We start from the raw sequence: 143,950 nt of genomic DNA, 5'->3' as shown, positions 1-143,950 counted from the left end.
ATGTATCCGCCCACTCACACAACCTGTCCAAGTCACCCTGCAGCCTTATTGCATCTTCCTCACAATTCACACTACCCCCCAGCTTAGTATCATCTGCAAATTTGCTAATGGTACTTTTAATCCCTTCATCTAAGTCATTAATGATGAAGGGTCCAGACCTGAAACATCACCTGTCCATGTTCTCCAGAGATGCTGCCTGTCCCGCTATGTTACTCCAGCACTCTGTGTCTAAATCTAACTATTGTTCACTACATTCAACCCACTTTTCGGGAATGCTCTGAAGATGGATTATTTTAAACCAATCCACCATTGAAGAAAATGATGGGCTCAGGTACAATGTATACGTACAACATGGCGGCACGGTGGCGCAGCGGTAGAGTTGCTGCCTTACAGCGAATGCAGCGCCGGAGACTCAGGTTCGATCCTGACTACGGGCGCCGTCTGTACGGAGTTTGTACATTCTCCCCGTGACCTGCGTGGGTTTTCTCCGAGATCTTCGGTTTCCTCCCACACTCCAAAGACGTACAGGTATGTAGGTTAATTGACTGGGTAAATGTAAAAATTGTCCCTAGAGTGAGTAGGATAGTGTTAATGTGCGGGGATCGCTGGGCGGCACGGACTCGGTGGGCCGAAGGGCCTGTTTCCGCGCTGTATCTCTAAATCTAAATCTAAAAAGTACAGCACAGGAATCGGGTCCTTCGACACACAATGTCCGTACTGAACATGATGCCAAGTTCAACTCATCTCATCTGTCTCCACATGATCTATATCCCTCCATTCTTTGCATATCCATGTGTTTCCTTTGATCCAATGAGCTAACCGCCATGCGAATGCATTTCTCATCGGCCCAACATCGATATTCGGGCACCTCGACTGGTTTTACACTCCACTGAAGTCAATGAAGATAATATTCAATAACATGTTGTTGTCGGAACGACCTGCAAATGCCGGTTTTAACCAAAGATAGACACAAAATGCTGGAGTAACTCAGCGGGTCAGGCAGCATCTCAGGAGAACGTGTATAGATGACATTTACTATACATAAATATAATCAAGTTAAAGTCAAGTACAATAGGTAGAACAAAGAGGAAGGTGCAGAATATCGTTCTCAGCATTGTAGCACACCAGTTCCATAGACAAAGTGCAACGTCTGCAATGGGGTAGAGGTGTGTTGGAAGGAACTGCAGATGCTGGTTTAAACCGAAGATAGACACAAAATGCTGGAGTAACTCAGCAGGACAGGCAGCATCTCTGGAGAGAAGGAAGGAATGGCTTACGTTTCGGGTCGAGGCACTTCTTCAGACTGATTCTCGACCCGAAGCGTCACCCATTCCTTCTCTCCAGAGATGCTGCCTGACCCACTGAGTTACTCCAGCATTTTGTGTCTATCATGTTCAACGCGATGTCGAGCTGATAGCCTATCCAATACCATCGTTTTCCCTCTTACTTAGTTGAAAGAAATTAACTCCTGGGGAAGTGTTCCTGCCAATATAGTGAATGGTGTGCAAAGTGCTAGAGTAATTCTGCAGGTCAGGCAGCACCTGTAGACGGAATGGACAGTTGATATTTTGGGTGGGGACCCTTAGTCGGACCTTTTGCTCAAGATTCCAGCATTTAGGTGGTGCAGCGGTAGAGTTGCTGCCTCACAACGCCAGAGAGCCGGGTTCAATCGTGACCACGGGTGCTGGAATTTGTACGTTCTCCCTGTGACTGCTTGGGTTTTCTCCGGGTGCTCCGGTTTCCTCCCACACTCCCAAGACATACAGGTTTGTCGGCCAATTGGCTTCAGTAAAATTGTAAATTGGCCCTAGTGTGTGTAGGATAGTGTTAGTGTGTTGGGATCACAGGTCGGTGCAGACTTGGTGGGCTGAAGGGCCTAGTTCCGCACTGTACTCTAAACCTCTAAAACAAATTCTGCACTTTCTTGTGTCTCCATTAGTGTATGCTGTGGGGAGGTGCAAATGTAAAATTTAAATTCCTCATATTTGTTTTGCATGTTTTCCAATCAGATCAGAAAATACTGAACATAAATACAATCAAGTCAAACTCAAGTACAATGAGTAGAGCAAAGGGGAAGATACAGAGTGCAGAATATAGTTCTCAGTGTTGGAGCGCATCAGTTCCAGAGACAAAGTCCAATGTCTGCAATGGGGTAGAGGTGAATCGAACTGCACCCTAGGTTATGGAAGGACCGTTCAGAAGCCTGATAACAGAAGGGAAGAATCTGTTCCTGAATTCTGCTCACATTAAAATAGACACAAAGGGCTATTAAAGTGATCTAATCTGAACAGAATGTGTAGGAAGGAACTATAGATGCTTGTTTACACCGAAGATAGACACAAAGTGCTGGAGTAACTCAGCGGGTCAGGCAACATCTCTGGAGAAAAAGGATGGGTAATATTTCAGGTGAGAACCAGACTGAAGGTAGGTAGGTGGAGCGAACTGGTGGTCGGAAAAGGCCAGAACAAATCAGGGCCGGCAACAGATATTGTTGGCTGAGGAGGAGGGGTAAACAAAGGGATACAGGGATGCGAACCGAGGATCTAGTAAGACGACTAGGGTTGGGTAGAGAGCATCCATTCCTTTTCTCCAGAGATGCTGCCTGACCCACTGAGTTGCTCCAGCACTTTGTGTCTATCATCGGTGTAAACCGGCATCTGCAGTTCCTTCCTACACATTCTGTTCAGATTAGATCACTTTAATTTACGAAAATGTGATTTACGAGTCTGAAGAAGGGTGTCGACCCGAAACGTCACCCATTCCTTCTCTCCAGAGATGCTGCCCGACCCGTTGAGTTACTCCAGCATTTTGTGTCTATCTTCGATTTAAACCAGCATCCGCGGTTCCTTCCTACACATTGATTTCTGAAAGGTCTGGTTTTCAGCTGTGCTACACTGAGGCATGTACATATTTTCTAACAGATTACAAAGGAAAACATTAACATAAATTTGCACAAGTAGGAAGCAGGTTTCAGTCACATTGTAGGAACGAACGCAACTTGTCCAGAGGTGATTAAGTGCCTGCTCTGCACAAAACATTTACTTTCCAAAAACACAAGTCCTCAGTGCCTTCCTGCTGGGAAGATAGATTCAGTGAGAATATTATCGCAACATTAACAGCTTTGTGACTCAGATTAAGTTATTGAACTTTGTTTAGTTTTGCCAGCCGCTAGGATTATTACAATTAATTGGAATAAAATAACTTTCATATTTAAAAAAAATTAAATTTGTTCCCACGACTGCATCCAACAAAAACAGACTGTAGGCATACGTGCTTATTACATCCCGTACCCTACTCTGTCTTAAATAATTTGCACCATCTGGCATTGACGGTACGCGCACATTTCATGAGCAGAACAAAGCTCTCTTGAATATAAAAACCAACAGATTAGTTTAGTTTAGTTTAGTTTAGTTTAGTTTCGAGATACAGCATGGAAACAGTCCCTTCGGCCCACCAATACCCCGCCGACCAGCAATCACCCCATACACTAAAGATAGACACAAAATGCTGGAGCAACTCAACGGGACAGGCAGCGTCTCTTTCTAGAAGGAATGGGTGACATTTCGGGCCGAGACCCTTCTTCAGACCAGAGGAGATCAGAGATGCTTCCTGTCCCGCTGAGTTACTCCAGCATTTTGTGTCTATCTTCTGGGTAAACCAGCGTCTGCAGCTCCTTCCTCCACCCTGTAGACAATAGACAATAGGTGCAGGAGGAGGCCATTCGGCCCTTCGAGCCAGCACCGCCATTCAATGTGATCATGGCTGATCATTCTCAATCAGTATCCCGTTCCTGCCTTCTCCCCATATCCCCTGACTCCGCTATCCTTAAGAGCTCTATCTAGCTCTCTCTTGAATGCATTCAGAGAATTGGCCTCCACTGCCTTCTGAGGCAGAGAATTCCACAGATTCACAACTGGAACAATTGACAATTTATTGAAGCCAATTAAACTCAAACCTGCACATCTTTGGAGTGTGGAAGGAAACCGGAGCAACCGGAGAAAACCTAAGTGATTACGGAGGGAACGTGCAAACTCCGTATAGACAGCGCCCGTGGTCAGGATCGAACCAGGGTCTCTGGTGCTATGAGGCAGCAGCTCTACCGCTGTGCCACCATGTCCAACAGCACTGGACCTTTTCCCTGGACACTTCCTCTCCCCATGGAGAAACTGTGGGGTAAAGGAGCCAAAAGGATTTCAGTTCGTGGTCAAATGTTCTATCCTGAATCTTACGCAGAGAAAAAATCATACAAATTAAAACCGTTGTGAAGCTCAGTAACCTGTCCTCATTATTGGTTGGTAGAGATGCTGCCTTACAGCGCCAGAGACCCGGGTTCAATCCCTACTATGGGTGCTGTTTGTACATTCTCTCTGTGACCACGTGGGTTTTCTCCGGCTGCTACAGTCTCCTCCCACACTCCAAAGATGCACAGGTTTGTAGGCTAATTGGCTTGGTAAAATTGTAAATTGTCCCTAGTGTGTGTCGGAAAGTGTTAGTGTGCGGGGATCGCTGATCGGCGCGGACTCGATGGGCCGAAGGGCCTGTTTCCGCGCTGTATCTAAACTAAACTAAACTAAACTAAACTACACTACACTACTGTCTTGCATTCAAACCAAACAACTAATATTCTGCAATATTAATTCATAAATGTCACCAATCTTCTTTGGAAATAGAAGTGCCTTTGTGCTTCTTGCCAGAGTCACATTGTAGCCCTGCTCCTGACAGCGTACTAATCCAGTTTGAAGAAACCTGACTTGCAGATGCACCTTGGCAGGAAATCAACGTCTTTCCTTATCTTAATAGAATCTTTCTCTTTGAAGGATGCAACATAATCTTTTTATTACTAAAGAGGCGGCTGCGATTTCAAAATCTGCTGTGGGTCACAGTGGACATTTCTCAGATTTACCATCTCCCTTTACAGGAGACCACTCGGCCCATTCAGTTCATGCCGGCCCCCAACGCCAAGTCATCATTACATTGCCCTGATTTATTTCTTAGAGTCATACAGCACGGAATCAGGCTCTCCAGCCCAACTAGTGCATGGCGACCAAGATGCCCCATCTAAGCTAGTCCCATTTGCTCATGTTTGGCCCATTTCCCTCTAAACCTTCCCTATTCATGTACCTGTCCACATTTCTTTTAAATGTTGTTATTGCCTGAAGAAGGGTCTCTACCCGAAATGTCACCCACTCCTTTTCTCCAGAGATGCTGCCTGTCCCGCTGAGTTACTCCAGCATTTTGTGTCCAGCTTCGGTGTAAACCAGCATTTGCAGTTCCTTCCTACACATTTCGTCTACCTGTCTGGCAGCTCGTTCCATATTCCAACCACATTCTGTGTGGAAATGTTGCCCCTCAGGTTCCAATTAAATCTTTCTCCTCCCATCTTAAACATATGTCTTCTGGTTCTTTGATTCCCCTGCCCCGGGAAAAAAGACTGTACATTCACCCGATCTATTCCCCCCGTGAATTTATACACCTGTATATGATCACCACTCAGCCTCCTGCGCTCCAAGGAATAATGTTTCAACGCTGTATCTCTAAGGTCTAAATCTTCCATTCCTTTTTACGTTACAATCATAGCACTCTTTTACTTTGCGTGATTGTGCGTAAGTACTTGGATTGCAAACAAAATGAAGCATTGCACTGTCCACACAAGGACACTGTAGACGATACAGGCAAATTTTAATGTACTGAGATACAAGAGACAATAAAGGAACAACTGTATAACCTATCCCACAGCCAACAATGGACCATTGTGGGCTCCATCTTTCCTCGATCAGCGTTGCTGGCTTTGGTCTGTCTTGTTGCATAACTTTCATTAATTTGTTCTATGTACTTTTTAACGTCTCGGTTCCCTCTCCCCTGACTCTCAGCCTGAAGAAGGGTCTCGACCCGAAAGACTTCAAGTCTTTTTTATGATGACCCCTTTAAGTGTGTTAAATTGGGGACTGGACTTTCTGTGGCTAAACCCGTATCATAGAGTCATAGAGTGATGCAGTGTGGAAGCAGGCCCTTCGTCCCAACTTGCCCTCACCGGCCAACGTCCCAGCTACACAAGTCCCACCTGCCTGCGCTTGGTCCATATCCCTCCAAACCTGTCCTATCCATGTACCTGTCTAACTGTTTCTTAAACATTGGGATAGTCCCAGCCTCAACTACCTCCTCTGGCAGCTTGTTCCATACACCCACCACCCTTTGCGTGAGAAAGTTACCCCTCAGATTCCTATTAAATCTTTTCCCCTTCACCTTAGAGTCATAGAGTGATGCAGTGTGGAAACAGACCCTACGGGCCTCTGGTCCTCGATTGCCCCTCTCTGGGCAAGCATAATGCTCTGTCTGCATTGTACACGTGTCCTATTTGATAGCAATGTCAGGTCAGCACTGCAGATGGATTAATGTCACATCCCACCCACCCCATGGGTGATGGGCTGGAACGCCACCCGGCCTAATAAGGCCCCCAACACAACAGGCACAGCAACTGTGCCACCTCGGAACCAGAGTGGCATGCACGGCGGTCAAATAACACAGGCATGTAGCAGAATTCTTCTGCCCCATTAATTTTTCCAGTGTCAACACTCGTTTAGGAAAATAATAACCTGTGACCCACTCACACTGCGATCACCGGAAAAAGGCTGGTTGTGTGCACTCAGTCCGCAGTGCGTCAAGGTGAGACGTGAAACTCATCCCCATCTACCTCAGCTGAAGCAAGGTGTTTTATTCTGCGGTGACTTTACGCAGCCTGATAACAGAGTGGGAGAAACTGTCCCTGAACCTAGTGGCATTACAGATCTGTACAGCAGTTTACTAAAAACAAGTAACCCTTGCATTAATATTGATTTCCCTAACTTCAAGTAACCCTTGCACCCCCTCTCTCTCCGTCCCTCCACCACCCAAGTCGTTCTACTGTCTTCAAAGTCACCTTGTTGAGTCTCGTTTTCACCTGGCCCACAGCTAACAATGGCCTGTTCCCTTTATTGTCGTCACTTTTTTGCATATCTTTCATTCATTTGTTGTACACAGGGGGGCAGTGCTGCCGGAGCTCATGGGAGCTCACCGCAGCGCCGCTCCGCCACCTCTGTAAAAACAAGCCAAAATAAACAGCTGGGAATTCTAACCAGCGGAGAATTTAACCGCAGCCGCTCCGGCACCAGTGACAGCTCCGGCACCTAAAACATTAGCACTGCAACACTGGTTCTATATCTCTCTATATCACCGTCTACGTCTCTGGTTTCCCTTTCCCCTGACTCTCAGTCTGAAGAAGGGTCTCGACCCAAAATGTCACCTGGCACGGTGGCGCAGCGGTAGAGTTGCTGCCTTACAGCAAATGCAGTGCCGGAGACTCAGGTTCGATCCTGACTATGGGCGCCGTCTGTACGGAGTTTGCACTTTCTCCCCGTGACCTGCGTGGGTTTTCTCCGAGATCTTCGGTTTCCTCCCACACTCCAAAGACGTACAGGTATGTAGGTTAATTGGCTGGGCAAATGTAAAAATTGTCCCTATTGGGTGTAGGATAATGTTAGTGTGCGGGGATCGCTGGGCGGTGCGGACTCGGTGGGCCGAAGGGCCTGTCTCTGCCATGTATCTGACGCTGCCTGTCCCGCTGAGTTACTCCAGGTGTTTGTGTCTATCTTTGGTTTTACTAAAGACATGCAATTGGTTTGCAAGGGTGCCACTTGTGAACAGTATTTTTGAAATGTAGTCATTGCAGTACAAGGGCATGTACGATGGCCAATTTTGTGCAGAGCCAGATGTCTTTAATAGTTACATGAATGACTAGTTAATCTGCCTTGGCAATACCAACCGAGACCAACCTTTTAGCGGGGATAACAGGAGCAATTCCCAACTTTAAAATAATGCCAGAGGAATTTCCCAATCCATCAACATGGGCAGATGAGGCATTAGATCATCTGCAAAGTAGCACGAGCAATGTTGCAGAAACAAAGAAATGCAGATACACAAAGTACTGGAGTAGCTCAGCAATGGGACAGGCAGCATCTCTGGAGAGAAAGGGTGGGCGACGTTTCGGGTCGAGACCGTTCTTCAGACTGAAAGTAGGGGGTGGGGGGAGGGGGACTAGAGATAGGAATAGGCCGGAACAAATCAGGGCCGGCAACAGATGACCAAAGAAGGGTAGAGCTCACAATGGTCCATTGTTGGCTGGGGAAGAGGTGATAACGAAGGGACACAAGGATGCTAACAGTGGAATTACTAGGACAGCTAGGGTGGGGGAGGGACGGAGAGAGAGGGAACACAGGAGTTACTTGAAATTAGAGAAATCAATGTTCATACCATTGTAAGCTGCCCAAGCGAAATATGAGGTGCTGTGAATGGAGAGACCAAGGATGGAGAGACCAAGATGTGAATGGAGAGACCAAGGATTGTAATAACTGGAGTGTGGGAATGAAATGTGTTGCGAAATGTTTAATAATTAAACAATCAATTGCCCACAGCTCTGTAGCTGGGGAAGGAGGACTTGAAAGGAAACAAAGGGCAGGAACGAACTGCACCGTGAGAATTCACTGCCATTTGTACATGCCACGTATTTCGCAACTATTTCTAATTCATTATTCAAGAGAATGAAACGCAATTTGAGAATTGGCTCGGACCGAGGGAACATTTGTTTGGAGTTCCCCAATATTGTGCTTCTACATATAAACCAAATGCACTTATCTTCATCAACATGGTCTCTTAAGTCACAGGAACAAAGCTGGAGAATGGTAGCATGGGAGGGTCAGAATGGGGACGGTGGGAGGACCAGGCTGGGGACGGTGGGAGGGTCAGACTGGGGACAGTGGGAAGACCAGGCTGGGGTGTGTGGGAGGACCAGGCTGGGGTGTGTGGGAGAACTAGACTGGGGTCTGTGGGAGGACCAGGCTGAGGTGCGTGGGAGGACCAGGCTGGGGTGTGTGGGAGGACCAGGCTGGGGATGGTGGGAGGACCAGGCTGGGGTGTGTGGGAGGACCAGGCTGGGGACAGTGGGAGGACCAGGCTGGAGTGTGTGGGAGGACCAGGCTGAGGTGCGTGGGAGGACCAGGCTGGGGTGTGTGGGAGGACGAGGCTGGGGATGGTGGGAGGACCAGACTGGGGTGTGTGGGAGGACCAGACTGGGGTCTGTGGGAGGACCAGGCTGAGGTGTGTGGGAGGACCTGGCTGGGGTGTGTGGGAGGACCAGGCTGGGGATGGTGGGAGGACCAGGCTAGGGTGTGTGGGAGGACCAGGCTGGGGACAGTGGGAGGACCAGGCTGGGGTGTGTGGGAGGACCAGGCTAGGGATGGTGGGAAGACCGGGCTGGGGTGTGTGGGAGGACCAGGCTGGGGTGTGTGGAAGGACCAGACAGGTGTGTGGGAGGACCAGACTGAGGTGTGTGGGAGGACCAGACTGGGGACGGTGGGAGGGTCAGATTGGGGTCTGTGGGAGGGTCAGACTGGGAGAAGTTCTGGGAGTTGGGTTTGGAATCAGGTTTTAGTTTTAGAGAGACACCGTGGAAACAGGCTCTTCGGCCCACCAAGTCCACGCCAACCAGCGGTCACCCCGTACACTGGTTCCATCCTACACACTAGGAACAATTTACAGAGGGCCAATTAACCTACAAACCTGCACGTCTTTGGAGAGTGGGAGGAAACCAGAGCACCCGGAGAAAACCCACGCGGTCACAGGGAGAACGTATAAACTGCACACACACACACAGACAGCACCCAAGGTCAGGACTAGTACGGGTGTCAGAGGTTAGGAGAAGGTAGGAAAATGGGGTCGAGAGTGGAAAATTGATCAGCCATGATTGAATGGTGGAGTAGACCTGATTCTGCTCCTATCACTTATGATCGAACCCGGGTCTTTCTCCAGCACTGTGAAGCTGGAATGGAATGGTAAATCAGTGGTGGATCTGTATTCGTAAATCAGTGAGAGAGTCTTTTGCCCAGAGTAGGGGAATCAAAGACAAGAAGACATAAGTTCAAGGTGAAGGGGAAAAGATTTAATAGGAATCTGAGGGGTAATTTTTTCACACAAAGGGTGGTGGTTGTATGGAACAAGCTGCCAGTGGAGGTAGTTGAGGCAGGGGCTATCCCATCATTTAAGAAACAGTTAGACAGGCACATGGATAGGACAGGCTTGGAAGGGTGTGGACCATGTGCAGGCAGGTGGGACTAGTGTAGCTGGGACATGTTGGTCGTTGTGGGCAAGTTGGGCCAAAGGACCTGTTCCCACGGTGTATCACTCTATGACTCTAATTACTCTCAGGCAAAGCTGTGAGAGTGCGGAGAAACAGACCCAGAGTGAAGAAGGGTCTCGACCCGAAACGTCACCCATTCCTTCTCTCCAGAGATGCTGCCTGGCCCGCTGAGTTACTCCAGCATTTTGTGTCTATCTCCAGAGGGGCAGGTAGTCCACCGAACAGCACCAACACTCTCCAATGAGCTTATGGTATTAATGGCGATCACTGTCCATTTAAAGTGTGTGCATCTCTATAGCTAAGACAATAAGCTACTGTTTGAATTTAAAATAAAAGAAACATGTTTTCATGCTCAAATTTCATAAAGTGCCCTTTGTTTGGTTGGAGGGTACTAATGTTAATATTTAAAGTGAATGGTGAGTTTCCTTAAAACCATCTCAAGACCCATTTAATATTGAGTCTGGTAAACATAGAAACATAGAAAATAGGTACAGGAGGAGGCCATTTGGCCCTTCGAGCCAGCACCACCATTCAATATGATCATGGCTGATCATCTACAACCAACATCCTGCTTTCTCCCCATATCCCTTGATTCCATTAGCCTTAAGAGCGATATCTAACTCTCTCTTGAAAACATCTCTAGAATAAACACACAAATCGGGCCTTCCCAAGTAAATTTGCAACTTAGTGTCATAGAGAGAGTCTTAAAGAAATACAGCACAGAAACAGGCCCTTCAGCCCAACTAATCCTTGCCCACCAAGGTGCACCATCTAAGCTGGTCCTATTTGCCCACATTTGGCCCACATCCCTCTACACCTGACCGATCCATGTACCTGTCCAAGTCTTTTAAACGTTGTGACAGTACCCTCCCTATCTACCTCCTCTGGCAGCTCGTTCCATACACCCACCACCCTCTGAGTGAATTTTATTGGGTTTTACTGCAGGTTTCATTGACTGAACCCAAACAAATGCTTTTTTTTAAATTTATTTTTTCATTCCTGCTAAAGTCAAAACAGTGACATAATGTTATTAATGGTGGAAGCATAGCACAGTGGCACAGATAATCCTCAATCAGCCCTTTACATTATAAAGCAGACGTTCTCATAATTAAAATAAAACAATAAATGTTAAACAAATCTTGCAATTATCTTGTTCTGAGACTACTATCTTGAACTACTATCTACCTCATTGGTGACCCTTGGACTATCCTTGATCGGACTTTGCCTTGCACTAAGCGTTATTCCTTTATCATGTATCTGTACACTGTAAATGGCTCGATTGTAATCATGTACTGTCTTTCCGCTGACTGGTTAGCACGCAACAAAGTTTTTCACTGTACCTCGGTACACGTAGCAATAAACTGAACTGAACTGAACTAAATGTTGTGAATATATTTCATAATATACTGTACCAAATTATCTTAAGCAAGTTAATTCTGTTATGCTTACTTTTCTAAACAAGCGTAAACTTAGATAACCTTACCGCAAATCTCTTAATGTAGTCGGACACATTAAACCCTCCGGTACTGAGGTGAACAGACCTGTGCAAGTGTGATTCTTTACACAGCATTTCCATTATTCCCCTTGTATTCATAAATCTCTGCGGAACAAAGAGCTAGCGACAAGCGCCTATCGCAGCGAGCTCATGATGGATGTTTGCCTGATAGGTGGTGACATGAAGTGCCAACTATTTCATCTTATCAGCCACTTGTTTCAGTATTTCAAATATTCCGCTTTAATATCGGGGGGTTTAAGTGCGCCAGCCCGTATCTACAGCTCTGATATTTCCTTCCTGCCAGAGTGATACAGCTTCCGATTGTTTTCAGAAGGCACATTGCAAAATGTAACCACTAGATAATATACTTGGGTTTATTTGTGACATTTAAAGGATTCTCTCTCTCTCTCTCTCTCTCTCTCTCTCTCTCTCTCTCTCTGATCAGAATGGAGAGATTAGTGTAAGATTAGTGTATGATTACGCAATGCTATTAAGCAGAGTCTTGCTAAGAATAGGCCCTTGCTATTTGATGGATAATGGCAATAGATATGCATTATAGTCGCCCCCAGCTTGCTGGTAAAGGGACTAACAATCATTTTGTTGTTTATGGCAGATCTTGTTCACCAAAGGGGTGGCATGGCGGTAAAGTTGCTTACGGCGCCAGAGACCTGGAATCGATCCTGACTACGGGTGCTGTCTGTGCGGAGTTTGTACGTTCTCCCCATGACCGCGTGGGTTTTCTCTGAGAACTTCAGTTTCCTCCCACACTCCAAAGGCTTACAGATTTGTAGGTTAATTGGCTTGGTATAAAGGTAAAATTTGGCCCTAATGTTAGTGTGCAGGATCGCTGGTCAGTGCAGAATCGGTGGGCCGAAGGGCCTGTCTCCACTCCACACTATCTCTAAACTAAACTAAACTAAACTAAACTGTCAAGAATGTAGGCACGTTTAGTGCGTATTTGAATGTGTGTGAGTGTGTGTGAGTGTGTGTGTGTGTGTGTGTGTGTGTGTGTGTGTGTGTGTGTGTGTGTGTGTGTGTGTGTGTGTGTGTGTGTGTGTGTGTGTGTGTGTGTGTGTGTGTGCGTGCGTGTGTGTGTGTGTATGTGCGTGTGTGTGTGTGTGTGTGTGTGTGTGTGTGTGTGTGTGTGTGTGTGTGTGTGTGTGTGTGTGTGTGTGTGTGTGTGTGTGTGTGCAGAAATGTATAATCTCCAACCATCTTCAACTTCCTTACCATAATGACACGGTGGTGCAAGGACGTGCGGTCCCAAGGACGTGCGGTCCCAAGGACGTGCGGTCCCAAGGACGTGCGGTCCCAAGGACGTGCGGGTTTGTAGGTGAATAGACCCTCTGTAAATTGCCTCCTAGTGTGAAAGGAGTGGATGATAAAGTGGGATAACATAGAACTGGTGTGAACGGGTAGTCGATGGTCAGAGTGGACTCATCTGAAGGAGGTAGTTGAGGCAGGTACGAGAACAACATTTAAAAGACATTTGGATAAGTACACAGCTAGGAAAGGTTTAGAGAGATATGGGCCAAACGTAGGCAGGTGGGACTAGTATAGATGGGGCATCTTGGTCAGCATGGGCAAGATGGGCTGAAGGGCCTGTTTCCCTGCTGTATGACTCTATAGTCAGTGGGTGGTGCATCTGTGGAATTATTTGCCACAGAAGGTGGATATATTTAAGGCAGAGATAGATAGATTCTTGATTAGTACTGGTGTCAGAGGTTATGGGGAGAAGGCAGGAGAATGGGGTTAGGAGAGAAAAATAGATCAGCCATGATTGAATGGCGGAGTAGACTTGATGGGCCAAATGGCCCAATTCTACGCCTATCACTTATGACCTTATGACCTGTGGCCTGTTTCCATACTGTATCTCTAAACTAGACTTTGCTCTGTTTGGTCCAAGTTGTAGCAGATGTGGAACAGTCACCACACACTAAAGTCATTCATACCCTGGCATAGAAACATAGAAAATAGGTGCAGGAGGAGGCCATTTGGCCCTTCAAGCCAGCACCGCCATTCATTGTGATCATGACAAGAGTGAAAACATGTCCACCTTGACATCAAGGAAGAGTAAGAGGAGTCCAATTTATCATATCTTCCCTCCAGTCTCCTGTTTATCTTTCAGAACTAATTAATTTAAAAAAAATCTAAAGCTAAAGAATGAAAGAACAATTTTACTGAAGATTTCCCCAGATTTATCAACTCAGCAGGGCTGGAAGCAAAGGAAACCATAAGACCAATTGTACAAAGTGAATTCTCTCTCGCTTTCAGATTAACCTGCTGTATGAAGTGCACACTATTTGTTTTAGTTTAAAGATACAGCGTGGAAACAGGCCCTTCGGCCCACTGAGTCCGCGCCGACCAGCGATCACCATGTACACCAGCACTATCCTACACACACTAAGGATAATTTATATACACACACCGAGCCAATTAACCTACATACCTGTTCGTCTTTGGAGTTTGGGAGGAAACTGAAGATCGGAGAAAACCCACGGGGCGAATGTACAAACTCCCTACAGATAGCACCCTTAGTCAGGATCGAACCCGGGTCTCTGGCGCTGTGAGGTAGCAACTCTACCGCTGCCCCACCGTGCTGCCCAGACAGAGGTGACAGAGAGGTGGAAGGACGCTGGTATTAAGTCTTGTTACATCCACCACTGAACAAGGACTAGTTGGTAATTTTCTCCATCCAAGGAAAGGGGAAGATGCAGGAATATTAACCCTCCACACCTTGGTGCTAACACTTCTATTTTTCCTCATTTAATTCGCTCAATGTAAACTCCTCCTTCCATCAATCTTGCCTCAACCAGATGTACCTTTCAATGATTCAATGATAGTTTGACTGCGAGTTTAGTTTATCGTCACCTGTACCGAGGTACAGTGAACAGCCTTTGTTGTTGCTGCCTTACAGCGCTTACAGCACCATAGACCCCGGTTCGATCCCGACTACAGGCGCTGTTTGTACGGAGTTTGCACGTTCTCCCCGTGACCTGTGTGGATTTTCTCCAAGATCTTCGGTTTCCTCCCACACTCCAAAGACGCGCAGGTTTGTAGGCTAATTGGCTTGGTATAAATGTTTTTTTAAATTGTCTCTAGTGTAGGATGGCGTTAATGTGCGGGTGATCGCTGGTTGGTGCGGACTTGATGGGCCGAAGGGCCTGTTTCTGCGCTGTATCTCTAAACTAAACTGAGACAGTACATGATTACAATCGTGCCATCCGCAGTGTACGGATACAGGGTAAAGGGAATAACGGGAATAACGCTTGGTGCAAGATAAAGTCCTGTAAAGTCCAATCAAAGATGGTCCGAGGGTCTCCATTATTTACTGTCACATGTACCCAGGCAAAGTCAAATGCTTTGTTTTGCATCCAACCTGGTAAATTCATACATCCGACCTCACCTGGGCTGTACACAAGCTCATACAGCCGACCTCACCTGGGCCATACACAACCTGGGCTCATACAGCTGACCTCACCTGGGCCATACACAACCTGGGCTCATACAGCCGACCTCACCTGGGCCATACACAACCTGGGCTCATACAGCCGACCTCACCTGGGCCATACACAAACTGGGCTCATACAGTCGACCTCACCTGGGCCATACACAAGCTCATACAGCCGACCTCACCTAGGCTGTACACAAGCTCATACAGCCGACCTCACCTGGGCCGTACACAAGCGGTACTCGAAGGGCCGAATGGCCTCCTCCTGCACCTATTGTCTATTGTCTATTGTCTATTGTCTATTGTCTAACTGATTGCAGGTGCCGACAATCATCAATACTGGATCTCATTGTCCCCAACTATTCTCAGCCAGTAAAAATCAGGTTTTCTTTATATTTTTATCATGTTCAGTTTAGTTTAGTTTATTCCCAGGCGGGGAATGGAAGCAACAATGTCCCCAGCCCACTCCTGCTAGCTGCCTTTGGCCCTCCCCATCCCCCTCCATGCCCCCTCTTCCCCCCCCACTCCCTCCCCACACCCTCTCCTCCCTCCCCTCCCCACACACCTTCTCCACACTCCCTCCCCATCCCCCTCCACGCCCCCTCTTCCCCCCCCACTCCCTCCCCACACCCTCTCCTCCCTCCCCTCCCCACACACCTTCTCCACACTCCCTCCCCATCCCCCTCCACGCCCCCTCTTCCCCCCCCACTCCCTCCCCACACCCTCTCCTCCCTCCCCTCCCCTCCTCTCCCCACACCCCCTCCCCTTCCCCTCCCCACCCCCTTCCCCACCCCTCCCCTCTCTCCCAATAACCCCCTAACCTCCGCCACTCCTCCCTCCCGACTGCCCCCCTCTCCAATCCCCACACCCTCCCTCCCCCTCCCCTCCCCACAACCCCCCTTCCCCACTCCCCCCTGTCCACACCCTCCTCCCCACACCATCTTCTCCCGTCCTTACTCCCCCCCCTCCCCATCCCCTGCCCTCCCCTCCACTCCCCCACTCCCCCCTCCCCACCCCACGCCCCTGTGCCCAGGGTCCCAGACTGTGTGTGGAGCAGCAGGTTGCAGTGCAGCTCACTGCAGCCTCTCACTGCTGGCAGAAAATGTACCAAGGCCAGTGTATATATAAACCAGGGCTCAGTGTAATCCAATACCTCTTTAAATATAGTAGGTCAACAGAGTCATCGCTCAGTCAGAAAGTTACGCTGCCATTGTGTGTCGAAGATAGACACAAAATGCTGGAGTAACTCAGCGGGACAGGCAGCGTCTCTGGAGGGAATGAATGGGTGACGTTTCGGGTCGAGACCCTTCCTCAGACCCTTCATCAATCTCAAACTGAAACGTCACGCATTGCTTCTCACCAGAGATGCCGCCTGTATCGCTGAGTTACTCCAGCACTTTGTGTCTAACTTCGGTGTAAACCAGCATCTGCAGTTCCTTCGCACACATTGATAGTGCATTGACCAGTTTACACTCGCACATCAGCGGCAGACCTCTGTTTACAACCAACTCATCTGCCGAAGGGAGACACAAAATGCTGGAGTAACTCAGCGGGCCAGGCAGCATCTCTGGAGAAACGTTTCGGGTCGGGACCCTTCTTCAAACCAGCATCTGCAGTTCCTTTCTACACTAATCAGGCAATAGCACGTAACAAAAGCTTTATACTGTACAGCGGCCCATATTCATAATCATAATAATAATCATACTTTATTAGCCAAGTATGTTTTGCAACATACGAAGAATTTGATTTGCCATACAGTCATACCAATAAAAAGCAGCAAAACACACAAAATACATTTTAACATGAACATCCACCACAGTGACTCTTCCACATTCCTCACTGTGATGGAAGACGAAGAAAAGTTCAATCTCTTACCTTCTTCGTCCACGTGACAATAAACTAAACTGAACTCATCTGCCCAGCTGATTCTCACTGTTCATGTAGCTACTCCTGAAGTGGGCGTCAGAGAATTTCACCCTGAATAAGAATAGTGCCGATATTACCCTTCAGTTAGGACTGTGTACAATCAATTTAACTCAATAGACAGTATAGGCGTCCTTTCCTTCTTTGTGTTTAAATAGTATGTGTTAAATGTTTGTTTTTAGTTTTCTTTAGCTAGTTTTATGTGGGGGGGGGGGGTTTGGGGGAACCTTTTTCTAATCTCTTACCTCGACGGAGATGTGATTTTTTTCCGTATCGTACCTCTGTCCGCACTTGGGGGTTGTGTAATTTTAATGCCTATTTTGATGCTTTTGTTGTTGGACTGTGGGTGACTGAATTTCGTCCAATTTGGATGACAATAAAGCTATCTTGAATCTTGAATCTTGAATCTTGAATCAGGCTGTTTTTGCTGCTTTGTTAAAATCTAATTGGAAATCAGGTTTATCAAAGTTGTGTAGGGAGGAATTGCAGATGCCGGTTTAAACCAAAGATAGGCACAAGAAACTGGAGTAACTCAACGGGACAGGCAGCATCTCTGGAGAGAAGGAATGGGTGACATTTTGGGCCCAAACCCTTTTCCAGACTAAGAGTCAGGGGGGAGAGTGAGACACAGAGAAAAGGGAGTGTGAAGGTGCGAATACAGGACAGAGGGAATGGAGATCAAGGAAAATGTAGGATAGATCATTATTAGCTGGGAGAAGGTAACAGCAAAGCAAACAGACAAGTCTGAAGAAGGGTCTCGAGCCGAAACGTCACCCATTCCTTCTCTCCAGAGATGCTGCCTGACCTGCTGAGTTCCAGCACTTTGTGTCTATCTTTAGTGTACTAATAATGAGTGTACAGGGTTGTCCATCCGAGTCTAAGCAGTAGGACGATAACAAGAGGGGACATTGTGCAGCGTGCCTTCTATTCGTGTAGCGCATTACTACAGGAGAAATTAAACAGGTGGCCCCCTGACAGAGAAATAAGGTTGAAAATAATGGCCTGAAGAATATCATCTGAGGCCTTCCAGACCTCCGTCTGCAGAGATAATTATAGCCGCAGCAAGGTGATTAAACTCAAGAGCACACTGTAGAACAAGAGTGGCCACACAGGACAAATCCCAGGGCAGCTTGTGTGACGTGGCACAAGATCAGAAATTAATATCACAAATCATGCATGAATAAATCCCGCGGCTGCAACTTGTAGCAAGTTTATATATTTATATATTTCAGATCATTGTAAACCGAACAGATAGGTGATCGCAGTAGGTTATGACGTCGAGATTAGGTCAGGCAGCGCCGGTAGTCAGGATCGAACCCGGGTCTCTGGCGCTGTCTCACAGGGCAACAACAGGCCATTTGGTCAAATAATATCAAAATAAAACGAGCAACAACTAGAAAAGGGAACCGCAGATGTTGATTAAAAAAATTTTTAAAAGACAAAGTGCTGGAGTAACCCAGCGGGTCAGGCAGCATCTCTGGAGAACATGGATAGACGACGTTTTGGGTCAGGATTCTTCTTCATGAACTTCTTCAAAGTAGGCATACCCGACCCAGAACGCCACCTGTCCATGTTCTCCAGAGATGCTGCCCGATCTGCTGAGTTACTCCAGCAATTTGTGTCTTTTTTAAGCAACACTTAGTTTAATGTTGGGACACAGTGTGGAAACAGGCCCTTCGGCCCACCGAGTCCACGCCGACCATCACCTGTTCACACTAGTTCTATGTTATCCCACTTTGACATCCACTCCCTACACACTAGGGACAATTTACGGAAGACCAATTAACCCACAACCCCGCACGTCCTTGAGATGTGGGATGAAACCGGAGCACCTGGAGAAAACCCACGCAGTCACAGGGAGAATGTACAAACTCTGTACAGACAGCACCCGTAGTCAGGATCGAACCCTGGTCTGTGGTGCTGTGAGGCAGCAACTCTACCACTGTACCGCCCTGTACAAACAATATTCCCATTATATAACGCAAACAGAGTGCCAATAAGGTGCATTTATCAGTCCTGTGCCTATTCTCTTGTTCCATTGTGTCGACAATTTGTTCTGACTAGTGTGAACTGACATCTTCTAAAGTAACAGCAGATTTATATACATTCGCACAACTTATTTATAAATGATCCTTTCGTGACACTTTATATTTTTACACGCTGCGGCCTTTGTGATTTACCCTGTTGGAAACGTCAGCATCGGCCTTTTGCTTTATTTTCCAACACAGCATCTTAAAATAGACGGAATGGAATATGTCCTTAAAACTTGACCTTAAATATAGTACATCACCACTGCACACAGTTCAAACCATCTGGTATGTGTCCAGCAGATATCTGAACAACATTACTGCCTTAAATCACAATGAAGGCAAACCATCAAATGACAAGTAACTCTGCAAAGATTTCAGTGTAGCTCACTGCTTTACACATCAGGTTTAGGTTTATTATTGTCACGTGTACCGAGGTTCGGTGAAAAGCTTTGTTTTTGCATGCTATCCAATCAGTTCAGATAAGACTGTACATAAATACAAAACAAGGGGGAAAGATTTAATAGGAACCTGAGGGGTAGCTTTTTCACACAAAGGGTGGTGGGTGCATGGAACGAGCTGCCGGAGGAGGTAGTTGAGGCAGGTGCCATCGCAACATTTAAGAACCATGTAGATGGATAGGACAGGTACATGGATAGGACAGGTTTAGAGGGATAATAGGCCAAACGCAGGCAGATATAGATGGGACATGTTGGCCGGTGTGGTCAAGTTGGGCCGAAGGGCCTGTTTCCACATGGTAACACTCTGTGACAGTCAAGCCAAACTCAAGTACAACACGCAATGCGAAGAGAAAGATACAGAGTGCAGAATATAGTTCTCAGCATTGTGGCGCATCAGATCCAGAGACAAAGTCCAATGAGGTAGAGGTGCATCAGACAGTACCCTAGCTTATGGAAGGACCGTTCAGAAGCCTGATAACCACAAGATCATAAGACGCAGGAGCAGAATTAGGCCATTCAGCCCATTGTGTGTACACCACTATTCAATCATGGCTGATGTATTTTTCCCCCTCAAACCATCTAACAAAGGTGAAGAGGCTGTTCCTGAACCAGATGGCAATTCTGATCTATGCAGCAGTTCACTAAAAACATGGAATTGGTTACGAGGGATTGTTTGACACCACACTGATTTGGTCAAGAGAGTCAAGAGGCAAGAGTGTTTTATTGTCATGTGTCCCAGATAGAACAATTACATTCTTACTGAGTAGTCACGACCCAAAAAATACGTGGTTTGTTTCTTCACGAAAGAAAGTGCAAGTTGCAACGAGGGGCGCAGCGGTAAAGTTGCTGCCTTACAGCGAATGCAGCGTCGGAGATTCAGGTTCGATCCTGACCACAGGCGCCGTCAGTACGGAGTTTGTACGTTCTCCCCGTGACCTGCGCGGGTTTTCTCCGAGATCTTCGGTTTCCTCCCACACTCCAAAGACGTACAGGTGTGTAGGTTAATTGGCTGGGTAAAATGTAAAAATTGTCCCTAGTGTGTGTAGGATAGTGTTAATGTGCGGGGATCGCTGGGTGGCGTGGACTCGGTGGGTCGAAGGGCCTGTTTCCGCGCTGTATCTCTAAATCTAAAAAATCGTGCACCCTGGGGCAAGGACAGAGTGAATGCGTAGGAAGGAACTGCAGGTGCTGGCTTAAATCGAAGACAGACACAAAATGCTGGAGTAACTCAGCGGGACAGGCAGCATCTCCGGAGAGAAGGAATGGGTGACGTTTCGGGTCGAGACACCTTCTCTCCAGAGATGCTGCCTGTCCTGCTGAGTTACTCCAGCATTTGTCTGTCTATCAAAGTTAAACGAATCTCGACTGCCTGCACCCTGCATCCATGTCCTTCCATCCTCTGCATTTGCCTATCTAAAAGTCTCTTAAACATCACAATCATATCCACCTCCACCACCACCCCTGGCAATGTTCCAGTCCCCCACCACACTCAGTGTAAAAAACTTATACCACACATCTCCTTTAAACATTATTCAGTGGCTACAAATTACTACAGATATTCTTACATCTGCACATAATACAATTATTCCTAAAATTCACCATGCCCTCGTTACCTGTGACATTATGTGGAGCAATGTTATAAATAGTTGCAATATTAAGAAAAATAATTACAATATTCCACCGTAATTATATAGAGTACAGACACTGCAATTCACGGGAACTGGAACAGAGTGAGAGAATAAACATCAACTGATAAAATATTGTGAATTTTATCTGGAACAAAATATTTCAAGTAGTTGGTCGTGTATTTAAAACCTGACTGTGCCTGCAGGTTCGTCTTTAAACAGACCACATATTCACTCTGTCAAAGATAGACACAAAATGCTGGGGTAATTCAGCGGGTCTGAAGAAGGGTCTCGACCCGAAACGTCACCCATTCCTTCTCTCCAGAGATGCTGCCTGTCCTGCTGAGTTACTCCAGCATTTTGTGTCTATCTTCGGCTTAAGCCAGCATCTGCAGTTCCTTCCTACACATTTAGTTTAACTTTGGTTTAGTTTAGTTTAGTTTATTGTCACGTGTACCAAGGTACAGTGAAAAGCTTTTGTTGCGTGTTAACCAGTCAGCAGAAAGACAATAGATGATTACAATCGAGCTATCCACAGTGTACGGATAACTTGGCATCATGTTTGGCATGCACATTGTGGGCCGAAGGGCCTGTTGCTGTACTGTACAGTTCTATGTTCTAATCACTGTTGCTCTGAATAGTTTTTTTTCCAAACTTATATTTTAGATTTCAATTCTTTGCAAAAAGGGCTACTGGTGTGTGGAACCTTGGTGTTGAAATGGCAACATCTTCACATTTATTACTTTGTCCCCGCTTCAAATGTTCATGTTGAAGAGGAAATGTTACATTCATGTTTTTAGCAAAGTAAATCACTTACAGAGGAAACTGGAGAACCCGGAGGACACCTACTCGGTCACAGGGAGGACGTACAAACTCCACACAGACAGCGCCCGTAGTCAGTCACTAATCGCTGGTCTGGATTTGAAGAAGTCAAATTCATTCACGGAACATCGGATATCGAACGGCACAGGATGTCTAATGCCGGACATGGTGCCATGCTGAACTAAACGCTTCTGCCTGCACGTGATCTACATCCCTCTATTCCCTGCACTCCCATGTGCCTATCTATAATCCTCTTGAACACCACCTCCACCACAACCCCCTGGCAGCATGTTCCAGGCACCCTCCACCATTGGAGTGCTTTCACGCTCCCCCTCCCAACATTCAGTCTGAAGAAGGGTCCCGATCCATGTTCTTCAGAAATGCTGCCTGACCCGCTGAGTTACTCCTTTCGCTGTGTCTTTCCTTGTAAACCAGTATCTGCATTTCCCCAGTGTCTACATCATAAATTGATTCCATTCAGCAGAATGAAAGTGCAGGCGATCCTACAATTACAAAATATTTCAGTCAAAAGCGTTTACGTACCAACAGCAGACCAATGAAGTGCTTACTTGCAGCCGCATAACAGGCCTGTAACATGACACACGCAGATAATATATAATAAACAAAAATGCAATAGATTAATAACTACAATACGGGCGCAAAAAAAGGCCTATTGGCCTGAGTGCAACCAAAGCCAAACCATAGTTCACAGATGTGGCTAGCGTTGTGTGGTGTTTAAAACGCCTAATGGTAGTTGGGAAGAAGCTGTTCATGAGGTCACGGTTTTCAGGCTCCTGCACCTTCTTCAATAGACAATAGACAATAGGTGCAGGAGGAGGCCATTCGGCCCTTCGCTCCAGCACCGCCATTCACTGTGATCATGCTTGATCATCCACAATCACTACCCCTATGGCGATTCGTAGGCGAAGTACGTTGAGGTAGACGTTTATTGTAATATTAATAACCGTGACAACCAACGCACCAAACGACAGACACCATAAATCTTACTGTCTCTCTCGGAGTTCTAAACCAGACTGCCCAGTCCTTCTACCTGCGCACCACCTCACCTCTTCTACCAATCAGAGGGTTCGATGGTCTGGACCAATCCCTGTGCCCCTACATGACCCCCCCCCCCCCCCCCCAGAACCCTCGGTGTGGTACCGGGCAGGAGCCCGGACCACCCGACCGGAGCGGGTGCGGAGAGGAGAGGGAGGCCCCGCCGGGGGTGGGGATGGGGAAACCGGCACCGCGGGAGGAGGGGGAACTGACGGAGCCGGAGGCGGCAGTGGCAAGGCGACCAGGGGAAGCGGAGTCCCGAACGGGGGCAGCGAGGGGGAAAACTGCTGTACGGGAGCCGCGGCCGGAGGTCGGCCCCGGCGAGGAGGTTGAGCCGCTGTGACGGGCTGGTCTGGGTCCAAATAGGCAGGCTTGAGGCGGGACACCGAGACGACCTCTTGTCGTGTACCCACTTCTAACGTGAAGGTGACTGTGCCTCTCTTCACTACTCTGAACGGACCCTGGTAAACTGGCCGGAACGGGGGACGGTGGGCATCGATGCGTCGGAACACAAACTCGCAGTCGCCCAAGGCCGGCGGGACGTGTGAAGGGGGATCCCCGTGACGAGAAGCAGGGACCGGGGCCAGGGACCCCACCCGCGCTCGGAGTGAAGCTAAGAGTGCTGGCATGGAGGGAGGGGGGGTGGAACATTGGGGGAGAACGTCGCCTGGTACCCGCAGGGGCGAGCCATAGACCAGGTCTGCCGAGGAAGCTCCGAGATCGTGCTTTGGAGCCGTGCGGATACCCAGGAGAACCCATGGGAGTTGGTCGGCCCAGTCGGGGCCGGACAGGCGGGCAGTGAGTGAGGCTTTAAGCTGCTTGTGGAACCGTTCCACCATCCCGTTGGCCTGGGGGTGATAGGCGGTGGTTTGCTGTAATCGGGACCCGCACAGCTGAGTCAGAGCCACCCACAGGGATGAGGTGAATTGGGCGCCCCGGTCGGTAGTGATGACGTCCGGGACGCCAAAACGGGCAATCCAATTTAGTGCCAGAGCCCGCGCGCAGGAGGCTGCTGAGATGTCGGACAACGGGAGCGCCTCTGGCCACCTGGTGAACCGCTCGACTACCGTGAGGAGGTGGGTGTAGCCCCTGGAGTGGGGTAACGGGCTGACGAGATCCACATGGATGTGGAGGAATCGGACTGCGGGGACCGTGAACTGCTGGACGGGGGGCCGAGTGTGCCGGTGGACCTTGGAGGTTTGGCACGGAATGCAGGAGCAGGCCCAGGCGGCCACCTGCCTCCGCAGCCCGTGCCAGACAAATCGAGCCGCAACCAGAGCCGAAGTGGCCCGGATGGACGGATGTGCCAGGCCGTGAATAGTGTCGAAAACCTGGCGCCGCATGGAAGTGGGTACTACCGGGCGGGCGCGTGGCAGAGAAACATCGCACCAGAGTTTGGTACGCGTGGGACCACAGGCTACCTGTGCCAACCGCAACCCCGAGGTGGTGTGGGGGTGTCTTCCAGGCGCTGAGCCTCCGCGAGCTCCTGGAAATCGACCCCGGAACTTACCTCGGCCACCTGGGGAAACCACCGGTCTGGACAAGGCATCCGCCACGGTGTTTAGTTTTCCCGCAATGTGCCGAACGTCGGTGGTAAATTCCGAAACGAAAGTGAGGTGTCTCTGCTGGCGGGCCGACCACGGATCGGAAACCTTCAAAAAAGCAAACGTCAGTGGCTTGTGGTCAGTGAAAGCCACGAAAAAGCGACCCTCTAAAAAATAGCGAAAATGACGGATCGCCAGGTAGAGGGCCAGGAGTTCCCGATCAAAGGCACTGTAAACTATCTCGGGGCGAGTAAGCTGGCGGCTGAAAAAGGCCAAAGGGTGCCAGAGGCCGTTAACCTGCTGTTCTAAGACGCCCCCCACCGCCACGCCAGAGGCATCGACAGTGAGGGCGGTGGGGGCAGAGGCGCGCGGGTGGACGAGTATGGTGGCGTTCGCGAGGGCCAGCTTGGCTGCCGCGAAAGCCGTGTCGGCAGCAGGGGACCACACGAGCTCGGTGGGGTTACCCGCGAGGCATTGGAAAAGGGGGCGCATGAACCGGGCTGCCGCCGGGACGAATCGGTGGTAAAAATTCACCATGCCTACAAACTCTTGTAACCCTTTGATAGTGTCGGGGCGGGGGAGGAGCGGATAGCAGCCACCTTCTCGGGCAAGGGAACGGCACCGGCCTGTGTGATCCGATGGCCCAGCTAATCTACTGAGGATAGTCCGAATTGGCATTTGGACGGGTGTAGGATCAGACCGTGGTCCTGTAACCTTTGGAATATGGAGCGCAGGTGGGACCGGTGTTCGTGAGCCGACCGACTTGCCACGAGAATATCGTCCAGATAGATGAACACAAAAGGCATACCCCGACCCACATGATCCATAAGGCGTTGGAACAAGCGCCTGGGCGGCGTTTTTGAGGCCGAAAGGCATCCGCAGCCACTCAAAAAGCCCGAACGGGGTGATGGTGGCGGTCTTAGGGATGTCTGCGGGGCGAACCGGGATCTGGTGATACCCTCGGACTAAGTCCAGTTTTGAGAATACCATGGCACCCTCTAGGCTGGCAGAAAAATCCTGAATATGCGGGATCGGGTATCGGTCAGCTGTGGTGATGGCGTTCAGACGTCGGTAATCGCCACATGGTCTCCACCCCCCAGATGCTTTTGGGACCATGTGTAACGGTGAGGCCCACGGGCTGTCCGACGGGCGCACGATCCCCAGCCGTTCCAAAGTGAGGAACTCTTCGCGAGCGACTGCCAGCTTATCAGGGGGTAGGCGTCGGGCTCGGGCAAAAACAGGCGGTCCCTCCGTAGGGATGAAGTGCACGACTCCGTGCTTGGCGGCAGGTGTGTCGAAACGCTGGACTAGGAGCTCCGGGAAATCAGCGAGAATCGCAGCAAACGGGTCGGAGGTCGTGGTGACGGCCTGGACGGTCGGGCTGGATGACACGGAAACCGAAGGAGCGGGAGGGTCAACGCTACTGGACAACGGCTGCAGGCTCTTCCCGCGGACGTCAGGGATCAATGAAAAAGCCCAAAGGAAATCCGCTCCCAGGATTGCCTGGCCTACATCTGCGATGATGAAAGTCCAGTTGTAAGTCCTGGAACCAAAGGACAGGGCCATGTCCCGTGTTCCGTAGGTACGGACAGGGCTGCCGTTGACCGCAATGAGTGGGGGGCCGGTCTTACCTGATCTCGCTTCTTGGCAGGATGGAGGCACAATGCTGACGATCGCCCCGGTGTCCACGAGGAAAACGGTACCTGTATGTTGCTCCGCAAGGTAGAGGCGATGGTTCTGGCCGATCGAGATTGCCTCTACATTTGATCGGCCGAGGCATTTCCCGAGAATGTGCAGGGGCTTCTACAGTTGCGTGCCGCTGCTCCCCACCGTCTATGAAAGAAACACCAGCCTCGCTGGTGTGTTTCTATGTCGCGGGCCTGTTTCAAAATGGCCACCGTCGACGTAGCAGCCTGGCGGGTTTTTTGAAAAGTGGCGGGCGGATGGGCGCCATCTTGGCCGCGCGGTCGGTTGCTCACCTGTGTTGAAACCCGATTTACTGAGCCGGGGCACCTCGCCTTTGCCGCGACCAGTGCGTCCGCCTTTTCTGCGAAATCCATCGGGTCCCCGAAAGTAACGTCTGCTAGGACTATGCGGACGTCCTCTGGCAGCTTCTCGCGGAATGCCTCCTCGATCATAAGGCATTTGGTGTGCTCTCCCGCTAGAGTCATCATCTCCGTCATGAGGACCGACGGCGGTCGGTCCCCGAGCTCAGGTAAGTGCAGGGAATGCGGGCCTCAAGTGCAGTAGCAGCAACTTGAGGCCCGCATACTTGTCGGTTTCTGGCGGGTCGGTGACGTACTGTGCGACCCGTGCGGACGTCTCCGACGGCAGGACGCTCAGTAGATGGTAGAACCTGGTCTCGTCCTCCTGTATTCCCCGGAGGTGGAACTGTGCCCCCGCTTGGGCGAACCACAGGCGTGGTTGGTGGGCCCAGAACGGGGGCAGATGAACGCCGACTGCGTTCGGCGTCGATACCTCCCGATGGGACATCTTGGTGATCTGTGATCACGTCGGGGTCACCACTATGGCGAGTCGTAGGCGAAGTACGTTGAGGTAGACGTTTATTGTAATATTAACAACCGTGACAACCAACGCACCAAACGACAGACAACCATAAATCTTACTGTCTCTCTCGGAGTTCTAAACCAGACTGCCCAGTCCTTCTACCTGCGCACCACCTCACCTCTTCTACCAATCAGAGGGTTCGATGGTCTGGACCAATCCCTGTGCCCCTACCTTCTCCCCTTATCCCTTGACTCCGCTATCTTTAAGAACTCTATCTAACTCTATCTATCTATTTGTTCCTGATGGCAGGGGTGAAATGAGTGCGTGGCCAGAGTGGTGTGGGTCTCTGATGATGCGGGCTGCCTTTTTGAGGCAGCGACTCCTGTAGATCCCTTCGATGGTGGGGAGGTCAGTACCCGTGATGGACCGGGCAGTGTCCACCACTCTCTGTAATCTACTTCATTCCTGGGTGTTGGAGTTGCCGAACCAGGCCGTGATGCATGCAGTCAGTGTGCTCTCTACTGCACCCCTGCAGAAGATTGATTGAAAAATATTTACAAATTTTTAAATAATAAATTAATATAAAAATATATATTTCTTTAAAAATACAGTTTACGTTTTAACGTTCTTCCTCAGAGCGGTAAAATCTAAATTGTTTATTATATAAATATAAATTGATGCATAGCTTTAAAATCAGAGGGACAAAGTTGAAAGGAGATGTGAGGGGCAAGTTATTTTACCCAGAGGGTGGTGGGTGCCTGGAACGCACTGCCAGCTGACACACGGTGGCGCAGCGGTAGAGTTGCTGCCTTACAGCGAATGCAGCGCCGGAGACTCAGGTTCGATCCTGACTACGGGCGCCGTCTGTACGGAGTTTGTACGTTCTCCCCGTGACCTGCGTGGGTTTTCTCCGAGATCTTCGGTTTCCTCCCACACTCCAAAGACGTACAGGTATATAGGTTAATTGGCTGGGTAAATGTAAAAATTGGCCCTAGTGTGTGTAGGATAGTGTTAATGTGCGGGGATCGCTGGGCGGCGTGGACTCGGTGGGCCGAAGGGCCTGTTTCCACGCTGTATCTCTAAATCTAAACAAACAAATCTGACGGTGTTGGTGGAGGCAGATACGATAGTGGCGTTTAAGAGACTTTTGGACAGGCACATGGATATGCACGGAATGGAGGGATATGGATTATGTGCAGGCAGATAAGAGTTGGCCTTGGCGTCATGTTCGGCACGGACATTGCGGGCCGAAGGGCCTGTTCCTGTGCTGTGCCATTCTATGTTCTATGAGATGATTCAGCAATATTGTACTTTGAAAAGTCGTTCCTTGCCACAGGCAGCTCGAAGCCAATTAAGGAACTAGGCAAATGTAAGTCACACATTTATTTTGGTGTTGCATTCCTGTTTCATGGTAAAATCCTGCCTGACTTTTCTCAGAATTAGTTCATCAGAGTCGGAATATTACTTTTGGACTGATTTCCACAACTGAACGTAAATCACCCAGCATTCAATCAAACATTCAGCCTTAGAGAGAGAGAGAGAGAGAGAGGGAGGGAGGGAGGGAGGGAGGGAGGGAGAGGGAGAGAGGGAGGGAGGGAGGGAGGGAGGGAGGGGGGGAGGGAGAGGGAGAGGGAGAGAGAGAGAGAGAGAGAGAGAGAGAGAGAGAGAGAGAGAGAGAGAGAGAGAGAGAGAGAGAGAGAGAGAGAGAGAGAGAGAGAGGGGGGCCTTGTAAGGGGGAGGTGGAAGAGAAGCATGAATATATGTACCATGCCTTGTAGTCTGAAGCTTGTACCTCTGGCATAAAAAAGTAATCAAAAATCAATTTAGTTTGTAACATGAGCTTATTAAGAAATCTCAAACCAATTCTGTTCTTTTCCCATCCTCCTCCGAGCAAAGATGATTATGAGCCACAATGCTTTTTATTAAATCTGGTATGCTAAGGAAACTAGCCGAGAATCACGTGTAGGAAGGAACTGCAGATGCTGGTTTTAAACCGAAGATAGACACAAACAGCTGGAGTAACTCAACGGCACAGGCAGCATCTAAGGAGAGAAGGAATGGGTGACGTTTCGGATCGAGACAAAGGGTCTCGACCATTTGTCTCGTTCCGAAACGTCAACCATTCCTTCTCTCCAGAGATGCTGCCTGTCCCGCTCAGTTTCTCCAGCTGTTTGTGTCTATCTTTAGCCAAGAATCGCGTAAGCAAAGGGTGAGGGTGACCACTATTGCCCAGCACCCCAGTGATGAATAATTGTTAAAAGAAAGAACTGCAGATGCTGCTTTGTACTAAAGATAGATACAAAGTGCTGGAGTAATTCAGCGGATCAGGCAGCATCTCTGGAGAAAATGAATGTGTGACGTTTTGGGTTGGGGCCCTTCTTCAGACTGAAAGTTTAGCTTGGTTTAGTTTAGTTTTGTTTAGTTTAGTTTTGGATGGGGACTGAAACATTGCCTGTCCATGTTCTCCAGAGATGCTGCCTGACCAGTTGAGTTACTATAGCACTTTGTGGATATCTCTTGAATAATAGTTGATGTTTTAAAAATGAGAAATGAGAAAATGAGAAATAGTTTTTTATTGTTTCTCAGCACGCATTCCTAATTATAACTTGACAGGGCGGTACAGTGAACACTGTAAAAATCGCCCCGAGCTTGTAGCGAGTGGATCAGAAAGTGGGATAACGTAGAACTAGTGTGAACGGGTGATTGGTGAACTTGGTGGGCTGAAGGGCCTGTTTCAATGCTGTATCTTTCAATCGATCTTTCAAAAACTTCCTAGCAGCTTTTTTTAATTTAATTTGGGATTTCCAGAATCAATTGCTGGGTTTTTTTTTGCTCTAGATTGCCTAAGTTCATTGGCTGTTTTGCAAAAACTTGCACACTGCAAAGATAAATTGATGTTCACAGCCGTGAGGTGTTTATCATTATAGCAGACATTGCATCAGCTTCTTCGCTGTCTCAGCTCTGCCCCCTGCTGGGAGACTTGCAACCTGCTCTTCCTCAAACTAAGATTAACATGGCAGCATGGTGGCGCAGTGGTAGAGTTGCTGCCTCTCAGCGCTGAACCTGGTTCCATCCCGACGACGGGCATTGCCCGTATGGAGTTTGCACGTTCTCCCCGTGACCTGCGTGGGTTTTCTCCGAGATCTCCGGTTTCCTCCCACACTCCAAAGACGTACAGGCTTGTAGGTTAATTGGCTTGGTATAAATATAAAATTGTCCCTCGTGTGTGTAGGTTAGTGCTAATGTGCGGGGATCACTGGTCGGCGCGGACTCAGTGGGCCGAAGGGCCTGTTTCCGCGCTGTATCTCCAAACGAGACTAAACTAAACTAACGTAGGATAGGCACAAAAAGCTGGAGTAACTCAGCGGGACAGGCAGCATCTCTGGAGAGAAGGAATGGGTGACATTTCGGGTCAAGACCCTTCTTCAGACTGAAGGAGTGTCTCGACCCAAAACGTCACCCAAACCTTCTCTCCAGAGATGCTGCCTGTCAAGTTAATCTGATCTCCTCTCGGTTTAAACCAGCATCTGCAGTTCCTCCCTACACATTAACTTGACATCTTGTTTGGCACAGACGTTGTGGGTCGAACATGTTACGAAGGTATCTCTAATACTCTATCTCCCATCTGCAGGTGGGATTGGGAACTAATCACTTCTTTAATTAGAGAGGACCATGGCTTCCCGTGCAGACTGAGAGATTGATTGAAAGATACAGCATTGATACAGGCAATGATACAGTCCACGCTGACCATCGATCACCCTTTCACACTAGTTCTATGTTATCCCACTTTCTCATTCCACTCCCTACCCAGGTCATAAGTGATAGGACTGGAATTAGGCCATTCGGCCCATCAAGTCTACTCCGCCATTCAATCATGGCTGATCTATCTCTCCCTCCCAACCCCATTCTCCTGCCTTCTCCCCGTAACCGCTGACACCCGTACCAATCAAGAATCTATCTATCTCACCCTTAAAAATATCCATTGACTTGACCTCAACAGTCTTCTGTGGCAAAGAATTCTACAGATTCACCACCCTTTGACTAGAGAAATTCCTCTTCATCTTCCTAAAAGAACGTCCTTTAATTCTGAGGCTGTGCCCTCCGGTCCTAGACTCTCCCACTGGTGGAAACATCCTCTCCACACCCACTCTATCCGGAACTATCTCTGGCATCACGGAACATCCTTGGGAGGCACCAGAGAGGCTGTGAGGCAGCAGCTCTACCCGCTGCGCCACCGTGCCGCCCTTGATTTCCTTCTCTGCACTTTAGTTGGCAACTGCATAGCTCCACTTATTTGAGTCCTTTGCCAAATTCATCTAACTCCCCGGAGCCTTCCCACACCCACAGCCACCTCAGTATGGTCCCTGACTGTTCTTCAAAGGCCAGCAATCTCTGGACTTGTGTCACCCACATAATACCTTCATTATGAAAAGTAATAAAAGGGAGCTGCAGATGCCGATTTATACCAAAGGTAGACAGACACAAAGTGCTGGAGTAACTCAGTGGGTCAGGCAGCATCTCTGGAGAACATGGACAGGTGATGTTTTGAGTCGGGACCCATCTTCAGACTGAAAACTTAGTGTAGTTTTGTTTAATTTATGTCTCGGAGCAGAATTAGGCCATTCAGCCCATCAAGTCTACTCTACCATTCAATCGGTTGATTTATCTCTCCCTCTCAACCACATTCTCCTGCCTTCACCCCATAACCCATGACACCCTTACGGGCGGGACGGTGGCGCAGCGGTAGAGTTGCTGCCTTACAGCGAATGCAGCGCCGGAGACTCAGGTTCGATCCTGACAACGGGCGCCGTCTGTACGGAGTTTGTACGTTCTCCCCGTGACCTACGTGGGTTTTCTCCGAGATCTTCGGTTTCCTCCCACACTCCAAAGATGTACAGGTATGTAGGTTAATTGGCTGGGCAAATGTTTAAAAATAATTGTCCCTAGTGTGTGTAGGATAGTGTTAATGTGCGGGGATCGCTGGGCGGCGCGGACCCGGTGGGCCGAAGGGTCTGTTTCCGTGCTGTATCTGTATCTCTAAATCTAAATCTGATAGTGTAGTTTAGAGAAACAGCAGGGAAACGCCCTTCAGCCCACTGAGTCCACGCCGGCCATCAATCACCCGTACTCCAGCTCTATGTCCTATACATATTTTACAGAAGGCAATTAACCTACAAATCCGTACGTCTTTGTTAAACTAATCTCCACTGCCCGCACACGATATATTTCCCCCCCTTCATTTTCATATCTTCACTTTAAAGTGCAGGAAATAATTGCAGATGCAGGTTTAAATCGAAGATAGACACAAAATGCTGAAGTAACTGAGTGGGACAGGCAGCATCTCAGGAGAGAAGGAATGGGTGACGTTTCGGGTCTGAAGAAGGGTGTCGACCCGAAACGTCACCGATTCCTTCTCTCCATAGATGCTGCCTGTCCTGCTGAGTTACTCCAGCATTTTGTGTCTATCTTCACTTTAAAGTTGTGTGTTCTAATCCTGCATGGTTTTAATTCTTTATCCATTTTTTTTTATACATTTGGGATTTTTTTAAGGCATCCGTTAGAATGCTTTGCAACTCGCTGTCTGTTTTCAATTTCTTGATGTGTTGAGGCATGCAGAAAGTTAACATGTTATATATGTACTGATTGTTGCTGCCTTAAATGCAACGCCACTAAATCTCAATCCCAGACAGGCTGGCAATGTTGTTCTGCACAGGTCTACGCTTGCAGCCTGCGAGCCATTTCACACTCATCCTCGAGTTAATGCACTTTGTTTAAATTTTTAAAACAAATTAATTTAATAAAGGCCAGGACCCATTTTATTTCTCTGCAGCTGAATTAATCATTGACAGATTCACCGGAATTGTGTGCTGAAACAGATGCTCGCAATAATGGACAAAAACCAGAAACATTTCAATACGGTGAAAACACTGACTGTTGTAAAAAACAGCTTCCGCAGTCCCTTTTTATTACATTTTGTCTGCTCCAATATAGTTCTGAAGAAGGGTTCCAACCCGAAACGTTACCTATCCGTATTCTCCAGAGATGCTGCCCGGCCCTCTAAGCTACTCCAGCATTTTGTGTTCATAATTTTCTTCTCCCTTGGTTAATAACTAGTATACAAATATTTTAATTGCTAACAAAAATGGATAAATATTGGTTGCATTATCAAAGCTGGAGCCATATCATTATAGATCGAGCAGAATATTTAAATAGATAAATGTGGGTACAAGGAACTGCAGATGGTGGTATTACAAAAAAAGACACAGAGTGCTGGAGTAACTCAGCGGGTCAGGCAGCATGGTAAGCAAATTGGCTCCATGGAAGGAAGCAGAGGGTGATGGTGGAAGATTGCATCTCAGACTGGAGGCCTGTGACTAGTGGTGTGCCTCAGGGTTCGGTGCTGGGCCCGTTACTGTTTGTCATCTACATCAATGATTTGGATGAGAACATACAGGGCAAGATTAGTAAGTTTGCTGATGATACAAAAGTGAATGGTTTTGCAGATAGTGAAGATGGTTGTGAACGATTGCAACAGGATCTGGATCAATTGGCCAGGTGGACAGAGGAATGGTCGATGGAATATAATACAGAGAAGTGTGAGGTGTTGCATTTTGGGACGTCGAACAAGGGCAGGACCCACACAGTAAATGGTAGGCCTCTGGATAGTGCTGTAGAGCAGAGGGATCTAGGAGTACAGGTGCATGGTTCCTTGAAAGTCGAGTCGCAGGTAGATAAGGTGGTCAAAAAGGCTTTTGGCACTTTGGCCTTCATCAGTCAAGAGTATTGAGTATAGAAGTTGGGAGGTCATGTTGCAGTTGTATAAGACATTAGAGAGACCGCATTTAGAATATTGTGTTCAGTTCTGGGCACCATGTTACAGGAAAGTATTGTCAAGCTTGAAATGGTTCAGAAAAGATTTACGAGGATGTTGCCAGGACTAGAGGGTGTGAGCTATAGGGAGAGGTTGAGTAGGCTAGGTCTCTATTCCATGGAGCACGGGATGATGAGGGGAGATCTTATAGAGGTGTACAAAATCATGAGAGGAATAGATCGGGTAGATGCACGGAGTCTTTTGCCCAGAGTAGGGGAATCGACGACCAGAGGACATAGGTTCAAGGTGAAGGGGAAAAGATTTAATAGGCATCTGAGGGATAACCTTTTCACACAAAGGGTGGTGGGTGTATGGAACAAGCTGCCAGAGGAGGTAGTTGAGGCTGAGACTATCCCATTGTTTAAGAAACAGTTAGACAGGTACATGGATAGGACAGGTTTGGAGGGATATGGACCAAGTGCAGGCAAGTGGGACTAGTATAGCCTGGACATTGTTGGCCGGTGTGGGCGAGTTGGACCGAAGGGTCTGTTTCCACACTGTATCACTCTATGACTCTATCTCTGGAAAACATGGATAGGTGATGTTTCAGGCTAGAGCCTTCTTAAGACCGTAGACTTTCCAATCTATTTAAATGATATTTAAATAAATTGGAAATTCTAACAGGAGAAATAAATGGCTTGAGGAAGTAATAATGTAGTTTTCTAGCTAATTGAGTAGATTTGATTCATTTTCACATTACCAACAAGAACAAAAATAATAATCCCCTGACCGCGTTATAATACTTCCATCTGATAGCCAACCTGTGATGCAAAATTTGTACAATATACTGTATGAAATGATCAATATATGAAATAGTCCAATGTAATAGATTGGTGACACCAAAAATGGAAGTGATTTTAAAAACGTGAGTGGCTCACAGTGGAAATAAATTGAAATAAAGACGTGTAAATTTCCAATTCACTTGATTTAGAAAATCTTAAATGTTTGGTAATATCAAGATCAAGATTAAGAGCGGCAAAGTAGCATAGCGGGTAGAGCTGCTGCCTCACAACGCCAGAGACCCGTACGATCCTGACCTCGGACGCTGTCTGTGTGGTTTCCATGTTCTCCCTGTGACCGCCCACCACCCCAAAGACGTGTGGGTTTGTAGGTCAATTGGCCCTCTGTAAATTGCCCCGAGTATGTCAGGAGCCGAGGAGAAAGTGGGATAACGAAGAATTAGTGTGAACGGGTGATCGATGGCTGGCATGGACTCGATGGGCCAAAGGGTCTGCTTCCATGCTCTACCTTTCAATCAATTCAATTAGGAATAAGTTTTTTTATCTTATTATATTTTATATAACCTTATCTTATATCTGCTGCAGTCCAAACAGTCAGAACCTTTCTCCCAGGGTGGACTGTCCAACACTAGAGGGCATAGTTTAGTTTAGTTTAGAGATACAGCGCGGAAACAGGCCCTTCGGCCCACCGAGTCCACACCGACCTGCGATCCCCGCACATTAACACTACCCTACACACACACAAGGAACAATTTACATTTATACCAAGCCAATAAACCTACAAGCCTGTACATCTTTGGAGTGTGTGAGGAAACCGAAGATCTCGGAGAAAACCCAAGCAGATCACAGGGGGAACGGACAAACTCCGTACAGACAGCACAGGATCCTAATTTTATTTGGGACTACAAGACTCATAGAATAAATAAAAGACACTTATGTAAGTCTAAAATTAATGGAGGAATTGCTTTACCTAACTTTTTATTTTATTATTGGGCGGTTAATATTAAAAATATAACCTGCTGGTTGGATGATTCTGATCAACAATCGGATTGGTTAAAGATGGAGAAAGAGGATTGTTTACCATTCGATATTGGTGCGATCCTCTTAGCTCCAATAAATTTAAATAAAAAAACATATGGAGGTAATCCCATTATACATAGTGTTATCCGTACCTGGAAACAATTAAAGCTTACGTTAAAATTGAGTAAATTATCTGTTTTCCTTCCTATTGCGAATAATCCTTCTTTTAAACCGTCTGTCTTAGATAGAGGCTTTGCTCAATGGAAAAGTTATGGAATCAAAAGGGTGGGAGATCTTTATCATAAGGGAACTTTTCTTTCGTTTCAGGAGTTACAGCAGAAGTACGGATTACATGTTAATAATTATTTTAGATATTTACAACTTAGAGATTATGTAAAATCACACATGCAAGAATATAAGTTTAGAGGTCCAGAAACACTTGATGTATGCCTGAATCGACATTATAACTCAAATAAATTAATATCTTTTATTTACAATATTCTCCTTGACATTGACATTCCGTCATCAGAATCTTATAGACGAGCATGGGAGGACGAATTGAATCAATTTATAATGCAAGATATATGGGATGAAAGTTTACAACATATACATCAATGTTCATTGAATACTAGACATTCCTTAATACAATTTAAAATAATACATAGATTACATTATTCGAAGACGAAATTAAATAGGATTTTTCCTAGTATCTCTCCTATGTGTGATAAATGTCAATTTCAAGAAGCTAATTTAACTCATATTTTCGTAACTTGTATAAAAATGCAAAACTTCTGGTTGGAGATTTTTAAAATAGTTTCTAAAGTTATTAATAAAAAATTAGATATGGACCCAAAATTAATTATATTAGGATTATCAGAACATACTACAAATTTTACAGTAAGTCAGGTACATTTTCTTGATTACAGTCTAATAACTGCGAAAAAACTAATACTTAAATTTTGGAAAAAACCAATAACCCCCACAATTAAAATGTGGACTATGGAAATGACAGAGACCCTGCATTTGGAAAAAATAAGGTTTGCCTTAATCGACAAACCTGAGTTATTTTTTAAAATATGGTCTCCATTTATTGAATTTTTAGAAAAGTAAATGGGTTTGGCACAGGACTAAAATAAAAAAAATAAAAAATTTAAATAAAAAGTTGAAACTTGAGTTGGGGGTTGGATGTACAGCTGTGGTTTTTGTCTCCCGGATCTACTCCCGTTAATTTTTATTGTTAGATCCTTTTTTTTTTTTTAACCCTCTTACTCTCTCTTCCCAAGTTTATAGTTTTATATTTTTATTTTTACTTTCTCTCTTCAAAAATTTAAAAATTGAAGCTATGTAAGAACTTTGTAACAAATGTGGTTTTTTTTAAAAATTTCGATTTGTACATATGCTTTTCAAAAATAAAAAAATAAAAAATAAATAAAAAATAAAAAAAAAAGACAGCACAGGATCGAAGCCGGGTCTCTGGCGCTGTAAGTGGTGTGGGGTAGCAACTCTACCGCTGCGCCACCGTGCTGCCCCATCAGCTATAAGGCGAGAGAGACAAAGTACAATGGAAATATGTGGGGCAAGTCTTTTTACCCAATGGGTGGTGGGTGCCTGGAATGCATTGCCAGGGGTGGTGATATGGGCAGATATGATGGTGGCATTTAAGAGGGTTTTGGATAGGCACATGGATATGCAGGGAATGGAGGGATACATAATCAGTGTGTAGAGTAGTGTTAATGTGCGGGGATCGCTGGTCGTTGCGGACTCAGTGGGCCAAAGGGCCTGTTTCTACACTGCATCTCTAAACTAAACTAAACTAAATTTATATTGTCTATTTCCTCAACTTTATAGGAACATGCATATTCTTTTTTTTTTTTGCAACATAAACAAGCAGTTAGAATTATTTAAATTCCAACACTTTACAGATGGCTTTGAAAAAAAACATGCTTATTTTCACTCTCCCCCCAAAAAATTGGTACAGTATGAATGTTCTGCTTCTCTCCTGCTTCCATTCTAATATACATCGCCCTGCTGTGTGAAATGTTCCAATGAACGTTTCCAAATATACAGTGAATGTCACAGAAGCCCAGCCTGTGAACTGAATGCAAACACTGGGGTTCTTTGTTAACTTGCTACAGGTTTATAACAACTACAGCAACAGTATAACATGCTGCAGAAGACATTGTTCGTCTGTTTTCAAGAATTAGGCCCCTACTCTGAGGCCTGTAATTTTAATGCAAAATTTCCCTTTTCCCCAGAGGTAGAAACCTAGCTTACTGCGCACATATTTGTTACTTTTTTTCATTCCTTATGAAAGCACTCTGGCATGAAACGATTTCCACTTTTGTAAATGAAATGAACATAATTATTAACCAAATGATAATGTTATATTGTGCAGTTCTAACTGGTAATGGCATGAAACTTGGCTGAGTTCGAATCTGTTCCAACCTGTTGTAGAGCTGTTTATCAGCGGTAATGTTTAGTTTAATTCAGAGATACAAGATGAAACAGGCCCTTCGGCCCACCGAGTCCACGCCGACCATCGATCACACTCGTTCTATGTTACCCCACTTTATCATCTACTCTCCAAACGCGAGAGGCAATTTGCAGTTGGCCAATTAACCTGCAAACCTGCACGTCATGACGTCATAAGCGAATGGTATGTTGGCATTCATAGCGAGGGGATTTGAGTATAGGAGCGGGAGGTTCTGCTGCAGTTGTACAGGGCATTGGTGAGACCACACCTGGAGTATTGCGTACAGTTTTGGTCTCCTAATCTGAGGAAAGACATTCTTGCCATAGAGGGAGTACAGAGAAGGTTCACCAGATTGATTCCTGGGATGGCAGGACTTTCATATGAAGAAAGACTGGATAGACTCGGCTTGTACTCGCTGGAATTTAGAAGATTGAGGGGGGATCTTATAGAAACGTACAAAATTCTTAAGGGGTTGGACAGGCTAGATGCAGGAACATTGTTCCCGATGTTGGGGAAGTCCACAACAAGGGGTCACAGTTTAAGGATAAGGGGGAAGTCTTTTAGGACCGAGATGAGAAAGTTTTTTTTCACACAGAGAGTGGTGAATCTGTTGAATTCTCTGCCACAGAAGGTAGTTGAGGCCAGTTCATTGGCTATATTTAGGAGCGAGTTAGATGTGGTCCTTGTGGCTAAAGGGATCAGGGGGTATGGAGAGAAGGCAGGTACGGGATACTGAGTTGGATGATCAACCATGATCATATTGAATGGCGGTGCAGGCTTGAAGGGCCGAATGGCCTACTCCTGCACCTATTTTCTATGTTTCTATGAGGCGTAGAATTGGGCCATTTGGCCCATCTTAGTCTACTCTGCCATTCAATCATCGCTGGTCTACCTCTCCCTTCAAACCCCATTATCCTGCCTTCTCCCCGTAACCTCTGACACTTGTACAAATCAAAAATCTTTGGGATGTCTTTGGGATGGGGGGTTAAACCAGAGCCCCCGGAGGAAACCCACCCGGTCACAGGAAGAACGTGCAAACTCCACACAGACAGCACCCAAGGTTAGGCGCTGTGAGGCAGTGGCTCGACCCAATGCGCCGCTGTGATGTATCTTTTCAAATACATTATTTTCTGTGACATTCCGTTGAACAAATCTGAAAAATATTTAATCTTTCAAGTGATGTAGTGGTTGGATATTCCCTGCAGAAGTCAAAAGACAGCTTGAATGTTGGGGGAAGTTCTGAGGTAGCTTACGACAATAAGTAAATACAAAATGATATAAAATTAATAAGTATTTGGCTTGTGTGCGAGGTGCCGTACCAAAGTTCGCCGAGTTCACAAACTGCAATGCGGTTTATAGTTGAAAAGAGTTTTATTGTATAAGTGTGCCATGATCTAAATGAACATGAAGCCACGAGATTGTCATAAAAAATGTTCCAAGCATTAATCACCTTCAAGAAGCATAAGTGTATAAGATCATGAGAGGAATAGATTGGGCAAACGCACTGTTTCTTATCCAGAATTGGAGAATCAAGATCCAGAAGGCACAGGTTTAATGTGAGAGGGGAAAGATTTGATAAGAATCAGAGGTGCAAGTTTTTTTACACAAAGGTGGTTGGTATATAGTTTTTTAGTCACATGTATCGAGGTACAGTGAAAAGTTTTTTGCTGCATGCTAACCAGTCAGCAGAGGGACTGTACATGGTTACAATCGAGCCATCCACTGTGTACAGATACATGTTTAGTGCGAGAATGAGAATTCTAAACATTAGAGAATAAAGTTTAGTGCAAGATAAAGTCCAGTAAAGGGTGGTAGGTATGTGGAATGAGTTAACAGAGGACATAGTTGAGGCAGGTACTATCACAATGTTTAAAAAACATTTAGATAGGTACATGGATAGAATAAGTTTAGCGGGATAAGGACCAAGCTGGGATGAGTGTGGATGGGACATGTTGGTCAGCTTGGACAAGTTGGGCCGAAGGGCCTGTTTCCACCCTGTTTGACCCTAAGACTCTAAATGCGTGGGTCTAATTCTGGACTGCTGACTTTAGAAAGCAAGTAAATGTCCAAGATTGGGTGGAGAGAATGCAGGTGCAAGGAACAATAGATGCTGGAATCTTGAGCAAAACGCAAAGTGCTGGAGGAATTTAACAGATCAGGCAGCATCTGCGGAGGGAATGGACAGACGTTTTGGATCGCAGCCCTTCTGACCGAAGATGGGTCCCGACCTAAAACGTCATTTGTCCATTTTGCTCCACAGATGCTGCCTGACCCGCTGAATTTCTCCAGCACTTTGTGTTTTCCATGAGTTGAGAGAATATTGGTTTATAGGATGGAGTAGTTCAGTGGCATGTCTGAACCTGGGTCGCCTTGGAGCAAAGGCTTGCAAGAAGTGCACGGAATCATGTCAGGTTTAGAGACAAAAGATAGACACAAAATGCTGGAGTAACTCAGCGGGACAGGCAGCATCTCTGACGAGAAGGAATGGGTGACGTTTCGGGTCGAGACCCTTATTCAGATGAATAGAGAGAGGCTGCTCCCAGCAGATGTTTCATGGAAGCAGATTTAAAGTGAAAGGCGTGGAAGAAGGCAGGGTGTGGGGTGGACAAGGACAGGATAGACATGGGCAATCACCTCTTTTTAACAACGGCCCCACACTTTGTGCCTGCAATGGTTAGGGGTAGTGAGTTAATCAGGGTTTTCGATTGGGATTTGGACAGGATAACGTGCAGGCCAACAGGGGAAGAGTGGGGCAATGAAGCCGAGTGGTAGCTCTGAAGGAAGCTACATTCTCATAGAAACATAGAAAATAGGTGCAGGAGTAGGCATTCGGCCCTTCGAGCCAGCATCGCCATTCAATATGATCATGGCTGATCATCTAAAATTAGAACCCCGTTCCTGCTTTTTCCCCCATATCCCTTGATTCCATTAGCCCTAACAGCGAAATCTAACTCTCTCTTGAAAACATCCAGTGAATTGGCCTCCACTGGCTTCTGCGGCAGAGAATTCCACAGATTCACAACTCTCTGGGCGAAAACGTTTTTCCTCATCTCAGTCCTAAATGGCCTAACCATTATTCTTAAACTGTAAACCCTGGTTCTGGACTCCCCCAACACCGGGAACATTTTTCCTGCATCCAACCTGTCCAATCCCTTAAGAGCACAGGAGGGTGAAGAGTTATATAGACGTGTACAAAAACATGATGGGAATAGACAGGGCGAATGTACAGTCTTTTATCCAGAGTAGGGGAATCAAGAACCAGAGAACACAGGTTTAAGATGAGAGGGGAAAGATTTCATAGAAACCTGAAGGGCAACTTTTCACACAGAGGGAACTGTTCCATATAGGAACGAGCTGCCAGTGGAGGGAGCCAAGAAAGGTACAATGAACAACATTTAAAAGGCAGAAGTAAAAGTAAGGGAAAAGTTTAACTTGAGGTGGGATGCTGAATCCATGAGATATCTGGGAATAAACATTCCAATAGATCTGACTAAACTGCACTTGCTTAACTACCTCCCATTGAACAATAAGATCAGGGAAGACATTAGGAGGTGGGACCTAATACCTTATCTTAATTTTGGATCTCGTATTGAATCGGTCAAAATGGTTATGTTACCGAGGCTGTTGTATCTCTTTCAATCACTTCCACTAGATATATCAGACCAACAATTTCAAGAATGGGATAAACATATCTCGAGGTATATTTGGCAGGGACAAAGACCAAGAATCAGATACCAGGGGTTACAACTGACCAAAAATAAAGGTGGGGTTGCACTCCCGTGCTTGAAAGACTATTATGCAGCTGCTCAGCTGAGAATATTAATTTATTGGTGCAACCCCGACTATTGTGCTAGATTGAAGGAGATTGAGATTGCTATAACAGAGGAATTTCCGATTCAGGCTGCAATCGGAGATAAGGAGTTAACAAATAAGTTAATTAATTTGGGAAACTCATGGATTCGATTATCACTTAAGGTATGGAATAAGGTCGTTACCCAAAATCATCTGAGGGATGCTGTGAAGGTTTTGAGATGGTGCACGTTTGATCCAGATTTTGTACCAAAAAGACAGGACACTAGTTTTAAAAGATGGAGTTCTCAAGGTTTGACATCATATTGCACATTTTTACATAAGGGGTCTATGAACAGCTTTGAGAATCTGAAGAGGCAATTTGGTTTGAATAATTATGATTTCTATAGATACCTTCAAATTCGCCATTATATAGATCAAATACAAAAGGAATGTGCAGAAGTAAAATGGGATAATATTTTGTTAAATGTATTTATTGATGCTTACCATGGAGGCTCAAAACAGAAACCCATCTCAAAATTATACAAGGGTTTACGGCAGAGAAAAGGCAACTCACTGTATGTAAAACAGAAATAGGAAAGGGAAGGTAATCTGGTTCTAAAGGAAGAAACCTGGGAGAGCTTATGTGAGATACAATGGAAAACTTCAAGTTCAAATGTTTGGCGGGTGTTTTGCTGGAAAACCCTTATTAGGTTTTTTATTACACCAGTTCAAAAAAGGCATTACACAAATTCTTCTTCATGCTGGCGACAATGTGGGTGCCTTGAGGCAAACCATTTTCACATATTTTGGTCTTGTGTATCAGTGATCCCATTTTGGCAGGAGATTCATAAAGTTTTACAAAAAGTTTTTTATATGGATATTCCATTTAAATTTGAGTTTTTATATTTTGGTGCTTTACCAGTACAAAATGCTTCTATTAATGATAAGTATCTTTTCCAGATCTTAAGTGCTGCCAGCAGGAAAGCTATTACTAGGAAGTGGTTGAAACCTGGAAAACCTAATGTGGATGACTGGATTAACATTGTATATGATATTTTTATAATGGAAAGGATAACTTTTGCTTGAAGATTGCAACAGGGAATATTTTTGAAAAGGTGGGAAAAATGGATGTTGTACATCATGCCCGTACGGCCATCATTCGTTTAAAGCGGATCTTTGTATCCTACCTCCGTGTCCTATCTCATTTTCCTTGATTTCATACCGCTCCAGAAGTAGTGATGAAATATTATAGAGGTATACCCCAAATGTTGGTTTTAGTTGTTTTTGTTTTTGTGTGTAGTTAAGTTTTGGATATGATCAAATGTCCAGTAAGTCATTACCCATCCTTGTAGTGCTTCCAATACCTGTGGAATGCTTTATTTTGGGATATGCAGTATTTGTTAACTAAGGAGGGTTTAAGGTGAATGAGAATGTGTATCATTGCGGAATGTATGGAACTGGAAAATAAAAATAAAAATAGAATTATAAAAAAAATTAAAAGGCAGAAGTCTGAAGAAGATTTCCAACACAAAATATTGCCTATCCAAGTTCTCCAGAGATGCTGCCTGACCTTCTGAGTTAATACAGCACTTTGTGTCTTTATTTGTAAACCAGCATCTGCAGTTTCTTGTGTCAACATTTGAAAGACATTTGGACAGGTACATGGATAGGAAAGATTCGGAGGGATATGGGCCAAACGCAGCCAGGTGGGGCGAGTGTTCAAGGGCCATCTTGGTAGGCATGGGCAAGTTGAGCCAAAGGGCCAGTTTCCGTTCTGTATGACTAGAAATCAGACTGACATGCAAGTTTGCAAGTGGAGCTCCTTACTTCAAGACTGTATGCTCAGTGTTCATTTATGCCACACATTATTGTATATAAATGTATTTATTACAGACAAAAAAAACTCCAAACATTATCAGACCATGTGCAAGATATCCCTGGGATAGATTTATGCTAATGTCATACTACAATAGTTAAAATATACTATTTACACATACAATTGAAAATTGATCAAACGATGTATGAAACTTAAGACTTTTTATTATAGTATTTTATGATTATTTGCAGTGTTTAGACTAATTACACCAACATCATAAATAAGGTAAAATACCGAAAGAACGTGCATTTGAAACAAGAATTCATAATTTCTCGATCCCTTCCAAATGTACAAGAGGAACAACGCAGGTTCCATTTCTTCGTCTGACCCCAACGTTATCAGCTGAAGTTGATCGAGGAAGAAACTAATTCCTATGCTTCACCCGTTTCATAGTCAATGCATCGGACCATGTTACTCTTCCAAAGTTCAACGCTGCATTATTTTTGTACAAAATTGGGATTGGAATTCAAAGAATTGTCTGCTTGCGCTTTGGTGTACAAGTTCAAGTGACCGCATGCCCACGTCCATGGCATCGGAAAGCTTTGCCGTCAGAAACAGTCATCCAACAGTGAGCAAGGTTTTGCTTTCCACAGTATTGCTGGTACAAAGTCCGCCTTGGTGAAATGCACTGAGCAAGGGTCTGAATCCTGAGTCGTGGCTGTATCCCACTTGTGCACGCTTTGTCAAAGAATTAATTTTTGATTGACAATTTTTCTGTTTATTTCTGCCAGCGCCACTGAAAATACAAAGGCCCGTTCATCCGAGAGACTGGCGTAGACGTCAACCTCTCTCTCTTGCCTTTCTGGAAAACAAACAGTGAAAAGTAGAGCATAGAACATGGGACAGTACAGCACAGGAACAGGCCCATCGGCTCACAGGAAGATAGACACAGAAAGATGGAGTAACTCAATGGGTCAGGCAGCATCTCTGGAGAAAAGGAATGGGAGAAACGAAAGATACAATTTCGTATCTTTCGTTTCCCTCTCCCCTGACTCTCAGAAAGGTCTCGACCCAAAACATCACCTATTCCTTCTCTCCAGAGCTCCAGGCACACAATGCCCATGCTGAACATTAAACTAGTTAAACTAATCTCCTCTGCCTGCATATGATCCATATCCCTCCATATCCATGTGCCCATCCAAAAACCTCTTAAATGCCACTATCGTATCTGCCTCCACCACCACTAGCTTGGAAGGGCACCTTGGTCAGCAGGGACAAATCAGGCTGAAGGGTTTGTTTCTGTGCGGTACGACTATAGAAACCAACATTTTTTTAAAATCATCAAATTCTTCTAATTCCTACACTGTATGGGAAAGATTAAGTGGGATGTGGGCAAAATGCAGACAAATGGGATTAGCTTGGACAAGTTGGCCCGAAAGACCTACTGTAGGGCTGTCTGGTTTTTACTCCATAACCAAGGCCTGGATAGAGTGGATGTGCAGAGGATGTTTCCACTAGTGGGACAGTCTAGGACCAGAGGCCACAGCCTCAGAATAAAACGTCATTCATCTTGGAAGGAGATGGGGAGGAATTTCTTTAGTCAGAGGGTGGTGAATCTGTGGAATTCTTTGCCACAGAAGGCTGTGGAAGCCAGGTCAACTGATATTTTTAAGGCAGAGATAGATAGATTGATTAGTGGGGCATGTTGGTTGATTTTGGGTGTCAGGGGTTATGGGGAGAAGGCAGGAGAATGGGGTGAGGAGGGAGAGATAGATCAGCCATGATTGAATGGCAGAGTAGACTTGATGGGCCGAATGGCCTAATTCTGCTCCTATCACTTATGAACATACAAGCAATGAATCTAAAAAGGCAGGAATGTCCAGTGCCAGCGATCGCCACCATGTCAGGACCGTGACTATTTTACCTTTATCATCATCGCGTTTTTTGCTGGGGCCGGTTTTTGGCCGGCCTCGTCTCCGCCGAATTTGCTCGGAGTGGCTCTCCGATCGAGACCGCTTTCGGTTTTCCAGATCTTTGGTGAGAGGAGAATTGGCTTTCTCCCGACGCGCTCTTTCTGTTCTCCTCCTCTTAGCCACTGACTTGTTGTCTGTCCACAAAATGCGAGCGGGTTACTCAAATCAGAACGAACGTTCTGGCAATCACATTCCATAGAAATGACGCATCATAGATCACCGCTCAAAGTCACAGAGTTATACAGCACGGAAACAGGCCCTTCAATAAAAATCAACCAACATGCCTCATCTACACTAGTCCCACCTGCCCACATTCGGCCTAAATCCCTCCAAACCTTTCCCATCCATGCATCTGCCCAAGTATCTTTTAAATGTTGTTATATTAGCTGCCTTAACTACCCCCTCTGGCAGCTCGTTCCATTCACCCACCACCCTCTGTGTGAAAAAGTTTCCCCTCAGATTGCCATTAACATAGAAAACATATAAACATGGGAAATAGGTACAGGAATAGGCCATTCAGCTCTTCAAGTCAATATGATCATGGCTGATTAAATCTTACCTCCCTCACCTTAAACCTGTGCCCTCTGGTTCTTGATTCCCCTAACCTGGATAAAAGATTCTGTGCATTCACCTTATCTATTCCCCCCCATGATTTTATACACCTCTATAAGATCGCCCCAAGGAATGAAGTCTTAGCCTGCCCAACCTCTCCCTAGAGCTCAGGCCCTCAAGTCCTGGCAACATCCTCAAAAATGTATTTTCAACAGCAAAGCTGGCGAGTTTATGTCAATCTAGAACCTGTGTCCAAACTCTAAAAATACAAGCATACCAGTGTTGATAGATTTTAAAACTAGCTGCTAAAACAACAGAAATTTGCCTAGATTAGAGCGAATTAGCTGTCCTAGGTGGGTGGACAGACCTAGGAATCAAGAACCTGGAAACACAAGTTTAAAGCCAGTTGGGAAAGATTTAATGGTAACCGGAAGGGCAACCTTTTCCACACAGAGGGTGGTGGGGGTATGGAACGAACTGCCAAAGGAGGTAGTTATGGCAGGTACTATAACAGCATTTAAAAGACATTTGGACGGATACATGGATAGGAGAGGTTTCGAGGGATATGGGACAAGCTTAGATGGGGTATCTTGGTCAGCATGGACATGTTGGGCCGAAGGGCCTGTTTCTGTGCTGCAGAACTCTATGACTTGAATTGTTTTCTCTGCAACGTCAAAAGTTGAGGGGAGTATATAAAATTATGTGGGGATAGATAGGGTACACAGTTAGGACCGGTTTCCATTGAGTGAAAATGTAAAAGCCAAGAGGGCAGAGTTTTAAGGTGAGAGGGGCAAGGTTTAAAGGAAATGTGCAGGGCAGTTTTTATTATTTATTTTTACACAGATGAGGGTAGAACACGCAGCCAGAGGTGGTGGTAGAGGTAGATACGATGGGGGCTTTTAGAAGACTTTTAGATGGCTCACATGGAAATGCAGGGAGTGGAGGGATATGGATCATGAGCAGACAGATGAGATTAGTTTATTCAGAGATATAGCATGGAAACAGGCCCTTCGGCCCACCGAGTCCACGCTAACCAGCAGTCGTCCGTACACTAGCACTATCCTACACACTGGGGACAATTTACAGAAGCCAATTAACCTACACGTCTTTGGAGTGTGGGAGGAAACCGGAGCACCCGGAGAAAACCCACGTGGTCACAGGGAGAAAGTACAAACTCCATACAGACAACACCCGTAGTCAGGATCAAACCCGGGTCTCTGGCGCTGTAAGGCAGCAACTCTACCGCTGCGCCACCGTGCAGCACTTTGCTTGGTGTCATGTTGGGCATTTAGTTTGTGGGCCGAAGGGCCTGTTCCTGTGTTGTACTATTTAAAATTCTATGTTTGAAAATTCCTTCAAGAGTTCAAGTTCATATTTCAAAAACTGTAATAGAAGTTAACTCACTATAATCAAGTAAAAACAGGGTCGTAAAAAGAAAATTTGAGAATACTAAAATATATGCTTATTTCAACCTTGTTATTTTTGGTACATGTCCCTACTCTCAAATTTAAAGTGAACATTATAATTTGTGCAGATTTTTCATTAGAATAATTTTAAAAAACATGATCTGTATAAATTAAAATATATATATACTCAATTCCTGTTAAGGAAAGCAAGGTTTACTGGAAGTTAGAGAAGTCAATGTTCAAGTAATCCTTGCTTTCCCCCTTTCTCCACCCCTCCCCTTCCCAGGTCTCTGACCCGTCTTACTGTCTCTGACGACATTTTATCTCGGTTTGCTTTATTGTTACCTTCTCCCAGCTAACAATGATCCATTCTACATTTTCCTTGATCTCCATTCCCCACTTCCTGTTTTCACACCTTCACCTTCCTTAGCTATGTATCTCCCACTTCCCTGACATCAGTCTGAAAAAGGGTCTCGACCCGAAATGTCACCCATTCCTTCTCTCCAGAGATGCTACCTGTCCTGCTGAGTTACTCCAGCATTTTGTGTCTATCTTCGGTTTTGTGCATCTTCCTGCACCTTTATAAACCTGTAAGTTTAATTTAGCAGCAGCATGAAAACAGGCCTATGGTCCAAGGAAACCACGACAACCATCGATCATCTGTTCACACTAGTCCTTTCTCCTCCATTCCCTACACACGAGGGGCAATTTACAGAGGCCAATTAACCTACAAAGCTGCATGACTTTGGGATGTGAAGAAAGGAACTGCAAATGCTGGTTTATACTGAAGATAGACACAAAATGCTGAGGTAACTTTTCTAAACATTGCCTGGTGGAAACAACAAATTATCCAGCAAACTCCAGCATCTTGCTTGGTATTACTTTACCACTAACCAGGTTACATATCAAACAGTCTGAAGAAGGGTCCCAACCCAAAACTTTGCCTGTCCATTCCCTCCACAGATGCTGCCTGACCAGCTAAATTGCTCCAGCATTTGTGTTTCACTCAAGATCCCAGCATCTGCAGATGTCTACATCCTCGCGCCTACATCTCAAAGATCACCTGCTGACTTTCAATACAGAAAGAATAACTGGATATCATGCTACAGTTATAGATTTGCAGAGCTCAAATATAGCCCTGTTGGCTGACCTTGTGGGAACGGTAGAGTTGCTGCCTCACAGTGCCACAGACCCCAGTTCGATCCTGACTATGGGTGCTGTCTGTACGGAGTTTATACGTTCTCCCTGTGACCATGTGGGTTTTCTCCGGGTGCTCCAGTTTCCTCCCACACTCCAAAGACATGCAGGTTTGTAGGTTAATTGGCTTCTGTAAATTTGACCCTAGTGTGTAGGATAGTGCTGGAGTACAGGGATCACTGTTCAGCACGGACTCGGTGGGACAAGGGGCATATTTCTGCGCTGTATCTCCACAGTCTAGTCTAAAATGACTATGTGACCACTCTGACAATCTATACTAATCCCACTTGCCTGTAGCAGTTCTTATAACTCAAACCCTCCAATCAGAGGTCACCAAATCAAATCACATTAATTGATCCAAATAATGAAGATTAGAAACTATCAGATCTCAATTTAATCTGCAATGATTTTCTGAGATTAGACGTCAACTACATAACTTCCGCACAAGAATAGCTGAAATCCTCGATCACCTCTCGATTACTCAGGAGGGATTTCCCTCTATCTTTCACCATAAAACGTAAAAGTCAAGATGAAAGTGGGAATAAATGTACAGAAAGCCCTCACACGGAAACTTACTTGTGTCAAAGTAAACACGAGAAAACAGGCCAAAGCCTGCTTTTAGATTTACTCTCAACTAATGATAAACCAGGTTTCAATAGTTTTCACAGATGGTGTTCATTAAATTTAAACAATATATATTGTTTTCCTTCAGCCCTTTGTGTTTTGCTTCAGTCTCCAGCATCTGCAGGTCCTTGTGTTTCAACATCCACCCTCTCATGCTCCATTAAATCGAAAATATCTCAGTAAGATCACCCCCTATTCTTGTAATCTGGGCTACACTAGCCACATCTTCCCATCTCCATGCCTTTCCTCTTTCCGCAGAGACCGTTCCCTCCGCAACTCCCTGGTTAACTCGTCCCTTCCCACCCAAACCAACCCCTCCCCAGGTACCTTCCCCTGCAACCGCAGGAGATGCAACACTTGTCCCTTTACCTCCCCCCGCGACTCTGTCCAAGGACCCCGATAGTCTTTTCAGGTGAGGCAGAGGTTCACTTGCACCTCCTCCAACCTCATCTCCTGTATCCGCTGTTCCAGGTGTGGACTCCTATATATCGGTGAGACCAAGCGCAGGCTCAGCGATCATTTTGCCTAAACCTACCTGATCTCCCGGTGGTTTAGCACTTTAACTCCCCCTCCCATACTGCCCTTTCTGTCCTGGGTCTGATCCATTGTCAGAGTGTGGCCCAGCGCAAATTGGAGGAACAGCACCTCATATTTTGCTTGGGCAGCTTACACCCAGCAGTATGAACATTGACTTCTCTAACTTCAAGTAACCCTTGCTTTCCCTCTCTCTCTATCCCTCCCCCTTCCCAGTTCTCCAACCAGTCTGACTGTCCCTGATTACGTTTTATCTCGGTTTGCTTTGTTGCTACCTTCTCCCAGCTAACAATGATCCCTTCTACATTTTCCTTGATCTCCATCCCCTTTGAGGACACGTTCTCACATCTTCAAACTTCCTATCTCTGTATCTTCCCCCTCCCCTGACTCTCAGTCTGAAGAAGGGTCTTGACCCGCAACGTCGCCCATTCCTTCTCTCCAGAGAAGCTGCCTGTCCTGCTGAGTTACTCTAGCATTTTGTGTCTATCATCTTATTCTTGTCACATCACTTCCCTATTTCTAAACTAACCCTCTTGCAGTTGTCTAGCTCCTTGCTGCACAGACGAAGATGTTGCCAGGACTTGAGGGCCTGAGCTAAAGGGAGAGGTTTGGGCAGGTTCCTTCGTACTCTCCGGTATACTTCATTCCTTAGAACGCAGGAGGATGAGGCGAGATCTTATAGACATGTATAAAATTATGAGGGAAACAGATAGGGTGAATGCACAGCGAAGGTATTTATTCACAAAATGCTGGAGTAACTCAGCAGGTCAGGCAGCATCTCAGGAGAGAAGGAATGGGTGACGTTTCGGGTCGAGACCCTTCTTCAGACTGATGTCAGGGGGGCGGGACAAAGGAAGGATATAGGTGGAGACAGGAAGATAGAGGGAGATCTGGGAAGGAGGAGGGGAAGAGAGGGACAGAGGAACTATCTAAAGTCGGAGAAGTCGATGTTCATACCACTGGGCTGCAAGCTGCCCAGGCGAAATCTAAGCGGAAGTGGCGGCGCCTAACGGCTGCGGCTCGCTAGCAGTCTGTTCGTCTTTTTTCCTTTTTTTTTTTGTTGTATGTCGGTGTTGGGATGGTTTTTTTTTTTTTTTGGTTATGTATGTGTGGGGGGTGGTGGTGTGGGTGGGGGGGTGGTGGTGTGGGTGGGGGGGTGGGTGGGGGAAACTGCTGAACTTAACATCGCCCGGTGCGGCTCGGCCGCTGGACTTAACAGTGCCCGGTGCGGCTCGGCCGCGGGGCCTAACATCGCTGGTGCGGCTCGGCTGCTGGACTTAACAGTGCCCGGTGCGGCTCGGCTGCGGGGCCTAACATCGCCCGGCGCGGCTGGGCCGCGGGACTTTTCATCGCTGGTGCGGCTCGGCCGCTGGACTTAACATCGCCCGGTGCGGCTTGGCCGCGGGGCCTTCCATCGCCCGGTGCGGCTCGGCCGCGGGGCCTAACATCGCCCGGCGCGGCTCGGCCGCGGGACTTAGCTGCGCACGGCTCGGTCACGGGGCCTTCCATCGCCCGGCTCGGCCGCGAGACGTTTCAGCGCCCGGTGCGACTCGGCCGCGGGGACTTCCATCCCCTTGCGGGGACTGTGCGGGTCGGTCGGAGACGAGCTGTCTGTCCGTGGGCGTGGGGAAGAGAGTGGAAGTTTTGTTGCCTCCATCACAGTGATGGGGTGTTTGGAGTCACTGTGATGGACGTTTGTGTTGGGGTCATGTGTCTTGTGTTCTTTTTTGTGTGTGACTGCTATGTAGTTTCGTTCGGTACCTTGGTACCGAATGACAAATAAAGCTCTGTTGAACTGTTCCTCCAATTTCCGGTGGCCTCACTATGGCACTGGAGGAGGCCCATGACAGAAAGGTCAGACTGGGAATGGGAGGGGGAGTTGAAGTGCTCGGCCACAGGGAGATCAGTTTGGCCAACGCGGACCGAGTGCAGGTGTTGAGCGAAGCGATCGCCAAGCCTGCGCTTGGTTTCGACGATGTAAATAAGTTGACATCTAGAGCAGCGGAATGCACAGTCTTTTACCAGAGTTGGGGAATCAAGAACCAGAGGACATAGGTTTAAGGTGAGGGGGAAAAGATTTCAAAGGAACCCGGGGCAACCCTTTCACACTGGGGGTGGTGGGTGTATGGAATGAGCTGCCAGAGGAGGTAGTTGAGGCAAGCACTATTAGCAGTATTTAAAAGACACTTGGACAGGTACATGGAGAGGAAAGACTTGGGGGGATATTGGCCAAATGTAGGCAGGTGGGACGAGCGTAGATGGGGCATGTTGTCGGCATGGAAGAGTTGGGCTGAAGGGCCAGTTTCCGTGCTGTATGACTCTATGACTAATTTTGTGAGACTCAAACACAATAGCTCTGTGCAACCATTTGAAATCTCTCTAACATGGCCCATGTACATAAGCAAGGAAGGATGAAAAGAACAACCTCCTTTGTACAATGATTTAGTTTACCTTTATCTATTTTCTTGCATTAAGGTATGGCAATATGTCATTATAGTAACTCAAAGGTAATTAATTTAAACAACTACATGCACAGAAGGATCCTGACCTGAAACGTCACCTATCCATGTTCTCCAAAGATGCTGCCTGACCCGCTGAGTTACTCCAGCACTCTGCAAAACGTCACCTATCCATGTTCTCCAAAGATGCTGCCTGACCCGCTGAGTTACTCCAACACTCTGTGAAACGTCACCTAACCATGTACTGCAGAAATGCTGCCTGACCCCCTGAGTTACTGCAGCACTTTGTGTCTTTTTTTGTTGTCTAAAAGTCACTATGGTATCTGCTTCCATGTAAACAAAAACTAGCCCGCAATCTCTTTTAAACTCTCTTCATCGCCCTCCAGTTTTTTGACATCTCAAAAAAGGAAAATAGTTGATTAATGCATCCTATCCAGAACTAAAACTTACCAGAAATTATTAGCAAAGTTCAATCATTAAGTGACAGCATTCTGACTGCATTAATCATAAAACATTAAAAATGTGGTTTAAAAAAAGTCAGCCATTTGAACCATTATTTCAACTTGGCAGAACAATAATTTTCATACAGGGCACTACTCTTTTTACCACGAGTTATTCTGCGAGAATCAATGTCAATTTTTTTTAAGCAACGCTATGTCCTCACAGCCCAGATCACAATTATTTTTTAATTATATCAATGGATATTCAAGAGAAAACAGAAACTTGCCATTTAGCACACATACACTGACCCGGAACTGAAACTCAATAAATGTTCAGAGACAAATGATTTACATAAAATCTTTTAATGCATATAACGTCTAAAGTTTCACTTTACTGAAGTATACGATATCGTGAGAGGCATGGATAAAATGAACGCTCACAGTATTTGTGAAAGAGGCAGCATGATGTCTGACTTACTGTAGTCATGCATTGACTAACCTGATGCTGGGGGGTGTGTACTGCCCAGGCTCGAGGATTCTAAAACTAGAGGGCATAGGCTTAAGGTGAAAGGGAGAGAGATTTAAAGAGGGATCTCTGACAACTGTGACAGCACGATGGCACAGTGGTAGAGTTGCTGCCTTACAGCGCTTGCAGTGCCAGAGACCCAGGTCCGATTCCAACTACGGGTGCTGCCGGTACGTAGTTTGTACCTTCTCCCAGTGACCGCATGGTTTATCTACGGTATCTTCCCACACTCCAAAAATGTACAGGTATGTAGGTAACTTGGCTTGGTGTATGTGTAAATTGTCCCGAGTGTGTGTAGGATAGTGTTAATGTGTGGGGATCGCTGGTCAGCGCGGACTCAGTGGGCCGAAGGGCCGGTTTCCATGCTGTATCTCTAAACTAAATTAAACTAAACTTCTTTCCACTCAGAGTGGAGTTTGTATATGGAAAGAACTGCCAGAGAAAGTTAGAGAAGCAGATACAATTACTATGACTTTTAAAAGCTATTTGGACAGATATATGGATGGGAAGAGTTTCTGGGGCCTAGGGCCAAACGGGGACAAATGAGACTAGGCCAATGGGCTGGCATGGATGAGGTGGGCCAAAGGGCCTGTTCCCCATCTGTACAGCTCTTTGAATTGGAGGTACTGCATAGAAGGATAATTGGATGAAAATGGATATGCTGCCAAAAGTGATATTACATATGATGACTAAAGACTTGGTGATACAGAGAAGTTAGAAAAGAAATTCTTAGAGAGGCAGCAAGATTAGGGGGAGTTGCATTAAGTGGAGCTTCAGTGGCCAAGGGTGGGATTCCAGTTCAATACAAAAGGAAACAGCAAATACACAGAATGTGAGAGTGCGACTGGTCAATAGGCTTCTATTACAAGCAGGGACACAAGGTACAGAGGCTTGAAAGCGCGCACCACCAGACTCAGGAACAGCTTCTTCCCCTCTATTATCAGAATTATCTGATCTATTTGGATAGCACGCAAAACAAAGTTTTTCACTGTACCTTGGTGCACGTGACAATAATAAACCTAAACCCATTTACAACATTTCTTGTTTTTAATTCATTATTGGGGGGAAAATTTGTGGTTTTCAGTATGTCAGGCGACACACTGATGCAGCGGGTAGAGCCGCTGGCTCACAACGCCAGGAACTTGGGTTCAATCCTGATGGCTGAAGATGCAGACGCTTCAAAGTGTGCACCACCAGACTCAGGAACAGCTTCTTCCCCTCTGAACGGTCCTTCCATAAGCTAGGGTTCTGTCCGATTAACCTCTACCCCATTGTGGACATAGTTCTCAGCATTGGTGCGCTACAACGCTGAGAACTATATTCTGCACTCTGTATCTAACCCTTTGCTCTACCTATTGTACTTGAGTTTGACTTGATTGTATGTATGTATAGTATATCTGATCTGGTTGCATTCAATGTGAAACAAAGCTTTTCACTGTACCTTGCTGCGCGTGAACCAGAGGGCACAGGTTTAAGGTGAAAAGATTCAATAGGAATCTGAGGGGTAACTTTTTCATGCAATGGGTGGTGGGTGTATGGATCGAGCTGCCGGAGGAGGTAGTTGAGGCAGAGACTATTGCAATGTTTAAGAAGCAATTAGACAGGTACATGGATAGGACAGGTTTGGAGGGATATGGGCCAAACGCAGGCAGGTGAGACTAGTGTAGATAGGACATGTTGGTCAGTGTGGGCAAGTTGGGATGAAGAGCCTGTTTCCACGCTGCAGGACACTATGACATGACCATCATGAACCTCAACCTACGAGGAACTGGTTAAACGTCTAGGATGGAGGAAGTTGGCAGGGGGAGGGAGGGGAGTGTTAGAGTAGAAGTTACTTAAAATTAGAGAATTCAGCAATCATGCCTCTGGGTTGTAATCTACCCAAGTGAAATATGATGTGCTGTTCCTCCAATTTGCCTGTGGCCTTATTCAGGCAATGGAGAAGGCCCAGGACAGAAAGGTCAGTGTGGGAACGGGAGTTGAGATGGTTGGCAACCGGGGGAGATCCGGTGGCCTCGATTGACGGAACGCAAGTGTTCAGCGAAACGGTCGCCACGTCTACGTTTGGTCTCGCCGACGTACAGGAGTTCACATTGGGAGCACAAAATGCATTTTCCACCAAAGGGTTTGATATTGTTCAGGAAGTGTGTGTGGAATTGGTGGTAATTGGACAATGAGGAAACAAGCTTGCTTTATCCAACTTTGATGAGATATTCCTCATTACATGAGGAATATGCCAGCAATTACAGAACAATGTAATTACCTGGGATACAAGCAACAGAGGATCAATTTTTAAAAAAATGCTTCTTTTAACACAAAAGAAAATCAAAATGCCTTTCAAATCAAGAACTCATTTTAACTTTTAGCTAAAAATTCTCATAAATGGTCCAATGTGCGAAATGACCAAATCAACCATAGGTTAGACAAATAATTATCTCATTCAACTCGATGCTCACTACAGTACAAATGAAAAACTGAATTAAAAAAACAATATGTTTTAATAAAAACCACTGCTCAACATGTTCAATCTGAAACCAAAGTCTCAACGCCAGTAATAGAGCTAGCGATTTGTAATCTAAAAATGGATGATAAATTTTTGTTGCTTACTCATTTTTTCTCTCTCTCTCCTCCCCCCCCCCCCCCCCCCCCCCCCCCCCCCAACTATTTATTTGGCTCGGCAATCTGACAGGTTTCATCGGCATTTACCTAAATTAGGTGGCGGTGATTTCTCAGTCTGTTTAGCATTCAGCAGTCTCCTACTTATGAAAACGAATCCACAAGGGCAGGACTTACAGGCAACTGGAATCTGAAAAATTAAACATTTTAAATTGGCATGACGATGCTTTCAGTCCTGCGTCTCGGCAAACAGTTTAATCACACGGGAGGATATGATTACGTCCACATATGTAGCGGGTTAGACTACATAAAAATATGTTTAAATTATAAGCACGCAAGCCCACAGACCAGTGGAAATAATTATACATTCGGGGTCATTTTTTAAATATCTTATACTCACACGGATGGAATTAAGATGATGTGGATTGGATTAAAAAATATTTCGTAATTTCCATCGTTTGAAAGACTGCACATACAGACAAGGCAGTTGGCCAAGATTGCAGCATTTTGTTTTTTCCTCTTCACAACGTGAGATGACATTTCTTATGCAAATGTTTTTGGTTTTTTTTAAGAACTGGCGTCCGTCTTGTGAGAAACTACTCTGTCTGTACAAACGGCTGCATAATGAAATTGCCCAAATAACACCGTAGAAATCCAGAGCAGAGGCAATTGGGCATAAATGGCTGCGTGGTTTGCAGCGCGAAGTCAGCACTTAAAGCAAAAAAAAACCAAAATGTATATTTTGAACAGTCCAGGCGTAAACCTATGACTGCCTTGTTGTGATTAAGCCTCTCCTAACTCGTCAACCCTTCCCCACTATTCGTGTTTGTTAGATCTGCCCGCATTGCATATGCCACATGACACGGCTTAAATCCTGCATGCGAAAAAAATATATCCGAAAGTGTCTTAATCCCCCCCCCACTAAAAGTTTATTCGCCCCTTTGTGGAATAGGAGACTTCAAATCAATGTGAGAGGGGGATAACATTTTTTTAATGTATGCTATTCGACTGACGCCAAGGCAGTATAATCACTTTCAGATGAAAGACCATTTATTCAAGGGCTGTATCCCACAGTCATTAACAGCCTAAATACTAACTATCGCCTTCATTGTCTTACATAGCCCATATCGAGTAGGTAACTTAGGGAGAGGCAAGAGAGGATTGATATCATGCAATATCACCCACGCCTGCAATTTCGAAATTAAACAAATATATAGTTTTTTTTTAAAAATCAATGCCAAGGTCATACAAGTAACCAATGGGAGATATCAGGGTAAAGTTTCTGAACAATGCTGCGGATATATATGGTCTGTCAGCCACAAGGCACAAAAAGGCAGCCTCGGCGTTAAAGCTGAAATGAGATGTGAAATGCCTCTGAGATTCCCCACCTGTTGGTCACAGTCCGGACATGCTTTCGTGGCCATTTTTGTAACTTTCTTCGCCTTATTCGCAGCCATCTTCCCGGCTTGGCCGCCGCCGCGTCCGATCCACACGGGCTGCGGCTGGTGGAAAACTTCATGAGTGGAACTTCATTACAACTTCGGAGTAACAATGTATCCGGTTGCTGCTACCGCCCGCGCGCCCTCGCGCGGGCACGAGCGCGCAACCCCGCCCCGCGTGCGCGCCCCCCCCCCCCCATCGCTCTCCCGTGCGCGCCCACGCTCCATCCATCCCCCCAACACATACACAATCCAGGAAGTATGTGCAAAGAAGGAACTGCAGATGCTGGTCAAGTCAAGTTTATTTGTCACATACACATACACATACACAATGTGCAGTGAAATGAAAGTGGCAATGCCTGTGGAGATCGTCACCAAAATGCTGGAGGTGACGTTTGGGGTGACGTTTCAGGCCGAGACATCTTAATAATATATTATAATATATATAATATATTCCTATAATATATTCCTTTATTCGTCCCACGCCTGGGAAATTTACAGTGTTACAGCAGCAAAGTGGATAGGAAGAGATCATTCTTGCAGCGCCGGAAACTCAGGTTCGATCCTGACTAAGGGCGCCGTCTGTACGGAGTTTGCACGTTCTCCCCGTGACCTGCGTGGGTTTTCTCCGAGATCTTCGGTTTCCTCCCACACTCCAAAGACGTGCAGGTTTGTAGGTTAATTGGCTGGGCAAATGTAAAAATTGGCCCTAGTGGGTGTAGGATAGTGTTAGTGTGCGGGGATCGCTGGGCGTCATGGACCCGGTGGGCCAAAGGGCCTGTTTCTGCACTGTATCTCTAAATCTAAATCTAAAATCTAAAATTATAAATTAAAGTAAAGACAAGGATAATTTGTCATCAGTTTTCTGTGTATTCTTAACTGTTGCCATTGACTCGTCTGCTGGGAGCAGTGCTGGTTGTGCCGTCTCACAGCAGGGGCTCATGTTGTCGATCTCCCCATGGTGAGCCCTGTCAACTGACGTCAGTCAGGCGAACGACAACAAACAGAGACAGCAGAAGCAGAAGCAGCTTCATAACTTCCGTTGCCTCAAACGCAAGAAGAAGAAGTCTCACAGCAGCGGGAAGGAAGGACCTCCTATATCTCTCCTTCACGCAATAGGGGTGAAGGAGTCTGTCACTGAAGGAGCTACTCAGTGCAGTGACAGTGTCCTGCATCTTCAGACTTCTTCGGAAGAAGATGCCTTGACCCGAAACGTCACCCAATTCCTTCTCTCCAGAGGTGCTGCCTGTTCCCCACTGAGTTACTCCAGCTTTTTGTGTCTAGGAAGTAGCTGGTTTGGAAACAAAAAAATGTTCTTCCCTGAATTGTGTGTGTGTGTGTGTTTCTCTCTGATAGAAACATAGAAAAATAGGTGCAGGAGTAGGCCTTTCGGCCCTTCAGGCCAGCACCGCCATTCAATATGATCATGGCTGATCATCTAAAATCAGTACCCCATTCCTTCTTTTTCCCCATATCCCATGATTCCGTTAGCCCTAAGAGCTGAATCTAACTCTCTCTTGAAAACATCTAGTGAATAGCCCCCACTGCCTGCTGTGGCAGAGAATTCCACAGATTCACAATTCTCTGGGTGAAAAAGTTTTTCCTCATCTCAGTCCTACCCCTTATTCTTAAACTGTGACCCCTGGTTCTGGATTCACCCAACGAACAGCTTGTAGAATATGGTGTTATGGCTACAGAAAGTGCAGATGAAAAAAAGTGCAAGAGCTGCAACAAGGTAGATTGGAAGATCAAGAATAGAATCCTCAGCATTTACGAGCTCCGTTCAAGAGTCTGATAACAGCAGGGAAGAAGCTGTTGTTCAATATGGTGGTAGGTACTTTCAAGCTTTTGTATCTTGTGCCCAAAGGGAGAGGGGTGACTGGGGTGTGAGTGGTACCTGTTAATGTTAGTTACTTTCCTGAGGTAGCGTGAATTGTAGATTTGGTCAATGGGGAGGGCGGGGGGGGGGGGGGGGGGGGGGAGGTGAGGATGGTTTGTGTGATGGGCTGGGCTGTGTCCACAACTCTGCAATTTCTTGCCGTCTCATGCAGAGCAGTTGCCAAACCAAACTGTGATGCATTAGAATAGAATGCTTTCTTTCCTTGGTGTATCTGTAGAAATGGATAAGAGTCAAATTTGGTTTGGTGGCAGGATCAACAGAGTTTTTATAAATGTGACTGAATGTGTTTAATTTGTTTCTGAGGACTCGGTGCTAGATCTCTTACTTATTGTGCCATATAATGTTTAGACAAGTGTAGGCGTTAGATTAGGATGTTTGCAGATGATCCAGAAATTGGCCATGAGGTTGAACAAGAGAAGAACAGAAGGATCAGGAGTAGGCTGCTTTAGGGGACAGAAAAGAGGCAGATTGAATTTGAACTTAAGAAGTAATATATTTGAAGAAGGTTGACAAGGGATGGTATGCTGAGCAATCTGGAAGAGAAGACTCAATGTCTATCAGTCCCAAAGATTGCACGCAGAGAGATAAGGTAATACTTTCTTTTATTGACTAAAGTATCAGGAAGTCACGGTGCAGCTTTCTAGGACTTTAATTAGGCCGCATTTTTTTTGAAGTAAGTTTATTTATAGATTCAAAATGACAATGAAAATGCAATTCTAAGGAGATAGCTAAGGAATATACTTTCGACAAACAGTGCAGAAACATGCCCTTCGGCTCACCGAGACTGTGCCAACGAGGGATCATCTCCCCCATAAACTAGCACTTTTCAACACACTTGGGACAATTTACAATTTTTACTAAAGCCAATTTTTAGTTTAGTTTATTGTCATGTGTAACGAGGTACAGTGAAAAGCTTTCATTGCATGACGTTAATCTACAAACCTGTACGTCTTTGGAGTGTGGGAGGAAACTGGAGCACGTGTAGAAAACCCACGTAGTCACAGGGAGAACGTACAAACTCCGTACAGACAGCACCTGTAGTCAGCATTGAACCCCGGCCTCTGGCGCTGTAAGGCAGCAACTCTACCACCGTGCCATCATGCCGCCCTTATAAATACATATAAGTATCAAACCAAAACATTGTTACTTTTATCAATGAAGCACTCAAGACCCAGCGGTACCCTGCGGTCTCGGAAAACGGCCAAGGTGCAGAGGAGGTTTACCAGAACAGAGGAGGTTTACCAGAAGGGCGGTACGGTGGTGCCGCGGTGGAGTTGCTGCCTTACAGCGCCTGCAGCGCCGGAGTCCCGGGTTCGATCCCGACTACGGGTGCTGTCTGAACGGAGTTTGCACGTTCTCCCCGTGACCGCGTGGGTTTTCTGCGAGACCTTCGGTTTCCTCCCACACTCCAAAGACGTACAGGTTTGTAGGTTAATTGGTATAAGTTGTCCCTAGTGTAGGATAGTGTTAGGGTGCGGGGATCACTGGTCGGCGCGGACTCGGTTGGCCGAAGGGCCCGTTTGCGTGCTGTATCTCTAAACTAAACTGCCTGGCGTTGGGGACACTAGCCATTGACTTTGTATGAGATGTCAAGATGAGGTCTCATTTTCTCTCTCAGCAACAACTGTAAGATCCACGTAAATATTTTGTGTATACAATAGAGCAGGGAAGTAAACCTTGAAATCCTGTGTAATTTTTTAATCCTCAATAACTGAAAGTTGATCATTATCACATTACTATTTGCGTGCGCTTGCAGTTGGCTTGCAGTTCTCCTGCATTACAGCAGTGCAGGAACAAAGAGTACTTGACTGCTAAACACATTGGAACAAATTGAGCCAGCAAAGTCACTTTCTTAGTGTAAAAAAAAAAATGTTGTATTTTTTTGTATCTTCAAATCAGTCATGAGTTCTGGAAGTATTCATCTGACAAGGACAAAGAACAGTGATGTTAATGAAGATACAAGAGACTGCAAATGCTGAAATGTTGAGCCAAACATAGGATGCTGGAGGAACTCAGCGGGTCAGGCAGCAACTGTGGAGGGAATGGACAGGCGACGTTTCGGGTCAGGACCCTTCTTCAGACTGATTGGAGTGGGGGGAGAGAGAGGGAATGAGCTGGAAAATAGAAGTGGGCAAGTATCAAGATGAAGAGGAGGTTTACCAGAACACTGACTGGATTAGGGGGCATTAGCCATTGACTTCATATTAGGTGCCAAAGCCTGGCAAGTGATAGATGGAAGATAGACACAAAGTGCTGGAGTAACTCAGCAGGACAGGCAGCATCTCTGGAGAGAAGAAGTGGGCGACATTTCGGGTCAAGACCTTTCTTCAGACTCTTCAATCTAAAGGGTCTCAACCCGGAACGTCACCCATTCCTTCTCTCCAGCGATGCTGCCTGCCCCGCTGAGTTCCTCCGGCATTTTGTGTCTATTTTCGGTGTAAACCAGCATCTGCAGTTCCTTCTTACACAAGTGATAGGTGGAGACAGGTGATGGGGGGTTGATTTGGGAAACAGGTGGGGTAAGTGACAAAGGCTAGAGGTAAAAAGGAGTAGGGATTTCGGTAATTTTCACTTTCAATTATTGGGGATTGTTTTATTATATTGAAAATTGTACGTTTATATTCATTATTATGTCCTGATTTCATGGATTATTTGTGTGGACATTTATAATCATTGAACAGGTTTTATAAACCATACATTTGTTGCCACTAGCAAGCGGCAATAATGTAAAAATTAACTGATGTTGTGGTGTTTTAACTGTTAATTAAAGACTTGGCAACATTGTCGACGGCTTTCTTGAGATTACATTGTTCTTAGGGTGTACATTTTTAAATTTGGGATTTACAACAGTGATAATAACATTTATTTTGCTTTAATGCTGGTGTATACCTTTGTAGGTTTATTCACGTACCTCAGTAGTAATTACAGGTTCCTACCTAACAAGAGTCAAGAGTGTTTTATTGTCATATGTCCCGAAACAGAAAATTGAAATTCTTACTTGCAGAAGCACAACAGAAAGTGCCCAATAGTACTCTGTAAAATCCATAATAAACAACAAAAATGTTCAGAATATATGTTTAAAAATTATATTAAAATTATATTAAAAAAACAGACAAATAAGTAGAGAATATAGTGCAGAAATAATGTCCCCATGCCTATATAGTTTGGGGCCTATTTGGAAGTTGTAGTGTTTAATAGCCTGATGGATGTAGGGAAGAAATCAGCATGTGCAGTTCCTTGTGTCTCCATCTTAAACCAGTTTATTTTACCGCACAGATATTGCAGCACTAACAGCTAATATTATTCATGTCCAGTGTTGCTATAGTGGTGATGACAGAAATGTCACTCGTTACTTCTCACTTTTGATAACGCTGGTAGACCTCCCCCACTGTCTCTCAACCTGCCCCAGATAACTTGACAGAAAGATTAAAACGTTAGCAAGTCCAATGTCCGCAATGGGGTAGAGGTGAATCGGACAGTACCCCAGCTTATGGAAGGCCCGTTCGGAAGCCTGATAACGGGGGGGAAGAAGCTGTTCCTGAGTCTGGTGGTACACCCTTTGAAGCTTCCATATCTTCTGCTGTCAGGCTTGAATCCAAGTTCCTGGCATTGTCATGTCATAAGTGATAGGAGCAAATGTGGGCCATTTGGCCCATCAAGACTACTTCACCATTCAATTATGGCTGATCTATCTTTCCCTCTCAACCCCATTCTCTTGCCTTTTCCCATAACCTGCTGCCCGTACTAATCAAGAAGCCGGTGTGCCTGGTGTGAGGCAGCGGCTCTACCCGCTGCACCAGCGTGCTGCCCGACACACTGAAGACCACAATATTTCCCCCCAATAATGGATAAAAACAGAAAATGTTGTAAATAGGTTTATTATTGTCACGTGTGCCGAGATACAGTGAAAAGCTTTGTTTTGCATGATATCTGATCAGATCAGATCAGATAATAAATACAATCACATCATACCCAAGTACAATAGGTAGAGCAAAGGGGAGGATACAGTGCAGAATAAAGTTCTCAGCATTGTAGCGCATCAGTTCCAGAGACAACGTCCAACATTGCAACACTAACGTGCTAAGATTATTTGTGATCAGCTGAGGTGGTGATGACAGAAAAGCCACTCATTATTTATTTTTAATAGTACTCGTAGTTCTCCTCAACCTGCCTAGATGAATTAACAAAAGATAGAATGCTTATATGTTATCAACTGAAACAATGTCAGTTTTTTATAACCACCTACATTTGTGATATTACTGTGCCCTGCCTCAACTACTTCCTCTGGCAGTTTGTTCCACATACCCACCACCTCCTGTGTGAAAAAGTTGCACCTTAAACCCATGTCCCTGCGTTCTTGATTCCTCTGCTCTGGGTAAAAGACTGTGCATTCACCCTATCTATTCCCCTCGTGATTCTACACACCTGTGATCATCCCTCAGCTTCCTGCACTCTGAAAAATGCCAAATCACTTTACAAGAGTCAGGCAAACTTTTTTTTAAGCTTTTAATTATCTTATTAATCTGAAGCAGTACCTGGTATCAAACAGCATAACTGAGAAGTGGAAATGGTGAACACGTTTTGGGATTTATATTTAGTTAAGCAACAAAACAATTTTTTTTTTTAAAGTGTTCCCATTTAAATACAATTCCTCTTGAATTTTTGAACAAATGCATTACCAATGACATTTTACTCTGGAATCAAGTTTTTGTAAAATAACGTTGTTTCCACTGATACATCTACTGGAAGATTTTGTCTCCATAACAACAGCACTCTGACATTAATAATTCATTGCTTCTGAAACACTTTGAAATATTTCCCTGCAGTAACTCAGTACGAAACATGTTATTAATTTAATTTCAATAGCAGATCACAGTAAGCATAGATGCGTGTTTGGCATAAACCTAGAAAAAATAAATTAATAATTCTCTCACGGTAATTTACCTGGAGAAATAGATTTCACTTATGCTTTTAAACAGAATGGGGGATAAATGTTCTTATTTTTGCAGAGGTTCCTGTAACAAGAATATGTATCAGGAATTCAGCTGCTGATGTCATCAAAGCCTAATCTATGGTTCACTTGATTTTCCAGTTATTAATTTTAATGGATGAAAATCAGGCACACAATCATACAAATGTATGGCACAGCAGGAAACCATCATGTAGAAACAAAGAACTGCAGATGCTGGATTACACAAAAGAACTGATGAAGTAAACAACACAAAGACACAAGAGACTGCAGATGCTGGAACGTTAAGCAAAACACAAAGTGCTGGAGTAACTCAGTAGGTCAAGCAGCATCTCCGGAGAGCATGGATAGGTGATGTTTCGGGTCATGTCTGAAGAAGGGTCCCGACCCGAAACGTCACCAATCCATGTTCTCCAAAGATGCTGCCCGACCCGCTAAGTTACTCCAGCACTCTGTGAAACGTCACCTATCCATGTTCTCCAGAGATGCTGCCTGACCCGCTGAGTTACTCCAGCACTTTGTATTTTGCTTAACCTTCCAGCATCTGCAGCCTCTTGTGGCTCTTTGCTGTTTACTTTGTCAGTTCCAATGGCCAAAGGCAAAGCTTGTAATCGTAAAATGATGGCCTTCAATAATCATGAATGAGAAATACTTGGGTAGGATTACGTTTGACAAAATTGGAGGCTCTTTCCAGATAGAACATCGAACATTCAGTCATTCATTAGCACAACATACGAACAGGCCCTTCGTCCCACAATGTCTGTGCTCTCATCTGCCTGCACATAATCCATATCCAGCCATTCCCTGCATGTCCATGCACTTAACAAAAGTGTTAAATACCACTATCAGATCTGCCCCTACAAAAATACTCCGCCATAATTATTTTTGCTCTCCAATGGTGAATTCGTTCAACTTGAAAAATAGTCGAAAGTAAGCTTCACAATGCAACTGTGCACTGAAATTTAAATTTATGACAAAACTTCCTGGTTGTTCAGAGAAACCAATACCTTTCCCAACTAAACTCCGCTGTAATTATCTATCGTGCAACATAATTTTATTGTGGCCTCGAAGGTAGACACAAAATGCTGGGGTAACTCAGCGGGTCAGGCAGCATCTCTGGAGAGAAGGAATAGGTGATGTTTCGGGTCGAGACCCTTCTTCAGACCCTATCCATGTTCTCCAGAGATGCTGCCTGACCCACTGAGTTACTCTCGCACTTTGTGTCTTTTTATGTAAGGCAGCCAGTTCCTTCCATCTAGATTATTCTTAGTTTATTATTGTCACATATTGCCGAGATACAATGAAAAGCTTTGTTTTGCATGCTATCCAAACAAATTAGATAATACTATACATAGATACAATTGTCAAACTCAAGTACAATAGGTAGAGCAAAAGGAAATATACAAAGTGCTGAATATAGTTCTCTGCATTGTAGCGCATCAGTTCCAGAGACAAAGTACAATGTCCACAATGGGGCAGAGATGAATCGGACAGTACCCCAGCTTATGAAAGGACTGTTCAGAAGCCTGATAACAGAGGGGGAGAAGGTGTTCTTGAGTCCACTGCTGATCTCTGCAGATACACTTGAAATTAAATGGTGCATCCAGCCTAAGGAATGAGTGACTGCTCCTCAAACCTAGGCAGTGTCATAGGAATCTCGTGGGAGACTGTGGGGAAATCTAAGTCAAGAGCCAAGAGTCTTCAATTGTCATCTGCACCAACAAAGGAACAGTGAAATTCTTACTTACAGCAGCATTACAAGCCCGTAAACACAATACTCACAGATAATGTATATTAAACAAAAATAAGTCAATAACTTAATACTAGTACAAAAAAACTCTTAGTGCAACAAAGCCAGTCCATAGTTCATGGTTTTCATTAGTGTGTTAGAGCTTGATGGTTATATCCATTGAGATATAATTAAATTGCATAATCCCAAACTCAACCTATTTAGTAGAAATTATAATTTTTTCTTTTGAAAGTTGACATTTTGAAGTGAACATAGTAATTTATTTTTCAAATGTACAGCTTATCACTTTAGTGGATGAGAAAGTGGGATAATATAGAAGTGTGAACAGTGATCGATAGTCAGCATGGTCTCGATGGGCCGAAGGGCCTGTTTCCATGCTATATCTCAAAACTAAACTGAACGTTAGGATCAAATCACTCCTGAAGCTTGTCTTATGTTTTTTTACACCAGGTCCGCGCCGACTAGCGATCCCCATACACTAACACTATCCTAAGTACACTAGGGACAATTTACAATTATACCAAGTCAATTAACCAACAAACCTGTACATCTTTGGAGTGTGGGGGGAAATAGGTGTTCCCGGGGAAAACCCTCCCTGCTCAATAGACAATAGATGCAGGAGGAGGCCATTCGGCCCTTCGAGCCAGCACCGCCATTCAATGTGATCATTGAACGTACAAACTCCTTACAGACAGCACCCGTAGTGAGGATTGAACCTGGGTCTCTTGTGCTGCAAGGCAGCAACTCCACCGCTGCGCCACTATGCTGCCAATATGTTATTGGCAAGGTCTCAGTGTCTACCAATAATAATGGATCGCAAATCAAATGCTTTCCTTTTCATGGATTAGAAACCATTTGAAATTTTTGAAGGGTTGATTTTAAATAGAATGATATTATTTTCCCTTTGGAGACTGAGATGGATGTCTTTGGGTGTTATTTGGGTGTTATTCAAAAGATGATAACACGTCAAAACAATTCTGTTCTTTCTTAGAATTCTTTCTTTCTGGATTTTAAGCGTCTTTTTAAAAGCTATGATTTTATCTGCCATTTCAAACACTTTATTGTGATTTGGCACACAATGAACTAGGAGATATGATGGTTCTGACAGCCCTTCATTTGTCATTGTTGTCGGATATCGTGGTTTATGTTTCATCTCCCTCTTCATGGAAACATTTCACTGGTTTTGCTTTTAAGTTTATGTGTGTGGTCTCAAGGCGATGAATCACTTTGGAAGCTTTCACATTATTATTGTTAAAAAATCGCACCATATATCGGGTAAAAATGAGTCTTTTGCCCAGAGTAGGGGAATTGAGAACCGGAGGACATAGGTTTAAGGTGAGTAGGGAAAGATTTAATAGGAACCTAATTTTTTTTTTTACATATGGTGGGTATATGGAATGAGCTGCCAAAGGAAATAGTTAAGGCAGGTACAAAGACAATATTTAAAAGACATATGGACAGGTACATGGATTGGAAAGGATTAAAGGGATATGAGTCAAACACGTGCAGGTGGGACTAGTGTAAATGGGGCGTAGACATGTTGGTATGGCTCTATGACTATATGAACAAAGTAGAAGCAAGTTAAACAAGGAAATTAATTTGCTCCGAGAGTATTTCATCTCTCACCTTAAACCACTTTGGAAGCTTTCACATCGTTATTGTCAAGGATCACACTGGAGACACAAGGAACTGCAGATGCTGTTTACAAAAAAAGACACACAGTGCTGGAATAACTCAGTGGGTCAGGCAACATCTCTGGAGAACATGGATAGGTAACGTTTCGGGCTGGGATTTTGGCGCGTCTGAAAAATGGTCCCGACCCGAAACATAAGCTGTCCATGTTCTCCAGAGGTGCTGCCTGGCCTGCTGAGTTACTCCAGCACTTTGCATCTAATATTGTATACTTGTTATCTGTATTGTTATGCTGACAGTAAGCAATAGAGGGCACCAGAAAAGAACTCAAAACTCCTCTGCATCCCAAACATCTGTTCAGTGGAGACACAAGGAACTGCAGATGCTGGATGTAGGAAAATTACTGCAGATGCTGGTTTAAATCGAAGGTAGACACAAAATCCTGGAGTAACTCAGCGGGTCAGCCAACATCTCAGGAGAGAAGGAATGGGTGACGTTTCGGGGAAACCCAAAACGTCACCCATTCCTTCTCTCCTGAGATGCTTCCTGACCTGTTGAGTTACTCCAGCATTTTGTGTCTACCTGCAGATGCCGGAATGTTGAGCAAGGGTCCAGACCCGAAACATCACCCTATCCATGTTCCCCAGAAATGCTTACTGACCCGCTGAGTTACTCCAGCACTGTGTGAAACATCACCCTATTCATGTTCCCCAGAGATGCTGCCTGACCCGCTGAGTTACTCCAGAACTGTGTCTTCTGTTGTTACAGGCTGTAAGGTGGGCAGATCAGAACAACCTCGTGGGGAAACATATTGATCAGAAATCCCAATGAAGATATCTTTATCTGGCTGCAAATTGAAATACATACGACTGAAAGGCTTTAACAGGTGTTCAGCCCCAGAATATGCATATTTAACCAATTTCACAACAGATTCAATCTTCTTATGCAGCACTGATTGTTCAGTACATTGCCTTTGCCTCTTGGCCTCTCATATTGTTTGATTTGGAACTATATTCAGCAGCATTAAATAATCTGATGGGATGATATTTCCAATACCCTGGGATGGTAGCAGATACACCAGCACCCATTATAAAACGCATTACTGTAGTCAGAGTTAACCATTATGTTTGGAGCTGTGATAAGCCAAATATAGCAGAATATTTGGCTGCTAGTGAAAACAGTAATCAAGCTGCCACGTGAACTATAACAAGATTTATGGGGCAATTAATATTTTTAGTTGATGGGTTAAGTCAGATAGGCACAGCTTGGACCTCACCCCAAATCCTGTTTAGCGATTCCTTCCCATGAACTGGGTGACAGTCGGTCCTTTTCTCAAATACCCTTGAATTCTTTTCCAAGGGGCACCGGGAATTTCTAAATTCAATTAGGATTCAGCCGAGCAAAGGACACTCACTTCAGCAACAGTCAGGGAACCTTTTAAAACCAGATCTGCTTCACAACAATTGCAGAATATCGATCGCAAATTGGCCAGAACAGCTGCTAACTGGAGTGCTGTTGGACAAAGATGCCCTTTTAATGGGCTGAAGGGGTTGGAACCTTTTCTTCGCCAATAGCATGGAGTCAAATTCAACAAATGCCCACATCTGCAACAGAATTTCTCATTGAGGAGATTAAGGGACAGAGCCAAGGCCTGCTCCAAATTCCAGAGTCTCTCTTTTCAGCAATTGAAGCAGGAGTGGGCCATTTTGTCTCTTGAACCCCCACTATTCAAAAAGATCTTATGATATTCTCCGTGCAACACCTCTACCCCATGATAGACACAAAATGCTGGAGTAACTCAGTGGGACAGGCAGCATCTCCGAAGAGAAGGAAAGGGTGACGTTTCGGGTCGAGACCCTTCTTCAGACTGGATCCCCTCTCGCTGCTCCCCCTCTGTGATTCTTCCTGCTTTCCGACTCTACGACCACGTTTTAATGCAGATCAGTCTGAAGAAGTGTCTCGACCTGAAATGTCGGTTTAAACCAGCATCTGCAGTTCTGTCCTACACACCATGGAACTAGTGCGCCACAATACTGAGAACTATATTCTGTATCTTCCCCTGTGCTCTAATTGTTGTACAAGTTTAACTTGATTATATTTATGTATAGTAAATGTCATCTATACATGTTCTCCAGAGAAGGTGCCTGACCCGCTGAGTTACTCCAGCATTTTGTGTTTTTCTTTGGTAAATCAGCATCTGCAGTTCCTTGTTATTATGCATTATCTGATCTGTTTGGATAGCAGCGAAACAAAGCTTTTTACTGTACTTTGTTGCATGTGACAATAATAAACCTAAATTAAAACTAAATAGCAGTATTGGTCTGCAAATAAATATGATACTTTGCCTACACCATTTCAGCTGACATGATATATTGATATTACTTTATCTTCAAACATTTATATTCAATGCACATTTTCATGTCAACACATGAATTTCTATCCCATATTTATATTCTAAAACCATTTTTAAATGTCCAATTTTTCTCCCCAGATTTTCTACTGCATTAATTACAAATGAAATCAATTCATTTGCACTGTTTTATTTGAGTGGCCTTTCTTCATTTCTGAACTGGGGTAATACTTGTCTTTGGACTATTTGGCTAAAGAAGGCTGAGTAGCTAAAAGTAATCCTTGACCTTGTTGATGGGCCAGAGGGCCTGTTTCCATGCTGTATATTTATACCAAACTAAATAAACCAAGTTCGACAAATCTCTTCTTTTGAGTAAAACCCTCTTATCGGCCAGCATTCTGGTAAACCTCTTCTGCACCCTCTCCAAAGCCTCCACATCCTTCTTGTAACAACACTAGAACTGCACACAATACTCCAAATGTGGCGCAACCAAATGCCATGTCAAACTAACCAAGGTTCTATAAAGATGTGTCAAGACTTCCCGCCTCTTATACTCAATGGAAAAGAGACACAAAATGCTGGAGTAACTCATTAGGACAGGCAGCATCACTGCAGGGAAGGAGTGGGTGACGTTTCGGGTCGAGAACCTTCCTCAGGCTTCTTGTGTCAATCTTCGGTTTAAACCAGCATCTGCAGTTCCGCATACACAATGCCTCCTTTACCACTCTGTCTACCTGTGTTGCCACTTTTGGGGAGCTTTGAACCTGGACCTCATGATCCAACAATCCAAGTTTGTCCAACCTCTCCTCATAGTTAATCCTCTCTGATCAGCTTAGTATTTCCAGCAGATAGACACAAACTGCTGGAGTAACTCAGCGAGTCAGGCAGCAGCTCGAGAGAAAAAGGACAAGTGACATTTTGGGTCAGGACTCTTCTTCAGACTCTTACTGAAGTCTGTAAAAGCATCCTGACCCAGAGATGTTGCCTGACCTGCTGAATTATTCCAGCACTTTGTGTCTATCTTTGGTATAAACCAACATCCGCAGTTTTTTTGTTTCTACATTCTAGTATTTCCTGCATCTCCAGCATGCTGTAGTTACTCCAGCATTTTGTGTCTACTTCCAGCATCTATGTTCTATTGTATATTTATCTGTGCATTGCCTTTTGCGAGCCTGTCATGCAGCTGCAAGTAAGAATGCCATTGTCCTGTTGTGGGTGCAGATGACAATTAAACATCTTTGGCTCCTGACTTAATCTTCCACTACATTCCTAGCACATTGTCCAACCAAGCAATGAGGAGCACTCACTCATTCCTCAGCTCCAAGACTCCACATTGAGCTCGGCCATTTCACATCACGACCACATTTTCCCATTTTCACGGACACAGATGCCACACATGATTAACCTTATTGCCATTTGCATCTTCTCTTTGGCCAACACCTGCCAACCTCCTGCCAGGGAGCGAAACGCCGCCGTGAAGTGGCCTTGTGGGAGTCGTAGTCTCTGTACGCGTGCGCGGCACGGTGGCAGCGCAGTTGGACGACAACCCCCAGAACACACTGCGCGCAAGGCCGAGCTGAATCCAAAGGTAGACGCAAAATGTGGGAGTAACTCAGCGGGTCAGGCAGCATCTCAGGAGAGAAGGAATGGGTGAGGTTTTCAGGTCGAGACCCTTCTTCAAACGCCGAGCTGAATCCGTTGGTAAAGCGGGAGAGAATGTGACTACAACTCCCGGAGCACCCCGCGCGCTGGTCATTGGCTACTCTGAGGTAAAACCAAAGACAATAGAGGTAAAACAAGGCCGCCTGTGGCGAAGGATACCTGTGGACTACAACTCCTAGAACACTGTGAACATGGCATTGGTGGGTGAGGTGAATCTGACGGTTTAGAACCCGTTGGTGACAGGGGAAAGAAGGGTTGATGCAACTACAACCCCCAGGGTACCTTGCGCGGCTGAGCTGGAGCTAACGGTTCTCAATGCACAGGTGGCGGCGGTGAGGTGGACTACAACTCCCAGAGGGTCCCGCGCCATGATGGGCTGCCGGAGATGGAGCTAACGGTCCTGGAGGCGGCGGTGAGGTCGACTACAACTCCCAGAGGCCCCCGCGCCACGGTGGGCTGCCGGAGATGGAGCTAACGGTCCTGGAGGCGGCGGTGACGTGGATGACAACTCCCGGAGAGCCCTGCGCGGCTGGGCATTGGCGGCTGAGGCGAAGACGAACGGCTGTGGAGCCGCCGCGCCGATGTGAGGGTGGCCCGCTGGCCGACCGACCGTCGTTTGCATAGCCATGTACGGACTGAGGCGGGGATGGGTGGCCTGTGGGGCGTGGGCCGCCCGCCTCAGCACAGTGGGCACCCGGTCAGCGGTGAGGGAGCGGCCGGCAGTCCCGGCTCGGGGCGGCGGCGGCAGAGTGCTGGACATGGGCAGCCTGAACCCGCACGTCCGCGCCGCCGAGTACGCCGTCCGCGGGCCCATCGTCATTAAAGCCGCACAACTGGAGAGAGAGCTGCAACAGGTAGGTAGGTAGGTGGGTGCAAGCTTGTTGTGCCTTCACAAGAAGTAGTCGCAGCCTGTTCGGCCCATCGTCCCTCTATTAGCCCTGTCAGAGAGGCATTCCTTCTCCCCAGAGATGCTGCCTGTCCCAAAAGGATTCGATTCTAAAAGCTGAATAATATAAATAATACAGGTCAGGCAGCATCTGTGGAGAGAAGGAATGGGTGACGTTTCGGGTCGAGACCCTTCTTCAGACTGAAGACTGAAGAAGGGTCTCAACCCGAAACGTCACCCATTCCTTCTCTCCACAGGTGCTGCCTGACCTGCTGAGTTACTCCAGCATTTTGTGAATAAATACCTTCGATTTGTACCAGCATCTGCAGTTATTTTCTTATACTAAATAATACAGGTAGTTTGTTCATTTTGTAACCCTAATCTTATCCTAATGCACACGTGTAGGAAGGAACTGCAGATGTTGGTTTACACCAAAGATGGACACAAAATGCTGGAGTAACTCAGCAGGACAGGCAGCATCTCTGGAGAGAAGGAACGGGTGACGTTTTTGGTCGAGACCCTTCTTGAGTCTGAAGACCTTTCTCTCCAGAGATGCTGTCAGTCCCACCAGGTTACTCCTGTATTTTATGTCTATCTTCAAGCAGAGCGAAGGGTCACAATAATTATTGTAAGAAAATAACTGCAGATGCTAGTACAAATCGAAGGTATTCACAAAATACTGGAGTAACTCAGCAGGTCAGGCAGCATCTCAGGAGAGAAGGAAGGGGTGACGTTTCGGGTCGAGACCCTTCTTCAGACTGACACAATAATTATTCTCAGCATTGCGGTGCATAATTTCCAGAGACAGTCCAATGTTCTCAATGAGTTGGCATCAGGCATTCTGCATTAGGATAGGATTAGGATTATAAAATGAACAAACTACCTGTATTATTTATATTATTTGGGCATCGGTCTGTAGCAGAACTTTAAAATAAATTGAGTGAATAGAAGACAGTCTGAAGAAGGGTTCCAACGTTGCCGGTCCATTCCCTGCACATATGTGGCCTGACCTGCTGAGTTACTCCAAAACAAGTTTCCAGCATCTGCATTTTCTTAAGTCCCCCAAAATAAAACAGTGCTGAGACTGTATAGTGCTTTAATTTGATTCCACTGTCCCTGATTGAATTATTGCAGGGAGCCTCCTTCACAAATGTGCCCAAATTCCGTTTGGAATTTGTTCTCCTTCCAGCGATCATCGGCTGGCTAACCTAGAGCAGATGTTCGACATAAGACTGCTTCTGCACGGGTGCCAAATATGGAAAAGGGTCTGTAATCTTGACAACATATTACTGTTAGCAGGGAATGCTCAGTGCCCTAATTTTCACACTATAACTTGAAAATAAAAACCAACGGTGCTGAAAGCACTCAGCAGGTCCAGTAACATATGGTGCTCGTGAAAGGCAACATTTGACCGCAGGTCTTTTGTGCTGTTGCTTTCTGATAAAGAACTAAAGAAATGAAGCTAATTAAGATACCGTATGTCCTGTTCTTGCCAATTATTTGCTGTATACATTCACTTTTATTTTGGTGGATAATTGAATAGTTTAGAAGGTGGGTGGGATGTGGAGGATCTTGTTTTTTAGCAATTTATTATCATGGCTGTCTAATGGAGATCTAGCCAAGTGTTTATTCAAGCATATCCAACATGGGAATAGGAGAACAGTAAGTCCTTGGACCCTATTCAAGAGTCTAGAGTGTTTTACTGTCACATGTTCCAGATAGAGTAATGACATTCTTACTTGCAGCAGAACAACAGAATATGTAAACATAGTACACTGTAAACAATATAATAAATGAAGTTCAGTGTGTGTGTGTATATACACACATACTCACAAATATATATATATACATGTATAATCTATATATATGCCTATTATATACACAGTATATATATTTTACACACATATACATACAAAAAACAAACAATAATAGTGCATGTAGTTCAGATCTTATTTTAAGTTGTAGCGTTTAATAGCCTCATGGCTGTAGGGCAGAAGCTGTTCCTGAACCTGGACGTTACACTTTTCAGCCTTTTGTGTATAATTTCAGATTCCCAGTATCTGCGATGTTTTGTTTTCGTATTTGGCTGTGTCACACTGAGAAGAGTGAGTCACATAAGCTGGTAACAATTTAACTTGTGAGCAACAACATTCTTCGACGAGAAGCAGACTGTAACACCATTTCCCAGAAAAGTTATTTTTTGTAATATGAATCTTATGAGAGCGTTTTCATTCCAAGTTGTTCAGGATTGCGATTCAATAGTCCTTGCATGAAGTGGATATATTGTAAATTGGTACCATCAGAATTGAGAAACATTATCTCTTCATTTAAAATAACTCCAGTTTAAGTCTTTCCCTTTGCTAATATCTTTTTTGCAATCTGGCTTCTGTAGGTATCTTCAGTTGCAAAAACAATTTCTTGAAATGCTGTGAGCCAGACTTATTGTACGTATCATGTTTCAAATCCACGTTTCAGAAAGATTTGTACAGCTTCAGATCTGGTTGGATTGTTCTGAATAACTCTTAAATAGAAAGCAAGATTAATAAAGCATTTAAAGGGTTTTGTAACTTAGTTTTAATGTTCATGTTTTTGATATGATAATGAAATTCAAAATAACTATAGATGTACAAATCAGAAACAAAAAATAGTGGAAATATGTCCCTTTATTTTGTTTTCACCCTCTATAACTACCTCAGTCGCAACCAGCTGACTTCATTGGCTTTTTACTACAGAAATCCTGTCTTGGCTGTAGCCTCAGAGATTTCTGTTCTCTCCATTTTCTTTCTCATGCTCACTGCAATTTAAGTCTAATGTGTTTTCTCACTTTCCCAGTTCTGACGAAGGGTCCTCAGACTGAAACATTCTCGACCCGAAACGTCACCCATCCTTTCTCTCCAGAGATGCTACCTGGCCTGCTGAGTTACTCCAGCTTTTTGTGTCTTCAGACTGAAACATTAACTATGTTCCTTTTTCTGCAGTTGCTGCTAGATCTGCTAAGTGTTTCAAGTATTTTCTTTTGCGTTACATTAACCTTGGTTTCCTGAGTGTATAAACATTTTTGTTTTACCCTGTAAGATATTAAAGTCACAATTCTATTTTAAGCTGTTAATCACACGGTACTTATTGGTTGGAAAAATCTATTTATGAAGTAAGGAATGAACTTAATCATGTGATCTGAGCTTGCCTGAAGCAAATAGATGACTATTTTTAAACATACTTACTTTTGGACATCATTATAAAAGCAGGTGCAATGAGTATCCTGTGAAAATTTGCCAGCCTTTGTTCACAATGTTGCCATTCTGAGTGCTGGCACCTTGCTGATGTTTGGTTGTTGCTCTGTCTATTGCTTCTACAACTCCTGTAACTGCTTTTCTCTCTGCATCAGCCTCCTCGTTTCTCTGCTGTTGCCCAGTGGAGCTTGGTGTCCTACCTGAGTTCCGTGCAACGGTTTCCCGTCCCAGAGTTTTCTTTCTTTTAACTGGCCAAACCCAAGAAAATCGTGAAACATTACAGAGAGCTTGGACTCTGTTTTATCAATCTAGTATACATAGAATCTCCTCTCATCTACTAATAAATGCAGGTAAAATGAGATCTCTTGCCATATAATGCACTTTTAAAAATCCCTTTTTTGTTTGTAAACACTTTCCACTAAATAGGCTAACGTGGACACAACTAGTCATCAAACAATTCACTATTCATGGTCATGCAGTGCGGCACATTGGTGCAGCTGGTAGAGCCGCTGCCTCACAACGCCAGAGACCCAGATTCAATCCTGACCTTGGGTGCTGTCTGTGTGGAGTTTTCGCATTTTCTCCACAACCCCATGGGTCTCTTCCGGGTACTCTAGTTTCCACTCGTAGCCCAAAGATGTGCGGGTTTGTAGGTTAATTGGCCCTCTGTAAACCGCCCCTAGTGTGTAGGGAGTGGATGAGAAATGGGATCACATAGAACTCGTGTGAACGGGTGATTGATGGTTGGCGCGCACTCTGTGGACCATAGGGCCTGTTTCCATGCTGTGTCTGTCAAACATTCCATCAATCAATCAGTTCTCTGTCGCTGCTGTCTCCAACCTCTATTTTCCAAATGTCGAATGCCATTAAATCTGATGGGAGCCTCGGCGGATGGGGACGACGACGACGACTCACGATTGACCCACGATCAACGGTCGATTGGGGGGGGGGGGAGATAATGGGGACCCGGCGTGGGAGGACTGCCATGATGAACAATGGAGGACCTCGTGGGGGGGGGGGGTTGCTCTCATTTTAGAATCCTCTGCCCAGGGGATAAGTCTGTGTTTGTTTGTTCATTTGTTCCGGTGAAGCCAGCCAACAGTCGCTTGTCTTTTTCTTTTTGTTTTCACTTTTAATTTCAAGTTTTGGTGTACCTTGTGTGTTGTGACTGTTGGCAGACCAATTTCCCTCTGGGGATGAATAAAGTTTCATTGTATCGTATATGCTTTGAGTATTATCTGCACGCTTGCTCTTTCTGGGGTTTTTTCAATGATCATTCCCTTTGTGTGTTCCTGTGCTTCAGCATCTCTCCAGCAACTCTTGGCACCTATTGTTTTTACATTTTTACTGGCAGAAACATTCCTCACTTTCTGCTTTCTGTAAACAGCAATTCTAAAGCAGATGGAAACCTTTATCGTAGTGTAAGAACTAACTATTTAGCTAGAAGCCATCATATCCCAGCAACCATCCCATTCAAAAGAAAAAATCCCATTAATTTCCTGTCATTTCCTTCATTCTCCTTTTTCCTCCCATATTCCAAACCATAAATAAGTGTGCAAATATGCAGTCACTGTTACTCTGCCCCCCTCATTCTTCCCTTCAGAACCTCTGCCTAACTGAGCTCTGAACCCATGTTGACAATGTGTTGGGAAAATTTGAGGTAAGCATTTGAAGTTGTGAAGGGAAATAAGCTGCACATTGCAGAGGCTTTGGGAAGAATTGTGCGCCGTGAAGAGGAATGTGAGCATAATGGATGATCTGGACTCTGAAGTAGTCCTGGGCTGAAAGAAGACAGCAATGTGAATGAAACAAAGATTTCAGATTAGTACAGAGAAGGAAACCTTGTGATTCACCAATTATCTTGGTATTTATGTTAATTTGGGTTACTCCTTTACCAAGAACCAATGTGACTAATATACCATTGTGACCACAAAGCCATAGTGATCCAATTTCACAGACATAATTTCAGCATATTGTGTGTTGCTGGCTCTCTTTTATCCGTTAGATGCTCTGGTCCTATCCAACTTTCCTATTTTCTCTTGCCTTTGCATCCACAAATGGAGGCTTGGCATTGGTGGAGCCAGCCAGAACCTGTAGCTGTCTAAACACGGTATCTCTCATCATCATGGCCAAATATTCCCACTGCTCCAGCAATATTCCAGATGACTTACTGACCCCTTTCTCTGGCATTAACTCATTCATATGCCTCCAGAATCAAGTGCTAGCAGTTTGTAATGTGCTGCAGTTCTCAAAATGGAGCCTGTATATGAGTTGACTCCATCACTATTATCTTCTCTTTGTCTCATTTATTAGAGTTTTGATCCTATGTTACTCTGCAAATGGCTTCCCATTTTGCATATCAGTGAGCCCATTTTCTTTAAGTAGACATGGGGAACTGCAGATGCTGGTTGTCAAAAAAGACTGAGTGATGGAGTAACTTAGCAGGTCAGGCAGCATCTCAGGAGAACATGGATTAGCAATGTTTCTGGTCTGAAGAAGGGCCCCGTACTGAAATATTGCCTATCTATCTTCCAGGGATGCTACCTGACCTGCTGAGTTACATCAGCACTCTGTTTATTTTCATGGTACTATTTGATTCTTTACCTGTTTAAATACTTTGGTCTATTCAACCTTTCTTCTATATACTTAAAAAGCACTGAAACTTGCATATGGTTTCTTTCCTTGAAGCGCTCTAAAATAAACTGTCATGTGACTGGTGATGGTCTTGCTTCCCTTTTCTGCTGAACATCTGCAGTTTTTAACACATTTAATTGCTCCATCATCTTTTTTCAGGGAGCCGCCCTTAACTATTTCAGTTTGTAATTTAACTAGGAAATGTGTTTCCTGTCTTGCATGCTTCCTCATAACTGCAGTCACTTCCTAGTTACTCCACGTCTTCAACCTTTTTAAGCAGTTTGTTCAGAGATTAACAACCTGTGCCAAGTTTGAACTATATATATTTGCATGTCATCCTATCTGCCGCTTTGTCACACAATGCAATCTCCATCTAACCTTGACCGAACCCCCTCTTGCATATTCTGCACACCGCTTTGCAAACTCTAAGCTGCTCTGTCCTTCTCTTGCCCAAAGCTTGCTTTGTTGGCAAATCTTTCAACATTTGTAATTTTGGTCTCTGGAGTTTCTTATGTAAATTATCCCCCTTCTTATTCCTTTTCTGCTTTTTTTTGGTAAAATAACTTCTCTGTAACTTCAGCCCACTGCTGCTTGGTTCTCTGTTAGAGCACAGGGAGGGAGTTTGAACTAGATAAAAGCGCAGTGGAATGAAATTTGAACACATACCTCATTTATCTGGCAGATTTGTTTAATATACCCACAGGGGGTTCCAGTTCCAGTTTAATTCCACATGGTTCCCAGTAAACTGGTTTTGTACATTATCTTATGCAAAGTCATTCACTGAAGTTTTAAAATTCTTGGCCTCAGTTCAAATCTTTAAAAAAAGGCTATACTTTAAAGTGAGTTTTTGTATCCTATCGAGAACTTTGGTGTGTGCGAAAGGTGTGTCAATAAATAAAATGAAGTCCACACTTTTGATTAGTACTTTGCAAAAATTCAAAATTTTGGGGGGGTTTTAAAACTATATTTACAGGCAGATGAAACCACAGGCAACTGGCTGCATGAAAGGGGTTCTTTTGAGTCAATTCACGCTCATGTGTGGAGTTGAAAATGATCTTTTGCATTCATGCTGAGTCTGGTCTAGTGTATAGTATCCAAATGCAATAGACAATCCAAGGCATGAAAGAGTCTGCAATTTAATCACATAGGCTGCCATATTTCCTCAGCTAACCTACTTGTGAAAAATTAGCATACAGATTGTTTATTTAACCTAGCAATAGTTGTGCAGTCTGGATTTTGACTTCACTGGGTTGGCAATCTTTACAATGTATTCTCCAAATTTTAATGGTAATAATACTGATTTGCAAAATGAACAGTTTTCTGCTAGTGCATTCTCAATCCAACAAGAACACTGCAGTATTTTCTCCAGCTTACTGCGGCAGTACACTGCATTCTCCATCAGAACTATTGGACAACATCACATTGTTCCACTTTTTGAAGAGCCAATTTTCCTTTTAATATTTAGGTAATTTCCAATGATTTTTGGGAATGCTATTAAGTGCTGTCTCACGGTAGTCCACACCTAGAAACATTTTTTAAAATCTTTACAGTGGCCCCACCATAGCTTAACCAAATTAATTTTACTGAAGCAACATGATTGATTTGTCAAACGTATTTCACATTTTCACAAAATTTGAAGAACTACTGGCTACCAATCTGTTGTACAGATTACAAGATAAACGATTCTGTCTTCTGCTCTGCACACCTCATTCCCATTGACTGTTTTTTGCATTTGAACTGATGTGGTTTTCTTACCACCCTGCTCAGTTATTGGTGTAATTTATAACGACTATTTTCTACCCCTTGCTTTCCGTAGCAGATTTCAACTGCGCTTACTGTTGTGGTATAGGGGAGTTTGTTCTTGTTCTGCCAAGGATAATCAATAACTATCAGTACTAGGTATCCTCTCCCTCCTGTTTCCCATTGTATATATTTTGTTACAGTTAGTATTGTAGCGCAAGGGAATGTGTTCCTGTTTCGGGGGGGACAAGGGCAGCTCAGGGGTCGAGCCGCTGCCTCAGCGCCAGTGGCCCGGATTCGATCCTGGCCTCCGGTGCTGTCTGTGTGGTGTTTGTTTGTTCTCCTTGTGACCGTGTGGTTTTCTCCAGATGATCCGGTTTGCTCCCACATTCCAAAGACGTGTGGGTTTGTAGGTTAATTGGCTTCTGTAAATTGCCCCTAGTGTGTATCATCATATCATATATATACAGCCGGAAACAGGCCTTTTCGGCCCACCAAGTCCGTGCCGCCCAACGATCCCCGTACATTAACACTATCCTACACCCACTACGGACAATTTTTACATTTACCCAGCCAATTAACCTACATACCTGTACGTCTTTGGAGTAGGATAGAACTAGTGTACGGGTGTTCACTGGTCGCTGCGGAATCGGTGGGCTTGTTTCCAAGCTATATCACTAAACTAAACATACAAATCTGGCTGAGTAATAGACCTTAGAAAAATATCTAAATATATGCTCTCTTATTATAGGTATGAACATCATTACCTTTAAGATTTTTTTTTTTTAATTCATAGATGTAACTTGATCAGAATATTTATTTGTTAACTTTTTACAAATATAGAATTACTTTAGAGCAGGCATGACAACTTGCATTTGAGAAGCTTCACAACAACCGTTATTTGCTCAAAAGATCCATGAAAATTATTTTTTTAATTATTAGAGGGTGGTTTTTAAACGTAGATTGAATTTTCACCATGAGAAGGACAAGAGGAGAGGTTAAGGAAGCTACTCAGCAGTTCGTGGCCTTAGTGATTCAAGGCATGACCACAGCTGTGAAAAAGAACCAATACTTGCACGAGAAGGCAGGGGTCTCAAGAAGGGTCTTGACCCAAAACGCCACCTATTCCTTTTCTCCAGAGATGCTGCCTGACCCGCTGAGTTACTCCAGCTTTTTATCTATCTTCAGTTTAAACCAGCATCTGCAGTTCCTTCCTACACTTGCTTGAGGGAACATTGATTCCAAATTGTTGGAGGAGCGATAGTTGTTGAGTCATACAGCAATGAAACACCACTTTGACCCAACACACCCATGCTGACCAAGATGCCTCATCTAAGCTAGTTCCACCTGCCCATATTTGGCCCATATCCATCTGAACCTTTCCTATCCATATACCTGTTCAAATGACTTTAAAATGTGGTTGTAGTACTTGCCTCAGCTACCTCCTCTGGCAACTCATTCAATAAACCCATCATCCTTTGTGTGTGCGAGAAAGGTTGCTTTCTAGTTCTTGGTTCCCCTACCCCGGGGACAAAAGATTATGTTCATTTACCCTATATACACCCCTCATAATTTTATATACCTCTATAAGATCATTTCTCGGTGTCCTGTGCTCCAAGGAATAAAGTTACGGCCTGTAACCTCTCCCTATAGCTCAAGTCCTGGCAAATCTTCAGTGCGTTCTTTCCAGTTTAATGGCATCTTTCCAATAACAAGGTGATCAAAATTGAACACAATATTCCAAGTACGGCCTCACTAACTCCTTGTACATTTGTAACATAATGTCCCAACTTTTTTATTTGATTCTCTGACAGAGAAAGGGCCAACATTGCCTTCACTACCCTATCTACCAGTAATGCCACTTTCAGAGAACTATGTCCATGTACTCCCAGAACCCTTTGCTTCACAACACTCCCCAGAGCCCCATCATTCACTGTGAAGGTCGGCCTTGGTATAACTACTCAAGTGCTGCATCTAGCACTAATCTGAATTGAACTCCATTTGTCATTCCTTGGATCGCACTAATTCTCAATCATCTTCACTGTCTGATACCAACTATTCTCATCCAAACCATTGATATTTGTGACGAGGAAAATAGTGAACATGAAGAATTTGAAAATAGGATCTATAATTTTTTATTTTATAGCAACGGCGAACAAGTGGCCAGTATTGAACTGGGTTGGGCTTGAACAGAGGAGGTTTGATGGTGCTTTATTTGTCACATGCAACTGTACAGTGAAACGCTGCATATTTACACATGCTGACTCCGCCATTTTTGGCGCCATTATTCAAAGTCTAATTCCCACCCTGAGAGCATTGGAATAACGGTCTGGTGGGAACTGATGGTTAATGTTGGAGCTGGCGTTACCAATGATGACTTTAACTTTGCACATAGGGATGCACTCTGGATACTGTGGGTCCGAAGGAGTACTATTGAAACTCTAATTGCCATGTAGCAGCTCTTTCACAGACTGTAGCTTCTGTAGGAAATATTCATCTGGGTCCTGGACAAAGCTAATGTGTGTTGTTCATTCTGTGCACGTATGAAGGAAAATGCTTCAAAAGTGATTAATGGTAGTCTGTAAATGTTAACTATGAGGAAGAACATTAGTTTTTCTTTGTTGTAATCTACTCATTCCATTTAATTAGAATTATTTGATCTTAGTAAATTGGATCTGCAGCTCCTTTATTTGGTCCTTTGTTGCAGATGTTAAATTTAAACTTGAATGTTATGAGATTCGACAGTGTACTTATGAGATGAGGCAATGTCTTCGAACAGCTTGGATCAACTGATGTGCTTTGTAATATATATTTTTAAATTATTTACTTCACATATACATTTGCTGTTGATTATTTTTACAGGAATAATGTAAGGATGTTAGACAGATGCAATTTATTTTACTTGTTATTCCAGTTGCAAATATTCCTGGCAAACATTTGATTGAACCATCTGCTCAATGTATTTCCCATGAGTGACAGTTAAATGGAATTGCAAAGTTAACTGGCTTCTCCAGCAAATAGCCATACTTGACAATGATTACATTCTTCTGTTTTTCCTTTACCCAGGGAGCCCAAAAGCCCTTCAGAGAAATAATCAAAGCAAATATAGGTGACGCTCACGCAATGGGACAACAGCCAATCACGTTTCTAAGACAGGTAGGTGTGAGCACGGAACCTTTACTGCAATGCTTTCCAAAATAAATTTTAATCTGTCTACTCTTCAAAAAAGAAAATGAATTCCTGCTGGTCCCTATCAATAACGTCTGTCTTTTTTCACTGTTCTCCATTACGTTGCTTTAATTGGTGGAACATATTTGCCATCAGTACTAGAGATTATTTGAAAAGATTTTTCAGTCTTTTGGTGGTTTGTGTTGGGACCGTGGGATGTGCATGTGGATGGTTCAGTTATAGCCTGATCTCTGGTAGAATTTGCACTTCTTCCCAGGGCCCAAGAGTAGTTCACTTTGTACCAGTGCCTTTTTTCCCCCCTCAAGTTTGGCCAAAATTCAATATTTTAACAGATGCAATATATGTGACTCCACTTTCTAAACTGAATGAATTGACAAACATTTAATATTAATATTAGATTAATTTTCCAAATATTTTACCGACAGACCAGATTTACATACAAATAACTTCCAATAACCATTCTTGAGAATTTTTTAAAGAGGAAACACCTAACTTTTCTTCTTGCAACCTCTTTCAAGAACCATACTGGGGTGATTCCACATCAATGTTTTATAGAAAAAAACTCAATTGCATCAAAGAATGCAACTTTTGTTAAAACTGTTGAAACCGAGCCACCAAAACTCAGCTTGCAGATAAGTTAACAGCTGCCATGATCAAAGAATGAGCCAGAGGCAAGGGTAACGCATGGATTACTGTGCTTTAGCAAGCCAGTAAAGGTTGTATTTGATATTTTGAATACACTCAAATTTAAGAAATTTCAAAACCACCATTTTGTCTTGCAGTAAAGACTGATGCCTTTGAATGCCACATAGGAGTTCAATTATGAAATTTATTAATTTGGGATATTTGTCTGCTGCATTATATATTTCTGTCATATGGCAGTTCCTGAGAAGTATTCACAAGAAATGAATGATTCTTCCTGTGATCACTTTGAAAATAGTAGGCAGATGGTAGGTGATTACTTATCGATGTTTTTTGGTAGAAGGAAAATTACTAAAGGGCAAACCATATAAATGGATAGCCCATTCTCTTCCAGCACTTCTCTTCCCCCTCCCCCCCCCAACCCCCAAAACGTCACTTATCCATCTTCCCCACAGATGCTGCCTGGCCTGCTGAGTTACTCCAGCATGTTCTGTTCATTTTTGTTGTAAAAGAGCACCTGATCCTTGTTTCCCCATTTGAAAGGTCTCGGCCCGAAACATCACAATAGACAATAGACAATAGACAATAGGTGCAGGAGTAGGCCATTTCAGCCCTTCGAGCCAGCACCGCCATTCAATGCGATCATGGCTGATCACTCTCAATCAGTACCCCGTTCCTGCCTTCTCCCCATACCCCCTCACTTTGCTATCCTTAAGAGCTCTATCCAGCTCTCTCTTGAAAGCATCCAACGAACTGGCCTCCACTGCCTTCTGAGGCAGAGAATTCCACACCTTCACCACTCTCTGACTGAAAAAGTTCTTCCTCATCTCCGTTCTAAATGGCCTACCCCTTATTCTTAAACTGTGGCCCCTTGTTCTGGACTCCCCCAACATTGGGAACATGTTTCCTGCCTCTAATGTGTCCAATCCCCTAATTATCTTATATGTTTCAATAAGATCCCCCCTCATCCTTCTAAATTCCAGTGTATACAAGCCTAATTGCTCCAGCCTTTCAACATACGACAGTCCCGCCATTCCGGGAATTAACCTAGTGAACCTACGCTGCACGCCCATTCCTTCTCTCCAGAAATGCTGCCTTTCCCACTGAGTTACTCCAGCTTTTTGTGTCTATCTTCTCCATTTGAATGATTGGTTATGTTTCTTCTCTATTCAGGTCGTTGCTCTTTGTACTTGTCCTGAATTGCTCGAGAGCCCCGATTTTCCTGCTGATGCTAAGGAGAGAGCGCAGCGTATTCTACAGGATTGTGGAGGTTATAGTATAGGTATGTATGTTTCATTCCTATTTGTGCTGCTAAACTTGCATTGGGGAAAGTGGTGTCAGGAATGCTGAAGTCGTCATTGAGTGTGAGGTCTGATGGCAAATTGGTCGTGGGGCTTCGGTGTGCTGTTAAAGATGAGCTTTGCTTTGGTTCAGAGTCTAATTTACATCAAAGTTCAACGAGAGACAACTGCAGATGTTGGAATCTTGATCAGTCTAAAGAGCCCCGACCCAAAACATCGCCTGTCTATTCCCCACCCAATTGATGCCTGACCCACTGAGTTCCTCCAGCACTTTATGTTTTACAACAAAGGTCTGTTGATGGAGGGAGGAGGAATTGTGCTAATGATGTGTCAGTCGAGACTGTTAAACCAGGAGGTATTTTTCTATGTTTTTGTATGAGTATTGCTGGAATTATAAATTATGCAGTTATTGGCACACTTTGGTTGCGTGGGTCAATAATTTGTTTTAGAAATTATTATCCACTGGAATAAAAGGTAAAAATAATGCTAAAAGGGTGATAAGTGATTTCTGCAGATAATGGTTACTTGGCAATCATTATCCCAGGCTCTGACACCTCCCTCAAGCGAGTGAGTGGCACGCATCCACAGCCAGGCCATCTAGGAATGGACAATTAAACAGATCTTTTGGGGATCTGGCCCTGTGATAAAATTAGATCAGATCCAAACAAGACAATAAGACATTGGAACAGAATTAGGGTATTTAGCCCATTGAGTCTGCACTATCATTCAATCATGGCTGATCCATTTTTCTCAACCCCATTCTCCAGTAACCTTTAAGGCCCTTCCTAATTGACAACCTATCAATCTCTGCCTTAAAAATCTGAATGTCTTGGCCTCCGCAGCACTCGTACTCTCACACCAGCTCTTTGGTTGACTTTGAAAACAAAGATCAGCCAACAATGACAGTCGGTTCAGGTTTATTATTCTCACGTGTTTCACGGTACATTGTACAGCTTTGTTTTGCATGCTATCCAAACAGATCAGATATACCATGCCTGAATTCAGTCAGTTCAAACTAGAGTACAATAGGTAGAACAAAGGAGAAGAAACAGAGTGCAGAATATAGTTCTCCATTGTAGCACATCAGTTCCAGAGACAAAGTCCAATGTCCGCAATGGGGTAGAGGTGAATCGGACAGTGCCCTAGCTTCTTGATGGACCGTTCAGAAGCCTTATAACAGAGAGGAAGAGGCTGTTCCCAAGGAAGAAGATGTTCCTGTACTTTCTCTTCTAAGGCAAGCTGCCACTGGAAGTTGAAAATGTCTTGAATGTGGCTTGTACTTGATCTTTGCGTACAGGTATTGTGGATGTGCTTTTAGAGGACTGGCTTGCTTGAAATATTTATCCAATGAAATTTTAATAAAATATTAAACACCAGTTTTCATTAGATGACACTTAACAAAATAATTCCAGGTTCCTACAGCGCAAGCCAAGGACTGCATTGCATACGAGAAGATATTGCAAAGTACGTGGAGTCAAGAGATGGAGGAGTTCCTGCAGATCCTGATAATATTTACATTACCACTGGAGCAAGTGATGGAATAACTGTATGTATGTCAGCCACTCAATGGCCAAGTACTTTAGTCATTAACTCCGGGAGTGGGCTTTCCACAGTTACACTGTTGGACATAATTTTACATTTGTCATATTATGAACTATATTTTAATGCCAGTTTCAGATTTTCTGAATTGTGTGTCTTTTTTTTAACAGTCTGTATTGAAACTTCTTATGAATGGAGAAGGCAGAATGCAAACTGGGGTAATGATTCCTATCCCACAATATCCCTTGTACTCTGCGGCCATCTCGGAGCTGGGCGCTGTCCAAGTCAACTATTACCTGGATGAGGACAATAACTGGGCTCTGGATAAAAGTGAATTGAGGCGAAGCCTGGACAAAGCCAGGGAATATTGCTTCCCAAAAGTTCTTTGCATTATTAACCCAGGAAACCCAACTGGTATTTTACTTTAACCATTTAAAAAATAAGATGCATGCATTAGTTTGAATTTTAAACCATTTTTGGGCTTCACTAACAATAGTGAATAACATTGAAAAGCCTGTCTTAATACAGATGTCTCTGCATTCTAATGGATCGCGAGTTATTCATGGTGTTAGCTTTGTTGTAACACTTTTACTTCTTGAGAGAGAAGGTTGTGGATTCCATGTTCATGCCAGAGGGGGTTACTTTAGAACCACGACAGTGTGCCTTTTAGATGACACTTGAATGTTGGTTTAAACCGTTAATATAGGCATTAAAAATACCACTGCCTGAGTTGGTGAGAAGCTGCAGATAGTGAAAATGCTATTGCCTGCTAGCATGGAGATAAGGCCATTCCTCAGTTCTCCCTTTAGTGACCACACCCTTGTACCCGAGATTGACCTGCCACACGTTTTAATATAACTTCCCTGTCATTGTCTGTAGGTAGCCTGCCTTTACTTGGGAGGATAGACACAAAGTGCTGGAGTAACTCAGTGGGTCAGGCAGTATCCGTGGAGAAAAGGAATTGACATTTTGGGTCGGAACCCTCCTTTGGACTGGAAGATAGAGGTGGGAACAAGAGGCAAGAAAAGGTCAGAACAAACCAGGCCAGAACAAAGGCCCTTTCTCCCTATTAGTTACCCACCCCCTCCCCTCCTCTATCAGTCTGAACAAGGGTTCTGACCAAAAACATCACCTATTCATTTTCTCCAGAAATACTGCCTGACTGGCTAAGTTACTCCAGCATTTTGTGTCTATCTTCTGTGGACACCAGCATCTGCAGTTTTTCCTACACAATTTTACTGGGAGGAAGTTGATGTAGTTTATATTAGGGTAATATGATGGTGGCAATTAGTCCTACTGGTTCACAGCTCCAGGGACTTGCTTTCAATCCTGACCTTCATCTAGTTTGCGTCTTTCCTTGATCGTGTGGGTTTCCTCAAGGTGCTCCGTTTCCTCCCACATCCTTCAAGATGTGCTGGTTAGTTAACTGGCTTCCAAATTACCAGAGATATAGGATTCCATCAATAATTCACAGCAATATCTGCCTAGGTTTTAATGTTCAACACTTGGAATAAGAGACAAGTTGCCCATGACTGCCACATTCTTTCTGAATTTGGTTCCTGGAGTGACCAATAGATGCCTCTCCTCACTGTTGGAATTTTACCACTCTCCTATTCTCCCAAACTAACCTCAACGCAAATTGGAGGAACAGCACTTCGTATTCCACTTGGGCAGCTTACAACGCAGCGATATGAATATTGACTTCTCTAACTCTTGCTTTCCCTATCTCTCCATCCCTCCCCCATCCTAGTTCTCCGACTAGTTTGACTGTCCTGATTAAATTTTAATCACCTCATTGTCACCTTCCCCAAGCTAACAATGATCTATTCTACATTTTCCTTAACTTCATCCCCTTTGATCTCTTGTTTTCACACTTTACCCTTCCATCTCTCTTGTTTCCCTCTCTCCTGACTCTCAGTCTGAAGAAGGGTCTCGACCTGAAACGTCATCCATTCCTTCTATCCAGAGATGCTGCCTGTCCCGCTGAGTTACTCCAGCATTTTATGTCTATCTTCGGTGTAAACCAGCATCTGCAGTTCCTACACATTTTGTCTGATATTTCCCTTCCGCTCTCTACCATCAGTCACTCACTGCATTTTCCTTTCTTATAGTAATAAGTATGTTAATCTGGTTGATTGCATGTGGGAAACATGCGCAGAATTAAACATTGATGTTAAATTCAGCACAGCCACTGGAGATGAGGTTTTTGGTCCTTGATCTGGCCTCCCTCCCTGTAATCGTGCATGTCATTGTGCAAAACCCCCTCTAGAGGCTTCTACATTAACTGCTGTAAATGTTTCATTGGCAAGTAAACCAGATCAGATGACTGCTCAATTAAGTGATCATACAAGGAACTGTGGACACTAGTTTACAGGAAAACAGAAAGTGCTGGAATAACACAGTGGGTCAGGCAGCATCTCTGGAGAACATGGATAGCTGACATTTTGGGTTGGGACACTTCTTCAGACTGAAAGTGGTGGGTGTATCTGCTAATCACTTATCCTCACCTGTATCCACCTATCACTTGCCAGACGTTGTTCTGCATCCTCCCCTCCTCCAGCTTTCTCTCCTCACCAAAATCAGTCTGAAGAAGGGTCCCGCATCGAAAAGTCACCTATACGTGTTCAGAGATGCTGCCTGACCCGCTGAATTACTCCAGCATTTTGTCTTTTTTTGTCAATTAAATGATTAGCTGGCTACAAAGACAGCACCACTATTTTGAAAATTTAGACACCTGAGCAAGTGATGAATAATTCAACATGCCAAACGGTGTAAGAAAGTTTCTGAATTTGAATTGTGAAATAAAACCGAGTTTTTAACCAACACCTTTTTAAAAATACACATACAGGCCAAGTGCAAAGCAAACAATGTATTGAGGATGTAATTCGTTTTGCGTATGAAGAAAAATTCTTCCTTCTGGCTGATGAGGTGAGATTTTTCATGGAATTTATCGAATAATCTAAATGCAGCATTGTAATCTTGAGAGTCTCTGTATATTCTGTGTATATTGTTCAACAGTATATTTGTATGCTTTGTTTACTGTATGCTAGGTTTACCAGGAAAATATATATTCAGAAGGATGTGAATTCCACTCATTCAAGAAAGTACTGTATGAGATGGGTCCTGAGTACTTCAATACAGTGGAATTGGCCTCTTTTCATTCCACATCCAAAGGGTATACAGGAGAGTAAGTGTTTCTATTGTATACATTATAACCTGATTTGTTTTGTTAACACGTTTCTATAATGCAAATTGGATACGATGCGATCAGTGAATCCGAGAACACTATGTACAGTGCCCTCCGTAATGTTTGGGACAAAGACCCATCTTTTATTTATTTGCCTCTGTACTTCACAATTTGAGATTTGTAATAGAAAAAAATCACATGTGGTTAAAGTGCACATTGTCAGATTTTAATAAAGGCCATTTTTATACATTTTGGTTTCACCATGTAGAAATTACAGCAGTGTTTATACATAGTTCCTTCCCCCCCCCCCCCCCCCCCATTTCAGGACACCATAATGTTTGGAAGTGCATGAACCTCTGAAAAATATTTTTGGCTTTTTTAGTAAAAGCATTGTAGCCGATTCATCCTGAGGATTTAGAATCAAAAAGGTTTCATAATAAGATTGTTGGAATTTACATTTCGGATGTTCCAAAACTCCTTTTTGTTGTGTTGCCCATTATTGTCTATTCTTCCAATAAGCTTGGTACTGAACATTTCTGTCTTTCTAGATGTGGATTTAGGGGTGGCTATATGGAAGTTATCAACATGGACCTTGAGGTTAAGGCTCACTTTGAGAAGTTGCTCTCAGTTCGTCTGTGTCCTCCTGTTCCAGGGCAAGTAGCCATGGCTGTGGTGGCCAACCCCCCAATGCCAGGAGAGGAATCCTACACAACATTTCAAATGGTTAGTTCACCTGTGTGGTTGTCCAGGAACTGCCTCTGCTCTCTTTTCCATTGTTAATCCTCTGCTGGGAAATAGTTAGCAATTTCTGTTTTTGAAGAAGTCACTGCAAATGGAAAACAAGAAAATGTGCCAATAAATTGTATCAAATTAGCAATCGTCCTTTAAGATAATATTTTGAAAGTTGTTAGCTATGCAGTTTTGTGGTCATTTAGTATAATATAAGATTCGGTGGATCAAGTTGGCATTGGCAGTACTCTTCAAAGATCTGTTTGATGATAGTTGGATGATGATGGATTTCCACAATCCATAGAACTTAAACATTTTCCAATATGCTTCAATATCTTAAACTGCAAAGCAGAAAAACAAGTACAATCAGTCCGAAGGGTCCAGACTTAATGTTGCTTATTCATTCCCTCCATAGATGCTGCCTGACCTGCTGAGTTCCTCCAGTGCTGTCTTTGCAAATACTCTTGTTCTTCTATCCTTCTGCCATGAAGTTGATTATTCAGTCATTGCACCATCCTAGGATGCATTCTATCAGCTAGAATTTTAAACTTGCATACCAGAGACACAAGGTTGAATCTTATCATAACACCTGGAGAATTTAAATATATCTAAAATTTAATAAAAGATGGTCACAGCAATGGTAACCATATAGACCCTTGTTTCACCAACGCTTCAAGAAATCTCCCATCCTTGTCTTTGCCTGCTCATAAGGTCATAAGGAAAAGGAGTAGAATTAGGCCATTTGGCCCATCAAGTCTATTCCACCATTCAATCATGGCTTATCTTTCCCCCCTTTCTAACCACATTCTCCTGCCTTCTCCTCATAACCTCTGACACCTGTACTAATCAAAAATCTATCTATCTCTGCCTTAAAAATATCCACTGACTTAGCTTCCACAGCCTTCTGTGGCAAATAATTCCACAGATTCACCACCCTCTGACTAAAGAAATTTCTCCTCATCTCCTTCCTAAAAGAGCGTCCTTTAATTGTGAGGCTATGACCTCTAGTCCTAGACTCTCCCACTAGTGGAAGCATCCTCTCCACATCCACTCTATCCAAGCCTTTCACTATTCTGTATGTTTCAGAGGTGTGTGTGTGTGTCCCCCCCCCCCCCCTCATTCTTCTAAACTCCAGCGAGTACAGGCCCAATGCTGACAAACGCTCATCATAGGTTAACATACTCATTCCTGTAAAATAATTCCTGTCTGGTCTTTGTGACTCCAGACCCACAGTCGGTGGTTGACTCCTAAATACCGCTTCAGTTCTGGGGAGTAGGAATAGCTAATAATCACCAATGAGACCCACGTCCCGTGAATACATAATTTACATTTTTTTTAAAATCTAATAACAATAACTCAAACTGCAGTTACAAGATTTCAACATAAGGGCGAGGGAGATGAATATAGCAAATTGAATTGGAAATTATGCTTAAATATGGAGTTTCTAATTTGGCAGTAATCTAATCCTTTTAAAAACCTAAGATGCATTTTGGATAATTTAAAATCAGTAAAGGAATAGGCTATTATCTAGCATTGTGTGAGGAAAATGGACTAACTGCTTCTTTGGGAATCTTTAGAAACAATGATCACTCAGATTTCAGTATAAAAATTGAAACTGCATCTATTTAAAAAAAAATCTTTATAATTTATCTCTAATCTGAGACCAGGGTTTTACACATGGATTACAATTCTCCCATCACATGCAAAATTCATATGCCCTCTAATAAAAATCTGACAATCTAGGCATTCAATGTACAAGAATGTACAATACTCCTTTATGTTGAGTTTATGAATTCATACTCTGTGCTATAAATATTAACCATACTGTGACCTTTGATAGGATATAGGATCTAATTAAATAAAATCATGGAGTTTTTGCTTTGGGGATAGAGATATCCTTTTCAAATTAACACAGCATATTTTGTTTTTGTCTTCAATATATACATGCACAAGTCAAGGTAATTATGTGTTGACTGAATTAAATTGTGACATAATGCTTACACCTATTAACAAGGAACATCTGTTTAATATGCAGGAGAAGATGATGGTATTGCAAAATCTTGCTGAGAAAGCCAAGTTATCGGAGGAAGTCTTGAATACTATTCCTGGAATGCACTGCAACCGTTTGCAAGGGGCAATGTATGCATTTCCAAGAATTTTTATTCCTTCCAATGCTATCAAAGAAGCGCAGGTTTGTGGTTCAGACAATAACACGTATAAATTACTGTTCTCGCAACGGCTAAATGACTATTTTCGAGAAAATCATTTGCTTACATCACTGCTAAAATTAGTTTTTACTATTTTTCATTCTATTCATTTATACATTTGTCTTTTATTTCTCAAAGCTGAATGTAATGGAAGCATGACCTACCAAAGCTCCTGAAATTAGTTTGCAGGATTACAAATGTCCAAATACTTCCTCTCTCCAACGGAGGTGGAATGTGTGGTTTGCGCTTTCTCCCAGTAACCATGTGGGTTTTCTCCGGGTGCTCCAGTTTATAGGTTAATCAGCCTCTGTAAAATTGCCCCTAGTGTGTAGGGAGTGGATGAGAAAGTGGGATAACATAGAAATAGTGTGAACGGCTGATCGATGGTCAGCATGGACTCTGTGGGTCGAAGGGCCTGCTTTCCATGCTGTATCTCTAAACTAAAACAATAAAATGTGACAATAACTGCAGCATTTTTAATAAATCTTTGAATAGAATTCATTGTAAATGTATGGATTTTTATTGTAAGTGTAGTTGCAATAACCTCTTCACCCTGGCTCAAAACATAAATAAGAATCATGAAGATTTGCAACAGATTGCTTTACCCGTCTTTGTGTTGCTCTTGTTTAGGCCAGTGGAATGGCTCCAGATATGTTTTACTGCATGAAACTCTTGGAGGAGACTGGGATCTGTGTGGTGCCTGGCAGTGGATTTGGTCAAAAGGAAGGAACTCATCATTTCAGGTAATTCCACTCTTGGCAAGCGTAGTAACTAGAGCCAGGATGTTTAGCCGCTAAAAATCTCTGAAATAGGCAGGCAAATAGGCATAATAAAATTACAAAAAAGGCACGAAAAAGGCATAAAAAGGCATGTATTTCCACCACCAAAATATGGCTAAAAATGTGTTTAGCTGTCTGTACATGCTGGGAGAAGAAATATTTCTTCTCGTGATTCACTGCTTTCTCACATGCTTTGCAAAACAGCACACAGTTGTATGTGGAGAATATATCACTCCCGTACAATCTCACCAAATCGTTCAGTTTTTTACATGGCGTTGACTTGACTTTAGGCATTTTGACGCTTGCAGGGGTAGATCTTACAGGAGCTTGCAGGGGTAGATCCTACAGGATGCAGACCTCTACAGGCAGGCCAAGTACAAGCTGAGAAGGAATCAGAGCTGCCAAGGAAAGGTACTCTGAGAAGTTGAGGAGCAAGTTCTCAACTAATGACTCTTTTTCAGTTTAGAAGGGCTTGCCAGAAATCACAAGCTACAAGAGCAACTTCCCCCCCCCCCCCCCTTCCTTGGACAATCGTCAGCTGTCCAACGACCTGAACGAGTTAGTTCTACTGCAGGTTCGAGAAATAGAAACTTAACCCTGGTAGCCCCTCCCCCCTCCCCAACCAACACTTCACACCTACTCACAGCCTGACACCAGTTTGAAAAGACTGAACCCTTTCCCACCCACCCTTCTCCAATCACCACTTAACACCCACTTACAGCCTGACTGCAAAAGACTGGGGCCTCGTCCACTACCCACGAATGAAAAATCGACAGTGGCGACCCCAGTTTCGCCCCGGTGGTGGAAATTTTCCTGTAAGTTATGCAAAAAAAGGCTGATTTAGGCACTCGATCATGAAAAGGGCATTGTCTTGCTGAAATCATCAGAAAAGGCAGTTATGGCACTTATGGCAAAATCCTGGCTCTAGTAGTAATAGTAACAATTAGTTTGTGAATAAACTATGTTAATCACCTATTGCCTAAGTAAATGTGATGTTTCTCACTCTCCCCTCTCACCTGCCCTTTATAACATCTTTCTAAAGTTTGAAAATTACCATCCAATAGTTCGGAATATCTGCTGGTCCAGCATCACCAGATTGTGCTGGATTAATGGAGTTTTGCTAAAATTGTATTTTACTTTGGTCAGATCACATTCTGTGCACTGCGTGGTTCTGAACTCCATAATATTAAAACCATGGAGGCCTAGATAAAGGTCCAAAATAGATTCATACGAAGAGAGAAATATCTGAAGAAGTCTAGTTTCGTGTTCTTGTTCTATGCCTGTATGAAACCTTGCGAGTCTTCAAGGTACAACAGAAGTCTTTATTACAGTAACTCAATGCTGGCAGCAAGACAACTAAAAATGGCTGCAACCACACAATTTGACTGCACACTCCACTGTGTACAGCCAAGATAACTATGTACAAAACATCTCCCTTTGAGCGCCACCTGCTGCACGGGAGGAGCAACGAGTCCTCCCACCCCACACAGTACACCAAACATCACACTCCCCCTTTCCAGTTTGAACGTCTCTATTCCTGAATGAGTCGCCTTGGGGTATTGTCAAACTGTAATGCATTTTTGTTGTGTCTAGCATCGCCATTCTGAAACGAGTTATCAGTCTTTCTGTAAGACATAATCTGTACTCCGCTTGCAGTGGTTCTGTAATGCACTGTTTTCGTAGTTACGATTTTCTTATTCCCCAGAGCATGCTTTCCATCTCCACCCATTGAACCCCGCTTTTGTTTCTGAAGAGTATTATTAGTTTGCTTTTCTTTGGAAGCGTTGAGCCCATTGAACTCATCAATAAATTCTTCACAGTGAAGAAGGTGATGCTCTGGTTCCCAAGTGTCTTCATTACTTCCATAGCCTTTCCATCGTATAAGGTACTCCCACTTCCCCTTTTTATTTTTCCTTTTGTCGACAATCTTCTCTACCTTGTATAGATCTCCTGAAGCCATACCCGCTTCCAGAGGCGGTCGCTGCTTGCTTGCTGGTGTTACTGCTGTTTCGGCGGCCGTATTACCCGAGTGCTCCTTTGCAGACCGACGGCAGAGTTCCTTGTCGACGGCGTTCATCCGACTGAACGGAACTTGGTTTGTCTTGGTTTGAAGAACTTAGGGCCGGCATCGTCTTTGAGTATGAGCCGTGCCTTCATCTTTGCAATGCCCGAGTCCAGGTGCGAAAACGGCTGGAAACTGGTCAAGAACCTGCTGCAGGTTGTCCTCGCACTTGCTGACCATGTTGCAGTCCGTGGTAGATGACAATGCCATAGTTGATGCATCGTAGATCAAGGCGTTCATGACGAGCGTGAAAGCACGGATCCAGTCGATGGCGCACAGGGATGTACCTTCTTTGCCAACGACGATCAGCGGGAACATCTGTGTCATACCATTACAGGAAACGGCGACAGTGCATTTGACTTTCGTGGGAATGGCCTGTCGTCCGTATCTGAAAAGGTGGATGTTGGCCGGTTTCAGTTTCGGCGATCCGATCCTCTCCCAGATGTCCTGACCCACTAGTGACACACCCGCAAAGTGTCCACCTGGAACTGTAGATCAATGTTCCAGACCCGCAGCGAAATCCTCGGCTTGTCGGTGTTCCTGGACACACCGAGCACTTCAATAAAAATGGTCATAACAAGAGGATTTCAGTATAGGAGTAAAGAGGTTCTTCTGCAGTTGTACAGGGCCCTGGTAAGGCCACATCTGGAGTATTGTGTACAGTTTTGGCCTAATTTGAGGAAGGACATCCTTGTAATTGAGGCAGTGCAGCATAGGTTCACGAGATTGATCCCTGGGATTGCGGGACTGACATATGAGGAAAGATTGAAAAGACTAGGCTTATATTCACTGGAGTTTAGAAGGATGAGAGGGAATCTTATAGAAACATATAAAATTATAAAAGGACTGGACAAGCTAGATGCAGGAAAAATGTTCCCAATGTTGTGCGAGTCCAGAACCAGGGTCCACAGCCTTAGAATAAAGGGGAGGCCATTTAAAACTGTGAGAAAAAACGTTTTCATCCAGAGAGTTGTGAATTTGTGGAATTCTCTGCCACAGAGGGCAGTGGAAGCCAAATTACTGGATGGATTTAAGAGAGTTAGATAGAGTTCTAGGGGCTAGTGGAATCGAGGGATATGTGGAGAAGGCAGACACGGGGTATTGATTGGGGACGATCATCCATGATCACAATGAATGGGGTTGCTGGCTCGAAGGGCCGAATGGCCTCCTCCTGCACCTATTTTCTATGTTTCTGTCTCTGCGATTTGGTCAACTGTATTTTATGCTTTTTTGCCCTTTCTCCGCTTTCCTACGGATTGACACTGCCTGGAGAAGACCTTTTCAGTTACAGGCATAACAAACGGACTCGATATACGGCACTCAGGGATGATGAGCAGTCGAGCCGCACCGGTAGCAGGGTTTCGATCCTCCCCCCACAGGGGAACGGCTCTTCTGAAACTGCCCCTTCTCCGGATTTGCTCTGGATCGATCAAATGGTTTCTGGTGTTGCGGCCGAGTCTGACGAACTGTATGCACCTCTTGAGGAAGCTTAGATGCTGTATCTCCGACCATTTTGTGCAGTTTTTTACTTAGCAGCTCGGCCACACTGCAGCACATTCTTCAATGAGGCGTCCGATTCCTTGAGAATCGCCTGCTGGATGAATGTGTGCCTGCAGCCCTTGACCAGTCTATCCCGCAATGCATTGTCTTGGCACTTTTTGCAGCATTGAGTGTTAAAATCACATGCCTTTGCCTGGGTGTGAAGTTCGGCAAGAAATTCGGTGATTGACTGCCCTTCCTGTGGCACCGTCCGGTAGAAATCGAGGCGAGCTGCGAGGAAATTCGACTTTCTTTGTAATGCAGCTGCAAAGCCGTTGTGATTTCAGCGTATGAAACTTCAGTTACTTCTTCTGTAAGTAAATTTTGAAGTAGTGCAAATGTTTCAGGAGACATTGATGAACACAAGATAGCTTTCTTCCTCAGATCAGTCGTAATTGCCATACTTTCAAAATAAAACTCAGCGATAAAAATACCTTTCTCGCTCGGGATCGAAACGATCAAAGTGCAGACACATTTTTTTTTAAATCGAAAAATAGGCTCTTATCTGGGTCTTTGGACACAATCCAAAGTCTCCCATTCCTGACACCACTTTCGTGTTCTTGTTCTATGCCTGTATGAAACCTTGCGAGTCTTCAAGGTACAACAGAAGTCTTTATTACAGTAACTCAATGCTGGCAGCAAGACAACTAAAAATGGCTGCAGCCACACAATTTGACTGCACACTTCACACTGTGTACAGCCAAGATAACTATGTACAAAACATCTCCCTTTGTCGTGTGCAGCGCCACCTGCTACACAGGAGGAGCAACGGGTCCTCCCACCCCACACAGTACACCAAACATCACATCTTGAAGTTAGAAAAGTTGACAGTCTGAAGCTTTGTCCCCGGGTGGAAATGTCAAACACTAGAGGGCAGAGTTTTAAGCTGAGTGGAGCAAAGTTCAGAGGAGATATGCTGGGCTCGCTTTTTTCCCCAGAGAATGGTGGGTGCCTGGAACATGCTGCCAGGGGTGGTGGTGGAAGCAGATACCATTGTGGTAAATACGAGGATTTTAGATAGGCATATGGATATGCAGGGAATGAAGGGATATGGATCGTGTGCAGGCGGAGAAGATTGGATATGGATCACATGCGGCCCAGACATTGTGGGCAGAAGGGCCTGTTCCTGTTCTATGTTAAAGGTTCAGCAGAGGCCTTCATAATAATGAAAATGCTTTACACAGTAGACGTTTCCGTTTGTGTGGAAGAGGAAAACTGGAGTTCAGGGAAAGCTGTTCAGATACTGAGGTGGCAAGTAGGTGCGAGTTGCTTCCAAAAGTAGACAGAACATGGATGTAGTTAACGTGATCCTGATAATCACGAAAGTGAGAAAGAAACGGAACAACGTGCTGATGTTAGATCTTGTAGGATGAGAGTTATGAGGAACATAGACACTGGTGTACCCCATTTGTGCCCCATGTCCTGTGTACTGTATATTTGAAAAACACACTACATAAGGTCAGAAGGAATAGGAGAGGAATTAGGCCATTCAGCCCATCAAGTCTACTCTGCCATTCAATTATGGTTGATCCATCTCCCTCCTCACCCCATTCTCCTGCCTTCTCCCCATAACCCCGACACCTGTACTAATTAAGAATCTATCCATCTCTGCCTTAATAATATCCACTGACGGCCTCCACAGGCAAAGAATTCCACAGATTTACCACCCTCTGACTAAAGAAATGTCTCCTCATCTCCTTCCTAAAGGAACGTCATTTAATTCTGAGGCTATGACCTTTAGTTCCAGACTCTCCCACTAGTGGAAACATCCTCTCTATTCAAGCCTTTCACTATTCTGTATGTTTCAATGAGGTCCCCCCTCATTCTTCTAAACTCCAGCGAATACCGGCCCAGTGCCGACAAACACTCATCTTAGGTTAACCTACTCATTCCTGGGATCATTCATGTATAGAAACAGGACATAGATAATTTTAAAAATCCAATAAGTTGTTTATTAGCACAGCTATTTCTGTCCATGCCATCCTTGCATCTGTGAACTTTGATCATCACTGCTTTACTTGGCCAAACTATTAGTACTTTTTAATGTTCTATTGCTGACAGCTGTGATCCTGTTTCATCTCCCCATAATGAATCTGCTAACCCACAGGAAACTTCGCTGCAGTGGAAACTTTGCCAGAGAGCTGCCCCTTTCCGCTCAGCATTACAATGATGTTGTGATGTCCTCGTCCACCCCCCCACCCCCAATGCACACGCGGCTGTTCTCAAAGAACATTCATCCCACAAACCCTGGTGGGCTATAACCTGTGTTTTATTTCCCCTTTGAACTACAAGCAATTCCTCCATTAATCATGTCCTTTCCTGCAAATGTATTACTTTTCCAGAATCCCACACATGATTAATTACTTTTGATCTAAAAGAAGTGCTGGGGATATATTACAAGGCATCAAACATGAAGAGTGGAAACATCATTCATTAAGAATGGACACTTGATTAATTCTTGTTCAATTTTTTAAAGTTGAACTTATTATAAATTTGGCAGATTTAGTTTATAAAAATGTTTACTGACACTTGCAATTCTTTTTTTTCCCCCTCCAGAATGACTATTCTTCTTCCAATTGAGAAGCTGAAAGTGCTATTGCAGAATGTAAAGGACTTTCACACTAAATTTCTTCAGAAATATGCATGAACATCATTACTATAGTTTACTGGCGAAATCCACGTTGACATTAGCTCAATCTTCCGTCCCATCAAAAGATCAAATTAATGTTTACTAAAATGAAATGAAGAAACAATTACATCAGCCATTTGACAGTTTGGTATTGCGAATACTGTTATTTTGTACAAATTTGCTGCATTTTTTTAAAATGCTTGTTTACAGTGAAACAATACCTTTTGAAATTTTTTGTACTTTTTGGCAAAGTTTTTTATGGAATAAATTAACATCATATCAGGGTGCTAACATGTTGCACAGATTCAAAACACTAATCTCGAATAGCCAGAAATACCTCCTGGTTTCAGGTAGTTAGTTATGCTGAAGATTGTGCCTTGTGTAGTGGATGCTATATTCCATGTACTGTGGCCATACAATAAATTAATTTGACCCATGAACAGATTTGTATACTCCAGCCATCCTTTACCTTATGTATACCATTGAATTCTCAGCAAATTGAGCCAATAAAACCTATCCGGATTGACGGATAAAATATTAACTTGTAACACTGCCAGGCTAATGGATTTTGTAATAATTGATAACATATGACAAAGGAATATGTCACTCGCCCATTAAATAAAGACATGTTTACAGTTTAATTATGCAGTTTGATATAACGACAGACACAAAGTGCGGGAGTAACTCAGCGGGTCAGGCAGCCTCCCTGGAGAACCTGGATAGAAACGTCAGCTTTTCATGTTCTCCAGGGATGCTGCCTGACCCACTGAGATATGCCAGCATTTTGTCTTTTTTGTAAACTAGCATGTGCCGTTCTTTATTTCTACTAATTATAACTACAGCTTGTTTTTATAAATTACGTCACTCTGAATTTAATTTTGCTTTCTATTCATGGCCTTCCACAAATTCGGAAGAACAAAATAAGGATTGCATTTTCTTGCATCTTTGTCTCCTTTTAAGAAATATTTTCTGATTGCTTCAATAGTTGACATTATCAGAGTGTCTGTTATAATAATTTTTTTTACAATAAATATTCAGATGTAATAAAAACTTATTTGATATCAAAGGAGTGAACTTTCTGATACATTTCACCCCAGGAGATCTCCTCTCTGGGACCTCCCAGGCTGTTCAGATACTCTTGCCACACAACAGTTTAGAAAAAAACATACTGAGGGTGAGGGTTTTCATGAACATCCACCACAGTGACTCCTCCACATTCCTCACTGTGAAGGAAAGCGATAAAGCATATATATATATACACACATTTGCACATGCGCACATGTACACACACATGTGTGTGTATATATATATATATATATATATATACACACGCATACATTTTGGACCGAGCTCAAAGTTTATTTGTTGAAATTGAAACAGTGATAAATTGGTTTGCAGAAGCTCCCCATCATTGAATTGGTCAATTCTCTGCAACAATTCTCCAGAGGATATTAACTATCCAAGCCGTGTTAAACACACATGGGAATAAAGGCCTGAATTAAGTTGAGATACATATCTGCAAATGGCAATATGCTCCATGCTTCCACTGTCTTGTCTCTTTCCAAGTACCTATCATCTCAATATTCATATCATGCATGACCTTCCACTTTGGGTGAAGTTCTAGTAAATCTTGGCACCTTCTCCATTCCACTTGTACATTATTTCAAAAAGGCCAGATTGGTTCACGTATTCTGAGTATCTTTTCTGAGATCCCATGATATTTTCAAATCGATCTCCCTGGAAATGTGCCCAGTGTTTAATTGGTGTGCCAAAAAAAGAACAAAGAGTGCTGTAGTAACAACCCAGCGGGTCAGGCAGCATCTCTGGAGAACATGGATAGTGAAGTTGAGAGATACATATGAAAACAGCAGAAATGTCACTTCTGCATTGTATTATACAATATTATGTTAATTTGGCACATCGCAGCAAGGTCAACCCGGTGGATCTTGGACGAGGCGGAGTATTCAGATCACATTATTGATGTGTGATCACATTATTTGAGTCTGAAGAAGGGTCTCGACCCGAAACGTCACCCGTTCCTTCTCTCCTGAGATGCTGCCTGGCCTGAGTTACTCCAGCATTTTGTGAATAAATACCTTCGATTTGTACCAGCATCTGGTTATTTTCTTATACATTATTGATTCATCAATTACCAACAGCTTGAGTTTAACGAGTTGGAAAACATTGGAGGGGTTTCCCGTGAAGGAGGTTATCTGCCCATTCATCCGAGAGGAAACTAGTTTAGCAGAACAATTGCCACTCCCACCAAAGCCCTTTTTTTTTGAGATGTGGACACAAGGAACTGCAGATGCTGCTTTACAAAAAGACAAGTGCTGGAGTAAGTCAGCGGGTCAGGCAGCATCTGTGGAGATAAACACAAAATGCTGGAGTAACTACAGCATCTCTGGAGAGAAGGGATGGGCGGCGTTTCGGGTCGAGACCCTTGTTCAGACAGCGGAGAACATGGACAGGCGATGTATTCGGGTCGGGGCTGTTAGAGTTGAAGACGTTGCCATCAACCGTAGGAATCATAAAGTGACCGTATTGGAGAATGTATAACCTTTTACGAATGTCATACCAAACCACAGAGCTGCACTCAAGCGCAAACAAAGATGCAATCACTATTAGTAATCATGAATGATTCACAACACGGGAATACAGCTGCGTTATTGCACGATGGGGAACCGCTGGGAATGAGTTTGGGGAAAACTCTGATATCTTCTCAAAATGTACCGGGCGCGCGTTCCAATTAATAGCCCAATTAACAGACCAAAGAGGCCCCTAGATATGCAAGATTAAAAACAATCCCAAACTGCCTCGACACGAAACATCACCCATTCCTTCTCTCCACAGATGAGTCACTCCAGCATTTTGTGTCCATCTTCAGTTGAAACCAGCATCTGCAGTTCCTTCCTGCACCAAACTCTCACTGGCTGGATTCAATTAGATCAGACTTCAATTGGACCATTATTCTGAGCAAGGTCAACGTTGAATAAAGGGCGGTAAAGTGCAGGTAGAGTTTCTTCTCCCCCCCCCCCCCCCCCCCCACCTTGAGTCTGGGTTTTGAGGGAGTGGGGATGGCAGCAGGGAGTGGAGCTCAAGGGGCTTGGTGTTGGGACACTGAGGGGATTGTAACCGCCCTCCCGCAAGAGCTCAAAGATGAGAAAATACAACTATTCATGAAGTATTTCGATGCTAAAGGTACGTTTGATTCTGCTGATTGAATATTCCACAGCACAGCCCAGCCCCATTTCTCCTTCCAAGTTTATGGCTGCACTCGTTTACTTTTGTGTATTATTTTTGCTTTGCCCACAATCTTTATACCATAGACCATAAAATATAGGAGCAGAATTAGGCCATTCCACCCACCCGGTCTACTCAGCCATTCGATCATGGCTGGCCTATTTTCCCCTCTCAACCCCATTTTCCTGCTTCTCTCGGTAACCTTAATAATCAAGAAATCTATCAATCTTTACCTTGAAAATACCTAGGCCAGTGGCTTGTCCTCCACTGCCCTCTGTGGCAATGAATTCCACAGATTCGCCACCATTCTTGATTAGTACTGGTGTCAGAGGTTATGGGGAGAAGGCAGGAGAATGGGGTTAGGAGGGAGAGATAGATCAGCCATGATTGAATGGCGCAGTAGACTTGATGGGCCGAATGGCCTAATTCTGCTCCTATTCCTTTTGACTTTATAACCACCCTCTGGCTGAAGAAATTCAATAGACAATAGACAATAGGTGCAGGAGGAGGCCATTTGGCCCTTCGACCCAGCACCGCCATTCATATCATATCATATCATATATATACAGCCGGAAACAGGCCTTTTCGGCCCACCAAGTCCGTGCCGCCCAGCGATCCCCGCACATTAACACTATCCTACACCCACTAGGGACAATTTTTACATTTACCCAGCCAATTAACCTACATACCTGTACGTCTTTGGAGTACAAGTGATCAATGTGATCATGGCTGATCATTCTCAATCAGTACCCCATTCCTGCCTTCTCCCCATACCCCCTGACTCCACTATCCTTAAGAGCTCTATCCAGCTCTCTCTTGAATGCATTCAGAGAATTGGCCTCCACTGCCTTCTGAGGCAGAGAATTCCACAGATTCACAGCTCTCTGACTGAAAAAAATCCTCATCTCTTTTCTAAAAGCACGTCCTTTTACTCTGAGGCTGTGCCCTCTGGTTTTAGACGCTTCCATTCCAGGAAACCGTAGACAGACGATAAATATTTCTTGTATAAGATACTTGTGATAAATATGGGGATGTGAACAGTTTCATATTCTCTCTCTCTCTCTGTCCTTTCCGTTCTTTGAATATTCCAGACAGGCTTTTTAATTTGCATTCTATTTGTATTTATTTGAATACAATCAATACTGCATTCAACTTAATTGCACTTCATGAGTTTGAACATTTCGTTATTTGTGCTGTTTTGGTCCAATTGAATATTTTTCTCCGTTGCAGCAAATGAGAAAATAAAGGAAATGGAGCAAGCGTTTGGGAAACTAATAGACATGGTTGGCAGTGTGTTGGCCGTCCACTTGCTAAAGATGCCAGCTGCAATCAAAACAATGAAGTTGCAAGATTTCCTTGGTAAAACTTTTTCAAAGCTAATAGTTAAATAAAATGTGCATAGTGTAGAAAGTGAATCTTCATCAAAGATACTTGTTGATGAGTATAATCACAAAATATACTTGCATTCAGAGGTTATGGGGAGAAGGCAGGAGAATGGGGTTAGGAGGGAGAGATAGATCAGCCATGATTGAGTGGCGGAGTAGACTTGATAGGCCGAATGAATATTCATTCATATTTTTTCTACTCTCCTTTTGCTGTTACTATTACAGTTCCTATGGTATCAAATTCGTGAAGCTTTGTGACAAATGTGTTTGCCTTTTAATTCCACATTTTCTCCCTGCAAGTATAACATCTTTGCGGCTAGTGGAATCAAGGGATATGGGGAGAAGGCAGGCACGGGTTATTGATTGAGGACGATCAACCACGATCACAATGAATGGCGGTGCTGGCTCGAAGGGCCGAATGGCCTCCTCCTGCACCTATTTTCTATGTTTCTAAGTTATCTTCCAAGCTTCCTCCATCTTGTCTCTTTCCAAGTACCTATCATCTCACTCTGTCATAATAAGCATAACGTTCCATTTTGGGTGAACTTCTAGTAAATCTTGGCACCTTTTCGATTCCCTTGTTCCTAAAAGGCCAGAGTGGTTCCCAATATTGTTCCCGATGTTGGGGGAGTCCAGAACCAGGTGTCACAGTTTAAGAATAAGGGATAGGCCATTTAGGACTGAGATGAGGAAAAACTTTTTCACCCAGAGAGTTGGGAATCTGTGGAATTCTCTTCACAGAAGGCAGTGGAGGCCAATTCACTGGATGTTTTCAAGAGAGAGCTAGATTTAGCTTTTAGGGCTAACGGAATCAAGGGATATGGGGAAAAAGCAGGAACGGGGTACTGATTTTGGATGATCAGCTATGATCATATTGAATGGTGGTGCTGGCTCGAAGGGCCGAATGGCCTAATCCTGCATCTATGTTTCTATGTCAAGTGTATCTTATCTGGGATTCCATAATCTCCCAATTTGATCACCCTGGAAGTGTGTTTAATTGGTGTTCACAAAAGGACACAGAGTGCTGGAGTAACCCAGCAGGTCAGGCAGCATCAATGGAGAACATGGATAGGTGACATTTCACAGAGTGCTGGAGTAACTCAGCAGGTCAGGCAGCATCTCTGGAGAATGAGACCATTCTTCAGGGTCTGCAAAAGGATCTTAATCCAAAACTTCACCTATCCATGTTCTCCAGAGATGCTGCCTGACCTATTGAGTTACTCCAGCACTCTGTACCCTCTTGTGTATTAACTAGCATCTGCAGCTCCTTGTTTCTGTGTTTGTCTGGTGTTGATGCCCATATTAGGCTGTCATTATTGTGTATCTGAACCAGAGAAGGCAGGAACGGGATAATACTGATTGAGAATGATCAGCCATGATCACATTGAATGGTGGTGCTGGCTCGAGGGGCCGAATGGCCTCCTCCTGCACCTATTGTCTATTGTCTATTGAAATATTTTGGTTTCTCCATCACACTTTCCTTTCCATTTCTACCAAAAGATGCATTTCAGACTTCAATTATATTGCTTTGGTGTGGTGTAAGTAAACCTTCAGTAACTTGATTTTGGATAAAGGGTACAGAATCCTTCAATATGATCCCTGGAAGAATTATTTCATATTGGTCAGCTTAATGACAAATGGGCAAATATATAGGGGATGGTTTGGATAGATGTTTATGTAACTGAAAGCCAGATCTGTCCATTGGCAGTGAAGTAGCTCGGGTAAAGACACTTCCATATCTTTGATTTTAATGCATTTGTTTCACACTTCTGCCCTTGTACCTTATTTAGTTACAGGAGGGACAGATCACATTTCCAATGCTGCCGTGATGGTGAGTAGATGACTCTATGTACTTTCTCACAGCAATGTGCTTCTCCAACTAATCAGGTCGGCATGGTGGTGCAGTGGTAGAGTTGCTGCCTTGTAGCGCCAGAGACATGGGTTTGATCCTGACCTCGGGTACTGTCTGTATGGAGTATGCGTGTTCTGTTTGGAGTATGCGTGTTCTGCCCGCGACCATGTGGATTTTCTCTGGGTGCTCCGGTTCTCTCCCCCCTCCCCCCACACTCCAAAGACATACTGGTTTGTAGGTTAATTGGCTTCAGTAAAATTGTAAATTGTCCCTAGTGTGTAGGATAGTGTTAGTGTACGGGGTGACCGCTGGTTGATGTGGGCTTGGTGGGCCGAAGGGCCTTTTTCTGCGCTGTATCTCTAAAGTAATTGTATGTTTGCTCTCTGAATCATTTTTGTTCCTTCTGGGAATTCCTCGAAGTTTGCTACCTTTTTAAAAATGCCAAACACCACAGTGCAATGGTGATGCTCTGACCAAGGACCGAATGCTCCATGGTACAACATCTTAGTGGGGAAAGTTGAATTTGTTAGATCAGGTGTTCAATTCATTGATTAACCTTTGAACATTAGGGGCCTAGGAACACAGTTAGGAAGGACTGCCTGATGGAGTATTTTTTTTAAAGCCATCAAGTAGTTTCATTTAATTTAGAGATACCGTGTGGAAACAGGCCCTTCGGCCCACCGAGTCCATGCTGACCAGCGACTCCCGCACACTAACACTATCCTACACACGATAGGGACAATTTACAATTTTGCTGAAACCAATTAACCTACAAAAACCTGTACGTTTTTGGAGTGTGAGAGGAAACTGGAGCACCTGGAGAAAACCCACGCAGATCATGGGAAGAATGTACAGCCAACCCCTGTAGTCAGGACCAAACCCGGGTCTCTGGTGCGATAAGGCAGCAGCTCTGCCACTGTGCCGCCCTTAAAGTACTTTATTGAAAAATAAATGTAACCACAAACCGTTGGCCAACTAGTAGAACATCTTTGTGTTCAAAGGCTGATCTACCAGATGAAGGGACGATGGCTGAACTTGCCAACAAGGCAAAGAAAAAAGGCAAGTATGTCGAGTGGAAAAAGCATGCAGTTAATCTTTAATTTTAGATAGTTTAATGACAGATTAATAATGTGATTTTTTTCAGGCAAAGCTCCCTTGAGTTCAAATTCTCCAGAATCGAAAGGCAGAGTAAAATCAACGGCTACAAAATCTTGCACAGTTGCAAAAGTAAGTTCCCAGACTCAAGTCTTGGAGCACACCAACTTATCTAATCTCTCGGTGAAGAAAACACTCATTTTACTTTGTTGAATGAGCGGGGCTGCAGGTGGGAGATTATTAGTTTCTCTTGTTGTTTTGAGGCTTGGATAGTGACCAGGCCCTGTTCTGATGGTTTGGTTTTCTGGCCAAGCTGCTCAGTGGGTCTAGACCTTCTTGGTAATCAACTTGAAGTTGGGTTTGCTATCTGCAGTGACTGTTCAATGGTTGTGCGGGAAGGGAAAGGGTGGTGGAAGAAGTTTTCTAAATTTAAAAAAAAAAAAATCTAATTGATTCCTTTGGAAGAGGTTTGCTAAACAGACTCATTAAGCTGTAACCTGCCTGATGCAATCACGGTTTCATGTGAGCCTTTGGGTTAAAGTTACTGCTTTGTTTTTCTTGCCCATTAATCTGTGCTGATAGAGCAGTCGTAAGGGACAGGTGTAGAATTAGCCCATTTGGCCCATCAAGACTACTCCGGTAATCAAATCTTGGCTGATATATCTCTCCCTCCTAACCCCATTCTCTTGCCTTCTCGCCATAACCTCTGACGCCTGTACTAATCAAGAATCGGTCCTGAGCTACCATCTACCTCGTTGGAGACCCTTGGACTATCTTTAATCGGACTTTACTGGCCTTTATCTTGCATTTCATTATACCCTTTGTCCTGTATCTGTACACTGTGGACGGCCCGAGTGTGATCACGTATCGACATTCCATTGACTGGATAGCACGCAGCAAAAGCTTTTCACTGTACTCGGTACCCATGACAATAAACTAAACTAAACTAACTAACCCCTGCTCCATCCCAAATATTCGCAGTACCTGTCGTTTTATTCTAAAAATATGCAAGAATTGGAGCAATGTTCAGCAAGAGAATTTGATTGTGACTGAACAACCATTGTTGCTTCCCATGTCTGTCTTTGTGGTAGCTTCCCACGATACCCCTGCCCCTCTGTGAACAGCCCTCTGAACGGTCCTTCCATTTGTAACGTTTAAGTAACATCTAGGCAGGTACATCGTTGGGCTGGGTTTAGCAGGTAGGTGGGGCTAGTGTAGATGGGGCATGTTGGTTAGTGTGGGCAAGTTGGGCCGAAGGGCCTGACTCTGAATCTATTCACCTCTACCTCATTGCGGACATTGGTCTTTGTCTCTGGAACTGATGCGCTACAATGCTGAGAACTATATTCTGCACTCTGTATCTTCCCCTTTGCTCTACCTATCACATTCTAGTTTGACTTGATTGTATTTGATCTCATTATTTGATCTCTTTGTATAGGGTGCAAAACAAGGCTTCTCACTGTACCTCGGTACACATGACAATAATAAACCTAAACACTACGTTTAAATGTTTTTGTTACAGGTATCTCGAACCAAATCAAGTTCATTTTCCAGTCATGACAAGGAAACGCGCATTAGAAGGTATTGGTGTCCACCTTTGATGGGTTGTTTGGCTGCCTTCTGTATCATATGGAACATGGGAATGGCAATCATTTATTTTCAATATCTTTCCCTCGCAGTGGTCCAAAACCGGACAGTGAAAAGACCACCGTTCATCACGGAACCCTGCTGAAGAAGTGTTTGAGTGACAAAAAGTAAAACTCGCCTTTAATTTATTAAAACTATTTTTAAATTTAGAGATACAGCGCGGAAACAGGCCATTCAGCCCACCGAGTCCACGCCACCCAGCGATCCCCGCACATTAATACTATCCTACACACACTAGGGACAATTTTCTTTACATTTTACCCAGTCAATTAACCTACAAACCTGTACATCTTTGGAGTGTGGGAGGAAACCGAAGATCTCGGAGAAAACCCGTGCAGGTCACGGGGAGAAGGTACAAACTCCGTACAGATGGCGCCCTGTAGTCGGGATCGAACCAGAGTCTCCGGCGCTGCATTCGCTGTAAGGCAGCAACTCTACCGCTGCGCCACCGTGCCGAGTAGTTATGTGGAAGTTATCTTTAAGAAATCATTGAACAACAAAGGGTCATATTTGTTCCCTGAATAAGGTCATAAGTGATAGGAGTAGAATTAGGCCATTCAGTCCATCAAGTCTACCCCACCATTCAATCATGGCTGATCCATTTCTCCCTCCTAACCCCATTCTCCCCATAACCCCTGACACCCGCACTAATCAAAAATCCATCTATCTCTGCCTTAAAAATATCCACTGACTTGGCCTCCACAGCCTTCTGTGGCAAAGGGTTCCATGTCCTCCAGAGACGCTGCCTGTCCTGCCGAATAACACTAGGAGCTTTTTTGTAAACCAGCATCTGCGGTTCCTAGTTACTCTTAAATTGATCTGCTACTCCTGGTGTGAGTTTGGTTGTGCAGAATTGGTCAAACATGAACATTATAAGTGCTTAAACCCAGCCACTTGTAGACTTTCGCCCACTTCTCGTGTTTCAGTTGTGATGCATATAAATTACGACTTCATCAAACTTGCCACTCGTTTTATTGTGCATTTGTGTCTGTACGTGGATAATGTTCTTAATCCGTTTAAAAAGTGAAGTGTGCAGGAAGGGACTGTGGATGCTGTTTTAAACCGAAGATAGATGCAAAAAGCTGGGGTAACTCAGTGGGACAGGCAGCATCTCTGGAGAGAAGGGATGGGTGACGTTTCGGTTAGGAAGAAGGGTCTCGACCCAAAACGTCACCCATTCCTTCTCTCCAGAGATGCTGCCTGGCCCGCTGAGTTACTCCAGGTTTTTGTGTTTTCAAAAAATGTGAATATTCTTTCTGATTGCTGCTGGCACCGTGCTGAATCCTCGTGTAAACGCTGAATAGATGTTGCTCGCACTGATTTCGTTTTCTTAAAATCAGAATTGGACCAAAGGCGCGCCAGATTCATTCGAGAGTGAACCGATCATTGCCGATGATCAAAATACCTTTGGCTGATGGTCAGGTAGGTGTCTTTCAACTACACATTGGAATATATATATTTTTTAAACTTCAAGAATAAATCTTTTGTCTTGAGCACTCAAACTGCTTAAATTAGTTTAGCTCAGTTTAGAGATACAGCGTGGAAATCAGCCCTTCGGTCCACTGAGTCCACGCCAACCATCAGTTGCCCCGTACACTAGTACTATCCTACACACTAGGGACAATTCACAATTTTTACCAAAGCCAAATTAAACCACAATCTTCCACATCTTTTGGACGTGGGAGGAAACCCACGCGGTCACATGGAGAAGGTACAAACTCCAGACGGACAGCACCGGAGGTCGGGATTGAACCCGGGTCTCTGGTGACAGGGACAGTGAAGTGCTTTGTTTTGCCTGCACCCTAGGCAAGTGTCACCATCGGTTGGCACCAACAATGCTCTGAAAGTGCCGAACAGTCCTGTCTACTGCACCTGGCAGCCACTACCCCCATTCCCCTGCCAGTTCCCCCTTAGTTCTAGGCAGCCCCCCCCCCCCCAATCGGTTAATACCATTCATAAATACAATCTACCCAAACTCGAGAAAATACATTAAAAAATGTGAATGATACTTTGATGAATGATTGATACTTTATTATCACACGTGAAGTCACAGTGAAATTCTTTGTTTTGCGTACCATACACAAACTATGTAAATGTGCGCTGTTATTTAATTTGTTTGGTATTTGCAGCATCAGCAATATCTTGCCTCAACTCGTGTATTTGTTTTGGGGACAATTGTTTTGGTATTTTAAGATGAAACCAAGTGGTTTGATTAGTCTATTTTTATATGTTTAAATCAGTTGAAGTTATTAATTACTCAGCATCTGCAAATGGGTTGATTGCCACTTGTGACGTTTTAAAACCTTGCTACACAGGCGATCAGCGCAGCTGGTGAAGAAGTAAATAACATTGATGTGCAGTCACTTGATCCACAAACTCTTCAGGGTATTCAGTTGCTTGTGGTAAGCATCTTGCTCTGCATCTCGAGTTGTTATTTTGTGAAAATTGATTCCCAGCTAAGGCTCCAGATGGTTTTTAAACCCTTTTAAGCAACTGCTTGTTTAGTGTTTTCTAACAGGGGGGGCATTTTTACTACCATTTGAAGGGTCTTTCTTGCGCTTGGAGCTCTTTAGCCCACTGAGTCCATGCCGACCATCAATCACCCGCTTACACTAGTTCGATTAACTCAGTGGGACAGGCGGCATCTCTTCTTCAGACTGGGCTCAACCCAAAACGTCACCCATTCCCTCTCTCCAGAGATGCTGCCTGTCTTGCTGAGTTACTCCAGCTTTTTGTGTCTGTCTTCAGTTTAAACCAGCATCTGCAGTTCCTTCCTACATTGGTTCGATGTTTAGCACCCACTCCCTACTTCCTACAGCACAGAATCAGGCCCTTTGGCCCAACTTGTCCATGCTGACCAAGATGCCCCATCTAAGCTAGTCCCATTTGCCTGCATTTGGCCCGTATCCCTCTAAACCTTTCCTATCCATGTTTCTTTCCTATCCAAGTGTCTTTTAAATCTTGTTATGTAGTGCCTGCCTCAACTATCTCCTCTGGTAGCTCATTCCATTCACCCACCACCCTCTGTGTGGGAAAGGTTGCCCTCCGGTTCTTATTAAATCTTATTCCACTCTCACCTTAAACCCGTGTCCCCTGTTTCTTGATTTTTTTCCCCCTACCCTGGGTGAAAGACTGTGCATTTATTCCCCCTCATGATTTTATATCTCTAAGATTATCCCTTAGCTTCCTAGCCACTGAGACTGAACCTCTGGGCTTGTGTAGGTGGGAAAGATGCACGTGGAATGCTTGGGTTCATCGGTCAACGCATTGAGGACAAGAATCAGGAAGTCATGTTGCAGTTTTATAGGACTTTGGCATTTGGAGTATCGTAGGCAGTTCTGATCGCCCGCTACAAGGTAGATGTGGAGGCTTTGGAGAAGGTGCCGAGGAGATTTACCAGAATGCTTCTTGGATTGGAGGGCATTAGCTACAAGGCGGGTAGACACAAAATGCTGGAGTAACAGGTCAGGTAGTGTCTCTGGAGAGAAGGAATGGTGACGTTTCGGGTCGAGACCCTCTTCAGACCTCAGTGCAAGTCTGAAGAAGGGTTTTGACCCAAAACGTCACGCATTCCTTCTCTCCAGAGATGCTGCCTGCCCCGCTGAGTTACTCCAGCATTTTGTGTCTATCTTCGGTTTAAACCAGCACCTGAAGTATCTTCTTTCAGCTACAAGGAGAGTTTGGACAACATTTTTATTTATTTTTTTTTCTCTGGAATTTCGGGGGTTGAGGTAGAGTTGCTGCCTCACAGCGCCAGAGATCTGGGCTCGATCCTGACTACGGGTGCTGTCTGTATGGAGTTTGTACGTTCTCCCCGTGACCGCGTGGGTTTTCTCTGGGTGATCCGGTTTCCCCCGCACTCCAAAGATGTGCAGATTAATTGGCTTCTGTAAATTGTAAACTGTCCCTCGTGTGTTGGATAGTGCTAGTATATGAGATGATTGCTGGTCGGCATGGAATCGCCGGGCCGAAGGGCCTGTTTCCACGCTGTGGAAACTGTTAAAAGTATATAAAATTGAGAGGCATAGCTGAGGTAGACAGGCAGCACCTTTTCCCTCCGGGTGGAAATGTCAAAGACAAGAGCAAAGTTTTAAAGTTAGAGGCACAAAATTTAAAGTAGATGTGAGGGGTGTTTTTTTGTCTACAGATTGGTGGGTGTCTGGAACACTGTCAGTGGTGGTGGAGGCAGATCTGATACTGGTGTTTAAGAGGCTTTTGGATAGGCACTAACTTGGCATCATGTTCAGCATGGGCATTGTGGGCCGAAGGGCACCTTGCCGTGCTGTTCGATGTTCTATTGATCTGATTGAAATCTTGGCAGGAGAGAGTTATAATGTTTTGCCCCTGCTGGTATTTGATCCCAATTACATGTTTGCACTAGATACTGACTTAGTCACTGTACCAGAGACAAGTTTCGATTTTAGATTTAGAGATACAGCGCAGAAACAGGCCCTTCGGCCCACCGGGTCCGCGCCGCCCAGCGATCCCCGCACACTAACACTATCCTACACACACTAGGGACAATTTTTACATTTGCCCAGCCAATTAACCTACATACCTGTACGTCTTTGGAAGTTTTACTGGAAAAGGTAAAGTTTAATGTTGGACTTTTTACACTTTTTTTTCTTCTCGCCTGCAGACTCGTCTAACAGCTTTGTGTGAAAAGGCTCAAAACTCTGCCACACATGCCAACACTATATGAATATGTGTAACCATGAATTTACATTTTCCCACTCCATTAATCTTGGATTTGATGCTAAAGTGCAATTCTGCTGTTTGCTTAAGTGTGTTGGAAAACTTTTTTTTAATTTTCATGTTTTTAATTTTTAAAACTGCGTCTATTTAGTGGAAAAATTGCGCAACTGTGCCAAATAAAAACTTTTAACGGAATTTTAATGTCCTTGTTTTGGACCATAAATAAGCAGTAAACTGAACACTGGCATTAGAAAATAACTGCAGATGCTGGTACAAATCGAAGGTATTTATTCACAAAATGCTGGAGTAACTCAGCAGGTCAGGCAGCATCTCGAGAGAGAGAAGGAATGGGTGATGTTTTGGGTCGAGACCCTTCTTCAGTCTAAAGAAGGGTCTCGACCCGAAACGTCACCCATTCCTTCTCTCCCGAGATGCTGCCTGACCTGCTGAATTACTCCAGCATTTTGTGAACACTGGCATTGATCGGTTGCAGGTAGCTGGGAATAACAGGGGCAGGGAGGCTAAATGAGATGGGGACCCAGACTGTTTGAGAAAGCACTGCAGGTAGATTAGAGGTTGTTCATATCTGTAATGCTGGCCTTTAAATCTGACCCCATGAACAAGTTGTGTGGGAAGGAAATGCAGATGCCGGTTTATACCGAAGATGGACGCAAAGTGCTGGCACAACTCAGTGGGTCAGGCAGCATCTCTGGAGAAAAAAAGATGGGTGATGTCTTGGGTCGCAACCCTTCTTCAGACTGAAATTAGAATGGAGGGAACTGGAGGTAGGAAAAGGTCAGAACAAACCAGGGCCAGTAACAAATGACCAAGGGCAGAGCTCACAACGGCCCAGTACTATGTGCAAGTTGTTCCTTGATGGTCAAGATGGAAACTTGCCCTGTTACCTCTACTTTGGATGTCTCCATCTGTATGCCAAACCTGTGGTGCTTGGCTGAAACCCCAATATTCAGGCACAATAGACAGTGGTTTGCAGATGCTGGCTGAAATGGCAATTGAGCTGAATTTTAATGTCGGTGACTGGGACAATCTTTTGGTCTAAGCACGTGGTGTTGACTGCTGCTATCTGCAAATGCTTTGCACCTTGCCTTGTGTGTGAGTCACTTTTCATTGGTTGATTATTGTGTAGTCTTTCTGCTGACTGGTTAGACTGCAACAAAAAGTTTTTCACTGTACCTACATTTGACATTTAACTAACAAAGCCTTCAGGCTACTTGTATGTCATCTCAGGAAAGCCTCTCTCTTACTCTGCTCATGGCCACACGTTTGTAATGCAGTCTATCCCCATTTACACACGATTGCGAAATTAAAATTCCCCGAAGCTACTGGTCACATTGAGGTTCCATCCATGTCACTGACTGGTGCATTCACAGCACGGTGGCAACGTGTTGTGTTCTCCTAACTCTACTCTCATTTGCTGTATCCTGCAGAATTACAGTGTGGGCATAGCTCAAGTCAAGCAGGTTCCAACTGGACATGCTACTCGATCTTACCCAACTGTTAAGCATTTAACTGGGAATGCACCATGAAGAGGCTTTCAAATAACTTGTTATATTGTTTTGTGAAGGATTCTGGTCTATGTTCTTCAGAGATGCTGCCTGACCTGCTGAGTTACTCCAACGCTTTGTCTTTTCTTGAGATTATTTATCACCTTCCATTGTATGCAGATGTTACTCTGAGTAATCCCCACCTGCTGAGTGCTTTCAAACTGCATGGTAGCGCCGATTTAGTTCATCACATGCTGGTGTACGTGCAGTAAGTTTCTGTACCTTCAATGCTAGATGAGAATTAAAATCGCAAGTGGGTAACTTGGTCTGAAAGGTCCTGAACTGAAACGTCACCCATCCCTTTTCTCCAGAGATGCTGCCTGACCAGCTGAGTTACTCCAGCACTTTGTGTGCAGTAACTCACTGGGTCAGGTAGCATCCCTGGAGAACATGGATAGATGACATTTTGTGTTGGGACTCTTCTTCAGACGGTCTTTTCTTTTGTAAACCAGTATCTGCCATTCCTTTTTACTATATTGAAATTTGTAATCTGCCCTGTGTTATATTCTCCTATTTCTAGAACTAGTGTTGTATAGTTGGTGTAGGAAGGAACTGCAGATGCTGGTTGAAACCAAAGTTGGACACAAAATGCTGGCGTAACTCAGCGGGACAGGCAGCATTTCTGGAGAGAAGGAATGGGTGATGTTTTGGGTCGAGACCCTTCTTCAGATTAGTGTTGTTAGTCGTCCACGTTTCTGCTCATCACAAATTTAGCATTGATAAATGGCCAGTTATTTTTAATCCCTGCCTCACTTCACATATGCAACCTTGACTGAACAGTAAAACTTGCTACAGCCACATGGGGGAGCCAGAGAGCCACCTGCTGTGCTAAAACTTGGGGAACTGCAAAAGGTACCAAGGATAACTAACTGAACCACCATAACTGTGGAGGAAGGAACTGCAGATGCTAGTTCAAACCGAAGATAGACAAAAAAAAACTCAGCAGGTCAGGCAGCATCTCTGGAGAAAAGGAATAGGTGATGTTTCAGGTCGAGATTCTGCAGAATGAATCAGGGGAAAGGGAAATGAGAGATAGAACATACATAGAACAAATTAATGAAATATATGCAAAAATGTCTTATAGATTCATGATTAGTGTGGGTGTCAGGGGTTATGGGGAGAAGGCAGGAGAATGAGGTTAGGAGGGAGAAATAGATCAGCCACGATTGAATGGCGGAGTAGACTTGATGGGCTGAAAAGCCTAATTCTGCTCCCATCACTTCTGACCTTATGGAAAAAGCAACGATAATGAATGAAATGTAGTCCACAGTGGGCTGTGGGCAAGGTGATAACGAATTATACAGATGGCGAAACGCAGCAAGATGACAGTAAAAGTACCCGCACTTTGGTGGGGGAGGGACGGAGAGAGGGGATGCAAGGGTTACTTGACTAAGACGGTTGTTTTTTTAAGTTGCAGAGAAAGTGGGCATTTGGGGAGATCTGTGATTGAATAGTGATTGAGAGACAATGACTAATGGCATCTAGAGTTTAATCTTCCATCACCACCATGCCAGCCCAAGGTACACTGCTCCCTTTCAGTGGGCCATAGGAATTGTTCTCAGTTACTCACGATCACTTGTGTTCTTACAACTTTATTGGGAGAAGATGCAACACCAAAGATGGCCCTCTACCCAAGACAACACCCATTCCTTTTCTTCAAGATGCTACCTGACCTGCCGAGTTACTCCAGCACTTTGTGCCCTTTTGGTCCAAGGTTCCAGTTTCTTCTGCTGCAGTAGCGACTAGCAGACTCTCATTTTGTGCAGTGTGGTGACTACACATGGGTGAATGTTTTTTACAAGTTGCATGCCATATTCTCAATCCCACTCTGATATCTGGCCTCCCAGCCTTTGAAAGTTCAAGACCAGTACCTCATCCTCCTCTCCAACAATGCAGCACGGAAACGGATCCTTCAGCCTAATTTCTCCTGCCAACCAAGTAGATGAACTACTTGCTTGCTCCTACTCTTGTACCTCCAAACCTTTTCTACATGTACGTTTAAATGTCTTTCAAAGGTTGTAATTGTATGCAGCTCTACCACTTTCTCTGACAGCTCATCTTCACCACCCTCTCTGGATGAAAAAGTTGTCTCTTAGATCCCCTTTAAATCTTTTGCCTCCAACCTTAAACCTATGCCCTCTGATTCTGTACTGGTCTACCTGGGGAAAAAGACTGATCATTCATCTTATCCATTCCCCTCATGATTTTATATACCTCCACTATAGCACCCCCAGGTCTCCTATACACAACAAAAAAAGTTCCATCCCATCTATATACCTCAGGCTGCCCTGTCCTCATTGTGAATCTTTCCAGCTTGATGTGATGTTTAGCTTACAGATACAGCATAGAAACAGGCCCTGCAAGACCATGCCAATCAGCGATCCCCTTACATGCAGATGAACATCCTATATATAAGGGACAATTTACAATCTTTTACCTAAGCCAATTAACCTTCAAACCTGCACATCTTTGGAGTGTGGGTAGAAACTGGAGAACCCAGGAAAAAGCCACGCGGTCACGGGGATAATGTACGGACAGCACCCAGAGCCAGGATCGAACCTGGGCCTTTCACGTTGTAAGGCAGCAACTCTACCACTGGCCATCATGCTGCCCTTCCTTTAAGAGGGTATCCTTCCTATAACAGAGTGACCAGAACCATATACAGTACTCCAAATATATCACCAATATCTTGTATAGCTGTAACTTTACATCCCAATTCCTGCACTCAGTACCGACCGATGAAGGCAAGCATGCCAAAGGTCTTCATCACCCTGTCCACCAATGTCACTACCTTTATGGAATTGTGCATACACCCCCAAGTCTGTTCTACAAAACACCCTGTGGCTTTTATCATTTACTGTGTAAGGTTTGTCTGGCGTGTCTTACCAAAATGCAACATCTCACATTTATCACAATGAAACGCCATCTGCCATTCTTCAGCCCAGTTGATCAAGACTCCTGTTATCACCAATTTGATATAACCTTCTCCCCAGCCCACTATACCATGTTATGTGCGTCGAGCTAGTGCAATAATTCCAGATAATTAGTTATCTCAGCCCCTTTCAAATGTCAATTTCAGATTTCATTATTTGTCTCATATGTAACATGATCCCAAGTTATTGTTTCTGAAGCCTTTGCTTTCTTCTCAGTTGGTATTATGACATGAATTATTCAATCTTTCCAGCTATACTCCCCTATCTCTGCAGATTCAACACTATTCTTATTTTCAATGTTCCCCTTGTTTGGCAACTTGAAATATTAGAAGAGCATAATCTGGGGAGAGGAAAGGCTAAAAACATTTTATAGCCTTTTAAAAAAAATTGGATTTTCAGCATCTTGTGCATTTTACTTTTGGATTACTCTCCCAAAGAACCTACATTCAGAAATGTAATAATATGCAATAGTCAGTGATGAAAAGTGGGTAAATTCACCAGATACTTACAATCTCAATCTACTCCACAAGGTATGCAAAATTACAAGTAATTCCAGCTATGCTGCTGTCAACTAGCTATGTGCTAGACTCAATAAACTCTAAAGGTTTAAAGAGGAGTCTCATATTTAAATACTTTCAGCAACTTATTCTAAACATCCATAATTGCAAGCTTTCAGAATTCTGATTTCATAATTACATCTCTGCCTTTTTTCCCCACAACCTTCGGTGACTCCTTTTGACCTGGTGTTAATTTTGTGGTTTTTTTTAAACAAGCTCGCTCATTTTATACGGCTTCAGAAGACTGTGCATGCATCTTGCTAGTGTTCAGCTATGGGGTGATGCAGACAATATTTACAGAGACCTGACTAGATTTTGCTCAAATAAAAAGAATGGATCCAGAGTTTTATCAGGGTTCAAATTATATATTCACAGCCTCTACACAATGGTTCCAAAATAAATTCCCATTATCATCTTTAATCAATGCCATCCATTTCACTTGTTGCAGGCCATGTTTCAAGTTTGTTATAATTTGCTATATATATTTTTTTTAATCAGACTTCACAGCATTTCTAGTAAATGGTTTACATCTTTAACATGCCTGCTTCAAAATGGTCAAACCAGCCAAATATTTAACAGTGCATACAAATGATTGTAACTTTTCCAAAACCTTTTTTAATTTGAACAAACATTTTAAACATACGACTCAATTTTGGACTTCAGAAATAACAGTTTGAATATGGAAAGAAAACATTATCAGTGTTACAATGCAGAATGGTCTAAAGACCTTCCAGAATTTAAGGCAAGGGGAGGGGAAGGAAAAGAAAAAGCAAAATAAAACCTAGTCCAAGCTTTATAAAGTGAACAGAATGGGTCCAGCTTGCAAGCACAGGTTCAGAGTTAAAAAATGTTCCTCTGTTGCCATTTAAAGTTATTACTTAACAACCACAGAACTAAGATTCTAGAAAAGAACCTTATAACCACGTTATTTTGATTTTTTTTGTTGAAGCTCTCAAACTTATAGATGAAGTTCCACGGGGTGATGTGACATGCAGCTGTTTGGAGATATGTGCACCACTAAAGTCTTTTATTATTTATGTTAGCAGCTCATGTGATTTCAGCCCATACATCAAGTGTACACAAATAAGGGCTCTAAAACATCAAGAAAACTCCTTTTTTAAAATGGCAGCAGAAAGCAAAGAATGTACAGAAACATTTTTCTTTAAAAAAGCAGATACAAGGACAGACAAATTTGTGATATAAGTTTAATTTTCACCAGCCGCTCCTCTGCGTAGGTGTCAAAGAGTTGAGCACCTCACACTGTGCCATGGTTAGTTGACTTTAAATTATACATTCGGTAAATATAATTAAAAGTTACATATACAGCGAAGAGTTGTCCGTCAGAGTTCCTCTGGATTGAGTTGTGACAAAGTCCAGCTTGGCTCTTAGCAAAGTCAGATGAAACCTGAAAATATCCAAAACTGAACAGAACATGGTTTGCAAGTGTTTTATCAAAGTTTACTGATGGGCGCACTGAACGCCTGGGCCAGTGTGGTGGCCCCCTTCCTCGTCAGAGCTATCGTTGTAGGCCTCCCGCCTGTTGCCACCAGCAGAGCCGCGAGAGTTGTCAAACTCCTGCAGATCCACCTCCTCCACATCTCCAATCATCTCAGGGACATCAGGCCTGGCTGGGAGGAGATCTTCCAGTTCCTGAACACAGCAGAAGCATTAATATTGCACAACATCTTTCACCATAAAAAATGTTTAAAAAACCCCCAAATTTTATGTTTCCTGGTTAAATCTACCAGCGTAGGTGAATGTGAGTGCTTAAGCCTCCCATCACCACCGGGAGCAAGTTGAGAGTTGGCACATTGGATTTTAACATCACGTCCTGTGTATTTGTAAACATTACTATGACACTAGTAATATATCTAATAATAACTAGTCACAGAGGTCTGAAGAAGGGTCTCGACATGAAACACCACCCATTCCTTCTATCCAGAGATGCTGCCTATCCTGCTGAGTTAATCCAGTATTTTGTGTCCATCTTCACACTATAATATGTTGTATTAGATACAAGGGAGGCACAGAAGCAGTGTGAATGAGTGATCAATGGTCATCATGGGACAAAGGGCCAGCTTCCATGTATTTCTATAAATCAAAACAAGGAACTGCAGATGCTGGAATCTTGTGTAGAACACACGAGTGCTGGAGTAACTCAGCGGGTCAGACCGTATCTCTGGAGAACATGGATGGGTAACGTTTTGGCTCTTTAGACTGATTGTTGTTGGAGGGAGAAAAGCTGGAAAAGAGATGGTGATGGAACAAAGCCAGGCAACTGAGAGGTGGATACTGGTGAGGGAGATACACACAAATTGCTGGAGTAATTCAGTGGGACAGGCAGTATCTCTGGATAGGAGGAATGGGTGATGTGTTCGGGTCGAGACCCTTCTTCTGAGGGAGGTTGGTTTGAATGGCAGATAAGTGGCCAAAGGCTAGAGATGAAATTGAGAGAAAAGGAGACAAAAAGGTGCGACGAGGAGAGAAGGGGAGTGAAATGTTAATCCGGAGAAAGCGATACAAGTGGAAGTACAATATGGGGCATGCACTCAAATTAGGAGAGGGTAGAGTGGGATATTACCCAAAACTGGAGAATTCAATGTTTGTGGTATATTACTATAACCATATTCTTAGTAATATGTACTATTCCTAGAATAGAAGTAATATTCTGTGACTTTAATCTAGGATAACATTATTTGCTAAAAAACCTGATTGACTGACTGAAACAAATTTAAATTAAATTGAAAACTTCCTACTTACGGAAATTTTCTCGGGGCTAATCCAATTCTGCTCAGGGAACTGCACATCAAATTTGATGTACAAGTCTCCTTTCTCAAATGGGTTACGATACTGTGGCATTCCTTCACCCTTAACAACGCGAACACAACCTGTGGAAGAAATGACATCCAAATAAACGAATTATGTAAATAGCATAAAGGTACGATTTCTCAGACGGACAGGACACTGGTGAGCATCAAAATACTGCAATGAAGAACACAGACAGCAATTCATTCACTATTACAGTTTTATATCATTCCTCCATGAAACTAGGGGACAGCAGGTCGCACCGCTCCCTCTCAGATCCTGGGACCTGGGTTCAATCCTGACCCTGGGTACTCGTTGTAGGCAGTTTATACACTCACCCCGTAACCTCAGTGGCACGTTATAAGATCATAAGTGATAGGAGTACAATTAGCCCATTCGGCCCATCAAGTCTACTCCGCCATTCAATCATGGCTGATCTATCTCTCCCTCCTAACCCCATTTTCCTGCCTTCTCCCCATAACTTCTGGCAGGTGCACTAATCAAGAATCTATCTTACTCTGCTTTAAAAATATCCACTGACTTGGCCTCCACAGCCTTCTGTGGCAAGGAATTCCACAGATTCACAGCCTCTATAAATGGTTATATTGCCATTGTAAATAGCCCCTAGTGTTGGTGGGTGTCAGCTGATTCCTGGAGTAGATGAGCACCCAGGAGAGAATCGGTTGTAAGAAAAGTGGGGGAAATTGGTCTGATGAACATAACAAGAATTGATAATCCAAACAGCCACCTGTTGTGTTATCCCGCAAATCAAAAAAATACATTTCTTTCAAAACGCATTGATTCCTCCCCAGATCTGGGTATCCATGGAGATGGTCATGTGCACAGGTTATGTTCCATCCTTTCCCCAAGGAGCAGGGAGTGAAGAGCTAGAGGATTTAGGTTTAAGATGAGAGATTTAACAGGAACCTAAGCGGCCAAGTTCTCCCACACAGGGTGGAATGAGCTACCAGAGTAGCTGAGGCAAGTACCATACCAAAGACATTTGGCCAGGTATCTGAACATTGAAGTTGAGGGTTATGGGTCTCACACAGGTAAATGGGACTGGCATAGATGGGCAGGCATGGATGAGTTAGGCCCAAGGGCCCATTTTCATGATGTATGAATCCATGATGACAATTTTTCATTCTTCTAACGAAGTAATAGGGCTAGAGCACAAGTAAGATGGAGTTCCAAAGAAAATATCACAGCTAGCTTGTTTTTAAAGCTGTTATTTTAGTTACTATGCATGCAAACACAACAAAAAAAGACTCGCATGAACAAGATGTTTGTAAATATCAATTCCCAATGCCAACTGGGATGCCAACATCCAATGGGCTCCAATTTACAAAAATATGCTAATAGATGCCAGAGGAGAAAATTGGTAAGCGTGCCGCCAGTACCTGGTTCAATAACCTTCCCTGGGGGATACTTCACAACAATATGTCGTCCATCCAAATGTTGGAATGTGAACTGAAAACCACAGAGTGCTTCAACAAGACCAATCTTGTGGGTCATGTGCAAGTCATTTCCCTCTCTCTGAAACACCTAGAAAAGCAAAAAACATCTTTAGTTGTTCTGTAACTTAAGTGCAACCAATGTAAGAGTAAAATCAGCATTAACAGCTAGAGATAGACACAAGAAACTGGAGTAACTCAGTGGGACAGGCAGCATTTCTGGATAGAAGGAATGGGCAACGTTTCAGTATCTGAAGAAGTGTCTCGACCCGAAAGGTCATCAATTCCTTCTCTCCAGAGATGCTGCCTGACCTGCTGAGTTACTCCAGCATTTTGTGTCTATCTTCGGTGTAAACCAGCATCTGCAGTTCCTTCCTGCACATTAACAGCTAGAGCACGGCACACCACGAGAAACGTACTCCAAAATAAAAATAGAATGCCGCATATACCGAGATGGCAAGTCTCATCTGTGGGCAGAGAAAAGACAACAGATTCCAAGTTGATAAAATATTAACACTGTTCTCTCTACAGATGCCACCTGACCAGAGTATTTTTAGCATTTACATTCTATTGCCCATCTCAGGCATTTTCAGCACATTGCTTTTCAATTAGTGCACTCCAACTGTGCTCCATATACTTATGGACAAATGCAAATTTAAATTCATTACAAGCAGCACAACTATAACTTCACCAATTAATTTTATAAAAACAGCCAATGCTATATCATTACTTTTGAGATTTAACACAATTCTTGTTTTCATGTTTACCAATTTTAGTTTGTGGTTGAACACTGCATGCATTTAATTAGTTTATAGCACTGACATTATGAGATGATTAACTTTTGTTTGACAATTCTACTAAAGGAATGCATAAATACATACAAAATAAAATGTCTCACAGCTACATAAACCACCAATAAAGCAGTAATGAACTAGACAGTTATACATGACAATTACATTTGGTCGCTTTAACTGAATTAATTGTGCCAGGGTATTCACAGAATTTACTCCCATAAATTTATATTTGCATTAAATAAGGCAATAACCATTTGTCTCTAGAAATGTTGTGGTCAAATGCTGAGACGCTTCCTCATTCCGTATCTCTTCCTTCACTCTACCTCTGAAATTCGAGATTGGTCTGATTGTATTTATGTGTAATTTAGTGATCGGTGTGAAAACAAGGCCTTTGGCCCACTGAGTCCACTCCGACCTGTGATCACCATTATGCTAGCTCTATCCTTCACACTAAAGGCAATTTACAGAAGCCAATTAACCTACAAACCTGCACATCTTTCAAATGCAGGAGGAAACGAGCACCTAGAGGAAACCCACGCAGTGGCAGGGAGAACGTACAAACGTGGTACAGAAAGCAACTCTACCTCTGTGCCAGTGCCGCCCCTTAAAGTATTACGTGATCTGATTGGACAGCATGCAAAACAAAGCTTTTCGCTGTACTTATGTACACATGACAATAATATATCTATGCCTAAACACCACAAAGTTTGTGGAAAATAACACATGTTGAAATTCATTCACAGTGGATGAATCTTTGCTCCCGAGGACAAATTAGTTTCATCAGTGCAGACAGAGAGGCAATATGATGCTTCAGGTGGTTGAGCGGAAAAGGAGAAGTGTGATTTACTCCATTTTGGATCCTTTTTCAGGCAAGGGATCAGCAAAGAAGAGCCTTATATAATGGCTGAGTAGACTGAATCAGGCTCCATTTTCGACACGTGTTCTGACACATGAGCCGAGGTTAAATGTGACTTGTGCAAGTCAGAAGCCAAACATCATCCATCTTGCGATACTGGCCCTCTCCGATGTTCAGTCCACTCAATGCCTGCCAGTTGGGTGTGGAACTGGAAGCAGGAGCCAGCCCCGTGGAAGGGCTCTGCACAGAGGCTCATTGCACACCTCCCGATTCAGGGACTGTTTCTTCCAAGTTGCTATCAGGCAAATGAACAACCCCATCACCTACTAGAGAGCCGACCATCTTCCTCATTGGAGATCCTCAGACTGTCTTTAATTGGACTTTACCTTGCAGTAAACATTATTCCCTTTATCCTGTAACTGTACACTATGGATGGCTTGATTGTAATCACGTATAGTCTTTCTGCTGACTGGATAGCACGCAACAAAAAAGCATTTCACTGTAAATAGTCATACAGCGTGGAAACAGGCTCTTCTGCCCAAATTGCCCACACAGACCAACATGCCCCTTCTACACTAGCCCCACCAACCTGTGTTTGGCCCATATCCCACTAACCCCTTTCCTATCCACGGACTACATGTTTCTTAAACGTTGCAATGGAGTCTGCCTCAACTACCTCCTCCGACAGCTTGTTCCATAGACTCCCGCCCGTTGTGTACACCACCTCAGCACACGTGACAATAATAAACTAAACAAAGCTGTCCGCTGACCCATGCTGGACTGGGGCTAGGAAAAATTCCATTGAGATGCTTCATGCCGAATTCTTCAAAGTATTACAAGGATGTGGATGTGATAATTCAGTTGTAGTTGGAGATGATGGTATTGGTCAGGATGCTGATGTTTCCAACAGCCAGTCCACAGAACAGTTGATCTGTGCGCCAGATTCCATCCAAGTGAAATAGGTTCCTCTCAATGTCCTCACTTTAGGGCCAGGGACCTTTTTATTAACAATGTAAATATAACATTCAGGTGAATTATTTTAGAGGTAGAGCATGGAAAAAAGCCCTTCGGCCCACGCCGACCATTGATCATCCATTCAAATCAGTTCTATGTTATTCCACTTTCCAATCCGCTCCCCACACACCAGTGTAGGAAACAAACTGCAGATGCTGGTATAAATCGAAGGTAGACAACAAATGCTGGAGTAACTCAGCAGGCCAGGCAGCATCTCTAGAGAGAAGGAATGGGTTACGTTTTGGGTCGAGATCCTTCTTCAGACTGACACCAGTGGCTATTTAGAGGCCAATTAACCTATAAACCCACATCTTTGGGATGTGGAATGAAACTGGTGCACCCAGAGGAAACCCACGCGGTCACAGGGGGAACATACAAACCCCATACAGACAACACCTGTAGTCAGGATCAAACCCAGGTTTGTGGCGCCGTAAGGCAGCAACTCTAACACTGCGCCACAGTGCCACTTCAGCTATTCAATAATAAAATTAAAAGGGCACTGGATTATTATTAAAAGTTAGAAATATGCAGAGTAACTGGGATTGAGGAGATGAATTAGGCTAATTAGACAGCAAGTTTAATATGCCGTTGTTCTGTTACAAACTTCACAGGCAGCACCTGAGGTCAGGATCGAACCTGGGTCTCTGGCGCTGTCAGGCAGCAGCTCTGTCCACTGCACCACTGAATTTGAGCACCATTCTATTTTCCTTGCCTTAAATAACCCTGCGTTGGAGAAGGTCGGGAGTATAACAGACCAGACCCTGGCTCTGAGATGTTAACTGTGCCTGGAATTCACAAGACCATCCACATTACCGATCTAGGAGCTGGACATCTTTTGCCTATTTCTAGGTTTTTACCCACCTATAAATTTGAAAACCAGTGTGTTCATATTTTGCAGAGTTGGTCCCTTTATAGATAGTGTAAATCTTAGAGTAGTAACAATCCACAATCACCCACATATTTGTTTTAGTGTAACAAACCCTTTAATTCCCAAATGTAGATTACTTGGAGAAATGCCAACTGCGCTTGTTAGCTTGTAAATCAAAGCAGGTTAAACTATTCACTTTTTTAAAAAACGAGGGAAAATTGGCTATTTGTAGCACAAATTCTGCTCTTTCCACCTGTCTTCAGGCTGCAATTCTGGTCTCTACTAGTGGTACTTCACAGAGGAAAGGTCATCTTATTTAATCACCGGCATCAGGTACAAATAAACGATATAGATCACTATTTTGTCTATGGTGATTACCGACACCCAGCCAAGAATTTAAAGAATTAATTAGGACACTCTGCATGCCTTTTCCAGTTGTAAAGGGAGCCATGGCAGATGCTCTGCTACTGCAGACGTTGATGCACGTACACCTTACGGTCGGCCTTGTAGTCACCTTGCTCGAAGGATTACTTGATAAAAGAACAGCCAAAATATGTATTGGCTAACCTGCTGAATGTTCTGGAGATGCGTAGGAAAAAACTGCAGATGCTGGTTTAAATCAAAGGTAGACACAAAATGCTGGAGTAACTCAGCGGGACAGGCAGCATCTCTAGAGAGAAGGAATGGGTGATGTTTCGGGTCGAGACCCTTCTTCAGACCGTCTCGACCAGAAACATCACCCATTCAGTCCCGCTGCGTTACTCCAGAATGTTCAGGAGACGCAGTTTCACTTTCACATAAATATTGTTGCATTGACTATATCAGGGTTGAGCAGATCTAGCCTGAAGTTCATGATTACAAGTCACTATCAGCAATGGAGGACATCGATCTTCACAACTGCTAGTTCCCAGATAACACAAGGACTCCAATCCCAAGAAACCCTCCTGTAAACAGCCTTTTTGATAAGTCAGAAACATCCTTTTTTCTATAGCCCGTATTGTATTTCTCTATATTCTCTATAATTCTTTACTTTCATGGAATGTTTAAACTTTCTATGAAAGTTTCGCCAACAAAGAACAGTAAAACTCTTCAGCCCACAATGTCTGCACCAAACAGGATGCCAAGACCAACTCTTAACTGCCGGCACAATCCACACAAGGACCTTAGGTGCTGTCTGTGTGTGGAGTTTGCACGCTCTCCTTGAGTCACCCAGTTTTCCTTCGGGTGCTCGGGTTTCCGCCCACATCCCAAATACGTGTCGGTTTGTAGGTTAATTGGCTTCTGTAAATTGCCTCTTGTGCGTAGTGAATGCATACAAAAGTGGGCTAACACAGAATTAGTGTGAACGGGTGATTGAAGGTCAGCATGGACTCGGTGGGCTGAAGGGCCAGTTTCCATGCTGTACCTCCAAACTCCATAAGCTCAGAATAAATTAAACTTGAAAAAAGTTAAATGAGAAAAAAAAAATCAGCATTTACTCTACCAACGAGCAGTTACAAACCTCGGTTTCCTATAGATCAAATAAAACTCGAAAAAAGCTCAGTGAGAAAAGTCAGCATTGAATCTATTCCCGTGCAGTCACAAACCTCATTTTCCTTTTCCTGCAGAACGAGGATAATGTCTCCAGGCTCCACGCCAGGAGACTGGTCTGCTTCGCCACTAAACGTAATACGCTGTCCATGTTTCATCCCTTTATCTATATGGACTTCTAAAATCTTCACTTCCTTTATCACCTTCTTCCCCTCACATTTCTTGCATCGATCCTTCTCATTGATGACCTCACCTGTAACATTCAAAACATTACACAAGTTAGGGCACAGGCTGAAGAAGCAAACTTTCAAATAACTTAAATTTACCAATTCTATCAGACAGCCCACATTCACAAACTATTAGTGACCTTGAAACTTTTTAAAAATAAATGACGTGCCTTGAATACGTAAACAAATTAAAATTGAATTTACAAGTATGTTGGGCTAATTTTGCTGCAAGTGGTTGGTATGAGGCATTCAAACTTGAGTAATGGTGAGGATGCAATGATGCTCTGCAGCTGATCTTGAAATGTCTCTGAAAACCAGCATTAACTTCAATAGCTATCAAAGCTAAGGGGATTGATTATCCAATAGACAGAACGCATAACAGTACAGCACAAGAACAGGCCCTTCTGCCCACAATGACCAGGTTGAACAGGATGCCAAGACCAACTCTTATCTGCCTGTACAATAATCCATATCCCTCCGTTCCCTGCATATCCATATACCCATCCAAAAGTCTCTTAAATGACACTATCGTATTGTTCTCAGATACCATGACAAAATACATAAAACCTATTATAAGTGAAATAATTTTTTTAAATTCTAAATCACACTTTACAAGGCCAAATGTACTAAAGGCTGGAGGCTCTGCAGAATTGTTGTAGAATACTAATTCCTTGCTGGTCAGGACATATTTGACTTCCTTCATCATGGGTTGAAAGGCAAACATTAGAGACTAGGTGGATAAAGGTGGCGAAACACCCAAGTCCCCACGTCACCGTTAGACTCACCATCGAGTGCTAACGTACCACGCGGAGAAGGGGGGATGCGTCTCTATGCCAGTCATGGGCTCAAACCCATTCACATGATAGGGTCATTCATCTTGATTACAAAGACGATGTGGTTTCCTTTCATTTTACTACTGGAAATGTTTATAAACCGTGAAAATGAAGTATGAGGCAAATAATTTTAATAAAGTAAGAAAGTCTACTCTAATAAGCTTTAATTTAATTGATTATTAGAGACATCAGGAAAATGTCAAAGACCATTGACAGCTGTAAGTCTTTCGAGGGTTTGCGTGATGGAGAGGTGGGATCACTAGGCTTGTCACCAAAGCCCAGTTGTTGCTCATGACCTGCTGTAGGGCAGCTGCCAGTCCCCAAGACAGAGGCAACAACATAAGCATTGTGAGTTGAAGAGAATGTGGCCCAATGAAAAATATTAAAGTAAACGGCAATAGCTTTATTAAAAAAATGAAAACAATCCTCACTGATATCAAACTAATCAGAGAACACTCCCTATCATCGGTGATGAGGAATGTCAGCAAGATGGAGCTGACATAAGTGGCATTGAGCAACAGACTGATAAATAGATTTGGCAGTCCAAGTGTGCAAGCTCTAGATACCAAATGTGCACGTGTAAACACACACATACACAGAAAGTGCAGGCATGTTTTCATTTAAACAGTGACACAGTTCAGAACTGCTGCTCGGATCAGCAAGATCAGGGCCGACAAGTTTGAGATCTGGTGGGAGTCCACATATAAAATAAATAATTTTTCTGAAACGGGTAGCGACAGCATGTCAAAGGTCAGAAACCACAAAGTTATTCTGATGGGATAAAGCACCGTGGACATGACCATAGGGGAGATAATACTAAAGCACAAGATTTTTTTCATAGCACGCACCACATTTTGCCAGGAGATAAGAATTGAATATGATAAAATGCCTCCAGTAAGCAATGTATTATTTTGTAAAATAAACGCCCTTTAAACACACATATTTGACACACTCAGGGTACCATTCAAATTCTTAAAAGCTGATGATAATTAATTTAAAATGTCAACAAAGGGCAAAAGGCTCCAAAGCCTGTGCATTAGCAGATAGATTTTTAGAGTTTAGGCTGCTCTGTCACAAATACAAACATAAGCTGCCATCTCATTGTGCATTCTCATTTCCAAAACCTCATCTGTTGCTTGGGGCTGAACACAGGGCAATAAAGTCAAAACAATGGAGCTCAGGGACTTGTTGTGGCATCTTTGCAAGACAAGGACTGTTCAAGACCTAAAGTATCTGACTGTTTTGTAACATTAGAAAACAGTCCTTCAGCCTTTACTTTTTACGATAATCATTTGGACAAGATATGCCAGCATGACCTTCTTGCAAGTATAGCCAAGATCAAGTTCTCCTGCACTTAACATCTATGTAGTAAATGTAAGCAAGACTATAAGGCTCTCTACATCTCAAATTCAAATTTGTTCTCAACACTCTGGGATTACTTCATATCCCTCTCATGTAAGCCGAATCACCAGGTGGTATTTGTAAACAGTAGACATGGACTTACCTTCTCCATTACAATCAGAACACACAGATTGCATTTGCTGAACCATTCCTGGTGCCAACTGTCTGATCATGATCCTCACGCCTCGTCCTCTGCAAGCACTGCACTTTTGAACAGCTCCTGGCTTTCCACCTTGACTGTTTAAAAAAGTGAATGCTATGAATAGAAAGAACTGATGTATTCAACAATACCGTTGGCACCTGACGGCGCTATTTGGAGAAAGGCACTATTAAGAACGGCATTAGATCTTTTTTGAATATTTGAACACAAAATCGACTTTCACTCAGTCTTTTACAATACGAAGACTTAAAAATGTAAATAGCTTTAATCGAGATTAATCCTGGAGAAATAGCCTGTGCGACAAGAGCCTACAAAGATTATTTAGTCGATAGAACAGGGTAACTAAAAAGGCATCAAAGAAATACTGAGTCGGTGCAAATTCATAAAAATACTTTTCCTATTTTGTTAAATCACGACATAAAAAGAGCTCAATTTTTGATGGTTTACATCTTCCTTTGAAAAGATCAGTAAAGATTGCCATCTAATGCCAAAATAAGATGCACCATACAAGGTCACCATTGATTCAGTTAATTAACAAGTGGCCACTTATACCAAGTAAACAGCAATCTTACAAATTAGTGCCTTCAAAAGAGAACATCTGCGATGTCCTTCAGAAAGTACGACCAAATTAAACTGTGATAAGAGTTCATTTTATAATAACTGGATGGTTCAGTTGAAGTTTCAGAGTCGCAATTAAAAAAATCCTAGCAAACTTCATCTATATACTAAAACTCTCGTTTGTTTGTTTGTTTGTTTGTTTGTTTGTTCCTGAACTACAGCCAAAACGGTACACGATAGCACAACAATTTTAGGCCCACCTTACTCACCGTCGTCCCTTTGGTTCTAATAGAAGAAGTTTCATTGAAATCGGTTTTATTTTTAAAGTTATTCACATTTTAAAGTTTAAATCTGTCTCCTGGGAGGGGGGGGGGGGGGAAGGGAGGGGGTTGGAGGGAGGAGGATAAGGGGGGGGGTTGAGGGGAATGTAGTGGGGGGAGGGGAAGGGCGGGTGGGGGAGGGGAAGGGCGGGTGGGGGAGGGGAAGGGCGGGTGGGGGATGGAGGGATGGAGGAGGCAGGGGGAGGGAGGAGGCAGGGGGAGGGAGGGAGGGGGGAGGGAGGGAGGGGGGAGGGAGGGAGGCAGGAGGCAGGGGGAGGGGGGAGGCAGGGGAGGGGGAAGGCAGGGGAGGGGGAAGGCAGGGGGGAGGAGAGGGTGCTGCACCAATGCAAGAGAGGTTTGGGCCCAATGGGTTCACTTATGTTTTATTAAATGCATACAATCTTTAGATGACTGCATTCAAATTTGAAGTCTTCTTGCCCCCAGCATGTTAATTGAAGAGCACCCAGCTTCTGATACGAGGGTCAACATTGCACACTCTAGCACTAAATTGCTGTTTTTGGTAAGGTTTTTGCAAGAATGAAATACTTTTTCAGATCCTATTCTAACCAAGACTTCAATGTCAATTTTTTTTTTTTAAATCAAATACATTTCTGGATTAAACTTCCTCTTTGATCAAATAATGCACAACTTACCCACTACACGAACTACAAAGAACATTTTTGCTCAGCTGTAGTTTAGTCGTCTTTGCATTGTACAAATCTTCTAAAGAAACCCTGTTGAATGAGTGAAAAAAAAACACATTTAGCAGGGCAATTGGTGGGCCAAAAGAGAGCCTTAGAAAAAATTAGAAATCCACTCACTTTAGGGGATGCACCATATCCTCTCCCCTTCGTCTACTGTTGCGGTTTCTACCTTGACCACCCATGAACCCAAAGAGACCCCCACCAAAGATATGTGAGAAAATATCGTCCATTCCACTTCCTCCACCACCGCTCTCTCGCAGACCTTGTTCACCATAACGATCATAAAGTTCTCGCTTCTCTGGGTTCGATAAAACTTCATATGCAAAGCTTATTTCTTTAAACTGTAGATGAAAAAGAATGTGTTTGAGTGCTCTCGTATCTTAATGATCAATTTAAACATGTTCAAACAAGATTTTGTGGCCAGCCATTTAGGTGAAAAAAGCAAGACTATAATGAAAGTACTTCTGACTATACATTACAAATATTTGTGCTGGAAATTCCCATCCAATACAAGTTTCCACCCAACATAAACATCAACTCGACCTCTGCCACCTTGGGACCAACAAACAATTCACTCAAGGAAAAATGCCCCAACTAAAAACAGGGTTTTATTGTGTGCAAAGGCAATCTCTTTCACAAGTAATCTAGCAAAAGGTCACAACCAAAATACTTGGCAAACAGGTGTAGTTGCAAAAATGCAGTAACCAATTACCAAAGACGTAGCCAATGCACCTATATGGTGGAATTCCTCTATTCACTTAATGGCAATATGCCATGTTAATGGGAAGCACTGAATGACAGCTGGCACCTACAGAAGCTGCCCAGGATGGAGTTACACATCCATGAGAGGAAGGCATTTAAATAACATTATTAACAGGATTTTATTTGGATGGGCCAAGTATATCAAGCTGCATGTTCTCAAGCACCTGCATCAATACTATTTTGCATTCAGGGCATTATTTAGAAAGGCAAACAATCACATCTATCACTCTGAAGAAGGGTCTCAACCCGAAACGTCACCCATTCCTTCTCCCCTGAGATGCTGCCTGACCTGCTGAGTTACTCCAGCATTTTGTGAAATAAATACCTTCCATTTGTACCAGCATCTGCAGTTATTTTCTTACACATCTATGATTGAAGGTATTTTGGAAAACAAGATAGCTGTGCAAGCAATTCATTTCTATTTTAAACATTTCCTTACCACACAAGCCACTGCCATTTGGCCTATTGAGTTTATGCCAGCTCAGGGAAATTCCTTACCCCCACTAAAATGCAAGTAGCTCATTCTCCCCATATTGCTCCTGAAATCTTAGCAATGTTTTATCTTAAAAAATCTTTACCTTGTCACCAGCATTTGGGTTTTTGTCTGGATGGTATTCCTTAGCCAACTTGCGGTATGCCTTAAGAAAAATGAATTAAGGAACAAATGAATTGCTAAAAAATATTTGATTTAGCCTGTATATTTTTTCCATTAAATTGTTTGTCAAATAACAATTGCAAACATTTATTTACTCTTTATGCTGAATGCATACGAATACGTTTGACAAAAATAGGGCAGTGGGAAAATCCAATTTACAAATAAAACACCCAAGGAATGTGCCAGATAGTCCGAATTCAGATTAGTTTTTCCCATTTACACCATGATGCAATTAAACTTCTTATCTGTGTGAAACTCAGAGGAAACAATAAACACAATAAGTAGAACTATAAATACAACGACAAATGCAAAACTGCAGAATGGTGCAGGTTGTAGTGACATTCTAAGTAGTTTAAAAACCTAAAATCGATAGACCTAACAAGGCAATGTTTAGCGCAAGAGTACATGGTAGCACCTCCAAAGGATGGGAGTATGACATAGCATAATAATAGAAATCTTATGGCTAAAATCAACAGAATGGCCAAGTTCAAATCTCCATTTCTACTTCCTGTGAATTACATCACAAAGCAGCTGGCAGAGCTTGGGGATTGGCTGGAAGGCAGGCAGTGATGGAGTAGATGCCCTGTAGATTGTGACAGGGTGTTATTGGCCAAGAATGGGTGGAAGTGGCCCTGTTGGAAGAGGATGGCAGTGACAGGAGGAAAATAAAATAGAAGCTGGTCTGCTGAAGTCATTATGTTGAAGGAGTTTTTTGTTCTTTGAAGGGAAGTAAAAACAAATGCTTGAATAGGGAAAATAATTGTGCTTTGCTGACAGTGACAATAACAGTGGAAAATACTTCCTACTATTCCAGTTCTGTGATGAACAGCGCCAATTTTTTTCTGAACGACCAAATGAGTAAGTTAACTCAATTTACTGCCTGGGCTGTGATACAAATCTCCACAAAGAAATACCCCACCAGTTTTGCACAGGTGGTTGAGGATGAAGATATCACAGTGGGAAATGTCACCTCTTTGCAGGTCCCAGGACCAGTTGCCAGATAACTTGAAGGCAAGCCAGTGCAATCCTTTTATTCAGGAAGGCAGCAGACAACAGCCAGGTCATCACATGCTTGTCAGGAGGAAGTAATTGGGGGAAAAAATGTGAGGGACCCAATCAATGTGTGGTTGGAAATGCAGGGATTAATCAAAGGTGACCACCATGGTTTTGTTGGAGGGAGATCCTGTCTAATAATATGATTTACTTTACCTCTTCAAAAAAGTCAATGAACTTCAACAACAACTTTGACGAAATCTCACGCGTGAAACTGGTCCAACGGGTTAGAGCCAAGCAAATGGGATCCAAGACATTGGCAAATTAGATCCAAAATTAACTTGGTTACAGGAAGGAGTTATTTTAGGGATTGGAAACGTGACTAGTGATGTAGCACAGTCTTTGTTTGTTATATACTGTAAAGGTTTATTCCTAGGTGTTAACCACTCTGATGATCTGTCCTGGGCTCAACACAAAAGAATAATCATGAAGGAGGAGTGTCAGCACCTCTACTTTCATAGAACACGAAATACATTCCGCATGTCGTCAAATCATCTAACAAACGTCAACAGATGAAAAAGTATCCTGACTGGTTGCATCACGGGCATGACACACCTCACCATCAAAAGCATGAGCATGGGGCATCATTTAAAAAAAATTATACATCTGAAGTGAAACACATTGGAAGAACTAACAACAAGGGGCGGCACGGTGGCACAGCGGTAGAGTTGCTGCCTTACAGCGAATGCAGCGCCGGAGACTCAGGTTCGATCCTGACTACGGGCGCCGTCTGTACGGAGTTTGTACGTTCTCCCCGTGACCTGCGTGGGTTTTCTCCGAGATCTTCGGTTTCCTCCCACACTCCAAAGACGTACAGGTATGTAGGTTAATTGACTGGGTAAATGTAAACATTGTCCCTAATGTGTGTAGGATAGTGTTAATGTGCGGGGATTGCTGGGCGGCGCGGACACGGTGGGCCGAAGGACCTGTTTCCGCGCTGTATCTCTAAATCTAAAAAAAAAATCTAAAACAAGGGCTAGGCAAGGAGGCAAAAGGTTTTGGAAAGGATCTGAGAAAGAGTTATTTGGAAGCCGGAATACATGTCCCAAGGGGTTACAGTACAATTAGAAATCAAAGATGAGCTTTTGAACAACCTTGTCCTTAACATCAGCAAGACCAAACAGTTGAGTGTTAACCTAAGGAAAAAAGGGGGGGGGGGGTAGACAGAAGAGAGAAAAAGGGACACAACACCATCCTCATCAAAGACAGCTTCAGGTTCCTCGGCATCCGTAACACCATCAACCCAACCTGGTGGCTTCACACTGATGAGTAACAAGGAAAGTGCATCACCATATTCGCTTAGGGTCTGAGAAGATTGGTCATGTCACAGGATGCATCTCCGTCTGGCATGACAACGGCTCTGCTCTTGACCACCTGAGTTTTTGGAAAACAGTGAACACGGCACAGGCGCGTCACTTCCTTCCATCCAGTCCATCTCCACAGTGGGTTGCATCAGTAAGCCTGGAGATATCATCAAAGATGTCTGCCACCCTGGCCATTCCCTTTACTCTCTTTTAGCTTCTGGGAGAAGACAGGAGCTTGAAAGCCCAGACATCTAGACTTAAGAACAACTTCTTCCCCACTAACATCAGATCCAATTACCTCTTTCACACCCCTTCCAAGGTGCTGCTACACACACTAGCTCTTAATACTACCTCTTTCAGTTACACTGTTATTTGTACTTCTTTTCCCTGCAGTACTTCAGATTATACTACAATCTTTACAGTATTCTGCTCTTTTGCATACGTCATTGTATTTATTGTTTACCTATCACTACCCCATGTACTGTTTACTCTACAAGCTTCATTCGAACAAGGAGTTTCCTGAACTCTGGTATCTATGACAACAAACTAATCTGAATCACCAACGCATAAAGCTACAGACCATATGCCTGGTAAATAGAATTAGTAAAGATGGGTTGTTTCTGTACAGTCAAATTCTATTCCATCCAAAGTCCATCAACTTAGAATGAAAATGTATTCAGAATTATTAATTGCTCCAAGCTGCCACCACTAAAACTCAGAGTATATTATTAAGTCATTGGCTCACAATGGTAGGCCTTGAAATGTATATTGTGTAACAATCGGTGCATTTGCTGTTGACTGTGAAGACTTATGTTTCATGATTTCATTTGTCTGGACTAAACGTGATTCTGCAGGAAGGAATTCAAAGGGGATTTATGTTACTGTATGGCATCTTGAACGGATGTAAAAAAAGGTGCTGATGTAATTACACACACCTTCTTCGCAAGCAGGTGGCATTCAATGTGGCTTTTCAATACGATGGGACCTTAAATTGAGTTGTCAGAACCATAAGTGGACATTCAATCTGATTTATAATCACTGTCGTAGTCAGTAGTCTTTTTTCACCTTTTTTTCCGCTGGCATGCAATCCTATGATTGACCGCCCTCTCTGTATTGTCTGGAGTTTAGAACTTATCACCCAACAATTCTGAGTTCTACTGAAAGGACATTAGGATCTACTTAAAACATTGTTTCTTTCTCCAGACGCAGCCTGACGTGCCGTGTATTTCTAGCATTTTCTGCTGGTGTCACGTCTCCAGCATCTGCAGTATTTTGCCTTTGGGCGAGACTGCCCCAGTTTGAAACAAAAGCTGTACTTTGGAGGAATTATATTTGTGCATTTTGTCCTCCACATCTTATGTTCTTATTCTTCCAAAATAAATACATCTCAATTTGCCAAACCAGATAATGTATTAAATCTATCAATAGTTAAATGCGAGTTTGAAACCAAGTCCAGCTCTGATTCTTATAGTACAATAACCCTAATTTGAAATCACCACCAACTGAATAATCTATATAGTAAAACTCTCGTTTGTTTATTTGTTTGTTCCTGAACTACAACCAAAATGGTACACGATAGCGCAACAATTTTAGGTCCACCTTACTCACCGTAGTCCCTTTGGCTAATGGAAGAGGTTTCATTGAAATCGGTTATATTTTTTAAGTGATTCACATTTTAAAGTTTAAATCTATCTCCTAGGGAGGGAGGGAGGATAAGGGGGGTGGAGTGGGGGAGAGGAAAGGGGGAGGGTTAGGGGGGAGGAGAGGGGAGGGGGAAGGGGAGAGGGAGTGAGTGGTGGAGGGTGGGAGTGGGGAGGGGGTGGGGAAGGGAGGGGGTGGGGGAGGAGAGGGTGCTGCACCAATGCAGGAGAGGTTTGGGCCCCAACATGTCCACTTGGTCTAGTATCTATTAATTATTCCTTTTTTTATCAACCAAGTATCTTTGTCCGTACCATTCATTCAGCCAAGCATCTAGGTCAATTTAACTGTTATAGCATTCTCAGCATATCTCCAATGGTTTGGGTTCTTTAAATTTAGTTTTTGGGGGCCAATTGGCATTATGTTAAAAAAAATTACAAGACAACAGAATCGCTTATTCTTAGGTCCCAACATATGTGGAAGCAGAGGCGTGGGCAGAAGTATGACTTTTAGAACCAAGGGGATGGGAGAAAATGAGTATTCCATCATCCACTCGAGCATTCATGGCTGATCATGCACTCTCTGACCCAATCACACATCCTACTTCCTGTACTAGTGGAGAACGATGCACAATGGATTAGAGTTAGAGATATTAATGAGTCTAATTTTTTTTTTAAGAGATGGAGAAACTGAAAGCTACAGATTTCGAAAGCTAATATCATGTAGTTACCAAAGGAGGCATTGAGAGGCATGCAGGCAGAACAATAAAGGATGGCTTAAGTGCTGACTCGGAGAAAAAAGGGAAACGATGTAGGAATATAGGTTACTCCTAGGCAACTCTCACATATGGAAATTTAAATTGCAAATGGCGTACAACCAAATCCATGTTAAGACTTATCGGGCAGAAAGACTTGTGCCGTAGTTTAGGATTAGCTGGGGTTTAGAGTACATTGAGGATAGAATCTCACTCAAGAGACTCCAAGAAACATAGAAAATAGGTGTAGGCCAGTTGGCCCTTCGAGCCAGCACCACCATTCATTGTGATCATGGCTGATCATCCCGAATCAGTAACCCGTGCCTACCTTCTCCCCATATCCCTTGATTCCGCTTGCCCCTAGAGCTCTATCCAATTCTCTTTTAAATTCATCTAGTGAATTAGCCTCTACCGCCTTCTGTGGCAGAGAATTCCACAAATTCACAACTCTATGGGCGAAAAAGTTTTTTCTCATCTCAGTTTTAAATGGCCTCACGTTTATTCTTAGACTGTGGCCCCTGGTTCTGGACTCCCCCAACATTGGAAAAAATTTCCTGCATCCAGCTTGTCCAGTTATTTTATAATTCTAAACATTTCTATTCTATAAGATCCCCTCTCATCCTTCTAAATTCGAATGAATACAAGCCCAGTCTTTCCAATCTTTCCTCATATGACAGTCCCGCCATCCCGGGGATTAACCTCGAGAACCTACGCTGCACTGCCTCAATAACAAGGATGTCCATCCTCAAATTAGGAGACCAAAACTGCACACAATACTCCAGATGTGGTCTCACCAGGGCCCTGTACAACTGCAGAAGGACCTCTTTACTCCTATACTCAAATCCTCTTGTTATGAAGGCCAACATGCCATAAGCTTTCTTCACTGCCTGCTGTACCTGCATGTTTACTTTCAGTGACTGGTGAACAAGGACACCCAGGTCTTACACTTCCCTTTTTCCTAATCTGACACCAGAGACAATAATCTGCCTCCTTGTTCTTGCCGCCAAAGTGGATAACCTCACATTTATCTACATTATACTGCATCTGCCCATTCACTCAACCTGTCCAAGTCACCCTGCAACCTACTAGCATCCACTTCGCAGCTCACACTGCCACCCAGCTTTGTGTAATCTGCAAATTTGCTTGTGTTACTTTTACTTCCTGAAATAGTGTGGCCAGTGACAAACAGACAGGAAGATTGTAGGAAAGAAGTCTTGGTGGCAGAAGATGCTATATGATGAAGAAAAGCCTATGAATATCGCTGGAAAGCAGTGAATGACCCCCACATAAAACATGCAGGTTTCCAAGAGTAATAAATTCTCCACAGAAATCATTAAATTGTTCTTCACTTCTTTAAAAGTATTACCATTTAATAAATTTAGAGATATCAAGTAGAATCAGTTAGCAATGGTTTCCTCACGGCCTGAAACTTAAAGCATCATTATAAACTGAAGTGGAAAAACAATTTAGAGACCCAAAATACTGCAGATGATGGAATCTTGAGCAAAAAACAGCTGGAGGAACTCAGAAGATCAAAACGCATCTACGAAGGGGAATGGATAAACGTAATTTCAGGTTGGGTAAAACGGTGTTTCAATGCTAGGCCATTTTCCCCTAGCATGCCAAGTCCTGAAGGGTCCTGACCCACAACATCATATGTCCATTTCCTTCCACAGATGCTGCCTGACCTGCTGAGTTCCTGTTTAGAAAAGTAATTTAGTAAATGAAACATCAGTAATTAGTTCTAAACAATTTAACCCCAAACATATTTAGAAGCAGTACTATTCACACAGTTGTGGGCATCATTAGCAAAGCCAGAATTTGTTACACATTCCAATTTGCACAGAGAAAGACGAAACCAGCTGTCTCTTTGAAGAACAGAAGTTTCTATGGCAAAGGTCCTCCCACTACTTCACAATGTCAAATGAATGACAAAATGCTTCTGAGTCAGGCTAGTGATGAACTCAAAGATGGTGACACGGAAATGCTTTACACCCAGATAAAGATTCATCAAGATCTTTAATCTCTATACCCAATAACAATGGAAACCCCATCACCAAGGGGACCGCAGCTGCAAATGTCAGCTCACCACTTCTCAAGGCATTAGGGAAAACTTATCAACACTGGTCTCCGTAGAATCACCCAAATCCTGTCAGTGAACAGGGGGAGGGGACACAGTTACCCCTCAGGGTGGGGAGGAGGTAGGTGGACACAGTAGCCCCTCGATGGGGGGAGGAGGTGGTGGTAAGAGAAGGGAACAGTGGTCCCTCGGTGGAGGAAGAAGTGGCGACAGTCACTAATAATGGGGGGAGGAGTACAATGGCCGCTCAATAAGGGAGGAGGATGCATAGTGGTTGCTCAAGGGGTGGGGGGCACGGTCGAAATAGGAGGGAAGGATTGGGAGAAGTTGGGTTAGGGGAAGAAACACCATCACCTCTTTGGGTGGGGGGGAACAGTGGCCCCTCGATGGGGAGGGGAAGATGGGGCCACAGTCTCCTCTGAATAGCGGAGGGGGGCATAGTGGCCGCAGGGTGGCGAGGGAAAGGGGAGGGGCAGTCACCCCTTAATGGGGTAGATGGGGGGGGGGAGAGAGGGGGGTAGCCACCTCTCAATGAATGTGTGTGTGTGTGTGTGTGTGGGAGAGGATCGGGATAGGTTTGGTGGGGTGAGGGAAACATTGGCCGCTCAGGGTGGGGAGGAGGGGGGATGCGCGGTGACACCGGACAAAATGGTGCCGCGGTGTCGAGTTGAGCGGCGCCGCCGATCCTCGCAGTGCTGCGGTGGGAGAACGGCCTCTCCCTGCCTGTTCCCCCCTCACCTCCATCTCCTCCCCCCAACTTCCCCCTCACCTCCCTCTCCACCTCCCTCCTTCACTTCACTCCCCTCCCCCCCCTCTCCCTCCTTCGTCACCCCCCGACCGTCTCCCCGCCGCCGACGCCGGGTGACCGGGCCGCAGTCGCGGCCTAGCCGGTCAGGCTTCTCCCTTCCCACCCTCCCGGCCCGCGCCGCTGAGCCCGGGCCGATTCCCCTCACCGCCCCCACCCACCCACACGGGGACGCGTGCCCACCTTCTTGAGCTCGTTGTCGGTGGCGGCGGCGGGGACACCCAGGATGTCGTAGAGCTTGGTGTCGGGCACGGACGCCATCGTGCGGGGAGGAAGCTGCTTGAGCGGCGCCGGCGGGCGGGGGCGGGGCCGGACGTGGCGTCACACTCGCCGCACACCGCGTCACTCTCGAGCCGGAGCCTCGGGCTGGTCATGTGGTGGTGGGGGGTGTACATACTGTGTATGTATGTATATATATGTGTGTGTATATGTATGTGTGTGAACATGCATGTGCGTGTATATACTGTGTATATATATATACATGTGTGTACATGTATACATACTGTATATATGTGTGTACATGTATACATACTGTATATATGTGTGTGTACATGTATACATACTGTATACATATGTGTGTGTACATGTATACATACTGTATATATATATATATATATAAGTGTATATATTTGTGTATATATGTGTGTATATATATATGTGTGTGTATATGTATTTATATGTGCGTGTATATATGTGTGTATATGTATATATATATGTATATGTATATATACACACACGTGTGTGTGTATATATATGTGTGTATGTATATACGTGTGTGTATATATATATGTGTGTGTATATATGTGTATATATATATATGTGTGTGTGTATATATATATATATGTGTGTATGTATATATGTGTGTGTGTATGTGTATATATGTGTGTATATATATGTGTGTATATATATATATGTGTGTGTATATATATATATGTGTATATATATATATATATATGTGTGTGTGTGTGTGTTTATACACACATGTTGGACAGGCTAGGACTTTATGCCTTGGAGCGCAGGTGATCTTATTGAGGTGTATAAAATCCTGAGAATAGATAGGGTGAATGCACAGTTATTTTACCCAGCGTAGGGGAATGAAGAACAGGGGACAGAGGTTTAAGGTAAGAAGGGAAATAATTAATTGTAGCCTGAGGAATATTGGGCAAAGGCAGGAAAATGGGAATCGCTACCAATTGTACTTGAGTTTGAATCAATTATATTTATGTGTAGTATTATAATAATAACAATAATAATAATATTCATTTATTGTCATTGCAACGAGTACAACGAAATTAAAAAATAGCCAATCCTGACGGTGCGTAAAAACATATATGCAATAAATGCCAAAAACAAATAAATACAATTATATTAAGTACAAAAGATTTTTTAACAGTGTTGCCTAGTGCAGAAGGTAGTGTTCAGTTCTCGTATGGCCCTGGGGTAAAAACTGTTCTTAAGTCTGTTTGTTCGGGATTTGATCGGACAGCATAGTCATAGTGATACAGTGTAGAAACAGGTCCTCGGCCCAACTTGCCCACACCGGCCAACATGTCCCAGCCAGGGGTGCAGTGCTGCCGGAGCTCACCGGAGCCCCGCCTCGGCACCTCTGTAAAAAAAAACCATAATAAACAACAGGGAATTTAACAGCGGCCGCTCCGGCACCTAAAAATTTAGCACTGCAACACTGGTCTCAGCTACACAAGTCCCACCTGCCAGCATTTGGTCCCTATCCCTCCAAACCTGTCCTATCCATGTACCAGTCTAACTGCTTCTTAAATGTTGGGATAGTCCCAGCCTCAACTCCTCCTCTGGCAGCTTGTTCCATACACCCACCACCATTTGTGTGAAAAACATTGCATACAAAACAAAGCTTCTCGCTGTACCTCAGTACACCTATAATAATAAACCTAAACCTCTAAACTCTCTAGGTTTATGTCCAAAACCAAATAGCAGCCATTATTCATTGATAGTTATGGTGAAATAGATATAGGTCCAGTGGCTTATTGAAAATCTGTTGAAAGAATCTGGTTTCGAAACTGACAGGTGAAATTAGCAAGGGTTGAAAGATAGTTTGGTTTAGTTTAGTTTAGTTTAGTTTCGAGATACAACATGAAACAGGCTCATCGGTCCACACCGACCATTGATCTCCCGTTCTCACTAGTTCCTAAGTTATCCCACTTCCTCATCTACTTGCTACACACTGATGGCAATTTAGAAGCCAATTAAGCTACAAACCTGTACGTCTTTGGGGTGTGGGATGAAACCGTAGCACCCGGAGGAAACCCATGT

General features: G+C 43.9%; 4 protein-coding genes across 4 annotated transcripts; 2 read left to right on the top strand and 2 right to left on the bottom strand.

Annotated features, from left to right (window-relative positions):
* Window positions 1-43,885: 43,885 nt before the first annotated feature.
* c6h16orf87 (chromosome 6 C16orf87 homolog) lies at window positions 43,886-71,665 on the bottom strand. Its single transcript, XM_078400442.1, has 5 exons — window positions 71,565-71,665; window positions 57,508-57,621; window positions 56,210-56,309; window positions 45,717-45,899; window positions 43,886-44,654 (listed from the first exon to the last, which is right to left on the bottom strand). The coding sequence occupies exons 2-5, from the start codon at window positions 57,574-57,576 to the stop codon at window positions 44,536-44,538; spliced, it is 471 nt and encodes a 156-aa protein (XP_078256568.1). The 5' UTR covers window positions 57,577-57,621; window positions 71,565-71,665; the 3' UTR covers window positions 43,886-44,535.
* A 621-nt stretch (window positions 71,666-72,286) lies between these two features.
* gpt2 (glutamic pyruvate transaminase (alanine aminotransferase) 2) lies at window positions 72,287-101,134 on the top strand. Its single transcript, XM_078400441.1, is given in 14 exon segments — window positions 72,287-72,317; window positions 72,320-72,376; window positions 72,379-72,431; window positions 72,433-72,675; window positions 83,378-83,467; window positions 85,316-85,424; window positions 86,856-86,989; window positions 87,153-87,396; window positions 89,831-89,910; window positions 90,033-90,169; window positions 90,718-90,892; window positions 92,934-93,089; window positions 93,736-93,848; window positions 100,042-101,134. Coding segments are annotated over 14 exon segments (1,713 nt in total). The 3' UTR covers window positions 100,133-101,134.
* Window positions 101,135-103,191: 2,057 nt separating this feature from the next.
* LOC144594690 (borealin-2-like) lies at window positions 103,192-115,578 on the top strand. The gene is made up of 8 exons (XM_078401533.1): window positions 103,192-103,315; window positions 104,588-104,716; window positions 107,739-107,821; window positions 109,212-109,270; window positions 109,369-109,443; window positions 110,677-110,758; window positions 111,652-111,738; window positions 115,480-115,578. The coding sequence occupies exons 1-8, from the start codon at window positions 103,192-103,194 to the stop codon at window positions 115,576-115,578; spliced, it is 738 nt and encodes a 245-aa protein (XP_078257659.1).
* Window positions 115,579-119,444: 3,866 nt separating this feature from the next.
* On the bottom strand, window positions 119,445-141,996 carry dnaja2a (DnaJ heat shock protein family (Hsp40) member A2a). Its single transcript, XM_078400440.1, has 9 exons — window positions 141,845-141,996; window positions 133,951-134,010; window positions 132,728-132,951; window positions 132,560-132,640; window positions 130,972-131,105; window positions 128,464-128,660; window positions 123,292-123,436; window positions 121,847-121,974; window positions 119,445-120,736 (listed from the first exon to the last, which is right to left on the bottom strand). Exons 1-9 carry the CDS (start codon window positions 141,920-141,922, stop codon window positions 120,545-120,547), a joined length of 1,239 nt encoding a protein of 412 aa, XP_078256566.1. The 5' UTR covers window positions 141,923-141,996; the 3' UTR covers window positions 119,445-120,544.
* Window positions 141,997-143,950: the final 1,954 nt, after the last annotated feature.

Source organism: Rhinoraja longicauda, chromosome 6, assembly GCF_053455715.1.
Source record: "Rhinoraja longicauda isolate Sanriku21f chromosome 6, sRhiLon1.1, whole genome shotgun sequence".
Lineage (NCBI taxonomy): Eukaryota > Metazoa > Chordata > Chondrichthyes > Rajiformes > Arhynchobatidae > Rhinoraja > Rhinoraja longicauda.
Note: the sequence above shows the minus strand (reverse complement) of the source record. Positions and strands in the feature narration are given on the sequence as shown.

What these genes read in the sequence shown, in the direction of transcription:
- c6h16orf87 (XM_078400442.1), bottom strand. Translation starts at nt 57,576, where the DNA reads ATGGCTGCGAATAAGGCGAAGAAAGTTACAAAAATGGCCACGAAAGCA. An exon ending in ATCACCGCCACCTAATTTAG is followed by an intron (nt 45,900 to 56,209) that starts GTAAATGCCGAT and finishes TTTTGTGGACAG; the next exon opens with ACAACAAGTCAGTGGCTAAG. An exon ending in AAAACGCGATGATGATAAAG is followed by an intron (nt 44,655 to 45,716) that starts GTAAAATAGTCA and finishes TTTGTTTTCCAG; the next exon opens with AAAGGCAAGAGAGAGAGGTT.
- LOC144594690 (XM_078401533.1), top strand. Translation starts at nt 103,192, where the DNA reads ATGGCAGCAGGGAGTGGAGCTCAAGGGGCTTGGTGTTGGGACACTGAG. An exon ending in GAAGTATTTCGATGCTAAAG is followed by an intron (nt 103,316 to 104,587) that starts GTACGTTTGATT and finishes TCTCCGTTGCAG; the next exon opens with CAAATGAGAAAATAAAGGAA. An exon ending in GAAGTTGCAAGATTTCCTTG is followed by an intron (nt 104,717 to 107,738) that starts GTAAAACTTTTT and finishes GATTTTTTTCAG; the next exon opens with GCAAAGCTCCCTTGAGTTCA.
- dnaja2a (XM_078400440.1), bottom strand. Translation starts at nt 141,922, where the DNA reads ATGGCGTCCGTGCCCGACACCAAGCTCTACGACATCCTGGGTGTCCCC. An exon ending in GATATGGTGCATCCCCTAAA is followed by an intron (nt 132,641 to 132,727) that starts GTGAGTGGATTT and finishes CTCATTCAACAG; the next exon opens with GGTTTCTTTAGAAGATTTGT. An exon ending in TTAGCCCCGAGAAAATTTCC is followed by an intron (nt 120,737 to 121,846) that starts GTAAGTAGGAAG and finishes TGCTGTGTTCAG; the next exon opens with GAACTGGAAGATCTCCTCCC.